General features: G+C 47.8%; 5 protein-coding genes and 1 pseudogene across 17 annotated transcripts in view; 3 read left to right on the top strand and 3 right to left on the bottom strand.

The window, feature by feature from the left end:
- The window catches only part of Pcnt (pericentrin), a 136,544-nt gene extending 123,351 nt beyond the window's left edge, over positions 1 to 13,193 (bottom strand). For 5 of the 12 annotated variants that reach the window (XM_090350877.1, XM_090350923.1, XM_090350914.1 and 2 more), the window contains exons 1-5: positions 13,012 to 13,187; positions 11,058 to 11,270; positions 3,182 to 3,304; positions 2,439 to 2,694; positions 32 to 117 (exon numbers count right to left, since the gene is read on the bottom strand). In XM_090350877.1, coding sequence (XP_090207003.1) covers positions 32 to 117; positions 2,439 to 2,694; positions 3,182 to 3,304; positions 11,058 to 11,270; positions 13,012 to 13,068 — 735 coding nt within the window. In that variant the 5' untranslated portion in view covers positions 13,069 to 13,187. Of the gene's footprint in view, positions 1 to 31; positions 118 to 2,438; positions 2,732 to 3,181; positions 3,305 to 11,057; positions 11,271 to 13,011 lie in introns of those variants that run through there. The other 7 variants (XM_090350904.1, XM_090350978.1, XR_016538354.1 and 4 more) reach the window with 6 other exon arrangements.
- A 19,964-nt stretch (positions 13,194 to 33,157) lies between these two features.
- Positions 33,158 to 43,366, bottom strand: Ybey (ybeY metalloendoribonuclease). The gene is made up of 5 exons (XM_090350850.1): positions 43,082 to 43,366; positions 41,517 to 41,772; positions 40,650 to 40,778; positions 35,715 to 35,783; positions 33,158 to 34,078 (listed from the first exon to the last, which is right to left on the bottom strand). Exons 2-5 carry the CDS (start codon positions 41,724 to 41,726, stop codon positions 33,992 to 33,994), a joined length of 495 nt encoding a protein of 164 aa, XP_090206976.1. The 5' UTR covers positions 41,727 to 41,772; positions 43,082 to 43,366; the 3' UTR covers positions 33,158 to 33,991.
- Positions 43,367 to 43,494: 128 nt separating this feature from the next.
- On the top strand, positions 43,495 to 93,216 carry Mcm3ap (minichromosome maintenance complex component 3 associated protein). The gene is made up of 29 exons (XM_090350863.1): positions 43,495 to 43,638; positions 43,869 to 45,183; positions 45,397 to 45,620; positions 47,666 to 47,744; positions 48,473 to 48,617; positions 49,267 to 49,457; positions 50,796 to 50,935; positions 52,327 to 52,524; positions 52,760 to 53,028; positions 53,707 to 53,869; positions 55,434 to 55,594; positions 57,955 to 58,196; positions 58,402 to 58,604; positions 59,337 to 59,437; positions 64,873 to 65,004; positions 65,325 to 65,438; positions 66,322 to 66,474; positions 69,361 to 69,558; positions 71,524 to 71,592; positions 71,672 to 71,806; positions 76,216 to 76,369; positions 79,945 to 80,203; positions 80,361 to 80,458; positions 82,929 to 83,319; positions 84,127 to 84,384; positions 84,752 to 84,881; positions 87,862 to 88,065; positions 91,643 to 91,793; positions 92,895 to 93,216. The coding sequence occupies exons 2-29, from the start codon at positions 43,983 to 43,985 to the stop codon at positions 93,051 to 93,053; spliced, it is 5,922 nt and encodes a 1,973-aa protein (XP_090206989.1). The 5' UTR covers positions 43,495 to 43,638; positions 43,869 to 43,982; the 3' UTR covers positions 93,054 to 93,216.
- Positions 93,217 to 94,614: 1,398 nt separating this feature from the next.
- LOC150069789 (large ribosomal subunit protein uL6 pseudogene) lies at positions 94,615 to 95,376 on the bottom strand (annotated as a pseudogene).
- Positions 95,377 to 97,534: 2,158 nt separating this feature from the next.
- On the top strand, positions 97,535 to 130,198 carry Lss (lanosterol synthase). 2 transcript variants are annotated; one of them, XM_090350838.1, is made up of 22 exons: positions 97,535 to 97,615; positions 97,714 to 97,882; positions 98,519 to 98,624; positions 100,352 to 100,460; positions 101,025 to 101,146; positions 103,591 to 103,687; positions 104,433 to 104,568; positions 105,010 to 105,118; positions 105,460 to 105,578; positions 106,405 to 106,502; positions 107,041 to 107,068; positions 109,053 to 109,109; positions 109,679 to 109,750; positions 110,598 to 110,648; positions 111,098 to 111,247; positions 111,934 to 112,030; positions 112,971 to 113,076; positions 124,941 to 125,006; positions 125,465 to 125,545; positions 127,040 to 127,210; positions 128,525 to 128,603; positions 129,146 to 130,198. In XM_090350838.1, the coding sequence occupies exons 1-22, from the start codon at positions 97,602 to 97,604 to the stop codon at positions 129,278 to 129,280; spliced, it is 2,172 nt and encodes a 723-aa protein (XP_090206964.1). In that variant the 5' UTR covers positions 97,535 to 97,601; the 3' UTR covers positions 129,281 to 130,198. The 2 variants fall into 2 exon arrangements, with proteins under 2 accessions (XP_090206964.1, XP_090206960.1); XM_090350834.1 differs by having other exon boundaries at positions 98,519 to 98,657.
- A 3,379-nt stretch (positions 130,199 to 133,577) lies between these two features.
- Positions 133,578 to 140,280, top strand: part of Spatc1l (spermatogenesis and centriole associated 1 like) — a 7,924-nt gene continuing 1,221 nt past the window's right edge. The window contains exons 1-2 of the mRNA XM_090350824.1: positions 133,578 to 133,913; positions 136,652 to 136,999. Of these exons, the coding sequence (XP_090206950.1) occupies positions 133,712 to 133,913; positions 136,652 to 136,999 (550 nt within the window). The 5' untranslated portion in view covers positions 133,578 to 133,711. The remainder of the gene's footprint in view (positions 133,914 to 136,651; positions 137,000 to 140,280) is intronic.

The raw sequence follows: 140,280 nt of genomic DNA, 5'->3' as shown, positions 1-140,280 counted from the left end.
GGGGTTTGTAAGAAAGGAAAAGTGTACACACAGAAGTGCATTTCTGATCAGCCACACACACCTCCATCATCTGGACATTTTTCTCCATTTCTGACCGTAACTTCTCCTTCAGCTCAGCTGCAAGACAAACATAACAAGTAGTTCAGACCACCGAGTCTCAACCTACCCTGCAATCTGCCCTCCCAGCATATGAAGTATTCCAGCACCCATGGACATTTGGAATGCTCACAGCAGGCAGGACTTTCAACTTATTCATACCAAAACAAAGGACTGAGACTTCTAGCCAGGCAGGGCCTCTTAAAAGAGCAGGTAAAGAGAAGGGTACCTAGCTATTCAGTAGGCTGAGATCTGAGGATCACAGTTCAAAGATAACCCAGGCAGAAAATTCCACGAGACTCTTTACTACACTTAGGATGAGTTCAAGCGCTATAACTGGCATATATGCATACACGTACACACGTACACACATACACATATACACATACACATACACATACACACACACACACACACACACACACACACACACACAAAGCAGGTAAGAGTCAGCTCCTAGAGTCTTCATCATTCACACCTCCAAACCTGCATGACACTTTTTGCACTAACACTGCAGGGCCCTTCAGCTCAGGTTGCTGCTATGGTGCTATGGTTCCAGGCAGGGAAGGGACTTTACAGCCACTGCCACAGGTAACAACACTGTATCCATTTGTCATGTGGAAACCTGACAGGCAAACAAGAGGTTCAACCAGCCTGAAGTAAGCCCCGTTCAAGAGCAAAGTTTTCCCTTGGCTAAACTTCGACTGCAGAGTTGCCTACATAACTGGCAAACACACCAAAGGTCATGAAACTGTACTATCTAAACACAAAAATGATGTGTCATGTGAATTACTTCTCAAATAAAGCTCAAATATAGAATATAGAATGTACACAAAAAGAGCAATTTTTTAATATACTAAAAACAAAACAAAAAGCATGTATTAGGCTGCCATGGTAGTACATGCCTGTAATACCAACACTTGGGAGGCAGGTGAATAACAAATTTGATGCCAGTCTGAGTTGGCTTCAAAAAACAACAACAACAATGCATATACTAAGCATAAAGAGGTCAGTTTAGGGTCTGGGAGTTTAGGCTAGTGGTAGAGTGCTTGCCTAGAGTACACAAAGACCCAGGTTCAATTCCTCAATATCACTACATAGAAAAAAGCCAGAAGTGGTGCTGTGGCTCAAGTGGTAGAACTCTAACCTTGAGAAAGCCAAAAGGACAGCGCTCAGGCCCTGAGTTCAAGCCCCAGGACTGGCCAAAAAAAAGCTGGGGGGCAGGTCAGCCAACGGGCAACACTGCTGACCAGAAGAACAACAATCCACTGGGTACAAGACAGGGACAGCAACCAGGGTCATCTGGGTTGGACTGACAAAGCCAACAGACAAGCAGATTCTATTGAAGATTTTGGTGGATAAACTTCCAGGCAAATTAAACAAGTCCACTGAGGTTGGATTCCAGGCAAATGGGCAGAACAAAACCTGTCTAAAATAGCACACAGAGCTTACAAAGACAGGATACCGCTACATCGTGTCCAGAAGGAACAGAAAAGCCTAAGCACTGCCTAGCACAGTACAGTCTAGCAGCAGGGTGGTCCTAACCAAGCTTCCAGACAAGGGCCAAGAGTTTGGCTTAGTTGTAGAGTGCTTGCCTAGCATGCACGAAGACCAGGGTTCAATTCCTCTGTACCATATACATAGGAAAAAGCTGGAATTGGTGCTGAGGCTCAATTGGTACAACTCTAACCTTGAGAAAGTCCAAGGGCAGTGCTCAGGCCCTGAGCTTGACCCTAGGACTGGCAAAAAAAAAAAAAAAAAAAAAAAGAACCCAGACACTGTCAATGATGGGACTATCTGGTTCTAGAAGGATAGAAACAAGATAGCTTGATTTGGAAGGGTGGCTCAGTTGGTAAAACAGTAGCATCAATGAGTGAAAGTCAGGTACTGAGTTAGTCCCTGTCTCAGACCAAAAAGAAGGAAAAACAGCTGGGGGCACCAATGATTCAAGCCTGTAATCCTAGCTACTCTTATCTTCAATTAACCTCTAGAAAATGGAAAGTGGGGTTTGGCTGGAGGGTAGAGTGGGTAGCCTTGAGCTGAAGAGCTCAGGGACAATGCTCAGGCTGAGTTCAAGACCGATGACCCACAAAAAAGAAAGAAAGAAAGAAAGAGAGAGAGAGAGAGAGAGAGAGAGAGAGAGAGAGAGAGAGAGAGAGAGAGAGAGAAAGAAAGAAAGAAAGAAAGAAAGAAAGAAAGAAAGAAAGAAAGAAAGAAAGGGAAAAGACAGGAATTATTAGAAAGGGAAGAAAGTTTAGAAGATAAGCAGACAGTTTCTAAAGAAGTCACCATGCTGTCAACCTGCGGCAGGTAAGGACCCTTGTCGGGAGCTGGCTCAGTACCTGTCTCCTGCCCACATCGGAGAAGCACTGCCTCCTTCTCTTGTGCATGCTGCTCCCGCACCAGCTCCAATTCACACTGCTGCCTGTTCTGTAGTAGTGCCAGCTCCTGTGCCCGCCGGCCATTCAGCATCTCCCGCAGTTCTGACAGAGCTGTCTCCTTCTCCTTCTGCAAGTTGGCCTGGGTCAGCTCCAGCTGTGCTGTGTGCATGTTATTCAGGCTCAAGCGAAGTGCTTCCAGCTCAAGGATGGGCACTGTCTGCAGGTTAGAAAAGCCAGGCCTGATGGAGACCAAGCTTGGAACAGGGCAATACCAAGAAGCATAAGCCAGAAACTAACCAAGGGGTGGGGAAGGTGTTGCCCACTCTCTATGGTAGCATGTGTCCTCACACTAATGGCTAATAATAGTTTTTATTATGCAGCCTCCCAGCAGCACCCTTCCCCATAACTTCCTTCATTGGATTGCAATTTACAGCACTACAGTGTGGTCAGTGCATCTTTCACACAGTCTAGTATGTGCCAGACACCCTGCTCTTCTACCTGCCCTAGGAAGGGAAGGGCCCCACAAATGGGGACAAAATAGAAGAGAAGGCAGCCAAGACACAGCCCTTACTATATACTCTGATGTGTCTCCCACATCTAAACATTTCCAATTTTTCATGAACTGATGAATTCTAGTGTGACTAACAGAGCACACTTTTGAAACTTGTGAAGGCTAGGAATCCCGGCCAGGCCATGTGGATCACCTGAGGCGGGGGATGCGGAAGTGGTGGTGGCGGTGGTGGCGATGGTGGCGGCTGGGGCTGCTGCAGCTGCTGGCCACCTCCATCCTTAGGTCCTCTCACCAGCTCATGATTATGTTCTTGTTCCTGGAGAAAGGAAGCAAAGGATGTAGCCAGAGAATTCACATGAGAAAACAGTCCCTGGGAGGAGGGGGCAATTAACCAATGACTATGAGGTTTCCTTCTACAGTGATGAAAATGTTTGGAAGTGCAACACTATCATTGTGCTAAAATTCACTGGCATCCATGCTTTAAAGTGGTGAATTCTGTCATTTGCAAGGAAGTAGATGTTAAGTGAGGTAAGCCAAGCTCAGAGAGACAAATGGTGCATGCACTCTCTCATTTGCAAAAGCTAGATCTAAAATACACAGGACATGATAAATTATACAGACTCTAGGCATTCGCATACAGTGAGACTGAAAGAGGATGTTCTTAGGGGAGGCACAATACCTAGGTGCCTCTAATCTTATAATATTTTATAAAAAAAAATCAGCAAAAGTTGTTACAAATACTATTTCATTCTCAATGTCATTGGGAAAAGCTAAGAGAAAGTACCAAGTTCCTAAGTTCAAGCCTAAAAAAAAGTTCAACTAAATTCTTAAGAGCCATTCAAAGGGGGCCCGGGAGTTTGGCCTAGCGGTTAAAGTGCTTGACTAGCATGCACAAAGACCCGGGTTCGATTCCTCGGTATCCCACATACACAACCAAGCCGGAAGTGGCAGAGACGAGACACAACCAAACCGGAAAAGTGGCAGAGACAAGACTGCGAAGGCGACAGAGAGCGAAAAGAAGCGAGCTGAGCTGAAGTGAACAGAGCCCAACCGAGTGGTGGCCGGAGCGAGCAGGACCGGAGCGTGCGGGAGCGAGCCGAGCCAGGAGCAAGCCGAGCCAGGAGCAAGCGAGAGCTGGCCGGGCCGGAGCGAGCAGGGCCAGAGCAAGCCAGGAGCAGGGCCCGGCCGGAGGGAGCGGGGCCAAGAGCAAGCTGGAGCGAGCCGGGCGGAAGCAAGCGGGGCCGGAGCGAGCGGGGCCGGAGCGAGCGGGGCCTGAGCTAGAAAGAGGGCCCAGCCGGGCCCGAGCGAGCGGGGCCGGAGCGAGCGGGGCCGGAGCGAGCAGGGCCTGAGCTAGAAAGGGGGGCCTAGCCGGGCCGGAGCGAGCGGGGCCAGAAAGAGAAAGGGGCCAAAAAAAAAAAAAAAAAAAGCCATTCAAAGACAGGGGTGGTGGTACACACTTATGATCCTAGTTACTCAGGAAAACAGATCATAAATTTAAAGCCAGAGGCTAGGAAGGAGGCTTAGTGGTAGAGTGTTTGCCTAGCATGCGTGAAGCCCTGGGTACTACATAAATAGAAAAAGCCACATGATCCTAGTTACTCAGGAAACAGGGGAAAACATCATAAATTTAAAGCCAGAAGCTAGGAAGGAGGCTTAGTGGTAGAGTGTTTGCCTAGCATGCGTGAAGCCCTGGGTACTACATAAATAGAAAAAGCCACAAATGGCGCTCTGACTCAAGTGGTAGAATAGCTACCTAGCTTTATGCAAAAGAAGCTCAGGGACAGTCAAGGCTGAGTTCAAAGCCCAGTACTGAAAAAAAAAAAAAATCCGAAGCTAGCCAAGGCAAAGCCCAAGTAAAGTTACGAACAAAAGGAAAGGATTGGGGGTGTCCAAGCCATAGAGCATTTGCCTTAGCATGGATTCAATACCCAGTACCAAAAAGAGCTGCCTTGACATCATAAAACAGGAGCCATAGAACACCTCTGTCTTAATATTCCTACCACAGAGAATGCAAGTGATCCCAAGGAAAAAGAGAAACTGTAGGCCTATGTTCTACAGAACTCCCTTCAGGTTCCTACTCTGTCCCTCTCTGACCTTCAGTCCAGAGTCTCTTAGGGCTTCCTTCAGGCGACCCACTTGCCCAATCAGCACATCAGACTCAAAATAGACCAAAACAAAATTGTGCTGGGCACAGAGCATCAAACAGAGAAGATTTCAAGGAACCAACAGTGCAGGGAGCAGGAGATATCAGGAATTCAAGAAGAGTGTGATGAGATTCCCTCTAACACTGAGTCCCTCACCTTGACAGTTTCAGGCTCAGACCTAAACTACAGTTCTGTTCCACCATGTCAGTATTAGTCCTAGCGTCTATCCATCCCACAAGCAGTGTGGTTCCCATGGCTCTCTACACTGCATCCTCTCCTTGATTCCACTGAGAGCCTTTCTGGTCCTAGTGATCACACCTGGCCAGCAGAGCCTATGCTCCTTTCCTGACAGGAAACAGACTCAAAGTCCAGAACCTACCCACTGGGCACAGGGCAGGTATCAGCATTACTTGCAAAACAAGACATACAATACTTACCTGTCCACAAAGCCAATGATTTAGAAACAAAATTGTTTACAGCAGGTGGAAGAGAATCAGTACCACTGTGAATTCCATTTTTCTTTTTTTAATTTTTCTTTTACAGTCAGGGTGATGCATAGATGAGTTGCAATTATATTCACAAGGTAGTAAGTATATTACTTCTTGAACATTGTTACCCCTTCCCATGTTTTCCTTCCACTTTCCTTCCCCCCACTTCTTCCAAGTAAATTGCATTTCAAGTGGAGCTTTCTCTCTGGAAAAGCCAGACACCATTTTAGAAATGAAGACATGCTCATCATAACTGCTACAGAAAGGAATGCAAATGACCTGCAATGCTCATGAGAGGGACTCCTCATATACTTGATGGGACCTGAAGCTCAAAGGCCCTGGACACCAGGAGAAGTCAACTGTACACAAAAAGCTAGGATTTCACACAAGTTCCAGGGAACTTAGAAATAGAGTCTCCAAGTATGCCACGTTCCCAAGAGGACTATGCCAGCATGCAGTAAATGGACCAGCAGGAATAAGAGACTCAATGAACTTTAGCCAGTTTCAAAGTACAGATCAAGGGCCAGGGTTGTGGCCTAGAGGTAGAATACTTGCCTAGCATGCACTGAGCCCTGAGTTCAATTCCTCCATACCACATAGACAGAAAAAGCCAGAAGTGGTACTGTCTCAAGTGGTAGCGCATTAGCCTTTAGAGGAAAAAAAGTCAAGGACAGTGCCCCCATCCTGAGTTAAAGCCCCAGGACTGGCAAAAAAAAAAAAAAAAGTAGAGATCAAATTTATCTCTTCTCCAATACTTAAACTGAGGCCTCTAATATCTAGAATACACAGAGAATTTTAAAAATTAAACCCTCAAAGCCTGGTGCCAGTGACTCAAGCCTGCAATCCTAGCTACTCAGGTTAGGCCCAGAGTTCAAGTCCCACAACTGAACAAACAAACAAAAAATTAAACCCTCAAAAATCCAACAACCCAGCTAGGCACCTATGGCTCAGACCTGTAATCCTAGTTATTCAGAAGGCGCAGATCTCAGGATCATGGTTCAAAGCAAGCCTGGACATTAAACCCTCAAAAATCCAACAACCCAGCTAGGTACCTATGGCTCAGGCCTGTATTCCTAGTTATTCAGAAGGCTGAGATCTCAGGATCATGGTTCAAAGCAAGCCTAGACACTTATCTCCAATAAACTACTCAGAAAAAGCTGGAAGGGGTGTTGTGACTAAAGTGGTAGAGTTCTAGCCTTGAGCACAAAGAGGCTCAGGATGGCTGCCAGGCCCTGAGTTCAAGCCCCATGACCAACAAAAAGAAAACAGGAAGTAGTCAAGTAACCAAAAATAATCTCAGAAATTGACAGGTACAGCAGGCCTGTCAGGGACACATAGCTCAACATAAAGTGATCAAAATAATCCCAAATAGTATATAAAAGTTGAAGTGAATAGATTAACTGAGTCTGTAAATTCCGAGAGTGAAAATTAGTTCACTCATGAAATAATGTAGGCCAGGAGTTCAGCCCAGTGGCAGAGTGCCTGCCTTGCATGCACGAAGACCCAGGTTTGATTCCTCAGTACCACATACACAGAAAAAGCTGACAGTGGTGCTGTGGCTCAAGTGTTACAGCTCTAGCCTTGAGGAAAAGCCCAAGGACAGTGTTTAGGCCCTGAGTCAAGCCCCAGGACTGGAATTTTTAAAAAAAGGAAAAAAGTGCAGCTCAGCAGATGGATGGTGCACTGTGGGAAGAGTTTCTGGATGTAGACTCCACCTCCTTCAGAGCAAGATACAGTCAAAGAACTCATTCTGAGAGATAATCCTGGGCTACCTCCCCTACAAATGATTAGATACATCTCACCTAAGGCCTCTGTGGCTGCCATTCAGCCTTGTCTTGACCCTAGGGGAGCAGCCTAGCTTGTTACTGAGTAATGTGACTAGTTCTAGCATCTCCCTGATATAAGAAGAACAGGAATTACTTTTGAAATGGATGTGAACCTCAAAGAGTTCGGGGAGTTGGTTATATCCTGAATGATTAGATTTTATCAGACATGGGAAAATACGAAAGCAGAAAAAAACACTTGCTCTATGGTCCAATCAATGACACACAGACAATCTTGATAAATCTTTAGACAATCACTGAATGAAAACATACAACTCTTGTTTGAATAGAAAAAAAATCTCTCTATATAGTCAGGCAGGTGGCTCACGCCTATAATCCTGGCTACTCATGAGGCTGAGATCTGAGGACCAAGCTAGCCTGGGGACCAAAGACCCTGAAACTTATCTCCAATTAACCACTAGAAAACAGGAAGTGGCGCTGTGGCTCCAGGGACAGAGCGGTAGCCATGAGCTGAAGAGCTCAGGGACAGTGCCCAGACCCAGAGTTTAAGCCTCATGACCCACAAAAAAAATAAAAAAGAAAAAGAAAAATTTTGGTGTTAATCCTAGGACTTAAACTTGGGACCTGAGTACTGTCCTTCAGCTTTACTGCTCCAACTTAAGCCATAGCTCCAATTCCAGTTTTTTGGTGGTTAAGTGTAGATAAGAGTCTCAGAAACTTTCCTACCCAGGCTGGCTTCAAGCCGTGGTCCTCAGATCTCAGCCTCCTGAATAGCTAGGAGTACAGATGTAAGCCTTGGCACCTGGCTGAGCAATCATTTTTCATAACACAATCATACACCCACCCCACCCCCACATACACCTAGATTTCCTGGAAGAGACAGGACAAGATGACAGATTATGTGTTTGCCATTTTTTACTCCTTGAACAATAAGATCTGTTGACAGACTAGACTAAATTCTTTTTTTTTTTTTTTTTTTTTTTTTGCCAGTCCTGGGCTTGAGCTCAGGGCCTGAGCACTGTCCTTGGACTTTCTCAAGGCTAGAGCTCTACCACTTGAGCCTCAGCACCACTTCCGGCTTTTTTCTATGTATGTGGTACCGAGGAATCGAACCCGGGTCTTCATGCATGCTAGGCAAGCACTTTAACCACTAGGCCAAACTCCCGGCCCCTAGACTAAATTCTTAAGAAAGAGTAGAAGAGAAAAAAATGACTAGATCAGGTGCCTGAGATCTCAGGATGGTGGCTCAAAACCAGCACAAGCAGAAAAGTCCATTAGACTCAAAACTTCAACTAACCAGCAAAAAGTCAGAACTAGAGGCATGGCTCAAGTACTAGAACATCAGCCATGAGTGAAAAAGCTAAGATAGAACATGAGGACCTGAGTTCAAGCCCCAATATAGGGAAGGAAAAAAGGGAGGGAGGGAGGGATGGAGGGAGGGACAAAGAAAGGGAGGGAAGGAGAAGGAAGGAGTTAATTATTCACTATATTTTCCTCAGAGAGCCTGACAAGAGGCCTTCAGTGCAGAGCCACTTGGAGCAAGCAGGGGCCTTCTCAACATAGGTCCCCTATCCCCCCCTTTCACCCCCAGCCACTAACCTGAGAGAAACAAAGAGAAGATTGTGATGAAGGACAAGAAGCCCACAGGACAAGAACTGCAACAAGAGTGAACTGCAGGGAAGGTGCTATGAGCCTAATCAGGAAAAAGCATGATCACCAGAGAGGTCTAGTGTTCTAAAGCACAGGTAAGCACCAAGACAAGGTCTAAGACCTTTCAAAAGAAGCAAAACTAGGCCGGGAGTTTTGTCTAGTGGTAGAGTGCTTGCCTAGCATGCACAAAGACCCGGGTTCAATTCCTCAGTACCACATACATAGAAAAAAGCCGGACATGGTGCTGAGGCTCAAGTGGTAGAGCTCTAGCCTTGAGAAAGTCCAAGGACAGGGTTCAGGCCCTGAGCTCAAGTCCAGGACTGGCAAAAAAAAAAAGAAAAAAAAAAAAGAAAGAAAAGAAGCAAAACTAGCCAGGCTCAGCTCGGTGGCTCAAGCCTGTAATTCTAGCTACTCAGGAGGCTGAGATCTGAGGATCAAGGTTCAAAGTCAGCCCCGGCACTAAAGACCACTAGACCACTAAAGACCTCAGACTCTTATCTCCAATTAACCACAAGAAAACAGGAAGTAGGCCGGGAGTTTGGCCTAGTGGTAGAGTTCTTACCTAACATGCACAAAGACCCAGGTTCGATTCCTCAGTACCACATACATAGAAAAAAGCCATAAGTGGTGCTGAGGCTCAAGTGGTAGAGCTCTAGCCTTGAGACAGTCCAATGACAGAAGTCTAGGACTGGAAAAAATAGAAAACAAAAACAGAAAGAAAAAGAAAATGGGAAGTGGTGCTGTGACTCCAGGGGTAGGGCGGTAGTCTTGAGCTGGAGAGCTCAGGGACAGTGCCTAGGTCCAGAGGGAGCCTTGAGCTGAAGAACTCAGGGACAGCGCCCCAGAGTTCAAGCCCCACAAGACCAAAAAAAAAAAAAAAAGCAAAACTACAGATTCATAGGTAAACTATCACACATTTTAGATGCTGGCATCTAAAATAATTATCAATAAGGCAAACCATACATATCACAGCTCTGAACACAATTCTGCTCTCCACATTACTTTTCTGGAAAACTTAATTTACCAGCTCATCCTAGCAAACATCTGAATTTGCACCCTAAGAGTTTGCACAAAAGAGTTGATCAGGCTTCAATGACTCATTTACAATCTACAAGAAGGCCCAAGAAAATGCCCAACTAAGAGCAGTCTGAGGCCCAGGAGGTCAGGGCCCTTCCCACTATCAATACCCACAGAATAGCTCCATGCCATTCACAGGCCTGTAGCACCAGAGTCAGCTTTTCCAGTCACATACCACCTCTGCCACATCTTATTCCACCTTCAGGAAGAAGGAAAGGGAAAAGACAAAAAGCAACTGCATTTCAAAGAAGATGCCAATATATCGTGTTTTAAGTGTCTAACATCTGTCAAAGGGGCTGATACAACCACACAGAACCAAACCACACACAATTTATAGCTGTAAAGCTGTCATTACCAAAAGCAGCAAAATAACACTTACCTTTAAGCCATCAATTCAAAACTTCTCAAAATCAGTAAGATAAATTGTTTACTAAGAGTAAAACCATAGACGTTTACCTAACTTTAATAAACTAAAACAAAACCATTCCTCTCCACTTAAAAGAAAATTAGGCCAGGGCCAGGAGTGTGGCCTAGTGATAAAGTGCTTGCCTAGCATGCATGAAGTCTTGGTTCAATTCCTCAATACCACATACATAGAAAAAAGCCAGAAAGTGGTCCTGTAGCTCAAGTGGTAGAGCACTAGTCTTGAGGAAGCTCAAAGACAGTGTCCAGGCCCTGAAGTTCAAGCTCCAGGACTGACACACACAAAAAAATTAGACTAAAGACCACTTTCACTAAATTACTCTAGCAATAACTAGAAGCCATATGTGCTGGCCAGGTACTATAATCCCAGCACTCAGAAGGCAGAAGGAAGAGGATCATGAATTCGAGTTGGGCCTGGGTTAAACATCAAAACCATTTCTCAAAAAAGCCAAATACATAAACAAGAGAAGCAAAATGTTGAACCACAACACTAAGCAATCTACCTGAGCTGAAAAAGACCCTCTGGCCACATCAGGGGTGTCCCAGTATGTCGCACTCTTGCAAACAACCCCTGCTCCAAGAAGCCCAGCATCCTGGGAAGCTACCGGACTCTCCTCCTGGACAGGCGCATCGAAAGCCGTGCCCTTCCTCTTCGCCGTCTTTTTCTTCGAATTCGCACCGTCACCTTTTGTTTTTCTCTGCCGGAAGTGAGCAAGCTGCGCAAAAACGTAGAGAAGTAGTAAAGGCAGAGGTAAGTGAGAAAAAAATAACAGAACCACAAAGTCAACAGTCCTGTAGGCAGCATGAGGCTCAAGCCTCCCCTGGTCAGCAGACCACTCCCCCACTAACACTATGCTCACTGATATCTATGACACAAGCATTTAAGGTCAGAATTATATCCAGTCTACAAATGAGAACTATTAATTATGCCTGGATACAGACAAAGGAAAACAACGTGACTGACTAGCAGAATAGCGTTTCTAACCCTTGGCCATTTACAGAAAAAATTTAAAATACATGTTCTTAAACTACTAAGCACTTAAAAAGTTATATTTATGCCTTAAAACTACACAAAAGCTAATTTTTTTCCTTTTGTCCCATTTCCCCCTAGTTGAAGAAATATATCATCCAGCCAAAACTTCCTAGCCATAGATTCTGAAACAAGATACAGAAATAGCAAAAACTTAATTAAGCCAGGTCAATCTAACATCTTCCTTTATGGAATCAGATGTTCTATTTTTCATGACATAGCTCCCAAATGCACCAGGGACCTCCACAGAACACTGCCTGTTAGAAGGCGCAGCCAAGCTCTGCTTTCTCGCTCCACTCCGAGCTTCCCACCACTTTAACTGCCATGGTATGAGGCCTTACACCAAGAAGGATCGAGTAGCCTTTCATAGCCGGCCATCTAGCTCCCACAACTGACACTGCCAACCCACGAGCAAGGCGCTTAACCAACTTCTGTGTACCCAGTAAGGAAGTCCACAACTTCACGGACAAAGTAAAATTATGCGAGGCCGTTTATGTGGAGGAAAAGTATCTGAAGGACACGTTTTTCTTTCTCTTTATTTGCGCTCCCCAGCGCACTGGAGCCTCGGCGCCACGTCGCGCTTCCTCTGCGGGATTCCGAGGATGGACCCGGGCTTCGTGCACGCCCGGCCGTCGGGACGGCTCCAGGCTGCAGCTCCGGCCGGGACGGGTCTCTCCGCGGCCCCCGGGCTGGTTACTGCTCATGCTCTACCTCAGCCGCCCGAGCGCGGAGCGCCTTCCCTCGGGTCCCCTTCCCCGCAGGCGCCCCTGCCCCCCCCCCCCCCGCCCGCGGCCCGGGGCGGCGCGGCTGGAGGGCGGGCGGAGCCGGCCGCGGCCGGGGCGCGGGGCCGCACGCCCGGCCCAAGCCCGGCCTCCCGTCTCCGCGCAGGCGCTTCCCCCGCGGCGCCCGCGCCCCGACGGCCCGGGAGGGACCGCGGAACTGCTCTTCACTCGTTTGTTTTCTGAGACTGCGGGGGAGGGGGAGCAGAGCAGCCCCGCGGGTCGGTGAGCGAACGCGGGAGGCCGCCCGACTCTGTGCACACCGACTGGAGCCTTCGGCTGGGAACGAAGCTCCAGCTCGAGTTGGAAGTGCTTTGGGGACAACTTGGGGGCGCGGGACCCGAACGCGGCTCACCGCGGACGAAACCCCGACCGCGCAGGCGCAGGGCCGCCCCGCCTGCGCCCGACCGGCCAGCCCGGCGCCACGAGCCGCGACCGCCGATTGGCTGCGGCCTCGGCGGGGGGCGGGTCCCGACCCTAGGGCGGCGGATTCAAGATGGCGGCCAGCAGGAGCAGGCGGGAAGGACGCGGTCCAGGCGGCGGCCCGCGTCCGGTCGCGTCCGCTCCAAGCCAGCGGTGGTGGCCAGTCCCGGGGCCTGCCTAAGGCCTTCTCGCCGCCGCCACATGAGGACAGGGCTACCACTTTACCTTCGCTCTTCCGGCCTCGACCTTCCTGCGCCGTCGCTCTTGCTCGTCTTCCTCCATGGCCCTCCGGAGCGCCTCGCCGGGAGCCCTCAGGTGGCGAGGGGACGCCGCACCTCGCTCGCTCTATTTACACTCCCGCCCCTCGCCCTCTCGCCCTCGCCGTGACAACTGTCAGCCCCGCCGCCCCGCCCCTCCACGCCGCCGGCCCCTCCGCGCCGCCAATCATGGGCCGGGCGCTCGAGCTAATCTGCGCGCCCTGGTGACGCCACGCGGGTGGAGCTCGGGCCTCTGATTGGCTCGCTGGGCCTCCCGCCCCCTGCGGACCGACCAATGAGCTGCACGCGGCACTTCCGGGGGCTGAGGCTGTAAATGACCTGGGGCGACGGGCTCTCGAGCGCCCCAGCGGGCAGCAGGGTCCCCCTCGCGGCGCCCGCGGCCTCCGCGAGGCTGGGGTCTGCGGATCAGGGCCGCCGCGAGTCCTCGCCGTGGCCAGGCCCGGCCAGGACCCGAGCCGGCGGCCAGGATCCGAGCCGGCCCCTCTGACCCGGGCTGCGAGCAGAAGGGCGTTAGCCAGGCCGGCCTCGGCGCTGTGGCCGGTGGGTCGCCCCGGGCCCGGGGCCACTGTTGGAGACTGACCAGCGGACCACCCGGGAGCCCTTCCGCCTCCGCCAGGCTGCTCTCTGCTGGGAGCTCCGCCCAGGAAGCCCGAGGGCCGCCGACAGCGGACAGCGGGAGGTAGACATAAAAAGCGGTCAAAGCATGCGGTAGTCTAATGGCCAAAGGCATCGCTCCTAGAGTGTACAGAGCTTCCTCTGAGAAGAACAAAAGAGGTAAAATCGGAGAGGTGGAGAAAGCTGCGGATCCTGCCTCCAGTGGTAAGATAATGATAATGACTGGCCCTTGGCGTCCACCCATTTCCCAGTCTGATCTCCACTGTGGGACACCCTGCAGGAGGTCTGCCCAGGGCCTCCATCTGTTCTTTGTTTCTTTTGCCAGTCCTGGGGCTTGAACTCGGGGCCTGATCACTGTCCTTGGACACTTTTTGCTCAAGGTTAGTGTTGTGCTGCTCCAGCCAGAGCACCACTTGTAATGCCCAGAAACTTGAAGCCCCCCTCCCTCCCCCAAGGATCACCAGAGACCGAAGATCAATGCAAATTGCAATGAGTCATTTATTGAGGAGCTCGAGAGCAGGGTCTCTGCGCACTGATGGTCGAGTGCAGACCAGAGGCCACGTGCACAAAGTTACAGCACCTTTAATACATTCTTTGGTAGGGGGCAGGTCCCAGCAAGCACTGGCACTACCATTCCTTTAAATGATTGGCGCAATACAAAATGGGAGGAGGGTGGTGACTAGTCATTGGTCGGGTTAGCGAGCTGTCGTGTTGAGCTGATTGGCTAATGGGTGAAGGGACAGACCCAATATGTGATCCGTGGAGAAAACCTGCGGACAGGCTAACAGGCTTGTGCCTAGTTCGCTGGCCCTCGCAAGTCCGACCTTGTACAAGTATAAAGATACAAATGAATAAATACAAATGGCTAATCATAGGTTTATAGAAAATATATAGATATTTTGTATGCTCCTCACACTAATAGCTTTTTCTGTGGATGTGATACCGAGGAATCGAACCCAGGGATTCATGCATGCTAGACAAGCACTTTACCACTAGGCCACCCTTCCGGAACTTTGTTTTATATTTTGAGCACCAGGTTTTGAACTCAGGCTCCCACACGTTAAGCAGGTGCTGTAATACTGGTCACCCCTTCAGACACTCTTCCTTTTTTCTTTTTCTTGTTCAGCTAGCACTCTACCACTTGAGCCACACCTCCAACCTGACCATACTCAAAACTCACCCATCAAACACAGGACCATCAGGGGCCCGGAGTTTGGTCTAGTGGTAGAGATTCCTCGGTACCATATACATAGAAAAAAGCCGGAAGTGGTGCTGAGGCTCAAATGGTAGAGCTCTAGCCTTGAGAAAGTCCAAGGACAGTGCTCAGACCCTGAGCTCAAGCCCAGGACAGGCAAAAAAAAAAAAAAACAGGACCATCAAAGGCACTGCCACTGTTGGAGCCACAAGGAGCCTCAGGAGATGAATGCTGAATCTATGGTGTCTTGCACTGGATCCCACAATAAGAGCATTGGAAAAAAAATACTAAGACCAAATAAAGGTTGGATTTTATTTTATAATCTCCCAATAGTCCTTCATTAATTATAGCGAATATGTCCTAACTGTAAGTAAAGCCATAGTGAGTTGTGTGAAAACCAACATCTTTTTCAACTTTTCTGCAAATGTAAAACTGGTTCTGACCCTTATCAACATGCATTATACTCACAACCTGACATGTTGAAATGAAACCCCTCTGAACAACTTCTTAAGGATAAAGAAACAAACACCTTTCCAATTTGGGCCCAGCAGAATGGCTCCCGCAAAGAAGGATGGTGAGAAGAAAGAAGGGCCATTCTGCCATCCAGGTGGTGACCAGAGAATACACCATCAACATTCAGAAGCGTATCCATGGAGTGGGCTTTAAGAAGCGTGTTCCTGGTACACTTAAAGAAATATGGAAGTTTGCCATGAAGGAGATGGGAACTCCCGATGGGCACATCGATACCAGGCTCAACAAAGCTGTCTGGGCCAAAGGAATAAGGAATGTCCCCTATTGGATCTGCGTGCGGTTATCCAGAAAGCTCAATGAGGATGAAGACTGGCCAAACAACCTCTATACCCTGGTGACTATCTGTTAGTACATACCTACAGACCCAGAACTCAGGATGCCCAGGAGGGAGAGTTGTTTTAGCCCAGGAATTCAAAGCCACCCTGAGCTACATACACAATGAGACCTTTTCTCAAAAATACAATTAAGCTATGACATACAAACTCAGCTTAAGTTTAATTTTGCACTTAAATTTTTGTGCCAGGAGCCGGGAGTTTGACCTAGTGGTAGAGTGCTTGCCTAGCATGCACAAAGACCCAGGTTTGATTCCTCGTTTCCACATACATAGAAAAAAGCCGGAAGTGGTGCCGTGGCTCAAGTGGTAGAGCTCTAGCTTTGAGAAAGTCCAAGGACAGTGCTCAGGCGCTGAGCTCAAGCCCAGGACTGGCAAACAAAACAACAACAAAAAATTGTGCCAGTGATTGCCTAGAGATTCTATTCTTAAATATTTGTGCCATAGATTCCATTCTTAAATACTTGTTTGTTAAACTCCACATTTCAAATACAATGTAAAAAAATCAGTGTTAATAAAATCTTTTAATAAAGAAAAATACAACGAAGGGTTGGGTACAATGACTTACGTCTGTAATCCTAGCTACTTAGAAGGCTGATATCTGAGGATAGCAGTTCAAAGCCAACCTGGGCACTAAAGAACGTGAGATTCTTGTCTCCAATTAATCACTAGAAAATGGGAAGGGAGACTGTATTTCAAGGGATAAAGTGGTAGTCTTGAGCTGAAGAGCTCAGAGACAGCGCCCAGGCCCAGAGTTCCCATACATAAAAAAAAGAAAGCACAACTAAGAAGCTCATGCCCAGGGCTGGGAGTTTGGCCTAGTGGTAGAGTGCCTGCCTAGCATGCACGAAGACCCGGGTTCAATTCCTCAGTACAACATACATAGAAAAAGCCAGAAATGGTGTGGTGGCTCAGGGTAGAACACTAGCCTTGAGGAAAGCCCAAGGATAGTGCTCAGACCCTGAGCTCAAGCCCAAGACTGGCCAAAAAATAAATAAATAAAAGAAGCTCGTGCCCTCTGTTAGGCATGCACCTGTTGATTCCCACCTAGCTTCCTTAAGTTGCTGAACTAGTTTATTGGCCCATCCACACTCAGGCCAACCTGTCTAAGTAGCTCATGAAACTGTCCTATTAGGAAGACATGTACTCATGCTGTCTGAATTTGAGGTGGGTCCAGGGCACTAGTGGTGTGGTTGAGGACCTCAGGCCCCACCCTCTAAGTGTAGGAGACACCACTGAAGCACAGGCCACACCAAGCCTTCCGCAGCAAAGTCATGTGGAACATGGGTCCGCGGATGGATGGGCAGTCTCCTCTGCTCCAACCTTCCCACATCCAGAGAGGTTCCCAGGATCCACATGGGTCGGATTGGACCTACACACTTTTAAAGTGGAAGCGTAAGGGCAACGTAACAACCCTGGAGGATAATGTTGAGGCTCTGATGTGAGTTTCAGGGCCTGCTGGATGATGGAGCTGCTGGCTCTGCCCCAGAATCCCCCCAAGTCCAGAGGCCTGACCAAGCTGCTACCAATGTCTCTTACTCAACTGGAAAAAATGGCTCACTTGCAAACCTGAAGCTTGAGAGACCTCCCTTCCCTCTCTTTGCCTCATGTAAATCAACTTTTTTTTGTCCCCTGCACCCCCACTTGTCTATGCTGGGGCCCCCTTGGTGTAGTCACTCTTAGCTGCACTCTGGCCCATGTCCTCTGTGAGACACTGGCCTCTAGTTTGTGTGGGTCCCACCACATGCATCCAGTCCCAGGTCCCTTCATCCTATCCCTCTGAAGCCCTCAGGTAGATCTTCCAGGGTCCAGCTGCACTCCCTTCTCATTTGAAGGGTTCCCAGAAGGGTTAAGGGCACCTCAGCTCCCTGGAAGCAGTAGTGAGTGAGAGTGTGGTGGGAGTGGCCTCCATCCATTCTTCTAGGTCCTTTCCTGAGATGGAGGAGATACCTGGGGAGAGTCTGAGGTCTGACCTTTTGGCCCCACAGTTGCTCCTTTGCCTCCCTGTTGAGCCCCACCTGGATACACTTGTGGTTCAGTGTTTACAGGTAAGCCTGTGTGGAGACTCTCAGTGGAAACCTGGCAACCTCAGTACCTCCCTCCTAGCCTGGCTGCTGCCACGCCCCAGAGCTGGCTCCAGCACTTCAGTCCAGGGAGGAATGTGTTGTCCTCCTGCTCACTCTTCTTCTTGAGTCCAGTCTCCAAGTCCACATCAGGAAATGTTAGCTGTGGCACTTGGGTGACTGCTACCGATAACTAAGCATCAGGGCTGCCAACAGGCCTTGGCCCCCTCCCCTTCTGCCATCATCTCACACAGTCTCCAGAATGCTGGACTCCTCCATGGCAGACCCGATGACAAGACTAACACTAAGGCTCCTAGAACAGGTGAGACAACCTAACCACTGCCTCTTTTGGTGTTGGGATTATGGAACAAAACTTAAGATGCTTCCCAGACCTACCCCCTTTGCAAATTACTTGACAAATTGTCTAGTACTAGCCTATTGATGGATAAATGTGATTTTTGTTTGTTTTCTCTTCCTTGAACTTGTGTAGAACCAAGAAGGTTCTAGCAGTTTCTGAAATCAAGAGGCAGGCTGTACTACCAGCAGAGCACTTCTACCACACAGCCCCATGAAGCTCTTGTGTCTAAACAGACCTCCCCTGCTTTGGAGACACCTGGTACTTAATCCCAGGACAGAAGCTGGTCATGTCCAGTCTCCTTTTCAGTTCTCTAAGGGTCTGATCTGTGACTAGCACTCGTTGTCTTGAAAGACCACTGAGTATAGAGTTCCCAAGACCTTAGTGCCATGAGTGATCCATTATCCTATCTTATATCTGCATTGCTCCTTTTCTTTTTCTTTTCTTACTATTTTTGTCAGTTGTGGGGCTTGAACTCTGGGCCTAGATGCTGCCCCTGAGGTCTTCAGTTCAAGGCTTACTGCCCTACCCCTGAGCCACAGCGCCACTTCCAGTTTTCTGGTGGTTAATTGGAGATAAGAGTCTCATGGACTTTTTTTTTTTTTTTTTTTTTTTGCCAGTCCTGGGCCTTGAACTCAGGGTCTGAGCACTGTCCTTGGGCTTTTTCCTCAAGACTAGAGCTCTACCACTTGAGCCACAGCACCACTTCTGGCTTTTTTTTTCTATGTATGTGGTACCAAGGAATTGAACCCAGGTCTTTGTGCATGCTAGGCAAGCACTCTACCAGGAGGCCAAACTCCCAGCCCGAGTCTCATGGACTTTTGTGCCCAGGTTGGCTTTGAACCACAATCCTCAGCTCTCAGCCTCCTGAGTAGCTAGGATTACAGGTATGAGCCACCGTGCCTGGCTGCGTTGCTCCTTTTCTTCTGCCCGCCTCTCACAGGCCCTGCACCCAAGGCCAACATGGCAGTATTTGGAGTATCTACTGGCCAGGAGGTCTCATCTCAAAAAATCCAAAGCTGACCCTTCAGAAATTTGCCTGGTAGGACCCTGCAGAGGGACCCCTTGCTGTCCATCAGATAACCCTTTGTGTTCAGGATGGAGTTTGAACCTCATGTTGACTGTGTGCCAGACAGTTTTGGTTGTTGTTTGTTGTGGTTGTTTTTGTTGTTTTGTTAGTCATGGGGCTTGAACTCCCTGAGCGTTTTTGCTCAAGGATAGTGCTCTGTCTCTTGAGCCACAGCACCACTTCTGGCGTGCTGGGAGTTAACTGGAGATAAGAGTCCCAGGATTTCCTGCCAAGACTGGCTTCAAACCATGATCTCAGCCTCCTGAGCATGAGGGCTGCAGGTGTGAGCACTGGCCCCTGGTCCAGCATAGTGTTTAAGGGAGTGCAATGGCCCTTTGCTGCGAATCCACAACTTTCTCATACACTTTCCTGCTCCACACACTTGGATTTGGCCGCTGGTACTCCTAGACCTTATGTATCACTGCTGGACAAACAGGTTAGCAGGGGCAGATGCCAATCACCAGCCTGGAGTTAATGTCATACTTGTATTCTGTTTCTCACAGAAGCTGGAGCAAGAACGAGAGAACATGGAAAGGGGCTCTGAGAGGGCCTACGTTGTGTCAGGTAAGAGTCCTGAACTCCATGGACCTCTGACAGTTGGCAGGGACAGCAACCCTGGGAACTGCCTTTATTCTCAATGCACTACCTTCACATCCTGTGGAAAGCCTTTTGTTTCCACCTGTAAAACCACACACACACACACACACACACACACACACACACACACACACACGTGTACACACATGCACGTGCACAGGCACATACTACTATTACCTACACTTCCCTAAAGGACATACACTCGTGCAGATCAGACAATGGAGACACAGAACTAGATGGGACCCAAATCTCCTGACCCCAGAGTCCTTGCCCTGTCAAGATGAATTCAAGTCTTTCCCTCCTCAGCACCTGGTGATGGAGTAAAGGTCAGGCATGCACTCCTCATCTGAATGAGGATCTGGGAAGCTGCAAGAGTGAGTCTTGGTCTTTGGGACCTGAAGTAACTCTGGCTATTGTCCTCTAGAAGCTTCAAGCGCATCTGGCAGAACTTAGCACCCCAACTCCAACTGGGATGTGACCACAACCCAGGGACTATAAGTGTACTGGAGAGTGGAGGGCCCTGGAGAGCCTCCTTCTAGAACTCTCTCACACTCATACTTGGTATTCAGGCCCACCTCTCTGGAGGCCTCCTGCCTTTCTGAACCATAGAGGGCACAGGAATACTGCTGCTTCAGTGTGGACTGCAAGGGGGCCTTCCCGCCAACTTCCAAACTGAATTCCTCAAATCACCCCTCATCATGGCCCTCTCCCTCAGGCTCACCAGCTTCAGTCTCACCTTTGTCTGTTTGTTTGTTTTTTACTGGTCCTGGGCCTTGAACTCAGGGCCTCAGCACTGTCCTTGGACTTTCTCAAAGCTAGAGCTCTACCACTGGAGCCACAGCACTACTTCTAGCCTTTTCTGTATATGTGGCACCAAAGAATTGAATCCAGGGCTTCGTGCATGCTAGACAAGCACTCTACCACTAGGCCATGCCTCTGTCCCTCCTCTGAGATGAGTCTTTCTTGAAACCTGACCCCAGGACGCCAGGTTTCCTCAGCAAGCTGATGGAAGGCAGTGCCCCTAGGCTACCAGCCACAAAATGTTCCTCAGAGTGAATCTGTTCCTCCACCCTTCTAGGACAAGACAGGCCTCATGCAGCCCTGCAGAGTGCTCTGAGGAGAAGGAAAGACCTTCTGCAGAGACTGTGGGTAAGCCACTCACCTACCAAAGAGGCTAACATGAATTCCCATCAAGATAAAACCCCCTGACTGCCACTCTCACACGAGAGGCCCAGAGACAGCCTTTTGGACTCCTGGGATAGACTGCCTAATGTTTGTGGATTGTGCATGGGAACTAAATTGTGAACAGCTAAGAGATTTCATATCTTGACCACTTCCTGGAAGAAGTGGAAGGTGTAAACCTGGGTCCCCGTGGCTCACATCTGTAATCCTAGCTACTCACAAGGCTGAGATCTGAAGAAAAGGATTCAAAGCCACCCTGGCAGGAAAGTCTGTGAGCCTCTTACCTCCAATAAACTACTTAGAAAAATCTGGAAGGGACACTGTGATAAAGCACTAGCCTTGAGCACAGAGAGGCTTAGGGAAAGAGCCCAGGCCCTGAGTTCAAGTCACCCCCTCCCCCCTCAAAAAAAAAGAAAAGGAAGAAAGTAGAAGGTGGTAGTTTCTGTGCTCTGGGTGATGAGCTGAAAACTTCCTGGGCTATGTATCAGAAGAGATGATAAGATCGAAATTCCCACAGGAAGCAGAGCTCTAGGTGTTTTCTAGATGGGAATCTAGGATGAAACCCAGGGTATTTGTGTAATAAACGAAACTGGCCAGCAGTAGGAAGGCGTCCCACCAGGACTGGCAGTGTTGCCACACACACCCAGAACAGAGCACCATGGTAGGAAGCAGATGCTAGTGTGTTCTAGAAGAGCAATCAGAGGTTTTGTTTTCATGTTTGTTTTTTACCAGTCCTGGGGCTTGAACTTGGCCTAGGCACCGTCTCTGAACTCTTTAGCTCAAGACTACTGCCCTACCCCAGTGCCTGGGTGTCCTTCCTGAGCTCTTTAGCTCAAGGCTACTACCCTTGAGCCAAGCCCCACTTCCCATTTTCTACAATTTAATTGGAGATAAGAGTCTCAGGTCCTTTTGTGACCTGGATGGCCTTGTTCCTCAGATCTCATCCTCCTGAGTAGCTAGGGTTACAGGTGTGAGCCACAGAGGCTGGCTTCCTTGGACAAGTTTTTGCTCAAGGCTAGTGCTCTGTCACTTGAGTCATAGCTCTACCTTCAGCTCTTTCTGTGTATGTGTTACCAAGAAATCGAACCCAGGACTTCATGCGTGCTAGGTGAGCGCTCTTGCCACTAAGCTATGCTCCTGACTCAGCAACTAGTTTTTTTTTAACCAGCGCCTGGGCACTGTCCTTGGGCACTTTTTGCTAAATGTTGGTGCTCTGCCACTTGAGCCATAGCACCACTTCCAGTTTTTTCTATGTATGTGGTACCGAGGAATCAAACCCAAGGCTTTGTGCATGTGAGGCGAGCACTCGACCACTAGACTATGCTCCCAGCCCAGCAATTAGATTTTTGTCTTGGAAGAAAAAAACAAAACAACCAGAACCTCATTCAAAATTATTTGCTTCTCTCTTTCCCTCCTTCTCTTCTTCCCATTTATGCTCAAGGTTAGCCCTCTACCACTTGAGCCACAGCACCACTGCCTGTATAGTTGCTACATACATTTTTTTCCCCCAGTCCTGGGCTTGAGTTCAGGGCCTGAGCACTGTCCTTGGACTTTCTCAAGGCTAGAGCTCTACCACTTGAGCCTCAGCACCATTTCTGGCTTTTTTCTATGCATGTGGTGCCGAGGAATCGAACCTGGGTCTTCATGCATGCTAGGCAAGCACTTTAACCACTAGGCCAAACTCTAGGCCCGGTTGCTACATTTTAAAAGAAGCAGACCAATTTAAAAGCCTCCAGCTTTGCTTTTGGAAGCTGGTTCCTGTTCTGAGAGTCTCTACTGAGCTACAGGCCTGAAGGTCCAAGCACACAGAGCCAAATGCACTGGGTAAGGAAATGTGGCACAAGAAATCTGTGGAGTGTGGGCCAGGAGTGTGGCCTAGTGGTAGAGGGCTTGCCTAGTATGCACAAAGACCCAGAGTTGGATTCCTCGGAACCACATACACAGCAAAAAGCCAGAAGTGGTGCTGTAGCTCAAGTGTCAGGACCCTAACCTTGAGGAGAAAGTCTAAGGACAGTGCTCAGACTCTGACTGAGCCAGCCCCAGGACTGGGAAAAAAAAAAGCCATGAGGGTGGCAGCCCCCCCTCCTTCCAGAGATAGGTATGTGTGCGTGTGCTGTGTGCTGTGGCCCTCAGGCCCTGCTGCTGCCAGCACATGGCCTTTAGGCTCTTTCAACCTCACAGGAGCAGCAGCTGCTGGACGAGCACACCAGAGACCTCCCCTGGAGGGGGACACATGGAGGAGACCTCCTGCCAGCCCTGCGCAGGGAGGCGCCCCCTGCCACCTCCCCAGAGCCAGTGAGGGTCATCCAGCATCCGGTAAGAGGACTCGGGCAAGCACAACTCCAGGTGGGGCAGGAGGTCAGCACCACCGAGGCCTCCCAGGTCGTGGGAGGGTGTCACATGGCTGCCAAGGAGGTATGTACTATCAAGGAGACTGGGGCCCTTCTGCTCTCCCTGAGGCCCCAGCAACACCAGTCAGTGCTCAGTGCACAGTGGCTGCGAATGCCACCAGGGCCCCTGAGGACCTCCACGCATGTCCTGCATTACAGGACAGCCAAGTAGGTAGCAGGGAAGGTAGGGAAATCCCTGAAGCAGAATGTAGAATTTAGAATCATCTGTCAGACGAGTCCGTCATCTAATACACAAGTCTGCCCCTTGACACCCACACCATCCATCATTTGGAAAATGCCAGTATAGCTCCGCTAACTTGAATAACATTCCAAAGACTGACCATACTTAGGTGCTTTAACACTAATGACACCAGGAATTATCTTACTCTGCTGGAGACAGGAAATGTAATAAACATGAAAAATATCATATCCTAGCCAGGTGCTGGTGGCTCACACCTATAATCCTAGCTACGTAGGAGGCTGAGATCTGAGGATCACAGTTCAAAGCCAGCCTAAGCAAGAGAGTCTATGAGACTCTTTCCTCACTAAACTACCAAAAAAAAAGGGGGGGGGGCTAGAATGCTATGGTTCAAGTGGTAGAATAATAGCCTTGAATAAAAGAAGCTCAGAGACAGCATGAAGACCCTGAGATCAAACCCCAGGAAGACCCCTGGTGGGTCTCAAGAGGCTGAGATCTGAAGATTGTGGTTTGAAGCCAGCCTGGGCAGGAAATGTCCATGACACTCTTATCTCCAATAAATGACTAAAAAAGTTGGAAGTGGAACTGTGGCTCAAGTGGTAGAGAGCTAGCCTTGAGCAAAAGAAGCTCAGGAACAGTGCCAAGAGCCTGGGCAGTGGCCAGAACAATACTAGGCACAAACAAACAAATATTATGTCCTGTTACAACCAGATACAAACTCCTTTCCAGTGGGCGTTCTCTTTAAACTGCAGAGCCAGTCTTTTGAAGCTCTTGAATGATACACAGAGGGCTGCATGGATGGGTGGTGGGAAGCAGGTGGGCAGGGGAATGAGTGGCAGATGGATGGATGAGGGATGCCATAGAACACTGGTGCATCCAGCAGCTGATCAACCTGCTCCTCCCAGGTGCCTCAGCCTCCTGCTACCATCATTCAGCAGCTGCCTCAGCAACCACTGGTTACACAGATTCCTCCTCCTCAGACCTTTCCCACTCAAAGGTCAGGACATATTAAGGAAGGTAAGTGATCCATACTGATACAGTAGAGTTCATGAAAATATGGACTGAAAGGGAATATTTTTGTAACTAGGATAGTCATTAGAACCAGCTTTTGGGTTCATGAAAAAAAATATATATGTATATTTTGTGGGTCATGGGGTTTGAACTTGACCTGGGCGCTGTCCCTGAGCTTTTAAGCTCAAGGCTACCGCCCTACCCCTGGGCCAAGTCCCACTTCCCATTTTCTAGAGGTTAATTGGAGATAAAAGTCTCAGGTCCGGGCTGGGAGTTTGGCCTAGTGGTAGAGTGTTTGCCTAGCATGTACAAATACCCAGGTTCGATTCCTCGGTACCACATACACAGAAAAAAGCCAGAAGTAGTGCTGAGGCTCAAGTGGTAGAGCTCTAGCCTTGACAAAGTCCAAGGGCAGTGCTCAGGCTCTGAGCCCAAGCCCAAGGCTGGCAAAAAAAAAAAAAAAAGTCTCAGGTCCTTTTGTGCTGGTCTGGCTTTGAACCTTGATCCTCAGATCTCAGCCTCCTGAGTAGCTAGGATTACAGGCTTGAGCCACCACCCTCAGCTTGAAAGGGAATATTGTTGTAAATAAGATAGTCATTAGAATTGGCTTTTGGCTACAAGAAAATTATTTTAACTTTCAGAAATTCCAAATTCAATCTTAAGCAAAAAAGAAACAATAAAAGAAAGAGAGAGGAAGGAAGGAAGGAAGGAAGGAAGGAAGGAAGGAAGGAAGGAAGGAAGGAGTCCTAATATAAAGGATATCCAGAAAGAAAACAAGAGGTACAACAAAGAGGATTAGAGTCAGACACTGGTACTCGTAACTATCAGATCTGAGAATCTCTATTCAAAGCTAGCCAGGGTAGGAGAGCCCATGAAACTTCTCTTCCCTTTTTTTTGCCAGTCTTGGGGACTGAACTGAGGGCCTGAGCACTGTCCTTGGGCTTTCTTAAGCATAGTGCTCTACCGCTTGAGCCACAGCACCACTTCTGGATTTTCTGTGTATGTGGTACCAAGGAATGAAACCTGGGTCTTTGTGCATGCTAGGCAAGCATGTGGAATAAGCATGTGCCTCATGTTTATAATTCTACTTACTTAGGAGGATCACAGTTTTAAGCCATATTAGACAGAAAAGTCTAAGAAATTTCTTCATGCACTGGTCAGGTGTTGGACATATATGTTGATTTCTTAGATACCATGAACAGTACTGCAATGATCAGGAAGATACAAATGTCTCTTCAGTATACCAACTTCATTTTCCTCAGGCAAATATCCAGGAGTGGCATCCAGAAATTTTCTCTCTCTCTCTCTCTTCTTCCTTCCTTGCTTGCTGAAAGAAAGTATCTCACCGTATGGACCAAATTCTAGCTTTAAACTATTAATATTCCTTACTTTGACTCTGACTCCTACTAGTAGCTATGATTAAAAGCATGTGCCAACACGTGTTGCTGGTAATTCTATTTTTAGTTTTTAAAAATGGTTTCTGTGGGGCCAGGAGTTTGGCCTAGTGGTAGATTGCTTGCCTAGCATGCACGAAGATCTGGGTTCGATTCCTTAGTACCTGATATATAGAAAAGGCTGGCAGTGGTGCTGAGGCTCAAGTGGTAGAGCGCTAGCTTGAGAAAGTTCAAGGACAATGCTCAGGCCCTGAGCTCAAGCCCAGGACTGGCAAAAAAAAAAAAAAAAAAAAAAGTTTCTGTGCTGAGTACTGGTAGCTCCTGCCTATAATACTGGCTAGCCCTGAACAAAAGCAGCTCTGGGACAGCACCCAAGCCCTGAATTTAAGCCCCCGGTTGAGCAAAATTTTTTTTGAATTTTTTTATTAAAGAATTTATTAACATTGATTTTTATATCATATTTCAAATGACATGTTTAACAAATGAGTGTTCAAGAAGGGAATCTCTATATACAATCACTGGCACTTAGTTTTTAGAACATAATCAAATTAGACTAAGGGTTTATATATCATAGATACATATTAATTTATGAAATAAAACATTGTCTATAGAGTCATAGGTTTTTTTTTTTTTTGCCAGTCCTGGGCTTGAGCTTAGGGCTTGAGCACTGTCCTTGGACTTTCTCAAGGCTAGCACTCTACCACTTGAGCCTCACCACCACTTCTGGATTTTTGCTGTGTATGTGGGGTACTGAGGAATCGAACCTGGGTTTTCGTGCATGCTAGGCAAGCACTCTACCACTAGGCCAAACTCCCGGCCCCCATAATTTTTTTTTTTTTTTTTGCCAGTCCTGTGCTTGAGCTCAGGGCCTGAGCACTGTCCTTGGACTTGAGCCTCAGCATTACTTCTGGCTTTTTTCTATGTATGTGGTACTGAGGAATCGAACCCAGGTCTTCGTGCATGCTAGGAAAGCACTCTACCACTAGGCCAAACTCCCAGCCCCATAGGTTTTTATGTCTATGTAGTTATGTTTATATTTCCAATACCATGTCCATAGCATTGGGTATGTAAATATTGAGTCCTCTCTCTTGTACTGTTTGGATCTAATAGCCACATGTTAAGGAGACCATGAGCCTTCTGTTCCTTTGGTCTTGACTTGTCTCACTCAACATGATTCACTCTAGATTCATCCACTTCCCTGCGAATGCCATTATTTTATCTTGTCTGTTGGCTATGTAAAATTCCATTGTGTATATATACCACATTTTATGTATCCATTCATCTGCAGTAGGGCATCTGGATTGTTTTCATTGCCTGCCTATTGTGAAAAGTGCAGAGATAAACATAAACATAGCTGAGCAGGTGTCCTTTTCAGATCCTGGATTCTGATGTTCAGGGTAGATGCCCAGGAGTGGTATGGCGGGATCATAGGGAAGGTCAATTTTCAGTTCTTTAAGAAACCTCCACACTGCTTTCCAGAGTGGCTGAACTAGTTTACAATCCCACCAGCAGTGCAGTAGGGTTCCTTTTTCTCCACAACCCCGCCAGCAACTGTCATTGTCTGAGTTCAAAATCTTGGCCATTCTTGTTGGGGTAAGGTGGTATCTTAGGGTTATTTTTATTTGCATTTCCTTTATGACCATGGATGAACATTTTCTCATATGCTTTTCTGCTATTTTAATCTCTTCTTCTGATAAGTCTCTCTTTAGTTCCCTTGCCCATTTAGTGAATGGTTTGTTGGGTTTGGGGGGGATTAGTTTCTTGAGTTCCCTGTAGATACTGGATATTAAGCATTTGTCAGATGTATTATTGGTGAATATCTTTTCCCAGTTGGTTGGCTGTCTCTCTACTTTTCCGACTATGTTTTTATCTGTACAGAAACTTTTTATTTTTAGGTAGTCCCATTTATCAAGTCTCTCTCCAATCTGTTGTGACCCTGGGATTCTGTTCAGGAATCTTTTGCCTGTGCCTATGAGTTCCAGTGTCTCTCCTACTCTGTCAAGTAGCAGTTTCACGGTTTCTGGTCTGACATTGAGGTTTGAGGTTTTTGATCCACTTTGAGTTAATGCTTGTGCATGTTGAAAGGCTAGGGTCAATTTTTAGTTTTCTGCATATGGCTGCCCAGTTTTGCCAGCACCAATAATTGAAGAGGCTGTGTTTGTTCCACTGTACATCTTTGGCTCCTTTGTCAAAAATAAGTTGACTACACATATGTGGTTTCATTTCTGGGTCTTCTCTTCTGTTCCATTGATCTTCTGGTCTTTTTTTTTTTTTTTTTTTTGCTGGTCCTGGGCCCTTAAACAAGCACTGTCCTTGGGCTTTCTCAAGGCTAGAGCTCTATCACTTGAGCCACAGCACCACTTCTGGCTGGTAACAAGGAATTGAACCCGGGTCTTCATGCACTCTACCACTACGCCAAACTCCCAGCCCCCTTCTGGTTTATTTTTGTGCCAATACCTTGCTGTTTTTGTTATTATGGCTCCATAGTAGAGTTTGACGTCCGATATTGTAATACTACCTGCATTGCTATTTTTGCCTAGAATTTTTTTGGCTATTCTAGGTCTTTCGTTGTTCCATATGATCCTTTGGGTTACACCGTCTATTTCAGTAATGAATGTCCTTGGGATTTTGATGGGGATTGCATTGAAATTGTATATTAATTTTGGCAAACTTTTTGTTTGGTTGGTTGTAGGGTTGAACTTGGGGCCTGGGCACCCCAAGCTCTACAGCTCAAGGCAAGTGGTCTACCACTTTGAGCCACAGTGCCACTTCCTATTTTCTGGTGATTCACTGGGGATACAAGGCTCATGGGCTTTTGTGCCCAGGCTGGTTTTGAACTGAGATCCTCAGATCTCAGCCTGCTGAGTAGCTAGGGTTGCAGGAGTGAGCTACCAGTGCCCAGTCTTTTAATCTCATGGCTGGCACTCTACCACTTGAGCTATGCTTCCCCGATTTGTCTTGGGGCTAGCTTGGAACCATGAAATCAGTGCAGCTAGGATTATAAGTGTGAGCCAGTGGTATCTGGCTCTTCTTTCTTTGTTGTTGTTTTGAGATGGGGTCTTTTGTCTGTGCTGGCTTTCAATTCCTGGACTCAAGCAATCCCCCAACTAAACTCCCTGAGTGTCCGGGACCATAGTCTCTTGTCACTATGCCTATCTTGCCCATTCTTTTTAATTTTAGGCATTTTAATAGGGGTACAGTTGTGGTTCACTTGGTTGTCATTATCCAATAGGCATTTCTGTCCCAGTGGTCTGTCCCTGAAAGTGAAACTGGCGTGGTTGATTACTGTAGCTCAGTCATATACTGAGAAATGCCAGTCCCAGTTCAAGGCTGCCACAAAGCCCATTGTGGGCTACTTCTTTTTTTTTGTCCCCCCTCCCACACTAAACTTTGGTGATCGTATTGTATGCTCTAAAAGCAAACCAAAACTAAGAAAATATGTGTGTGCATGTTCTTATGCTTGGGGATGCACACAGTTGCATGCCTTGTCCAAGAAAAATGGCAAAGCCCATGGCAAAACTCAATTATTTAAGTAAATTAAGTAGATGGCTGTTTAACAAAGTTGAGATGCTCCGCTCCTTATACCGAAACAAATCTCACCTGGTATGCGTGTGTACGTGTATATATAATTTTTGGACTGTGGGCCTGGGCGCTGTCCCCCAGCTCTTTTGCACAAGGCTGGCACTCACCACTGCCGGTTTCCTCCTGGGTCACTGGAGAGGAGTCTCCTGGACTTCAGTGCCCCGGCCCTCAGGTCTTGGCCTCCTGAGTAGCCAGGATGACAGGAGAGCAGAAGGGGAAGCATGGCTAAGGGGTGGTAGAGCGCCAGCTGTGAGTGAGAGAGCTGGGCGAGATGCAGCACAAACACCCGCAGGGGCCAAAGATCCCGAGCGGTAGTGGGGGGGGGGACGCGGGGGCCGGGGCCGGGGACCAGGGGGGCACGGGCGGGGGCGGGGGCCTGAGAGCCGCCCGGGTCTCCTCCAGACATGGTAGAGATGATGCTGATGCAGAACGCGCAGATGCACCAGATCGTCATGCAGAACCTGATGCTCAGAGCCCTGCCGGCCGCGGCGCCGCGCCCCGCTCCGCAGGTAGGCCGGGCCCCAGCTCTCCCCACCCCCTCGGCCGGGCGGGCGCGGGGCGCGGGGCGCCTCGGTGCTGACCCGCCCCGCGCTCCGGCCAGGACCCGCGCTGGGCCTGCCCGGCGGTCCCGCGGGCCGACAGGACGGCTCCGGTGCAGCACCACCACCACCACTACGCGCCCGCCGTCCCGCCGCGGGCGCCCACCGCGTACCCCGCTTGGGCCCCAGTGCTGCCGGCCGCCGCCACCTTCCTGCCCCCGGGGAACCTCGTGGCCAGCCCGCCCGCCGCCGCCGCCGCCGCCGAGCCCGTCCTCACCCAGTAAGTCTAGGCGGGTCCTGAGGACCCGGCGCTGCGGGGGCGGGGCCACGCGGGGGGCGGGGCCACGGAACCGGGCGAGGCGGGGCCACGCAAGGGGGCGGAGCCATGGAACCGGGCGCTGCGGGGCGGGGCCACGCGGGGGCGGAGCCATGGAACCGGGCGGGGCGGGGCCACGCAAGGGGGCGGAGCCATGGGACCGGGCGCTGCGGAGGCGGGGCCACGTGAACCGGGCGCTTTGGGGGCGGGGTCACAAGAAGATGGGGTCCTGGAGGGCGTAAACCATAGGAGGACGGGGCTGGGGGCTGTCACATGGGGGCAGAGCCTGCGGGGTGTCTGGCGTCCAGAGCCCAGGGCCTCTGTCCAGCCCGGCGGCACTGAGGGGGCCCCTCCTGAGGAAGCTTCCCTGGGAGCCCGGCCGAGACTGGCCTCTTTTCTAGGGGCTGCCCTCCCAGGCTCCTGGCGTGTAGGCCCTCGAGTCCAGCTGGACAAGCAAGACTAACAGATAAAACATCTTTCTGATAAGGAGCCAGAGCTACCGATGAATGAACGGGCTCTTGCACGGCAGTCAAAGGAAGACAGGGTGCGGGTATTCTGATGAAGTTGTGCCCTGAACCAGAAGTGATCATCGCATGGGAACCAACTTATTTTCCTCAAGTAACTAAGATAATGGTCAGCCAGGCTCACCTGGAACTGAACTGGTTATGTATCCCTTTCACCCTCTGCCCCTAATTCTTCCTCGATTTAAACTAAAGCTCATCAGTATTCACGTGAAGCTGGCTTCTTGGGTGTGTGCCCAAAACCATATAATGAACCTTCTCTATTTGCTATATGGGAGCAAGCCCCACTTCCCATTTTCTAGAGGTTAACTGGAGATAAGAGTCTCAGATCTCAGCCTCCTGAGTAGCTAGGATGACAGGTGTGAGCCACCCGTGCCCAGTTCCCTGTTTTGTCTTTTTGAGAATAGATCTTATTATGTAGCCCAGGCTGCTCTGGAATTGAGATCTCCTTCCTCAGTTTTCCAACTGCTGGGATTACAGGCATGGGATACCATGCACAGCTTTAAAAGATGTTAAGGAAGTTTTCCATTTACTACATTCTTCAGGATGGTCCTGCTCTTCATACCCCTGGAAGCTTGCAGGTCAGAGGTGCAGTGAGTTAGTTGGCACACACCCCATGTGGCTTCCTCACTGCAGAACCTGGCTTCCAGGTGAGCTGAGAGAGCAGAGAGGGATATAATGGCCACAAGGACAGACTTACCTCAAGGGGGGGGTTGAAAAAGTCTCTCTAGGAGATAATAGTATGGGCAGCCTACAGGCCCTATCAGTCCCCAGACATCAGCTCCCCAATCATCTTTTAGCCCAGCTTGCTGTAAGGTGGCCCATTTTGGTGCACATCTCTAGGGTTCAATCAATCAATTAACATATAAGACTTTAATGGGCAATGGGCCATGACATGAAGCCCAGAGGTCAACTGTTGACTGCTCCAGGTCATGATGAAACTGTCTAGCAGTTTGCCTATGAGGAGGACTTTCACGGCCATGGTGAGGTGCGGTGAGCTCCTCGACCAGCGAGGAAGAACGACCACCACTCGAGGATTCTTCTCAAATCATACTTTATTGGAGAGCCTTTTGATTGAAGGGAGAGCAGGAAGCGAAAGGGGCCCTGGGCAGGGAAATGCAGCTGCTTACATACAATCAAGGAACCCGGGGTTTTTTGCCATTGGTCGCTCTGTTGCCAGGGCCGTTTTAAAACTCGGGATTGGTCAGGCCTCTGACATCATACGCGCAGACTCAGAGGAAAGAGCAAACGCTCTGCATTCACATACCAAATAAGGAGAACTAAGAGGTTGTTTAGTGGCGGCCGCTCCGGCTCCCCACAGTGAGGAATGCAGAATCCCTATGGTAGGGCACCACTGCCCTGACTGCCTGCTCCTATATGGAAAGCAGACCTACCAGTCCAAGGACTGAGGGTTCCTGAAACTCACGCAGGTGAAAAACATAAAACCTCCTGGACAAGGCAGGTGCTGGAGGCTCATACCTACACACCTAACCACTCAGCAGGTTGAGATCTGAGGATTGATGTTTGAAGCAGCCCAGGCGGAAATATCCCTGAGATCCTTATCTCCAATTAATCACCACAAAGCTGGAAGTAGACCAGTGGCTTAAGTGGTAGTTGTAAGGTCAGCGGAAAGGAAACTCCAGGCGCGAAGGTTTATTGAGAGAGAGAATGAGAGAAAACAGACCTACAGCCGCACAAGATGGAGTCTGACAGAAAGGAGGGAGGGAGGGAGAGAGGGAGAGAGGGAGGGAGGGAGAGAGGGAGGGAGAGGGAGGGAAAGGGAGAGAGGGGGAGAGGGGGAGAGGGGGAGAGGGGGAGGGGGAGGGAGGGGGAGGGAGAGGGAGAGGGAGAGAGAGAGAGGAAGAGGACTTATGGCTGGAAGTAGGGGGCACAGCGGAAGCGGATGTGACCTCAGAGGATGAGGAAATACTTCAGTGGGGACCTCCCACTGCCCCCAGGCATGCCAGTTGCCAGGGTTACAGGTGCTGGGTGGGGATTTCCAGGATGCAGTGGGAGAGAGCCAAGGGAAGAAGTCATTTCTTCCAGTCAGACCTAACAGTGGTAATGGCAGAAAACAAAACAAAGTAACTCAAGGGCAGCATTCAAGTCCTGAGTTCACGCTCCAGGACCTGCATACACACACAGGTACACCCAGTCCCCCGGAAAATGCCACTGATGTGGCGAAATCTTTGTCTCTCATTAGTTACCGGTTATCCAACCTTCATTTATTGGCTGTGCCGGGATCTGCTATCAGCTCACTCTATCTGGTATCATCTCCATTTAGGAGCCTTGAAGCTTCTTAACACCTCAAAGGAGAGGGCATATACAAACAGTACCTCTTATGTCTACTTTTGTTAACTTGATATCTAAAAATAGGGAAACGTGTTGCTGTTGCCCCTTCTGTCCTCCCAGACATTATCTTATCACCCTTCACATGGTGGGGACCTGGGAGGAAATGGGGACCCAGCACCTGCCTTACCGGCCCCACCAAGTCTGTGCCTCATAAAGGCAGAAGATGTGAGCTTTGAGTTTCTTCCAACTTTCAGAAGAAAAGCAGGAAAACAGACCCCGTGAGATGTTCTAGCACCTGGCTCCATATCTTGGGGGAACAGGTGCTTTGTGTCACCGTGGTGAGGAGCCCCCCCTCCACTGCCCTAGGTTAGTGTCCACAGGGTAGGAGGGGGGCGCTGAGGGAAGAGTGGCTCTGCAGTTTCAGTAATGACGACACAGCTCAAGCAGGGCAGCACTGGCCTGCTGGGACCCGCTGACCACAGGGAAGCAAGGTTCCGGTCACAGAGTTCCTGGGGGTTGGGTGGGACAGGTGCCAAGCCCTGAAGCAGCCCAGGAGATTATGTGGACCCTCTCATTCTAAGGGCTTGGAGCTCTTCTGTTTGTAAACATGCAGACAGCTCCCTAGATTCCAGCAGTGAGGGATGGCGTCCTGTGGCTCTGTGGACATCACCTCTGGCAGAGCTTCCCTGTGAAGGACTCCACCAGCCCACTGTCTCCTTCACACATGTCTGGGAGCTCCGTGGCATCAGTAGAGGCCCCTGCTCAGGGGCTGGAGCCTGGCCCCCGTGCGTCGGCTTAGCTCCTCCAGCACCTGTTTTTCTTGGAGGTACATCTGGAACACAGGAGAACACTCACTGGTTAGGCCTCAAGGCACTCTTCTGAGGGGTTGCTCACTCTAGAAGGCCCCTCCCCAAAGTCCACCTTGGGAGTAGGGGCGGGTCAGGCGCAGGCCCAAGGGTGGTACCAGAGGCTGGTACCAGGAAGGGTACTGAGAAGGACTGGAGAAAGTGGGTATGCTGTAGGCACTGGAGGTGAACTGAGATAGCTGGAGGTCCTTTTTCTTTATTGAAAAGTCTTTTAGTGAGGTAAGCCAAGTTCAGAGAGACAGACTACATTTTTCTCTCATATGTGGAAGCTACATCTAATATACTCACACTGGGACGTGATAAATTCTATAGGACTCAAGGCATTCACACACCAAGACCAAGGGAAGGAACACGTGGGAGAGGAACACAGGTGCAATAGGTATGTGCATCTGATCACGTAAAATGAAGGCTGGAAGTGGAAACGAGGTTTCGTTCCCCCCTTTGCTTTTTCATTGTTCACTTATCTGCCTTTGGAAGGGTAAGCGGGACAAATGGAGGGACAAGGGTCCTCACTGGACACATGTGGGTGGGATGGGAGTGAGGGAAGGAGTGACCTGTCTTAGACAACTGTAACCTCTCTCACATCACCTTTAGAGTGGGTCATGGGGTTTGAACTCTGGGCCTGGGCACTGTCCCCATACTCTTCAGCTCAAGGCTACCACCCTATCCTTGAGCTAAGCCCCACTTCCCATTTTCTAGAGGTTAACTGGAGATTACAGTCTCAGGTCCTTTGGTGCCCGGGCTGGCTTTGAACCTTGATCCTCAGATCTCAACCTCCTGAGTAGTTAGGATTACAGGCATGAGCCATGAGCCCAGCTTAACAATTTAAAAAAAAAATGTTTCTTGGTGAGCTGGGTTGGCTTACAATACCGCAGCAGTCTATTAAGTACTGGCTGATAGTGACAGCAGAAGTACATGACTGCAGTGCCCATCAGCACCAGTGGAGAGCACCAGCTGCCAGCTCACTATTAAAAGAAGGGTCTCTCTACATGCTACTTCCATCTGGCTACTCCTCGGGCTGAGATCTGGGAAGGGAAGTCCCCGAGACTCTTATCTCCACTAAACTACCACATACCCACATCCATACAGCCAGAAGTGGAACTGTAGTTCAAGTGGTTATATGCCAGCCCTGTACTAAAAACTCAGGAACAGATCCAGGGCTGGCACAAAAGAAAAAAAAAGTTTCTCTTCCCATCAATACTAGGGCAAAGGGAATTTATCACTTGGCCATCTGCCCAGGTCTGCCTTCTTTTCTGGTACCCTGCAGGGTTCTGGACGGAGAGCCTTGTTTGGTTGGCACTGTTATCACTTGCATCATATCTTCAGTTTGGCTTCCTGCTGGTTGTTTGGGAGATGGAGGCTGACAGACTTTTCTGATCCTGCTGGTCCCAACCATGACTCTTCTAGATTTCTGAAGGGCTAGGACCCTGCCTTTCCATGGCAAGTTCTAATATAACTAAATGTTTTTGGGATATCCTATATTTGAAACACAAACTTGTGAGGCTTTTCATAAAGGGAAGGTCAGCTGCCATGGTTCCTGTCTTGGGCCTGGGGTGAGCAGAGGCTGGGCATTAGCCTGGATTGCCTTGGTAGTGCTCCTACCTTCTGCCACTCTGCCTCTGAATGATGTGTGAAGCCCAGCAGATGACAAAGTCCATGGGTGGCCGTCACCTGTCGGAATAATTAAAAAGCCAGCTCAGGAGCTAATCTAATAGTTGTCCTTTCAGTATCATCCCTAAGCTCATGGGTTGCCTTTGTCAAGACTGAGTTGTTCTATGCCAGGGTGCTAGGATAGGACCTTTGATATCTGTCCTGGGCAGAAATGAAGTACCCAGCTTCAGTACCCCCAAAGACAGAAACAATCTACCCACTCTTGGGGGCTGGGGTTGGGAGTGAGGAAACAGGAATGGAAGTTGTGGGGCCAGTTAAAGAGCTGTGCAGTTTGCTAGCTGGTCAACCAGTGTAGCTCCAGCACTTAGAGGCTGAGGGAGGAGAGTACTTCTTGGGTCTGAAGGAAACAGAAAGGGGAAAAAGTAGGAAAATAAGCCACATGTTAAGACTTTCTCCTCTATGTTTATTCCTTCACATGGAAATCTACTTCACAAAGAGAAATATAACTTCATTCCTACACTCATGTCATAAACCCACAGACTGAGGCAGGAGGGTCATGCATTAGGAGTAGACAGTGGAGTAAGACCATCAAAACCCAAAGTAAGCCTCTGTGGTGGCTCACGCCTGTCATCCTAGCTGCTCAGGAGGCTGAGATCTGAGGATCAAGGTTCAAAGCCAGCCCGGGCACTAAAGACTGTGAGACTCTTTTTTTTCTTTTTTTGTGGGTCATGGGGCTTGAACTCTGGGCCTGCACTGTCTCTGAGGTCTTCAGTGAAAAGTTACCACCCTACCCTTGAGCCAAGTTCCACTTCCCGTTTTCTAGAAGTCAATTGGAGATATGAATCTCAGGTCCTTTTGTGCCTGACCAAAAATAAAAATAAAAGGAAAGTGGGGGCCTGGAGTTTGGCCTAGTGGTAGAGTGCTTGCCTACCACGCACAAAGACTTGGGTTTGATTCCTCCATTACACATACACAGAAAAAGCCAGAAGTGGTGCTGAAGCTCAAGTGGTAGAGCTTTAGCCTCGAGAAAGCCCAAGGACAGTGCTCAAGTCCTGAGATCAAGCCCCAGGACTGGCGCAAAAGAAAAAAAAAGTGTCTAGGATTTGTCTGGACAGACAATTCTCAGCTCTTAGCCTAAATCCTCAGATCTCAGCCTCCTGAGTAGCTAGGATTATAGGCTGGAGCTATTGGTACCCAGTACCAATAGTAGTATGCATTACTATTCTTGTTAATAAGTCTGCTTAGATTTCCCATCTGTCTTGTTCTTAAGTTCTTTTCTATGGAAGTGTCAAGGACCCTTATGTGGCTTGATTAGAAGTAACTCTCTCTTCTCTCAGAGACAGACCTAAGTGTTTAGAACCAGCTTGAGGACCACAGTGGGATACTACCACCCCTGCTCAAGACATGTTATGCATGCAGCAAGGGAAAGGGGACAAATGGAAGAGGGGAAGGGGGAAGGGGGAAGGCTGGTGCTAGCCACTCCAAGGTAAGAGGGCAGAAGCTGAGGGCCACAGCCTTCAACCTAGGCCTGACTCTGGAGAGGGAAAACTTCACTACAGGGGAACATGAGACTAGGGATTAGAGGTATGGAATACATCTGATTTTACTGAGCTCTGTAGAGAAGCTCAGCTAAGTGGGGAGAGCAGTGTGAGACTTTTAGTCTGTCTCCATCCAGCCAAGGTTGGGCTGTACCCCTAGAAGAGAAGGATGAAAAAGAGTGCAAAACTGTGGGCAGGGGATAGGTCTGTGTCTAGGAGATTGGGAGCCTTCTTGATGAAGTCTGGTAAGGCACCATGTGTGTGGGAGGGAGCTGGTGCAGTGAGGGTAGGACAGAGGCCATTCCTCATGAAGACCACACCTCCCTTGAAGTCAAGGGAGATCAGCTGAGGTCCTGGGAGGGTTCACCTGGGCCCAAGGGCCAGCACCAGGATGCTGAAGATCCCAGGAAGAAGAAGAGTGGGTTGGCTTTCCACTTGAGAGTGCTGGGGGAAGAAATAAAACAGAATTTTCTGGAACTGGTGGAACCACAGGTCCAGCCTTAGCTCTTGAGGTGTGGAGGGCGTGGGGATGGGAGATCAGAAGGTTCTCCAGAAGCCCCATTTTACATTGAATAGCCTACAGGCTTGACTGCAGTCTACTTTGACTGTAGTCAAAGTTATCTTTGGCTACCTTTAGTGGACCCAACTTCCTTTTATTTTTTGGCTCAGACTTGAACTCAGATCCTTAATCTAACTGAATTTTCTTGTTCACTAAGAGTTGATACTCTACAGCTTGAGCCATGTCTCCAGTCTGTTTTTTTGCTGGCTAATTGGAGATGGAGTCTCACTGACTTTTCTGCCTGGGCTCACTTTAAATCTTGATCCTCCACATTTCAGCCTTCTGAGTAGAGTAGCTAGGATTATAGGTATGAGCTACTGGCACCTAGGCTAGGCTTATTTATTTGAATTTCTGAAGTCAGGTTATGAGTACAATGTTTTTTTTTTTTTTGGGGGGGGTGACATGGGGCTTGAGCTCTGGGCCTGAGCTGTCCCTGAGCTCTTTAGATCAAGGTTACCTCCCTACCCTGGAGCAACAGCCCAACTTCCCATTTTCTAGTGATTGAAGAGTCATATAGCTTTGTAGTGCTGGGCAGGCTTTGAACGTGATTCTCTTAGCCTCCTGAGCTGCTAGGATTACAGGTGTGAGCCAATGCACTCAGCTTTTTTTTTTAAAGGCCGGTCTTGGGGTTTGAACGCATGGCCTAGTGCTGTTGCTGAGCTACAGTTCCACTTTAGGCTTCTTGATGGTTACTTGAAGATATGAGCCTCACAGACTTTCCTATCTGGGCTGGCCTCAAACCATAATCCTCTGGTCTTAGCTTCTGATTATAGGTGTGAGACACTGGAGTGTACTTTCAATGTATTTTGATCAGTATCACTTCTTCCTCCATCAAGCTCCTTCATTTGGCTAGGCCCACTTACTTTTTTTTTTTTGGTGGGTCATGGGGCTAGAACTCTGCCTGGGCCCTGTCCCTGAGCTCTTTAGCTCAAGGCCACCACCCTACCCCTGGGCCTAGGTGTTGTCCCTGAGCTCTTCAGCTCAAGGCTACCACCCAACCCTTGAGCCAAGCCCCACTTCCCGTTTTCTAGAGGTTAATTGGAGATAAGTCTCAGGTCCTTTTTTTGTGCCCGTGCTGGCTTTGATCCTTGATCCTCAGATCTCAGCCTCCTGAGTAGCTAGTATTACAGGTGTGAGCTATCTGCACTGGCCAGCTACGCCCACTTTCTAACAAGCTTTATAGTCCTCATATTCTAACTTCCCTATGATTATTAAATATAACCTGGTATTTCAGCTTGAAATACTTCTAGTTTCTACTATCTCCTAAAGGTTGTAATCTTTTTGCCATGGTACTTCGGTAACCTTCCGTGAAGATTTGGAGGATCAAATGCGTGAGGCTAGAGCCCAATACAAAAGTAATGAGGATCCATCTCTAATCTAAAGTTAGGAATAGTTCACACCTGAAATCTCAGCTACAGGGAGTCATAGAAGCACAGTCTTAAACAGCCTGGGGAAAAAACATGAGACACTGCCTGAAAACTAAAGCAAAATAGAGCTGAGGCATGGGTCCAGTGGTAGAGTACCTGCTTAGCAAACACTAGGCCCTGAGTTGACCCTAGAACCTTCCAAAAACAAACAAACAACAAAAAAACTACCCCTCAAACTCCCAAAGTTGATGTAACCTCTTTCATCTTCTTCCATTGTGAAACATGTTCAGGGTAACTTGAATCTATGTTCCTGAGCCATGGTCACTCATATTTAGTTCAGAATAAGTTATTTTCTTACACCCTTAAAAGCAGAGTTGTTAGATGGCATTGGTGGCTCATACCTGTAATCCTAGCTACTGAGGAAGCTGAGATTTGAGGATTCAAAGCCAGCCTGGGTAGAAAAGTCCTTGAGATTCTTTTTTTTCCTGCTAGTCCTGGGGCTTGAACTCAGGGCCTGGGCACTGTCCTTGGGCTTTCTCAAAGCTAGCACTCTACCACTTGAGCCTCAGCACCACTTTTAGCTTTTTCTGTGTATGTGGTACCAAGAAATCGAACCTGAGTCTTTGTGCATGCTAGGTAAGTACTCTATCATCAGGCCACTTTCCTTACCCCTTGGGATTCTAGAGCCTTGAGTACAAAGAGGCTTAGGGACAGCACTCAGGCTTGGAGTTCAAGCCAAAAGGCAAGGGGGAGAGGTGTGGGAAGGAGAGTTGTTATTTTATATTGACAGAAGAACAGTGTCTAGTCACATAGATCTCAGGGCTCAAACCTCTGCTACACCACTCCGTGTAGGTCTCAGGAAGGAAGTTTGCAATTTCATGGGGTCTCCTAGGAAGCCTTACTTTAGGTCACTCAGAAGTTCTAGTATGTCCTGACATTCTGCCAAAGGAAGGAATCTAGATCGAACCAACTGGCAAACCTGAGGACACGCTTCACTTGTCAGAACACTTTTCTTTCTCTTACATCTAGCTGAGGAAAGACAAATCTAGAATGTCCTGGAGTCCCTCCTACTTATGGCAGCTTAATAAGCACCTGATCCAGGAAATGGAGGCACAGCTTAAGTGGTAGGGCCATAGCTATGAGCAAAAGAGCCAAGCAAGACTGGAAGGCCTTTAGTTCAAGCCCTAGTACCAGCATTCATCTGCATGCATGCAGATACAGCTCCACATCAGAAGAGAACAAGCAAGCAAGAACTAAAGAAATGAAGCTGATCCTGCAAGTCTTTGCAGGCATGGTGAGATAAAGACTGAGAAGGTGCAGGAGCTCCCGTTTCCACTGTTGTGTTGTTTGTATGTTCTCCTACAGCAACACTGTGGACACTAGTCTGCACGCAGTCTCTTCTCAGCCTCTCTGAGTCTGTGTTCTGTTAGCCAGGATGTGTGATTCCAGCACGACCACTTACAGTCAGGATGTCATAGTAGTCCTCTTTTTCTCTGCACTGCTGGAGGATATATTCCACTCCTAGGAAAATGTCTCCCAAATTATAATCATCTCGAATATCTGGTTGCGGAAATTCACCTGCTTTCAGATTCTAAAAATGAGCAAACAGACTTGGAGGATACCATTTCAGCAACAGTAATCCAACCACAAGACTGGGCCAGCAACTGCCAGAGGACACCTGGCTTTCTGACCACAGCAGGCCCAGACTGCACTGCATTCCTGAGGCAGGGTACCAGCCAGGGTTAAGGGGAGTGAGTGCACTCCACAACCATTACACCTTTTTCCTTCTTTGGAAACTACCAGATTACAGCATACATTGAGTTCTGAACTCAATCTCATTTGATTGGCTTAACTGCTAGGCTCGAGCCTCTAGACCAGGTTTGTTCTCTTCCCACCTCCACGGAGTTTTACAGACTTTTTGGCCTGGCTGGCTTTTGAACTGTGTTTGTCCAGATTTCAGACTCCTGAATAGTTAGTTAGGCTGCCAGCATGAGCTACCAGTGTCTAACTTATATGTGTGTTTTAAAGGCTCTCAAAGCACTATATACTGTACTTTCCAAAAGGATTGGTCCAATTTTTCAGGCTACTAGCAATAAGCAAAACTTTATACAATGCAAATATCTATGACATCATTATTTAAAATGTTTACCCCAGTTTCTTTTCAGTGTTATCCCATTTTCCCAATACAAACATATTACTAAAGTCACACATTTCACACTTTCATGTAATTTCAAAAAATTTCAAAAACAAAATAACCATATCTGTCCTAAAAATTGCTTGACCACCCAAGAAAGCTTGATCAGAAGGAATTTTTTTGTTGTTGTTTTACCTCATGAAATGGAAAAGAAAGCACATCAGTTGGGATGTCTTTCTTTCTGTAGATCTTATTAATATGCTGAATATTCTTGTTGTCAACACAGATGAGCCCCAGGTCAAATTTCTGCACTCCTAAAATAGTCCTCACAATCTCCATCTTCCTTCGAAGTGGCATTCTCCTAATGGGGATCACTTGCTGTAGGTTTCTAATCACCAAACTCATTTCAGGAAGAATACCCAGCCAGCCCTTTCAAGTGTTTTCAAGGAACCTGTGGTTAACGTTGAGAGACTCATCAATTCTGTAAAGTGATAAATGCTATAAAAACACACATGCATTCACAACTAAATCACTTTATTTGCTGGAATCTGTTCAAAATTTTGAGAAATTCAAACTTAACATAAGAAGACATAAAGCTGAAGGGTACAAAAGGAAGCAATGGAAGCTCAAGCAAACCAGGACTGATAATGGCCTTGAGGATTTAAAAACTAGTAGGAAGGACAGGGGCTTTAACAGTGAAGGGTGTGGCTCTGTGTTAGGACACAGGAGAGATGTGGACCCAGCATGGGAGAGTGATGGCAGAGTCTGTGTGTCCAAGGCGTGGAGAGGTAGGTGTGCGGAGACGGGGGTGGTGGAGAGAGGGGTGCGTGTGTGGACGGAGGTGCATGCTGATGGAGGTGCGTGTGTGGACGGGGGTGTGTGTGGAGACGGGGGTGTGTGACGGAGGTGCGTGTGTGGACGGGGGTGTGTGACGGAGGTGCGTGTGTGGACGGGGTGTGTGTGGAGACGGAGGTGCCTGTGGAGATGGGGGTGCGTGTGTGGACGGAGGTGCATGCTGAAGGAGGTGTGTGTGTGGAGACAGGGGTGTGTGGTGATGGAGGTGCGTGTGTGGACGGGGGTGCGTGTGGACGGAGGTGCGTGTGGAGACGGGGGTGGTAGAGACGGGGGTGCGTGTGTGGACGGAGGTGCATGCTGATGGAGGTGCGTGTGTGGACAGGGGTGCGTGTGGAGATGGGGGTGCGTGTGTGGACGGAGGTGCGTGTGGAGATGGGGGTGCGTGTGTGGATGGAGGTGCGTGTGTGGATGGGGGTGCGTGTGGAGATGGGGGTGCATGTGTGGACGGAGGTGCGTGCTGATGGAGGTGCGTGTGTGGACGGGGGTGCGTGGTGATGGAGGTGCACGTGTGGACGGGGTGCGTGTGTGGAAGGAGGTGCGTGGTGATGGAGGTGCGTGTGTGGACAGGGGTGCGTGTGGAGATGGGGGTGCGTGTGTGGACGGAGGTGCGTGTGGAGATGGGGGTGCGTGTGTGGACGGAGGTGCGTGGTGATGGAGGTGCGTGTGTGGACGGGGGTGCGTGGTGATGGAGGTGCGTGTGTGGACGGAGGTGCGTGTGGAGACGGGAGGGTGTGGCGATAGAGCCCAGTGCGGACCGCCGGCGGTCGGGGCCCCGGGCGCGGGCGGAGGGCGGGGCGGGGGGAAGGTCGGGACCCAGGAGAGCGGGGGAAGGTCAGGGCGGGGGAGGGTGGGAGGGCGGGACCCCGGGCGCGGGCCACGAGCACCCCGCCGCACCCCGTACGTACCGAGTGAGCCGGACCGGGAAGGCCGCCCTGGGCTGTGTTCCGCCCGCCGCGGTACGGCCGGTGCCTGCGGTCTTCCGTGCCGAGTGCGCAGCGCGGAGAGCGGCGGGAGGAGGAGGGCTGGAGGAAGGCTGGAGGGCGTCGGGACCCGGCTTCCAGCCGGGCTTCCGGGGCGGGCCGAGCCGGGCTTCCGGGGCGGGCCGAGCCGGGCTTCCGGGCAGGACTTCCGGCGTGCGGGCGGTGCGCGCCGGTCCGCCGCCCTCGGAGCCCCCTCACTCCCGGCTCCCCCACTCTCCGGTTCCCCCTCCAACGGCGCCGCTGCGCCGCGGGGCGCGAAGCCTGCTCAGCGGCCGCCGGGCGGAGGCCGCGCCGGGGAGGGCCGCGCCGGGGAGGGCTCGGCTCGGCTCCGCCGGGCGCTCCGCCTGGACGCGGGCTCCTCTGCGGGCCGGGTCCTACGCAGTCGCCTTGGCGGGGAAAGGCCGGCGGTCCGGCGCCCGGTGACTCGAGGAGCGTGCGGTGGGAGGCCGCGGGGGCCGCCGCGATTCCGCCGCGGCTCGGGCGTAAGTAACGGCTTCCCGGGAAGTCCGCGCGTCCGGACCCGCCGACGCGGGGGGACGCGGGCCGTTCCCTCTCCCCTCTTCTCGCGGTGTCGGAAGGTGAACGCGAGGCCGGGCAGCTCGGGGTGTGAGACCTGGGCGTTAAGCCTGCGTGATGGGCCTCAGGGTCTCCGTCCTTCGGGTTGACCTGAGATTCGAGACGTGCTGTGATGAGGTGAATTTTTGTCTTTCAGTGTATCCTGAAGATGAAGGGAGCCCCCCCCTAGTGCGACAGGCTGTTTAAAGAAGAGGACTTGGTCTTTTCTGTTCTGTTCTTTTTGGTAAAGGTAGTATTTATTGGCTCGAAGATGAATCCAGGGAACCCTTTTGGTGGGCAGCAGCCTAGTGCTTTTGCAACATCTTCTAGTGCTGGAGGTACATTTCAGGCTAAGCCACCATTTCGATTTGGTCAACCCTCTGTTTTTGGGCAAAGTAACACATTATCTGGCAAGAACCAGGTCTTTTCACAGGTACCCAGCTTTGTAGCACCTCCTGGAATAAGTCATTCCTCTTCAGAACAAACATTTGGCCTCACCCAAACCTCAAGTGCTGGACTCTTTTCTGGACTCGAACACACTCCTTTTGTAGCTACATCTGGGCCTTCAAGTTCACCTGTGCCTGGAAACCCAGGATTTAATCTCAAAACATCTACCAGTGTTGGGGCTTTCCCAAGCACGTCCACATTTGGACCAGAAGCTGGAGAAATAGGGAGCTCTGGCTTTGGGAAAACAGAATTCAGCTTTAAAACTCTGGAAAATGCAGTGTTCAGACCAATCCTGGGGACTGAGTCTGAGCCAGAAAAAACACAGAGCCAGGTTACTTCTGGATTTTTTACATTTTCCCATCCAGTCAGTAGTGGACCTAGCAGCCTGACCCCTTTTTCTTTTCCTCAGGTGACAAGTAATTCAGCTACCAATTCAAATTTTATCTTTTCGAAACCAGCTAATACTAATAACCCCTCTGCTTTTGCTCCTGCTTTGTTAAACCAAAATATAGAAGAAGAGAAGAGAGGGTCTAGACCAGTGTTTGGAGGTTCCAGTAGTAGCTTCAGCAGCTTTGCCATATCATCTGGGTCTTTAGGAGAACCCTTTTCTGCTGGCAAAACAAGTGCCCGGCAAGGGTGTGAAGAAGCTGTTTCCCAAGTGGAGCCACTTCCCAGCCTCATGAAGGGACTGAAAAGGAAAGAGGACCAGGACCGCTCCCCAAGGAGGCATGGCCACGAGACAACAGAAGACCCTGACCCCCTGTCCAGGGGTGACCATCCTCCAGATAAACGACCCGTCCGCTTGACGAGATCCCGGGGAGGCACTTTGTTTGGCCGGACAATAAAGGATGTCTTCAAAAGCAATAAAGAAGTAGGTCGTCTGGGCAACAAGGAGTCTAAAAAGGAAAGTTTTGTCGAGTCTGGGGAAAATGAACCATCTCGAGGGAGTCAGGCTGTCCTGGCACCTTCCCGGCTTCCAGGTGTGAATAAAGAGGAAGAAGCTGAAAGTAGAGATAAAAAAGAAGGTGAGTTCTAAAGGTGTTGGGCAGAGTGTATGCTGCTGGTGGGTTCTCAATGAGATCCCTAGCATAGCTTGATTTTTCTGATAAGTCCCCTGTATATTAGGAATCCTGACATAGGGCCTTGGAGATTTTCCTTTGCTTTTACACAGTTGATGCCTCCTGTTGTATGAGAATTAACGTCTGATGGGTTTATATGTCCATTTTCTGAACTCCTAGATTCTTTGAGGGGAACTCCAGTGCACCAGAATAAAAGAAGTGAGAGCACTGACAGTCTTGGAGGCTTTTCTCCATCAGAAGCCACAGCTATCCAGTGTAAGAACATCCCTGATAGTCTTAACGACAGAGCCATCCTGGAGAACTACTTCAGTAAGGTCGCTAAGGTGCAACGCATCTTCACCAGGCGCAGCAGAAAGCTTGCAGTAGTGCACTTTTTTGATCATGTAAGTATTCCCAGCTTGCTACTTGTTATTCCAGAAGTAAACTTTATCACTTCTTTTTTTAACATGTTAGTACTAGATTACAAACTCAGAGTCTCATGTTTATTAAACCTCGGCCTCCCAGACGGTGGATTTCAGATCTCGGGGTTACCATGCAGTCACCACACCAGTATCTATTTCTGGACCTTTTTTTTTTTTTTTTGTCACCCCAATGAGTAACCCAAATAAGCGTTCAGCAGTAACTCCATCCCTCTGCCTTCAGTCCCTAGTTATCTCAACTTTCTGTTGCTATGGATTTGCTTATTCTACACATGTCTCACACACACACACACATATACACATATATATGCATGTAAATACATATATATGTCCCTATATATAGAATGACAAAATATTTGTATTTTTGTGTAATTTGTTTTACCTTAAGTAATTTATTTTTGGTTGAGGGACTCGAACCCTGGGCCTGGGTGTTGTCCTTGAGCTCTTCAGCTCAAGGCTGCCACTCTACCCCCTGAACCACAGCACCGCTTCTGGTTTTCTGGAAGTTAATTGGAGATAAGTGCCCCTGCTGGATTTGAACCTCTGATTCTCATATTTCAGCATTCTGAGTAGCTAAGGATTACAGGCATTATTTATTTATTTATTTATTTTTGCCAGTCCCGGGACTTGAACTCAGGACCTGAACAGAGTCCTTGGGCTTTCTTTCTCAAGGCAAGAGCTCTACCACTTAAGTCACAGTACCACTTCTGGCTTTTTCTAAGTATGTGGTACCAAGGAATTAAACCTGGGTCTTTGTGCATGCTAGGCAAGCATTCTACCACTAAGCCAAACTCCTGTAGGTTTTTTTTTGTGTGTGTGTGGGGGGGGCGTTCAAAACTTGCACTCTGGCCTCGGTGCTGTCCCTGAGCTCTTCAGCTCAAGGCTATGGCCCTACTCCTGGGCCTGGGCTGTTATCTCTGAGCTCTTCAGCTCAAGGCTACCGCCCTACCCCTTGAGCCACAGCTCTATTTCCTATTTTCTAGTAATTAATTGTAAATAAGAGTCTCAGAGTCTCAGGTCCTTTTGTGCCTGGGCTGGCTTTGAACCTTGGTCCTCAGATCTCAACCTCCTGAGTAGCTAAGATTACAGACGTGAGCCACCACACCCGGCTTGATCCTCATTTTTAAAAGTTATGTTTGCCTGTCTAATACGTGTATTGTTTCAGTGGAACCTTAGGGTTTTTTTTTTATTACATATTTGACATGAAGATACATTGCTTTTGTGAATAGTTTACTGATACAGATGCAGCTGGCTGCCCCACCCTTTATTTGCAAACACTGCTGTGATATGGCTTTTTGTCTTGTGGTAAACATTATTTCATGTGTATCATTTTGTAGCTGCCGTTGGTATGTAAGTAAGTATGACTTGGCAATCTTTCTTTTTTTTTTTAAATGTACAGTGGTTTTATTGATGTGTACATTCCAATATGTTCACAGTTGCAAGATAATGAGGCCCACTCAGTATTGCACTTCATTAAAATTTCAGGCTCAAACTTAACCTAGAAGTTTAAGTGAAACTGCATTTGTAATTTAGTAATTCATATACAGGACAAACATTGATATCTTTATATACAATGTGATTCTTGTTACCTTTATATACAGTGTGATACTTGTTACATTATATGCTGTCCTAGGCAGTCTTTATTTCTGTGTATGTATGTGATCAGCTGGTGAGATTTATCTTGCCAAATACTAAGGGTCAGGTTTCTGGATTTTATCGTAGTCAAGTTGTCAATTTCAAGAATGTGAAGAACAAATTCATACTTGTTAGACAGGTAAGGGATGATATGGGCAGTAAGGGCTGTGACTTCCGTAACTGAAGGCAGACGGTGTGTGCAACAAGGGCTGTGGCACTGTAACCAAAGGCAGGTGATGTTGGCTTAGCAGTGGAGGGATTGGCATCACTGTTGCTTGCTTGCAGGACAGTGGCTCTCTGTGGTTTTGAGTGGTTTGTTCTGTTTCCTATGTTCTCCGGATGTCCTCACACTTGGTGTTTATGGACTTTTTCAGGAATCTGCAGCTCTGGCTCGAAAGAAAGGGAAAAGTTTGCATAAGGATGTGGCTATTTTTTGGCACAAGAAGAAGATCAGTGAGTTTTCAGTTTTTCTTTCCTTATGCTAATGTTCTGTGTGCAGGGCCTGTTTACTTCCCAATCTGAGCCCTTCCCCAGGGCCATTGGGTGACAGACCCCATGCAAAACCTATGTCTCATAGTTTGTTTCTTTTTCTTCTTTGTGGGACATGTGGCTTGAACTCTGCCTGGGCGCTGTCCCTGAGCTCTTTAGCTCAAGGCTACCACCCTACCCTGATCTAAGCCCCACTTCCCATTTTCTAGAGGTTAATTGGAGATAAGAGTCTCAGGTCCTTTTGTGCCAGGCTTTGAACCTTGATCCTCAGATCTCAGCCTTGTGAGTAGCTAGGATTACAGATGTGAGCCACCAGCAGGTCAGCTCATAGTTTGTTTCGTGGATACTTTTTATAATCACTGTAACAACTGTTAAGAATTTTACTTTTTATAATCACTGTAACAACTGTTAAGAATTTTACTTACTCAAAAACTGAAAATTCCAGGGTCAGGAGTTTAGCCTAGTGGTAGAGTGCTTCCCTAACATGAAGACCCAGGTTTGGTTTCTTGGTACCACATACATAGAAAAAACAGGAGTGGTGCTGTGGCTCAAGTGGCAGAGTCTAGCCTTGAGGAAAAAGACCAAGGACGGTGCTCAAGCCCTGAGTTCAAGTCCCAGAAGTGGCAAAAAAAAAAAAAAAAACCTAAAAATTCCAGTATAAACTCTTGTTTTGACTACTGCTGTACCTTTAGGTCCCAACAAGAAACCTGTCTCCCTGAAGGAGAAGAAACTTGGTGACAGTGAAGCTAGCCAGGGAATGGAGGATGCATCCTTCCAGCACTCTTCGCTTGGCAAGCCTATAGTGAGGGCTGCAACTGGCAGCCTCCTGAATAAGAGGTGGGACTGGCCTTTCCTGCCATGTTAAGGAAGACAGATGGACAGATGGGAAGCAGGGTTGCAGTGTGGCACTTGAGGGGTGGGAACAAGAGTGTATAGTTAGAGGTTCCTGGGAGTGAAAGGCAATGATCCTTTTTTTTTTTTTTTGCCAGTCCTGGGCTTGAGCTCAGGGCCTGAGCACTGTCCTTGGACTTTCTCAAGGCTAGAACTCTACCACTTGAGCCTCAGCACCACTTCCGGCTTTTTCTATATATGTGGTACGAGGAATCGAACCCGGGTCTTTGTGCATGCTAGACAAGCACTTTAACCACTAGGCCAAATTCCGGGCCGGCAATGATCCTTTTAAAAATGGTCCTTGGCTGGGAGTTTGGCCTAGCGGTAAGAGAGCTTGCCTAGCATGCGTGAAGACATGGGTTCGATTCTTCAGTACCACATACATAGAAAAAGCCGGAAATGGTGTTATGGCTTAAGTGGTAGAGCTCTAGCCTTGAGAAAGTCCAAGGACAGTGCTCAGACCCTGAGCTCAAGTCCCAGGACTGGCAAAAAAAAAAAAAAAAAAAAAAAAAAAATGGTCCTTAATGGGATTTGGCAGTGTGGCGTAGTGGGAGTGATAGTGACATGAGATGCTTTCTGTGCTGTTCCTCTGTAGTTCTCCAGTGAAGAAGCCAAGTCTTGTGAAGGCCCACCAGTTTGAGGGAGACCCTTTTGACTCTGGGTCTGAGGGCTCTGAGGGCCTTGGGCCATGTGTGTCATCTCTCAGTACCCTGATAGGTACCATGGCTGAAACATCAGAGGATAAATACCGCCTGCTTGACCAGAGAGACAGAATCATGCGGCAAGGTATGGTTCCTAGCCTTCCTGGCAAGGTCATGGTGGATGAAGTAGGTCCACCAGAGTGTGAGTGTGCCAGTTGATGGGGTTCTGTTGCTGTAGGGTCTTGGGGCCTCTGTGTGCCACATGTAGTCATGTTCTGCCCATTCTCCTGCTGACGAGTACTGTGTTTATCCATACGTGTAAATATGCTTGGTGGTGGAGGGTGGAGGCACTGCTTACACTCACTGCCAGTGGGTTGAGCAGGAATTGGAAAAGCAGAGGCAAGGGGCGATTCTTTATTTTACACATTGTTAAATTGTAAGCTTGGCTGTATTTCATTCCAAAAGTATTCTGTTTCTGGAAGTACATTATAGAGTCATACTTATAGTCTTGGTGACTTGGGGGGTAGAGACAAGGAAGATTTCTGTCCAGGGTAGCCCAAGCACAATGCAAGATCCTACTCAAACAGTCCTAACTCTGTAACTATGTGGTGAGGAGGATGGACTTATCTAAGGCATGCCCACCTAACTCCAATTAGATGACTCAGTGCTGAGAATTCTGGAGTACTGGCATGTGACAGGGTTATGTGCCCTGTGCATGTCCTGCCCCTCACCACCGAGGTTTATAGGACTCAGAGGGCAGTGTGCTGTCCCTCAGCAGGATGTGCCCACTATTTTTTTTTTTTTTTTTTGCCAGTCCTGGGCTTGAGCTCAGGGCCTGAGCACTGTCCTTGGACTTTCTCAAGGCTAGAGCTCTACCACTTGAGCCTCAGCACCACTTCCAGCTTTTTTCTATGTATGTGGTACCGAGGAATCGAACCCGGGTCTTCATGCATGCTAGGCAAGCACTTTAACCACTAGGCCAAACTCCCGGTCCCTGTGCCTGCTATTTGTATGGGTGGCTCTGTGACTTGCAGGAGCAGCCCTGACATGGGGGTTTTGGTGAGACTTGTGCCTACTTGAAATAACCTTGGCCAGGCTTTTGAGACTCAGAGTTTATTTATTTTTGGTAAATTATAACTTCCAAAATTATTATTATTATTTATTTATTTATTTATGTCGGTCATGAGGCTTGAACTCTGGGCTTGGGCTCTTTCCCTGAGCTCTTCAGCTCTGCCACTTGAGCCACAGCACTACTTTGGGTTTTCTGGTAGTTAATTGGAGAAAAAAGCCTCATGGATTTCCTGCCCTGCCTGGCTTTGAGCTTCAATCCTTAGGTCTCAGCCTCCAGATTACTAGGATCACAGGTGTGAGCCACCAGCACCTGGCTATTTTTTCCTCTTATCACAGCGATATACTTCTATGAGTTTTCCATATTTGTGTGGCACATAACATACATGTTTATCTCTTGCTTAACATCATTCAGCTCGGGTGAAGAGGACTGATCTGGACAAAGCCAGGACTTTTGTTGGGACTTGCCCTGACATGTGTCCTGAGAAGGAGCGCTACATGAGGGAGACTCGAAGCCAGCTGAGTGTATTTGAAGTGGTCCCTGGGACCGACCAGGTGAAATGCTGTGTCTCCACTGAGCTGGGCCCCTTGCCCTTATTTTGATTATTTTCTGAACTTGAGAATGTTTCAGGTGGTTTGCTCAGAAATATACATCAGTCTAGATCCATTTGCTCTTCAGTTCTGACTGTGGGCTTTTCAACCTGACTGGGTTTGGGCTGATGTGTGGAGTTCCTATCCAGAAGCTGGCATTACCTCAGAGGCCTGGGCTTCCAGACAGGGACCGGAGATGCCCAGAGCTCAGACCTGTGAATGTCTCTGCTTTCCTTCATATCCACAAGTCTGCAGCCTCCCAAAGGTGGAAGGGGCAGCCTTAGATTTGTGGTGGGGAAGTGGCCTTTGTTCTACTGGGCTTGCTTCTATTCCCCTGTTGGTCCTCACTGTTCACCTCCATTTCATTTCTGGTCTATGTAGACTTAACTTGGTGTTTGAAAATGGCCAAGGCCTCTGATATTGCTTGAAAGTCCTTTACTTGTTTCTTCTTTGTGCTTTGGATCTGGACAGGTGTGTCTTCACTTAAATTAGTTTGTTTTCTTTTTTAATTAAAAAAAAAAATGTCAGTCATGGACCTTGAACTCTGGGGCTGGGTGCTCTTCAGCTCAAGACTAGCGCTCTACCATTTGAGCCATAGTACCATGTCTGGTTTTCTGGAGGTTAATTGGAGATAAAGTCTCCTGGACCTTCCTGCCTGGGCTGGCTTTGAACTGTGATCCTCAGATCTCTGCCTCCTGAGTGGCTAGGGTTACAGGCAGGAGCCACCAGCACGTGGCTTAAATTATGTATTCTTCTTATTCTTTTTTTTTTTTTTTCTTTGCCAGTCCTGGGGCTTGAATTCAGGGCCTGAACACTGTCCTTGGGCTCTACCACTTGAGCAACAGCATCACTTCCAGCTTTTTTTCTATGTATGTGGTACTGAGGATTGGAATCAGGTCTTTGTGCATGTTAGGCGATCACTCTACCACTAGGCCAAACTCCTGGCCCCTTAAATTACTTCTTTTTTTTTTTTTTTGCCAGTCCTGGGCTTGAGCTCAGGGCCTGAGCACTGTCCTTGGACTTTCTCAAGGCTAGAGCTCTACCACTTGAGCTCAGCACCACTTCCGGCTTTTTTTCTATATGTGGTACGGAGGAATTGAACCCAGGTCTTCATGCATGCTAGGCAAGCACTTTAACCACTAGGCCAAACTCCCGGCCCCAAATTACTTCTTATAACACCCTCTTTTCTTACTCAGTTTAAATCAAAATTTGGATCATCACCTTCAACAGAAATTTTCCATTTAAAAAGTGCATTTTGGGGCACTGATGTTGATTGTGTATGTGATAGGCCTGGCCGCTGCCGGTGGGTGCCAAGGGCTGCCCATGAGCAGCTTGTCCTTCTTCCATGTTGCCAGGTAGACCATGCGGCAGCTGTGAAGGAGTACAGCCGCTCCTCGGCTGACCAGGAGGAGCCCCTGCCCCATGAGCTCCGGCCCTCGGCAGTCCTCCGAATGACCATGGACCACCTCGTGACCCAGATCATGGACCAGAAGGACGGCAGCCTGCGGGACTGGTACGACTTCGTGTGGAACCGCACGCGAGGCATACGGAAGGTATTGGCTGCCTCTCGTCACCAAGGTGGTAGCTTGGTTCTAACTCAGATAGTTTCGTCTGAAACAAAAAAATGCTATTCTGAAAAACATTACAGACCTGTTAAAATGTGCTTCATGGGTCTGGAATCGAGTTAAATTGGAGGCATTGTTTTTCTCTGAAGTGTGAGGGTAGGAAGAATGTGTATGCACGAGCTCATGTACATGTGTAACCAATCCTCCCCTTGCTTGTGGCTAGGACATTACACAGCAGCACCTCTGTGACCCCCTGACGGTTTCCCTGATAGAGAAATGTACCCGGTTTCACATTCACTGTGCCCACTTCATGTGTGAAGAGCCCATGTCCTCCTTTGATGCCAAGATCAACAATGAGAACATGACCAAGTGTCTGCAGAGCCTGAAGGAGATGTACCAGGATCTGAGGAGCAAGGGGGTCTCCTGCGTCAGCGAGGCCGAGTTCCAGGGCTACAATGTTCTGCTCAATCTCAACAAGGGAGACATTCTGAGGTGAGTTTGCCTGTGATACTTGGAGAAGCCATATTTAGACGGTTAATTGGAGATAAGAGTCTCATAGACTTTTGTGCCCAGGCTGGCTTTGAACCTTGATTAGATTGTTAGATCTCAGCCTCCTGAGCAGTTAGGATTACAGGTGTGAGCCACTGGTGTTGGGCTATTTTTTTTTTTTTTGTAGTGGGTATGAACACAGGGCCTGTGCTTTGAGTCTTTCTTCTCTACCACTTTGAGCCACAGCTCTACTTCTGTGATAGTTCTTTTTTTTTTTTTTGCCAGTCCTGGGCTTGAGCTCAGGGCCTGAGCACTGTCCTTGGACTTTCTCAAGGCTAGCGCTCTACTACTTGAGCCTCAGCACCACTTCCGGCTTTTTTCTATGTATATGGTACCGAGGAATCGAACCCGGGTCTTCATGCATGCTAGGCAAGCACTTTAACCACTAGGCCAAACTCCTGGCCCCCTGTGGTAGTTCTTAAGTGGCTGCTTGAATTTACTTTTTCATCATTTTAAAGAAAATCTTGGCATATCAATCCAGCCTGACTTAAGAGTAGCAGCTCTGTATTAGAAAAATGAATTCAGTTGGATGTGTCACTCTTCAGATTGTGAAATCTTTATTTATGGGGATCCATCATTGTCTGATGAAAAGCATCATTATTTATCTTTTCTCAATCACAGAGAAGTGCAGCAGCTCCATCCCGATGTCAGAAACTCTCCTGAGGTGGACTTTGCTGTCCAGGCTTTTGCTGCATTGAACAGTAATAACTTTGTGAGATTTTTCAAACTGGTCCAGTCTGCTTCTTATCTGAATGCCTGCTTGTTACACTGTTACTTTAATCAGGTAAGCAGAAGAGCCCCTGGCAGCATGGAAGGAGAGATGTAGTTGTTTGTGTGGGTGGATGTGCTTCTGTTCTGGAGCGGGGCTGACTTGTGGCACCTGCTAAGCTGTCATCTGCCAGGCTGTCATGGCTTTTCCTCTAGAGATGGGTTGGCATGGCAGAGCTCTATCAGGAGAGGCCAGGCAATGGAAATGCTGTTCTGAGGCTCACATAAGAAAAGTCTTCAGAATGAGAGGTCAAGTTCAGCCATCTGCTATCATCTTTCACAAGAACAAAGAAACCAGAAAACAGCAGTCCTGTATCATGTGGACAATATATGTAACTGAAATCCTTAGTGTTGTCAATGTAAGCATTGGGAGGGAGGCTAATGATGCTAAATTTGTTACAGTAAGTTCCCCACTGTGTGCTGTGCTGTGCTCTTGGGTTACAAAGGCAAATCCAGAGGCTGCTGTCTTGCCTAGGATTTTATGTAAACTCTTGGATATCTTGAGTTATTTCATTAGCTGCAATCCTGTGGAGGAACCTGGGGTGCTGGCCCTGAGGCTCTTTGTGTTCATGGCTAGTACTTTACCACTTGGAGCCACTATACCACTTCTGGTTTTTGAATTTTTCTGCCTTGGCTGGCTTCAAGCTGTGATCCTCAGCTTTCAGTCTCCTGAGTAGCTAGGATTACAGGTGTGAACCACTGGTGCCTGGCTCCCTATTGTATTTATTATTTAAAACAGTGTGAGACACTTGGTAAAAACTGGAGAAGTATTGATTGCTTAAGTTAATGAACACTGGGAGAGAACATGCAGGATTGGCACCAAGAATCTCAGTGCCTGTGCAGTTTTTGTTAACATTTCAATTTTTTTTTTCTTTTTTCCTCTTCTTTTTTTTTTTTTTTGGCTTTTGCTAGTCCTGGTGCTTGAACTTAGGGCCTGGCACTGTCCTTGGGGTTTCTCAAGAATAGAGCTCTACCACTTAGCCATAGCACCACTTGCAGCTTTTTCTGTGTATGTAAGGTACTGAGAAATCGAACCCAAGGCTTCATGCATGCTAGGCAAGCCTACTACTAGGCCACACTCCTGGCCTAGTATTCTGTTTTTAAGGTGTTTCTTGGAATGCTGTGAAATATTTTTGTCTAAACACTAATTTTATTATTGTTGTTGTTGTTTGTGTATTTGTGTGTGCTGGTACTAGAGCTTGACCTCAAGGACTTGTACTTTCTTTTTTGGCAGTCCTCAGGCTTGAACTCAGTGCTGAGCACTGTCTTGGGCTTCCTCAAGGCTAGAGCTCTACTACTTGAGCCACAGCCCCACTTGCAGCTTTTTTTTCTATGTATGTGATATCGAGGAATTGAACCCAGGTCTTCCTGCATGCTAGCCAAGCACTCTACCACTAGGCCAAGCTTGCAGCCCTGGGACTTGTGCTTTCTTCCTTCTTGTTGGCTCAAGGCTGGTGCTCTGCATTTGAACCACATCTGCATGTAGGCTTTTTTGCTGGTTAAGTAGAGATACTTTGTCTGCCTGTGCTTCTCAGATTTCAGCTTCCTGAGCACATCTGTCTAGCTGTGGTTTCTTCCAGATCCGCAGGGACGCTCTTCGGGCACTCAATGTTGCATACACTGTGAGCACACAGCGCTCTACTGTCTTCCCTCTGGACAACGTGGTGCGCATGCTCCTGTTCAGAGATTGCCAGGAGGCGACAGACTTCCTCAGCTTCCATGGCCTCACTGTTTCTGATGGGTAAGAGCCAAGACTGCACTTGTGACTTCTCCTCTTACCTTTCCCTTTTAAAATTCTCATGAAGGGTGGTAACGTTGCTGGCTGATTGCCAGGTCCTGCAGGCCTGTTCTGGGTTCGGAGCAGCGGGAATGTTCCCTAGGGCACACGCTGGCTGTTGGCAAGGTCAGGATTCATATCAGATTCGGGTGGTGTGTCTTTGGTACTAGGGTTTGAACTCTGGTGACTTACCCCCTGAGTTATGCTTCCACTCCTTCTTTGTGATGTTGTGGTTGTATGTGTTTTTTGCATGTATGCACAACAGCTTGAATTCAGTCTGGGCAGCGTCCCTATCTTTTTTTGTTGTGGTTGTTCAGGGCTAGCACTCTACTGCTTCTTTCATAGTTTCACTTCTGGCTTTTTAGTGATAATTGGGGATAAGAGTTTCCTACCTGGGCTGACTTTGTATCGCAATCCTCAGATCTGTCTCCTGAGAAGCTAGGATTACAGGTGTGAGTCACTGGCACCTGGCCTTTGTTGGTTATTTTTGAGATAGGTTTTCACCATCAATACAAATGCATAACTGAACTGCAGTCTTCCTCTTATTTTTCATTTCCCACCATAGCTGAAGATAAGAACCTCACAGATTTTTTCTGCTTGGGCTTACTCTGTACTTTGATCCTCGGATCTCATCCTTCTAAGAAGCTGAGATTACAAGCATGAGCCACATGAGCCACTGGTACCTGGTTGAGCGCAGCTTGTTTTTTTTTTTTTTTTTTTTTTTGGTTGGTTCGTGGGGTTTGAAATCTGGGTCTGAGCACTGACCCTGAGCTCTTCAGCTCAAGGCTACTACTGCCCTATTCCTATTCAAGCAACACTTCAGGTTTCCTAGTGGTTAATTGGAGATAAGAGTCTCACAGTCTTCAGTGCCGCTGGCTGCCGGCTTTGAGTAGGTGATTCTCAGACCTCAGCCTCCTGAGTATCTAGGATTACAGGTGTGAGCCACCACGCCCGGCTCACACCCAGCTTTTTCTTTTTTTTTTTTTTTTTTTTGCCAGTCCTGGGCTTGGGCTCAGGGCTTGAGCACTGTCCTCGGACTTTCTCAAGGCTAGAGCTCTACCACTTGAGCCTCAGCACCACTTCCGGCTTTTTGCTATGTATGTGGTACCGAGGAATCGAACCCGGGTCTTCGTGCATGCTAGGCAAGCACTCTACCACTAGGCCAAACTCCCGGCCCCCACACCCAGCTTTTTATTGAGATGTAGTCTCTTTTTTTTTTTTTTGCCAGTCCTGGGCTTCAGCTCAGGGCCTGAGCACTGCCCTTGGACTTTCTCAAGGTTAGAGCTCTACCACTTGAGCCTCAGCACCACTTCTGGCTTTTTTCTATCTATGTGGTACCGAGGAATCAACCCCGGGTCTTCGTGCATGCTAGGCAAGCACTTTAACCACTAGGCCAAACTCCCGGCCCCCTTGAGATGTAGTCTCATTGGCTTCTTCCTAGGCTAGGCTGCAATCATGATCTTCCTGATCTCAGCATCCTATGTAGCAGAGATGACAGGCCCTTGTACTTAGAAGCTATCCGTTGACATAGGGTCTCACACGTTATTGCCTGGGCATGCTCCTCTGGCTCTCAGCTTCCCAGGTAGCTAGGATTTCAGGCAGGAGCCATTGTTGGGCAACTTTTGCAGAACATGTTCTTTTTTTTTTGTGTGTGTGGGTTTTGGCAAACTCTGGGCTTGAGCACTGTCCCTGAGCTCTTCAGTCCAAGGCCTACCCTTGAGCCACAGCCCCACTTCCAGTTTTCTAGTGGTTAATTGGAGATAAGAGTCTCATGTTAGTGCCAGGGTGGGGGGGCTAGCTTTGACCAGATCTCAGCCTCATGAGTAGCTGGGATTACAGGCATGCGCTACCATGCCTGGCTCAGAACATGTTCTTCTGCTTCCAAAATGAACACTTCTCTTATTAAATTATGAGAGCATCTAAAGACAAAGGTTAGGGTCTTCCTATCCTGTCCCTTGAGGATGGTCTTTGCTGGCCATTGTGCAGTCATTGCCTGCCTCTGGTGGTAGAAGAGACACCTGGCCTGGGTGTGCTCTGCTTTGTAGTCAGTGTTTCTAGCAGATGGCAGTATTACACGCAATATTCTGTGTGGCGATTTCCCTCCCTTCTCCTCTGCAGCCCCAGGGGAACACAGGCAGCTTTGGGTGTGTGTCTGTTTAATGTCTTGGGCATGGTGGTTTCGGGGCTCTGGCAGCAATGGGAAGAAGACCTTGCCTTCCTCCTATCTGCATCTGGCCCTGTGTGTGCTTTAGCAAGGGGTTTTGGCATGGTAGCAGGGTCTCCCCTGCTGATACCTCTGTGTGGGCTCTTTGTGGTCTGGGTAGCTGTGTTGAGCTGAATCGGTCCGCATTCCTGGAACCAGAGGGATTATTCAAGGCCAGAAAGTCAGTATTTATTGCCAAGAAGCTGATGGTGTCTGTTGGGGAAGTCGTGAATGGAGGGCCACTGCCCGAAGTCCCTCGTCATACTCCTGTGTGCAGCTTCAACTCCCAGAACAAGTACATTGGAGAGAGCCTGGCCGCTGAGCTGCCCGTCAGCCCTCAGAGACCCTGCGCAGATGTAGGAGGTGAGTGGAACTGCACTCCAGGCTGTGTATGCCTGTGAGGCACAGGGTATCCCAAGTTATTCTCTGAGGATAACCTGGCCGTCTCAAACCAGGGAGCCAGTCCTGATGGTCAGTGTAGATGGTCTGCTGAGCCCGTGTGGAGGTGGCAGTGCACACAGTGCTGGTTGCCTGGCACCTGTAGCCATGTGTGTCCTTGTCTTTCCAGGTGGCAGAGGAGAGGACTGTGAGGCACAGCCGAGTGTGCCACTCCCAGGGCTCCTCACACAGCCTCCTCCAGGCCCCGCACACTCCCCTGCCTCTATGCCTCCCATCCCACCACTGACTCCAGCTGTGGCCTCCAGCCCCTTCCAGCCCTGCACACAGCCAGAGCTGGTGCCTCCAAAGCCGGCACCGACGTATTCTGACACGGTAAGGAGTCTTGGCTATGCGGGTTCAGAGAAGCCTACTTGTATACATGTCTGTGGTGACTGACACTGCCCTTGGTGCGGCTTGGCCTCAGGAAAGGAGCCAGGCAGAATGCAGGCATGGAGATGAGTGCTCCTGCTGAGGGTCGTGGGCTCAGATGCAGAATTGGGGCCATGACTGACATGAGCCCCAGCTCATTCAAGAGAGTGGGCCCAGATCAGGTGGGGAGCACAGTTGTGTCACTCTGTCCTCTGGCTCTGAGCACTAATCCTCTTGGGATCAGGGAGTTGTGATGAAGAGTCTAAAGAAGGGCGGGCCACGAAGGGGCTGAGAGTTTGGCCTCGTGGTAGAATGCTTGCCTAACATGATTGAAGCCCTGGGTTAAACTCCATATACCTAGAAAATGCCACATCCAGTATAGGAAAAGCTGGAAGTGGCGCTGTGGCTCAGATAGTGGAGTGCTACTCTTGAGAAAGTCCAAGGACAGTGCTTAGCCCCTGAGTTCAAGCCCAAGACTGGCCAAAAAAAAAAAAAAAAATCTAGTGACGATAAGGAAAAATGGATAGGGCGTTGTTGAGGACACCCCACAGGGCAGGGTGTTCATCCCACTCCCCAGAGGAGACTACCAGGGCGTTGTGGCAGGGAAGACTTCCCCAAGTGTGGAATAGGTCTGAATCTCTGTCCTGGGCGGAGCGTTTGGTCCAACTGCTGCCTGTGCTGCTGCTCTTTCTGTAGGACCTGGCGGAGGTGGTGGATGAGCTCATCCAGGAGGCTCTTCAGGGAGACTGTGAGGAAGTCAGCACAGCTGGGGCAGCCTATGTGACTGCAGCTCTGGGGTAAGTCACAACCCAGGCACATGCTTAGCAGCATCTGCTCCTAAACAGACCTACAGTGACTTTCTTCCTTTTTTTTTTTTTTTTTTTTTTTGCCAGGCTTGGGCTTGAGCTCAGGGCCTGAGCACTGTCCTTGGACTTTGTCAAGGCTAGAGCTCTACCACTTGAGCCTCAGCACCACTTCCAGCTTTTTTCTATGTAGGTGGCACCGAGGAATCGAACCTGGGTATTCATGCATGCTAGGCAAGCACTCTACCACTAGGCCGAACTCCCGGCCTACAGTGTGAATTTCTATAACCTTGCACCTCCTCATGAGTGAACTCCAGGCCCTATTCCCATGGGAGCATGCTTCTCATATTCCTGACCCTCTGATTCTTAGCTTATAATTTTTGTTTGTAAATATTTTCCTTTGTGCCGGGCGTTGGTGGCTCATTCTAGTTACTTAGGAGGCTGAGATCTGTGGATTGCAGTTCAAAGCCTGCCAGAAAAGGAAAGTGTGTGAAACTCTTTAACTACCAAGAAGCAGGAACTATAGCTCAAGTGGTAGAATGCTAGCAACAGAAAATTTAAGCAACAGGAACAGTACCAAAAACAAAAAACAAGAAAAAAAAGGGGGGGAGAGGGAAAGCAGCATAAGGTTTATAAATTACAAATCTTTTTTTTTTTTTTTCTTTTTTTTCCCCAATACTGGAGCTTGAACTTAGGAGCCTCATGATTGCTTGACCTCTGGGCCTGGGCTCTGTCCCTGACCTCTTTAGCTCAAGGCTACCAGCCTGGCCTAACCTTGAGCTAAGCCCCACTTGCCATTTTCTAGAGGTAACTGGAGATCAAAGTCTCAGGTCCTGTTCTGCCCGGCTGGCTTTGAACCTTGATCCACAGATCTCAACCTCCTGAGTAACTAGGGTTTAGCCCAGCATTTTGATGGTTATTTTGGAGGTGGAGTCTCACAGACTTTTCTGCTTTGACCAGCTTTGAATGGCAATACTCCAGAGCTTTACCTTTGCAGCAAGGGTTACAGGCTTGAACCACTGGTACCCAGCAGAAATTTAATTTTTTTTTTTTTTTTAATGGTACTGGGGCTTGAACTCGGTGCCATGCTTGTTAGTTTAGTCCTCTGCCACCGAGAATTCCTCAGTGATTTTTTTTCCTTCATGTTATTTTGTGACAGGGTCCCGCTTTTCACCTGGCCATGAGACTTTGTACTGTTGCTGGGTTCAGAGGCACAGGCCACGGTGTTGAGCTTCCTTTCCTCCATAGAATCTCCTGGACTTTTCTAGTAGGCCTGGCTTGCCATTTTGATCTTCCTCACTTCAGCTTTCCATGTATTTTAGCAAAATGTGTGCCAGGGCATCCACCTAGAGGTTGAGAAAGGGGGTCTTGCAAACTTCTCTGCCTGGGTTGATCTAGAACTTCAATCCTCCTGATTTCAGCCTCCCATGTATCTAAGATTATAGCCTTGACATTTAACATTTTCATTGTTTCATTTTGTTTAGTTTGAGTCAAGATGTCTCTATGTAGCACAGGCTGGCTTTGAACCTCAGATCATCCTGTCCTAGCACTCTTGTGAGGAATGGTATTATAGGAAGGCCTTCTGGTGTCAGAAAAGGAACAGACACAACAAGAGATACAGGAGATTTTTTTAAGGCATTTTGCTGTGTGTACACATGTGTATAGGTCTGTGTGTATGTGTGTGTGCGTGCATATGTGTCTACATACATATTTGTAGGCGCTGTTCCTGGATCAGGGCCTGAGCTCTTATTTATTTTTCATTTTTAAAAGGTTTTATTGAGAGGGCCAGGAGTTTGGCCTAGTGGTAGAGTGCTTGCTTAGCATACCTAGACCTGGATCGATTTCTTGGCACCGTACCACATACATAGAGAAAGCCAAAAGTGGTGCTCTGGCTCAAGTGGCAGAGTGCTAGCCTTGAGAAAGCCCCAAGGCAGTGCTAAGGCCCTGAGTACAAGCTCCAGGACTGGCAAAAGAAAAAAGTTTTATTGAGATAATAATTTACGTCCTGAGCTTCTTTTGCTCAAGGCTAGTGCTTTAGCACTTGATGGCTTGTGGCTTTTATGGTAGTTTACTGGGGGTAAGAGTCTCACATGCTGGGAGCTGGTAGCTCATACTTACCATCCCTGCTACCCAGGAGGCTGAGATCTGGGGATCTCCAAGTTAACCACTGGAAAAATGGAAGTGGTAGAGCCCTAGCCTTGGGTAAAAGAGCTTAGGGACAGCACCCAGACCCAGAGTTCAAGGCCCACAACTGCCAAAAAAGAAAAGAATCTCAGTTTTTCTTGCCCAGGCTGGCTTTGAACTGAGATCCTCCGATCTCTGCCTTCTGAGTAGCTAGGATTACAGGCATGAGCCACCGTGCCCGGTTTAAGAAACTTTTACTTTTTTTTTTTTTGGCCTTGAGCTCAGGGCCTGAGCACTGTCCTTGGACTTGCTCAAGGCTAGAGTTCTACCACTGGAGCCACAACACCATTTCCGGCCTTAAGTAACTTTTATGAAGTGAATTAAGATCAGTTCAATAAATTTGATTTGCTCATTAATTTTAATCATGTTAAGAAAACTACCAGGGGCTGGGAGTTTGGCCTAGTAGTAGAGTGCTTGCCTAGCATGCACAAAGACCAGGGTTCAATTCCTCAGTACCACATACATAGGGGGAAAAAGCCAGAAGTGGTGCTGAGGCTCAAGTGGTAGAGCTCTGCTGCCTTGAGAAAACCCAAGGACAGTGCTCAGGCCCTGAGCCCAAGCCCAGGACTGGCAAAAAAAAAAAGAAAGAAAACAAAAAAAAAAGAAAACTTCGAGTGTCTACGAAGTAGCATGATGGTAGGATAATGTCTTGTTGGTGTAACATACGGCTATTAGGGAAGCTAAGGCCCGAGGGTCACTTGCCGAGGACCGGGGGTAAGTGCCAGGAGCCATTTAGGTATTTATGGTGTTCACGGGCCATACAAAATGAACAGAAGGGCTACAAGCAGCCAACAAGGAGTACGTACTGTCGAGCACATGTGTCTGTTCTGTTGTGTTCCAAATGATGTCACAGGCCTGCTGATATGCCATGTGATTTTACAGGCTTTGTAGACATTCCCACCTCTTGCTAAGTCTTCTAAATTTACAATTAGTCTGATAACTATAGAAAGACCCCATCTCAAAGGAAGAAAATTATCATAGTACATGAAAGGGGTGTGTCCATAACACTTTTTTTTTTTTTTTTGGTGCTCATATTGGGCTTGAACTCATATTGGCCTATGCCAATATTGCTCATATTGGCCTATGCCCTGTGTCTCACTGAACTTTTTTTGGTTTTGTTTTTGGTTGGTTGTGGGGCTTGAACTCTGGGCCTAGGCATTGTCCCTGAACTCTTTACCTCAAGGCTAGTGCCTTACCCCTTGAGACACTGTGCCATTTCTGGTTTTTTCTAGGAGATAAGAGTCTCGTGGACTTTAGTGCCCAGGCTGACTTTGAACTGTGATCCTCAAATCTCAGCCTCCTGAGTAGCTAGGATGACAGGCGTGAGCCACTGTGCCCAGCCTGACTGAACTTTTTTTTTTTTTAAGATTTTATTAGCACTGATTTTTTTACATCATATTTCAAATGTCATGTTTTACAAATAAGTATTCAAGAAGGGAGTCTCTATATGCAATCACTGGCACATAGATTTTAGAACATAATTAAAATTAAACAGAGTTTGTATGTCAAAGATACATATCAATCTGTATAATATAACATGTCTATAGAGTATATACCCTATCCTAGATTTTTATGTGTATGTAGTTATGTTTATATCTCCAAGACCATGTCCATAACCTTGGGTGCCCAAATATTGAGTCATTGCTCTTGTACTGTTTGGATCCGATATCCACATATCAAGGAGACCATGCGCGTTTTGTTCCTTTGGTCTTGACTTGTCTCACTCCACAAGATTTGCTCTAGTTTCATCTACTTCCCAGAATGCCATTATCTTGTCTGTTGGCTATGTAGAATTGATTCCATTGTATCTATGCACCACACTTTTTGTATCCATCCATCTGTAGTGGGACCTCTGGGTTGTTTCCATCGCTTGTCTGTTGTGAACAGTGCAGCGATGAACACAGCTGTGCAGATCTGACTGAACTTTTCTACTCAAGGCCAGCACTCTACCATTTGAACTACACCTCCATTTCCAGCTTTTTGGCTGTTAGTTGGAGATAAGATTCTCATGGACCTATCTGGTTCTCTGAGACTGGTTTTGAACCCCAAAATTCAGATCTCAGCCTACCAAATAGATAAGTAGATAGGTATGAGCTGCCTCATAACAGTACATGGGACCAGATTGGCTTTGACCCACAAGCCTCTAGATTGAGCAAGTTTTAAAACTGGAAAGTGTTAATCCTTTAACTTTTAACCTTGGTGTTCTTTTTTCTTTCACTTTTTGAATTTAATTGATTAATGTATTTGTCCTACTCCTGGGACCTGAACTCCAGGCCTTGTGCATATCAGGCAAGTACTCTACCACTGAGCTACCTCCTCAGCCTACTATATGTTGATCTTTATCATCCAGCCTCACTGAATTTGCTTTTTATGATTCCTTAGAATTTTCTCTATATATGTCAGGAATGTTGGCCTACCATGCATGAAGCCCCTGGGTTGAATTCCCTCAGTATTACATAAACAGAAAAAGCTGGAAATGGTGCTGTGGCTCAAGTGGTAGAGTGCCTAGCCTTGAGAAAGCTCAAGGACAGTATCCAGAGTCTTGAGTTCAAGCACTAAGACTGGCAAAAAATAAATAAGTAAATAAATAAAATAAAGAAGATTGTCATTTGTGAATAGATAGACTGATACATTTATTTTCTCTTTTTTACTTTGGATGATTCTTCTTCTTTTTTTTTTTTTTTTTGGCCAGTCCTGGGCTTGAGCTCAGGGCCTGAGCACTGTCCTTGGACTTTCTCAAGGCTAGAGCTCTACCACTTGAGCCTCAGCAGCACTTCTGGCTTTTTTTTTTTTCCTATGTATGTGGTACCAAGGAATTGAACCTGGGTTTTCGTGCATGCTAGGCAAGCACTCAACCACTAGGCCAAACTCCTGGCCCTGATTCTTTCTTCTTTTTACCTAATTCCTGTGGCTAGAATTTATAGCAATATGTTCAGCACAAGTGAGAAACATGTTCCTGATTAGAGGAAGAGCGTTCGGTCTTTTACCACTGGATGTGATTGAACTAGAGTCTTTCATACATGGCCTTCCTATTGATTTTTTTGTAATGGAATGTAGGTGAATTTTGCTAGGTGTTCATTCTCAATCAGTGCATGTGTTTTAGTTCTGTTCTGTTAATGTGGTTGTATTACATCTGTTGGTTTTCAAATGTTAAACTGTCCTTGCATTCCAAGAAGAAATGGTAATAGTAATATGATGGCTTTCTTTCTTCTGAATTTGAATATTATTTGCTTTGCTCTGTCTAGTGTTTCTAATGCTGCCATGGAGGATTTGTTAACAGCTGCAACTGTGGGCATTTTGAGGCATGTTGCAGCTGAAGAAGTAGCTAAGGAGAGGGAACGGAGAGAGGAAGAGAACCGGAGGGCTGAAGAGGAAAGGTGAGTATGTCTATCCCTTCAGCAGGACACAGAGGCTTATGTTCACCCAGAGAGAACCAGTCCTGGTCTAGTACCCTACAATGTCTCGTGCAGCACAGTGAGATCCCAACCAAACCCACTCAGTTCCTTCATAGAAATAGTGCAGGTTCCCTGGGCTTTGTGCCTCTTGTAAGCATTGTACTGCCAGCAGGATGGGCAGAGGTAGGTCAGGGTTAGGGTCATGATGACCTATGGGCTCTACCCTTCATCCCCACCTGCACAGCCAAGGCATTTTTATATCTTATATTAAGGTGTTTCCTTTGTGTTTTTTGTACCCATAGGTTGAAACAAGAAAGAGAGCTGGTGTTAACTCAGCTGAGCCAGGGCCTGGCGGCAGAACTGACAGAACTCATGGTGACAGAGTGTGTGGGGGAAATCTGTGCCGAGGAGTTGAAGTGAGTGAAGTGCTGCTATCTCATGTGCTAGAGGTGTGTGTGTGTGGCGGGGGGGCGGGGCTAGAAGGCATCATGGCTGAGCTGGTGCAGTTCAGAATAGTCTACACTGCGGTTTGGCATCCCCGTACGTCAGGAGAAGGAAGCCTCCTGTCATGGATGCTTCACTAGGTGTGGTATGTGGGCCGTCAGTGGTTTTCAGATCTTTGTTTCATGTGTTATTCATGTGTTAGAGGATTTCCTAAAGCTTTTTTTTTTCCTTTCTGGTATTAAGACTTGAACTCAGGGTCTTTTGCCCAGCCTTTTCCCACATTGCTAATACTCTACCACTTGAGTCATACCTCTGTTTTGAGGTTTTTTAGGGGGAGGGGGTGAAGAGGTCATGGGGCTTGAACTCCAGGCCTGGATGTTGTCCCTGAGCTCTTCAGCTCAAGGCTACTACCCTAACCCAGGGCCTGGATGTTGTCCCTGAGCTCTTCAGCTCAAGGCTGCCGTCCTACCCTAGAGCCACAGGCCCACTTCCTGTTTTCTAGATATTAATTGAAGATAAGAGTGTCTCGGCTTACTTGGTAGTTGTAGTACCCTGTATTCATAGTACCCGGTAATTGTAGTACCTGGCTTGCTTTATGGTATCCAGGCTGGCTTTGAACCTGGATCCTCAGATCTCAGCCTCCTGAGTAGCTAGGATTATAGGTGTGAGCCACCATGCCCAGCTTGAGTTTTTTATTGGTTAGAAATAAGAGTAGTGCTAATGAGCTTTTTCAGTTGTTTTAATTACCATGTATTAGGATAAAAGTTTGTTTCTTTCCTCTCTTTAAAAGTCCCTTTTACATCTGTGGTCTCTGGCACAGCGTCTCTCATGCTGCTTGCTCTTGGTCTTTCCTAGGATTGCAATGGAGACAGATAAGAGAGCCCGAACAACGCGCTGCTGTGAGGATGTCTGTGCCCACCTGGTTGGCTTGTTTCTTGCTGAGGAAATTTTCCAGATTGCAAAGGAGACACTCCAGGAACTTCAGTGCTTCTGCAAGTACCTACAGAGGTGAATTTTGTGTTTTCACAGACTGAAACTGATATTATAGGGAAGTCTTTTACCAAGTTTAGTATGCATGAGCCATCAGTTCCTTTAGTCAAAGATAAAAGGATAACCTAACATTTGATAGTGTAAGGTCTGCCAGTAGGAAACTCCACGCATTTCAGGAGAAGAATTTATTGCGCAAGGAGAGAGCAAACCTCCTGCCGCCCAAGATTGAGTTGAAGCAGCAAGAGGACTTAAGGTAGAAAGTGAGAGATTATATAGGGGGAGGGCTGTGGCCACAGCGAAGTGGATGTGATCTCAGAGGATGGAGAAGTAACTCAGACTGGGTGACTTCCCACTGCCCCCAGGTATGCCATTTGCCAGGGTTACAGTTGTTGGGCAGGGGTTTCCAGGGTGCAGGGTGAGAGCCAAGGGAAGAAGTCATTTCTTCCAGGAGAACCTAACAGTTAGCTGTGAATATCTTCAACGGATTCTATGCTAATTATATTCTTTCGGAACCCATACATCATGTATCTAAACATTCACACTCAGGGAAGAGGTAAGGAGTTTGATTGCATTTTAACAAATATTTATAGTGCTGTTATCAGATACATTAGACATGGAGATGTTTGTCAATACAGGAAACAACTTTGGCAACTGGTCTGTGTTATACCTGTGATTAACACTTATAATCCTAATTACTTAGAAGGCTGAGATCTGGAATTTACAGTTTGTAGCCAGCCTGGGCAGATGAATTAGTAAAACTCTTTATTTCCAGTTAGTCAGTATAAAAGATGGCTTATGGTAGAGCACCTGACGCGAGTGAAAAAGCTGAAGGAGAGTGCTTAGTTCAAGCCCAGTACCAGTACAAAATAAAACACATCATGGCTTCGTGCATCAACATGGAAAGCTTTCCAAAACATAGAGATGTTCTTTGACTTCCTATGAGGGCCTTTTTTTTTTTAATTAAAGAATTTATTAACATTGATTTTTACATCATATTTCAAATGACATGTTTAACAAACAAGTGTTCAAGAAGGGAATCTCTATATACAATCACTGGCACTTAGTTTTTAGAACATAATCAAAATTTGACTAAGGGTTTGTATATCATGGATACACATTAATTTATGTAATAAAACATTGTGTCTGTAGAGTCATAGGTTTTCTATGAGGCTGTTTTATAATAAACTTATAAATTGTAAGTATTTTTAAGTTGAAAATATATTAAATCCATCTAGCACACACCACATAGAGCACTGTAGAATATTTGGTTTTTACTATTGTGATTTCATGATGAGCTCTTCAGCTCAAGGCTACTATTCTACCCCTGGGCCTGGGTGTTATCCCTGAGCTCTTCAGCTCAAGGCTATTGCCCTACCCTTGAGCCAAGCCCCACTTTGTTTTCTAGAGGTTAATTGGAGATCAAAGTCTCAGGTCCTTTTGTGCCGGGGCTGGCTTTGAACCTTGATCCTCAGATTGAGCTCAGCCTCCCTGAGTAGCTAGGATTACAGGCGAGAGCTTCTGTGCCAGCTACCTCTGAGCTTTTGCTCAAAACTACTACTCTGCCACTTTGAATCACAACTTCCCTTCCTGTTTAATTGGTGGGTAGTTGGAGATAAGAGTCTCGCAGACTTCTGTCCAGGCTGGCTTCAAACTGCAATCCTCCGATCTTCATCTCCTGAGTGGCAAGGATTACAAGTGTGAGTTACTGGCACCTAGAAATTTCTTGGAATCTTGAAAGGTTTTTGTATGACATATCTCTAAATCCACTGGATTTGTATCACTTTGACCATAGATATCATAAAGTTGAAAAGCTATTAAAGTTGAATCATCAAGTCAGAGTTCCTCCACAGTGGGGAAAAAATGCAATTTATAAGTATATATGGATATACAATATATATATGTATATAAAATGTATATTCAAAGTAAATTGTTTTGTCTTAGATTTATATAGAGTAATGTAATCCTAAAGAAGGAAAATAATGAACATAAATTCAGCATGGGGTCAGCTCAGGAGCAAGAGTTAAGAGTCTGCCTCAGAAGGATGAAAGACTGGTTATTTCATTTATTGTTGAATTAATCTGGTATTTTTTTTTATGTATGTTTTGTTGCGTGTGTGTGTGTGTGTGTGTGTGTGTGTGTGGTGGCCAGCTGTGCATGTGCCCTATATGTTTCAAGCCATTCCTTACGCCACCTGGTAGAAGGGGTAGGCCTGAGCACGGTTGTGCCTCAGGCTCTTTGTTACTGTCTGGTGTGCCGTGAAGAGTGCACTCCATAAATGACACATGGTGCTCCACTTGTCTGTGCTGACCTGGCTCCTCAGCTGACATTGCCCACAGTTATATAGGTGAATGCTGCCGGAGTGTCGGCTTGCATAGTGATGTGTGCCAGGTCAAGCCAGCTGTGTATCTGTGACCAGGTGAGTGTTCTGAGGCTACTCAGTGTGAGCTCTTAAATTCAAGAGTACTTCCATTCTCATTTTCCATCAAGCCTGCGTTTAAGTTTGATTTGTTTCTCAGTTTAAGAGCTATTACTGGAAAAGACCTAAACAGATTGTCAAAAAATATATTTTCTCATGTTAAGGTTCTGAGTTGTATTTGTATTGTACATGTGGGTGCACTGGTAATGCACCTTGAACTCAGGGACTGGGCACTGTCCTCAAACTTTTTTGCACAAGACTAGTGAGTACTCTGCCACTTGAGCCTCTACTTGTTGCCTTCTAGTGGTTAATTGGGAATAAAGAGTCTTCTGGACTTTCTTGCCTAGGATGGCTTCAAATTGCCTCAGTCCTCAGATCTCAACCTCCCGAATAATTAGGCGAGAGACACCTGACTCATTTGTGTGTTTTCTCCTGGCATTTGTTTGCCTTAAGTATACCCAGTGACAATTTGTTGGTGTGTTTTCTAGGTGGCGGGAAGCCGTTGCAGCCCGTAAGAAGCTCAGGCGCCAGATGCGGGCCTTCCCTGCAGCCCCCTGCTGCGTGGATATGAATGACCCCCTGCAGGCGCTGGCGCCCAGTGCAGAGCGCCCCATTGCTGAGCAGAACCTAGCCAAGGGCCTGCTAGATCTAGGCCACGCAGGGAGAGTGGGCATCTCCTGCACCAGGTCAGTGCTAGGCCATGCCTTCTGAGAGCCTCGTAGTTTCAGGGGCTGGACTGATACGTGTATCTGTGGGTGAAAATGGGTGGAACCAGGAAGTGAGGACAGGCACAGGAAAGCATTTTGAATGTTGTCTCTCCTACAGTGGCAGATAGAAGGCTTGCATCACCTCTGGGAAATGGTGATCTGCCTTCACACTACTTTCATTTTGAAGGGCTGGTGGCATATGGAGTCAGAATGACCTCTTCTCTTCCTAGTCTTCTGTCTATGTTTATACTTGGCTCCTCCTTATTGGGGAAGCTGGAAGTCCATTCTGACCCTCTGCCTCCAGATAGTCTGCTCTGCCCTGCCTCACACCGCCCTCTGTCTTCATGGTGGTGGTGGTGTTTCTATCCACGAGCTCCTCCCTACTGCTTCTGCTGTTCTCCGTGAGATGCTCTAGCTCTGTGGCCAAAACTGTCCAGTGTTGACCCTGCTGACTCTGACCTTTCTCATCAGTGCCAGTGTCATTGCCTTAGTGCCACCGTGCCCTTCTGGGGGGCAGGCAGTGTAAAGTGCCACACCAGGCACCCCCTGCTTCTTCATGGTCAGCCTAGCACGTTCTCTCTGACCTTAGCTGCTCCTGCATCTGTCACTGGGGTGTCAGTCTGGCTGTTGCAGGGCCTTGTGTGAGCCTGTGGGTGGCGTGCCTTCTCTTGACTCTTGGCTGGCATGCGTATGGTCTTGCCTCCTAGAGTCACAGCTGTCTGTGACTACTCTTCCCTCCTGCTCAGTCTCCTCTGCTACCCACGTCCCCTGCCCCCAGCTTCCTTCTTTGCATCCCAGGTGACCTCACTTACTGTTATATTGACAGCTCCTCCAGTTCATCAGCAGCCAGATTGCTCTTCCCAGTGTTTAAGACTGTCCATTCTGAGCACAGCCCCTGAACCAAATCTTCAGTGTGCTCTTCCTGGCTGGCAGGATACCATCTTGTCAGATCCTAGGCTGTGCTTCCACCCTTCTCTCAGACCCTCCCATAGCCCCAGTCCCAGGCAGCCCCTGGTGGGAAAGGCATGGCCACAGCCACAGCAGGGGTCTTCTGACACCCGTGGTTGCCTCAGCTGTCCTATGCCATGTACCCAACCCAACCCCTGGCTCTTCCCAAATATGCCAGGCCTGGTAGAGGTTACTCTGTCCCAATGCAATGAGAGCCTACGACTCCTGCCTTCTGTGCTGCAGATTCCACTGCACTGGACTGCCAGAACGGAGACTTTTCGATGAGACTGTGTCTGTGTTGCTGGATTTCCCATGGTCAGCACTCAGTAGTAATAATAGGTATTTTGCATTCATGGACATTTGTGGAACAAAGGTGCTCTCCAATCTCCTTATTTTTGTACTGGTACTAGGGCTTGAATTCAGGGCCTCACACTCTTGCTTATCTTCAGTCATGAGATACCATGAAAACCACCTCTCCTCTGCTGCTAGCTTTTGCCGGCTAACTGGAGATGTCTCTCAGGTTTGTCTGTTTGGGCTGGCCTTCTAAGTAGCTAGGATTATAAGTATGAGCCGCCAGCGCTTGGCTTTCTCATCCATCTGTTTCTTTTTGCTTTTCTTTTTTTGTTCGATCCTGGGGCTTGAACTCTGGTCCTGGGTGTTGTCCTTGACCTCTTCAGCTCAAGGCTACCACTCTACCCTTTGAACCACAGCCCCTCTTCTGGTTTTCTGGTGGTAGCTAATTGGAGATGAGTCTCTCAAACTTTAGTGCTCAGGCTGGCTTTGAACTGCGATCCTCAGATCTCAGCCTCCTGGTTACCTAGGATGACAGGCGTGAGCCACCACGCCCGGCTCCCATCCATCTATTTCTTTATCAGAAAATGTTACCTCGTCTTCCCCATCGGGAGCCAATGGCCAATTACTTTTCCTCAGAAACATCAGTAGATACTTTCCAGCCTCTCACTGTGGACTTGATGTCCCTTCTCCCTTTCTTTGTAGGTTGAGGCGGCTCAGAAACGAGACAGCTCACCAGATGAAGGTCCAGCACTTCCACCAGCAGCTGCTCAGGTCTGTCAGCCCGGCCTGGGTGCCTCTTCAGCCTGGGAGTACACACACTGGCTCACCCTTGGCGTTTTCTCCTTTCCAGTAATGCGGCCTGGGCGCCTCTGGACCTGCCGTCCTTCGTAGCTGAACACCTCCCTGTGACGCAGGAGCGTGTGTTTTGGAAACTAGTGCTAGTCTTACCTGACGGGGAAGAGCAATCTCCAGGGAGTCCTGGCAGGTAAGGGAGGGCCATGGATGGGCCTGGGTTAGGGTATTCCTCTTGTCCTTAGACTCTCGGTCTATTTGTGAAAAGTGATATGAAATTGGCACTTTAGAAGGGGCTAGGGATTAAACTAATGACCTTGGACGTGCCAGGCACACACTCTTACCACAGACTCAAATCCCTTGCCCTGAAGTTGACACTTGGATTTACCTTACTTTTTTGTCCCATATACTAAGCAGCAGTCTTAGTTCAGAGCATGTAAGTTGTTATTTTAGCTAAGGCTTCTGATTAGAGTCTACTTATTTTTTTTTTGTCAGAGACTAGAACTTGAACTCGGTACCTATACTTTTGCTCATTTTCTAGTGCTCTACCGAGTCAACTCCTGTACTTCATTTTTGACTCAGGTAGCTTGTATTTCTTATTCTCTATATTTCCATTTTACTTTAGAAAAAAAACTTTTGGGGTTAAATAAAATTTTTTTTTATTGTAATTAGTAAAAGGGTTACATGATATTTGCCAGATAGAAGGTGCATTAATTCACATACATTGATACCCTTTCACCTGTCTTGGTACCCATTACCCTCCCCCATAAATAAAAATTTTATTTTATTTTTTGCTAGTCATTGGGCTTGAACTGACATCTTAGGCGCTGTCCCTGAGCTTTTTTTGCTCAAGGCTAGGGCTCAACCACTTTAAACCACAGCTCTACTTCCAGTTTTCTGGTAGTCAGTTAGAGATAAGAGTTTCACAAATTTTCCTGCCTGGACTGGCTTAGAAACAGGATCTTCACCTTCTTGAGTAGTTAGGATTACAGATGTGAGCCACTGCTGCCTGGCCTGGACCCATTACTTTTTAACTTTTTTGTTTTATTTTATTCTTTTTAACTTTTGGGGTTTTTTTTTGTCTTTTATTTTATTTTATTTTTTTGACTGGGGGACTTGAACTCTGGGCCTGGGCACAGTCCCTGAGCTCTTTAGAGCAAGGCTACCATCCTACTGCTTGAGCCACAGTCCCACTTCCGGTTTTCTGGTGGTTAATTGGAGATAAAGAGTCTCAGGGACTTTAGTGTCCAGACCAGGAGGCTAATCCTCAGATCTCAGCCTCCTGAGAAGCTAGGATTACTGATGTGAACCACCGTGCCTGGTTTGGTATTTTATTATTTGGTACTAGGGATCAAACCTAGGATATTGCACTTGATAGGCAAGTGCTTTGTGCCCAGTCCCAGTCCTGAACACGTTACTTCTCTCTTTTTTTTTTTTTGCCAGTCCCGGGCTTGGGCTCAGGGCCTGAGCACTGTCCTTGGACTTTCTCAAGGCTAGAGCTCTACCACTTGAGCCTCAGCACCACTTCTGGCTTTTTTCTATGTATGTGGTACCGAGGAATCGAACCCGGGTCTTCATGCATGCTAGGCAAGCACTTTAACCACTAGGCCAAACTCCCGGCCATACACATTACTTATTATTTTTTTTTAATTTTTATTTTTTTGTGAGTCCTGAGCCCTGTCCTTGGACTTTCTCAAGGCTAGTGTTCTACCACTTGAGCCACAGCATTATTTCTGGCTTTTTCTATGTATGTGGTACTGAGGAATTGAACCCAGGTCTTCATTCATGCTAGGCAAGCACTCTACCACTAGGCCAAACCCCAGGCCCCATTGTTGTTTTAGTTCCAGTTGCCATCTACCTAGGGTGGGATAGAATCTCAGAATTGTTTTGATTTACTTTTCCTTTATGGCCAGGAATGTTGAACGTGCCTTCATGTGATTATTTGCCATTTTTCCTCTCCATTGCCCATTTGTTGATTGGTTTGTTAGTTTTGGAGGGAGTTAAGTTTTTGAATACTTTATGTGTTTGAATACTAGGCCTTTGTTGGATGTATTGCTGGTATATATCTTCTTCCAGTCTGTTGGCTGTTTCTAATGTAATGACTATGTCTTTTGCTGGGCTGGAACTTTTTATTTTGATATCATCCCATTTGTCAAGTTTCTTTCCTATTTGCTGTGCACCTGGGACTCTATGATTTCTAATGTTTCTCCTACTCCATCTTGTAATAGTTTAATATTTCAGGTCTGATGTGAGGTCGTTGGTCCACTTTGGGTTGATAGTGGTGCATGGTGGCAAATGGATCCAAATTTAGTTTTCTATACAGGAGGGATGCCCAGTTTTCCCAACACCAATTATTGATGAGGCTGTCTTTTTTTCTACCATATGTTTTGGGCTCCCTTGACAAATAATCAGATAACTGTAAGTATATGGCTTTATTTCTGGGTCTTCTAGTGTGTTCCATTGTTCCATTGCCAGTACAAAATTATCAAATTGTTTTTTTTTTTGTTGTTGTTGTTATTTTAGCTCTATAATACAACTTAAGGTCTGTGATTGTGATACCATCAACATTACTTTTTTTTGTGTGCCAGTCCTGGAGCTTAAATTTAGGGCCTAAGCACTGTCCTTGGACTTTCTCAAGGCTAGAGCTCTACCACTTGAACCACAGCACCACTTCTGGCTTTTTCTATATGTGGGGACCAAGGAATCAAATCTGGGTCTTCGTACATGATAGGCAAGCCCTATACCACTAGGCCAAACTCCCGGCCCTACTTTTTTTTTTTTGTCAGTTGTTGGGCTTGAACTCTGGGCCTAGGCGCTGGCTCTGAGCTCTTCAGCTTAAGGCGAGTGCTCTATTACTTTGAGCCACAGTGTCACTTCTAGTTTTCTGGTGGTTAATTGGAGACAAATCTCATGGATTTTGGTGTCCGGGCTAGCTTCAAATTACAGTTCTCGGATCTCATCCTCCTGAGTAGCTAGGATTACAGGCATGAGCCTAGCTCAGTGAAAAACATCATTGGGAATTTGGTGGGGATTGTATTAGATTTGCAGATCATCTTTGGCAGGATGGCCATTGTCACCAGATTGATTCCGCCTATCCTGAACATGGGAGTCTTTCTTTTTCCTGATGTTGTTTTCCATTTCTTTCTTCACATTTTTATAGTTTTCATTCTAGAGGTCTTTTACTTCTTTGGTTAGGTTTATTCCTAATTTTTTTTTGATGCTATAGTAAATGGAATTATTTTCCTAATTTTCTTCTCTTTTATGTGTTGATTTTTATGGGTTGATTTTGCATCCTGGTATTTTACAGAAGCAATTGATCCACTCTGTGAGCTTGGATACGTTCTCGGATTATGTTGTCTGCAAATAAGGGTAGTTTGACTTCAGCTTCCCCTGTGTAAATGCCCTTCATGTTGTTCTCTTGCTTTGTTCTTCAGCTGTTTTTCCCGGTTACTTTGTTGACAGGGTCTGACTGCCACCTGGGGGTGTGTGTAGCTGAGCCTCAGTCCACCTACTCCAATTAGGTGTTTAAACTAACTTTAAGTTAGTTAGTTTGAGGCTCTGAGACCCATTTTCATCTATGGAAAATGGAGTCTTTGTACTTTTCTTCCTTGGGCTGGCCTTGAACCATGATCCTCCCAAGTCCTGGGATACAGGAATCAGCCTCTGGTACCTGGCTGATTGGTTTTTTTTTCTTCAACATTACTTTTTGATTTGCTAATGTATATCACTTGGGATTCTTGAGATTTTCAGCATGGGAAATTTTCTTCTGTAAAGCTGTATTTTAGGCCGGGAGCATGGTCTAGTGGTAGAGTGCTTGCTTAGTATGCATGAAGGCCTGGGTTTGATTCCTCAGTAACACATACTCAAAAAGTTGGAAGTGTTGGGGGGGGAGGGAAATGGGTACCAAGACATGTGAAAGGGTATCAATGTATGTGAATTAATGCATCTTCTATCTGGCAAATATCATGTAACCCTTTTACTAATTACAAAAAAAAAAAAAGTTGGAAGTGGTGCTGTGGCTCAAGTGGTAGAATGCTAGTCTTGAGCAAAAACCAAACCAAACCAAAACTGTATTTTAAACTGTAATGATGTTTTTGTTATCTGAGAATATTTTCTCTTTCACAGTCTTTTTTTTTTTTTTTTTTTGGTTGGTCATGAGGCTTGAAATTTGGGCCTGGATGTTGTCCCTTAGCTCTTCAGCTAAGGCTAGTGCTCTAACATGTGAGTCATAGCATCACTTCCAGTTTTCTGGTGGTTAATTGGAGATAAGAGTCTCATGGACTTTGGTGTCTGGGCTGGTTTTTTTTTGTGGGGGAGGGGTCATGGGGGCCCTACTACCACTAGGCCAGACCCTCAACCAAGCTAATTGGAGATAAGAGTCTCTGGCTTTGTATTGCCCAGGCTGGCTTTGAACCTTGATCCTCAGAGCTCAGCCTCCTGAGGAGCTAGGATGACAGGTGTGGACCTCCTACCCAGCCCAGGCTGGTTGTGAGCCTTGACCCTCAGCTCAGCCTCCTGAGGAGCTAGAATGACAGGCGTGAGCCACCTGCACCTGGCTTAGAATTTGATTCTTCTTAAAATGCTATTTCCTTTTATCTACAGAATTCTAACAAACTGGCTAAAGGTCAAGTTCATGGGAGACGATGTCTTGGCGAGTGATGCGTGCCGTAATGCTGGTGAGATGCAGACCCTCACCATTGTTAATGCACTCAGCAGCAAAGGGGAGCAGACAGTCTCTGTGAACGTGTGTGTAAAGGTGAATAACAATCACTGCCTTTCCTTACTTCCTGACTTGAATTTTGTCATTTACCCTTCAGAAATCATTAGGATTCTTCAAGTACTATTTTTTTCTAACATTGTTGTAGAACACTCTAGGACAGGCTCAGAAGCTAGTATAGTGTCTGTCCTTCTCACATCTCAGTAGAATTCCAGCTGCCTGTTTGGTCTGAGTTGAGCTGCCCAGGTGCTGGTGGCTCATGCTTCTACTTGTAGCTAGCCCCTCAGGAGGCAAGAGCCCGAGCCCAGGCTGTTTGTCAGATGAGAAAAGTGTCAGATGAATGTAACAAAGACCTGAGATGACCAACTAAGAAGAAAAAAAAGTTAATTTTCACTCCCAGTTGTGGCATTTTAGTCTGTAGCTAGCCCTCTCACTTTTGCCCTATCTGTAAAGCAGCCTATTATGGCTGGGACCACATGGCAGAGAAAAATTGCTCATGTGTTGGCTAAGAAATAAAACCCAGGATGGGAAAGCATTTGGAGTCCTACATTCCCTTTGAAGAACGTATTTCTAATGGCCTAATACCTCTGCTAGGCTCTACACCTTCTGTTTGACCACCTCCGGTAGTGCCAAACCGCAGAACAAGTCTAACAATTGTGTAACACTCAGGATCCAAATCGTGGCAAGCCATGAGCTCTGGCTGCCACAGACCTCTAAGAGTCCACTCCGAGCCATCCTGACAAGTGTACAAGTCCAGCTAGGCTCCAGTGCTAGGGAGTGAACCCAAGGCTGTTACACTGGGCAAACACTGTTCCACTCACCATGGCCTCAGCCTCACCTATGATGTTGTACACATAATTCAGAAGCCCTGAATCACTCCATGGATCACTAGTAACTCAGATCCTAGGAGATGAGAAGCAGTGTGATTTCATATGGTTTGTTGTTATCTTCTTAAAATACTAGCTTCCTGACACATTAGGTATTAACAAAATATTTTAATGTTTAATCCTATGCATATATCACTATATTGGGCAGGTTTTCTTTCTTTCTTTCTTTCTTTCTTTCTTTCTTTCTTTCTTTCTTTCTTTCTTTCTTTCTTTTCCCTCCCTCTCTCCCTCTCTCCCTCCCTCCCTCCCTCCCTCCCTTCCTTCCTTCCTTCCTTCCTTCCTTCCTTCCTTCCTTCCTTCCTTCCTTCCTTTCTCTCTTTCTTTCTTTCTTTCTTTCTTTCTTTCTTTCTTTCTTTCTTTCTTTCTTTTTTAAATTACAACTTTTCTTCCGTGTAGGGGGGTCATGGGGCTTGAACTCTGGGCCTGGGTATTCCTGAGTGGGCCTGGGTATTGTTCCTGAGCTTTTCACATCAAGGCTACCACCCTACTCCCAGAGCCACAGCTCAACTTCTCATTTTCTAGTGATTAATTAGAGATAAGAGTCTTAAGGTCTTTTGTGCCCAGGCTGGCTGTGAACCTTGATCCTCAGATCTCAGCCTTCTGAGTAGCTAGGATTACAGGTGTGAACCACTGTGCCTGGCGATTTTTTTTTTGCTAGTCCTGGGGCTTGAACTCAGGACCTGAGCACTGCCCTTGGGCTTTCTCAAGGCTAGAGCTCTACCACTTGAACCTCAGCACCACTTCTGGCTTTTTGATATGTATGTAGGGTACCGAGGAATCGCCTGATCTTCGTGCATGCTAGGCAAGCACTCTACCACTAGGCCAAACTCCCGGCCCCACTTCTGACTTTTTCTGTGTATGTGGTATCCAGGAATGGAACCTGGGTCTTTGTGCATGCTAGGCAAACACTCTACTACTAGGCCAAACTCCCAGCCTTGTCTAGGTGTTTATATAGCCTAATTGGTTCCCTGAGAAGTTTTGTTTAATATGAACCTATTTTTATTTAGATCTTAGTTTTCATCATATGTATTTGGAAATGAAACCATTGTCCCCCTTTTTATTTATTGGAAATAGCACTGCATTAGTTCAGAGCTGTCATCCAGCTCATAGAGAGTATTGCTTCAGGACTAACCAAAGTTTGATCATTGTTTTGGTGGGTTAAACTGAACTTACACTGTTTGTACTTTTTTAGTACATCTTAAAATTTTTTCAGGAGCATGTTACTTATTGAGGCATATTATTGCTTAATTAATCCAATTTCCCTGAATTAATCCAATTTCCCTGTGAAACAAGGGACTAGGGAATGTAACTCAGACAACACTTACTTAATATGGTTAAAGCCCTAATCCCAGGAAAAGAATACGTGTAGTAAAGTGTTGTGAAAATTGATCTACTTGTGATTTTTGCTGCTATTATTGTTGGTCCTGGGGCTTGAACTTAAGGCTTGGGTGCTGTCCCTGAGCTCTTTTGGCTCAAGGCTAGGTACTCTACCCGTTGGGCCCCACGCTCTACTTTCTGGTGGTGAATTGGATGTGTGTCTTCTAGACCTTCCTGCCTGGGCTGGCTTTGGAGTAGCTGCAGTGGCTGAGACCTGTAATCCTAGCTACTCAGGAGGCTGAGATCTGACGATCAGTGGTTCAAAGCCAGCCTAAGTACTAAAGACTAAAGACCAAGAGACTTTTACCACCAGTTAATCACTAGAGAAAGAGAAGTGGGGCTGAGACTCAAGGGGTAGGGTGATAGCCTTAAACTAAAGAGCTCAGGGAGAATGCCCAGGCCCAGGGATAGGGCAGTAGCCTTGAGCTGAAGAGCTCACGGACAGGGCCCAGGCCCATAGTTCAAGCCCCATGACCCACAAAAATATATGAATATATATAAAAAAAGAACATAAAAAGTTGAATAGTTACACCGGATACATAATGAGAAATAGTTGTTCCCTGGGTTTGATCTCTTTCTCCTCTTTTTCCCTCCCTATTCCTTTCTCCTTCTTTCTCCCTTACCTCCTGCCCTGCCCTGCCCTGCCCACCCTTGTCTCTCCTCCCCTCTCCTCCCCTCCCCTCCCTCCCTCCTTCCCCCCTCTTCCTGTATTTATATGCCCTCACTTGGTTTCTGTTTTCACTCACAGCTGGTGCTCTACCACTTGAGCCACACCTCTACTTCTATTTTTTTAATGTTTAACTGGAGAAAAGAGTCCCAAGGAGTCACTGGCAAGGTGACTCATGCCTGTAATCCTAGCTGTTTCGGAGACTGAGATCTGAGGATGGTGGTTCAAAACCATCCCAGGTATAAAAGTCTATGAGACTCTTCACTTAACCACTAGAAAACCGGAAGTGGCCCTGTATCCTAAGGGGTAGGGTGGTAGCCTTGATCTAAGGAGCTCGGAGATAACGCCCAGGCCCAGAGTTCAAGCCCCTACAACCAACAAAACAAAACAAGCGTCTCAAGGATTCATCTGTCTTGGCCGGCAAACTGAGATCCTCAGATCGTAACCTCCGGAGGTGCTTGGATCATAGGTATGAGCCTCGGATGCCTACCATCCCAGGAGGATTGGAAGCCAGCCTGGGCAAGAAAGTCCATGAGGGTCTGCAGCAAGAAGCTACCTAGGAGGTGTGGCTTAAATGGTGGAGGGCTAGCCTTGAGCTAGCCTAGGATGAAGTGCTTTGGCTGCTTTTGTGCTGGGACAGACCAGCGCATCCTTGCTCATGCCTATGGCTGGGGGTGTTGCAGGTGGCCCATGGTGCTCTGAGTGATGGTGCCCTGGATGCTGTGGAGACCCAGAAAGACCTGCTGGGAGCCAGTGGACTCATGCTGCTGCTTCCCCCCAAAGTGAAGAATGAAGACGTAGTAGAAGAGGATGTGTACCGGCTGTCCGCCTTGCTGCAGCTGAAGCAGCTCCTGCAGGCCAAGCCCTTCCACCCTGCACTCCCACTGGTGGTTCTTGTGCCTAGTTCTAGATGGCATGCTGTTGGGAAGGAAGTGGAAGATGGTGAGTGAAGAGGTGGCGATGTTTACTCAGTGGGTGGACTGGGGTCTGGGAAAGAGCCTGGGGCTGGCGGTGGGGGAGCTGTGAGACTGTCACAGCAGGGCGGGTCAGGCAGGGAGTACTGCTGGGGATGCTGCGACCACACTGTTTCTTTTTAAAGGTTTGATGCTACAGGATTTGGTTTCAGCTAAACTGATTTCAGATTATATTGTTGTTGAGATCCCCGATTCTGTTAATGATTTACAAGGTACTGTGAAGGTAAGGAATCCTGATTGTTAAAAAGGTATCATATAAAATAATTTCGCTTTTTCCCTTCTGGTCTACACTGAATTTTGAACAGTTAGTGCTCTCAATTCCCCCCTCCCCCAGTCCTGGGCTTGCACTCAGGGCCAGAGCACTGTCCCCGGGCTTTCTCAAGGCTAGCATTCCAACACTTGGGCCACAGCACCACTTCCGGCTTTTCCTGTGTATGTGGTACCAGGGAATTGAACCCTAGGCTTCCTGCATGTTAGGCAAGCACTCTACCTCTTGGCCACGCTCCTGGCCCATAGCGCTCTCAATTTTACTTTTGCAATTTATACAGATAATTTCCTTTTTTTCTTTTTTGTGCCAGTCTTGGGGTTTGAACTCAGGGCCCGGGCACTGTTCTTGAGTGTTTTCAAGGCTAGTGCTCTATCACTTGAGCCACAGCAATACTAGCCAGAAGTGGTGTGTGGTATGTATGTGTATGTGATACTGAAGAATCAAACCCAGGACTTCATGCATGCTAGACAAACACTCTACCACTAGTTCACATTCCCGGCCCAATGTACAGATTATTTTCAGATTTTAGAAGCACACCAAAATAAAAGATAAAAATTGCTATAAATTTGTCAACAACAAATAGTTGTGTAAATTTTTTAGTTTTTTTAATTTTGTATTATTACATGTGCTGGTTCTGGGGCTTGAACTTGGGCACTGTCCTTGAACTTGGGCCTTGTCCCTGAATCTTTTTTGTTCAAGGCTGTAAGGCCACTTGAGCAATACCTCTACTTCCAGCATTTTGCTGGTTAATTAGAGGTAGGAGCTTCATGGACTTTCCTGCCAGGCTGGCTTTGATCCACGATCCTCAGATCTCAGTTTCTTTAGAAATATGAGCCATTACTACCTAGTTTCATCTTTTTTTGGTGGGTGTGGGGGGGTGGTCATGGGGCTTGAACTCAGCCTGGGCGCTGTCCCTGAGCTCTTCAGCTCAAGGCCACCACTCTATCCTGGAGCCAAGCCCCACTTCCCATTTTCTAGAGGTTAATTGGAGATAAGAGTCCTTTTTGTGTCTGGGCTGGCTTTGAACCTTGATCCTCAGATCTCGGCCTCCTGAGTAGCTAGGATGACAGTGAGCCATTGCGCCCGGCTCATCTTATTTTTATAAATTTAAAATATGACTATTTTTATCTCTAAATGTCAGATTTGGTTAGATTACCTCTCTTGGATAGTTGTCGTCCTTCAAGTATGTAAAGAAGTGACTGCCAAGACTGGGGGCGTGGTTCAGTGGTAGTGGGCTTGGCCTGACTGAGCATTCTCAGGTGAAGTCCCGTGATTACAGGAAGCTAGGAAAACAGGGGGTGTGGAGTTTCCTGGCATGGAGAGAAGCCACACTGTTAAGGCTGGGAAGATGAGTCTGCTCCTGTGGGTGATGAGATGGCCTGGGTCCCTCCCGAGGGATTCTGCAGGCCTGCTCTTCAGTTGGCTGAGGTTCAGGTAATCCCCATCTTGGGACCCTGCCAGATCTGTCTCTAGGGTTCAACAAAGGTCAACCACAGAGGGCTGGGAGTTTGGCCTAGTGGTTAAAGTGCTTGCCTAGCATGCATGAAGACCCGGGTTCGATTCCTCGGTACCACATACATAGAAAAAAGCCAGAAGTGGTGCTGAGGCTCAAGTGGTAGAGCTCTATCTAGCCTTGAGAAAGTCCAAGGACAGTGCTCAGGCCCTGAGCTCAAGCCCAGGACTGGCCAAAAAAAAAAAAAAAAAAAAAAAAGGTCAACCACAGAGAGCTTTGTACCCTTTCCTGTTTTTTTTTTTTTTTTTTACCAGTCCTGGGCCTGAGCTCAGGGCCTGAGCACTGTCCTTGGACTTTCTCAAGGCTAGAGCTCTACCACTTGAGCTTCAGCACCACTTCCGGCTTTTTTCTATGTATGTGGTGCCAAGGAATCGAACCCAGGTCTTCATGCATGCTAGGCAAGCACTTTAACCACTAGGCCAAAATCCGGCCCCCCCCCCCCCCCTTTCCTGTTTTGACTGAGAACCTTGTGCTTTGGTGGCAACTCATGCAGGAAGCCTTGGGAAGCATGGCAGCTTCTTTGAGGAAGCTTTTTGGAGCTGAGTGTGGTGTCACGTGGCTGCCATTCAGCTACTAGGGAAGTGTAAACAGGAGGATCACTATCCAGGCTGCATTGTGCATATGTGCAACACTAATTCAAAACAATACTGAAAGCCAAAAGGATGTGGCTCAAGTGTAGACTTACCTGCTCAACAAGCGTAAGGCCCTGAAACAAAAAAACATGCTTTTTTTTTCCCTTTTAATTTTATTTTCTTGTCAGGGTGATGTACAAAAGGGGTTACAGTTAAATGTGTAAGGTAGTGAGTACATTTCTTGTCAAACAGTGTCACCCCCTTCCATGGAAGGAAACACATGCCTTTGAAATTCAGTGTGATGGTTTATCATTTCTCTATTGATGGTCTTTGTTCTTAGGTTACTCATGCAGTGCAGTGGCTGGTCTCCCGCTGCCCTCATGCCCTTGACCTTTGCTGCCAGACCCTTATCCAGTATGTTGAGGACGGACTTGGTCGCGAGTTTAGTGGCCGTTTTTTCCATGACAGAAAAGAAAGGCGTCTGGGCGGCCTGGCTTCACAGGAGCCTGGCGCCATTGTTGAGCTCTTCAATAGTGTCCTGCAGTTCCTGGCCTCCGTGGTGTCCTCTGAACAGCTCTGTAATCTGTCCTGGCCAGTCACTGAGTTTGCTGAGGCAGGAGGCAGTCGCCTGCTTCCTCACCTGCACTGGAACTCCCTGGAGCACCTGGCTTGGCTAAAACAGGCTGTGCTTGGGTTCCAGCTTCCTCAGATGGATCTTCCTCCCCCAGGAGGTATGTGATGGTACTATGCACAGAGAAGAGGGCTTAGCCAGAGCCAAGCCTCTTGTTTTCTGTAGTGAAAGGATAGTGGGTCATGGGCTCCAGTGTAAGGCCCACAGTCCACCTTAGTGTGCACTTACCTAGACCTGCTTGATAAGTTCTGGCTACCAGAGCAGATGGGCTGGTGCAGGAAGAATGAGTCCACGTAGTCTTACCCTGAGCCTGGCTCTTGGTTCTGGGTTGTCCACTGTGCCTGGACAGTGCTGTCAGATTGCAGATTCCCAGCTGTGAGGCTAAGGCTTAGTGTGTCCGAGGGGTGGAACAAGCCCACTGGCCACTTGCCTGCCGCTTGTGCCTCAGTCTGCATGCTCCCTCTGGTCTTTAGGCACCCCGTGAAGCTGTGGCTGCAGGACCCTCAGGGGAGTGAGCCATTCAGCACAGTCTTTTGGCACCTTCAGCCAAGACCCCTACACTTTCCTAGCTGCTTGTATTACCATTTCTGCCCTGTCGAGCTGGGACGGGTGCCTGTGTGTGCTCCCCTGGGCCTGGGGATGGGCTCTGCGCTTCCCTCGCAGCTGTGGCTCCAGTTGTTATAAAGTTTTAAGTCTTATGCACATCTGAGAGTAGGCTTCCCAGCCACACATTCCCAGAGCGCCGAGATCATTTTCGGCTGGGCATGGTGGTTCATAATCTGTAATCCCAGCCCTAGAGAGGCAGAGGAAGGTCCTGCCTCAGAAGGACCAAGGGAGATGAGATGAATAAACATTGTTTGTTGGTGTTTTGGAGAGCTGTAACCATGGGGCCCCTTTCCCTCCACAGCTCCCTGGCTCCCTGTGTGCTCCATGGTCATCCAGTATGCTGCCCAGATCCCCAGCTCCCAGCGGGCACGGCCGGTCCTCCAGTCCCAGGTGGAGAACCTGCTCCACAAGACCTACCGCAGGTGGAAGAGCAAGAGCCTCTCCCCGCGGACGGAGGCCGGGCCTTCGGTTGCTGAGGTACCCTGGGATGACCTCATTGCCCTGTGCATCAATCACAAACTGAGGGACTGGACACCGCCTCGGCTCCCCGTCATGGCAGGTAGCTATTCATAAAACTCCCTGATCCCATTTGAGCACAGGACCTCTCCCCTTTAACACAAGTGACTTCCAGGTACTTATAAACAGTGGGATTGCCAGTGCACTTCCCGGAGAGCCTGAACTCCCCTCTCTGAAACAGGGCTCCTGCGTTGCCCCTGAAAGAGAACTGTCATTCTGGACCGCTAGCGTCTGGGTGTAAGTCTGTGTGCACCATAAATGACCAGGGCCACTGGAAAGCACATGACTAGCTCAAGAATGGGAGTGATGTTATGTAGCAAACTTGTTCTTAAGGTAGTGGAAAAAATATCAAGTGATCACCTGTTACCCTTATGAGTTTCTAAAATATGTTTTTGTATTTTTTTTTTCAGAGGCACTGAGTGAAGATGGTCAGATATGTGTATATTTTTTTAAAAACGATTTGAAAAAATTTGCTGTTCCTTTGTCATGGGAACAAGCCAGAGTACAGACGCAGAAGGAGCTGCAGCTGAGTCAGCGAAGGTGAGGTCCCTGTGTGTTGATTTCTATGGCTGTCTGCCTTCAGCCATGTTCTCATCCAGAAGTAAAGAGTGAAACTTAAGGGCCAGGAATTTGGCCTAGTGGTAGAGTGCTTGCCTAACATGCACAAAGACCTGGGTTCAATTCCTTGGTACTGCATACATAGAAAAAAGCTGGAAGTAGTGCTGAGGCTCAAGTGGTAGAGCCTTGAGAAAAGTCCAAGGACAGTGCTCAGGCCCTGAGCTCAAGCCCAGGACTGGCCAAAAAAAAAAAAAAAAATGAAATTTAACACCTGGCAACTGAGTCCAGTTCTAGGCCAGTTTAGACAAACTGTCAAGGCACAGATTATTTCCATAGCATAGAAACTGTTATAACTAGGTATCAGTAACTCATGCCTATAATCCTAGCTACTCAGGAGGCTGAGATCTGGGGATCACAGTTCGAAGCCAGCTGGGGCAGAAAAGTCTCCATGAAACTCTTACCTAAAATTAATCACTCAAAAACTGGAAGTGGTGCTGTCTGGCTCAAAGTGATAGACTGCTAGCCTTGAGCAAAAGAGCTCAGGGACAGTGCCTAGGCCAAGTTTGAGCTCAACAACCAACAAAACAAAAACTTTTAGTATGAAGACAGTAAGTATATCTTCATTTGTCAGATGACAGTAACTGAAGAAGGCAGAAAAAAAGCTGGCTTTTTATCTAACTTAGAAACTGGGTTGGTAGAACTGGCATTTCAGTTAAGTTTTGATAGCACATACTGCATTGCAACACCTAAATACTTTCTTTCTTCCAAAATGAACAGTATCAACTGATTGGAGTTATGGTTCACATGGTAGAGCACAAGGCCTTAAATCCAGTTTCGGGTAGGGCCAAAAGAAATGCAAACTATGTCTGGTCCCAGTGACTCATGCCTGTAATCCTAGCTACACAGAAGGCTGAGATGTGAGGATCCTGGTTTGAAGTCAGCCTGGGCAGGAAAATCTATGAGACTCTTACTGCTAATTCACCACCACCAAACTGGAAATGGTGCTCTGGCTCAAAATGGTAGAATGCTAGCCTTGAGTGAACAAGCTCAAGGACAGTGCCTAAGCCCTGAGTTCAAGCCCCATGACCAACAAAGAAAAGAAACCCAAACAAAACAGTACTAACAGTAGGTACTTACTCGTATAATTTATGTCTACTACTGCAGTGTAAATGACTGTTTTAGTTGGGATTAAGGTGCTTTGCTTAACATGCATTCCTGATAAAGTTTATTGTCAAGTTTGGGTAAAAATGAACTTTTTAAATATGGTAAGGCCATCACCTAAAACTACCGAAAAAAGAAAAAAACAAAAAAATAAAGTAATGCTTATTGGTGAAACAAATACTGAAGTCAGAATCAGCATATGTGCCCATGTTGTCACCACTCTGCCTGTCACCCTGAAAGTCTTGATCAGTGTCAGCACATGAGCTGGATCAGCATAAATATGAAAGATTTGTCATTTCTAGATAATTCAGCCACCAGTTCATAGCTAAACCCTCAGGACTACCTAGAATTCAGCAAGGTAACCAGATAAGTTGTTGCCGGGGCCAGCGGGCAGGGAACCTGGATTCCTGAAAATAGAGGGCAGGGACTAGGAAAAAATAGAAGAGAGACAAACAGATGGGGTTTGGGAGGACTACAGCCCAAGTCAGCAGCACAAGAAGGCTGTGAGCTCAAGACTGCAGCCCCGTTTATTTCCAAATCAAGGCTTATATACTTTCTTGAAACCAGGGAACTGCCAGGGGTTATATTCATTTGGTAAATGTCAGATCAGTTAAGCAGGACAAGGCCATAACACAATTAAGCAAAGAGATCAGAGTTCACAATACAGACAATGTAGCTTCAGAAGTTCCTAGGTATGGGGCTACACATGACAGCTCACTTCTTTGTGTGGTTATCTGATGCAGATCAAAGGACAGTGATTCTACCTCCCAACAGGTTGTAAATGAATAAATGAATTTACAACCTACAAAAATTTTTCACAATGTACTCTAGAGGCTGAGATCTGATGATCCCAGTTTGAAGCCAGACCAGGAGGCTCTTACTTCCATTTAACCACCAAAAGCCAGAAGTGGAAGTAGAGGCCTAAGTGATAGAGCATTTGCCTTGAGCAAAGAAGCTAAGGGACAGTGCCAAGCCCTAGGCCCAGCACAAAAAAACAACAACAAAAAAAACCTTTACAAATCCATAATGTGGGTATGAACTAATTAGAGAATTTGAATCCCTCTTAGGACCCTGCACAGGGAAAGGACACTGAGTTAAGTAGGGACAGGCGAGTTTTGTCCATGGAGAGACATAATAAAGTAGATATGTCAGTTCTCAAACCATAAAAAGTCAAGTCTTTGGGGGGTTTTGGGACAGTACTGGGTCTTAAACTCAGGGCCTGGTGCTCTTGCTTCCCTTTTGTTGCTGAAGGTAAACTATTTGTGCCATTGCTTTGCTTTCTTAAGACATTTCTAATAAAATCCAGTAGGGTTTCCTCCCTGGTACTGGCTGGAGAAACTGCAGTAATTTCAAGAAAAAGATCTGCCTGACCTGGTATCAAAACATGCTATAAACTGGTTAAAATTATGTGGTGATGCTGGAGGAAACTAGAACAGAATGTAAAGTCCAAAAATAGAACTGTATGTAACAATCGTGTCATGTAAAATTAGTTAAGAGAGGACATACACTGACATCTGTTTAGAAAAAATATATCACCTTCTCTCTCCCCCACCATCTGCACACATTACTTCCAGATGGATTTAAGCGCTAAGAATATCACCACAGTGAGGGTTGTATTCCTTTACTTGAGGAAAGCCCACATGCAGATCAGGGCCCGCCCATCCCAGGAAAATACCCAGGTATGAGAGGTGGGTATCCCCAGGGTGAAGAGTCATGTGTAGCCGTGTCCCAGGGCTTCATGAGACTGCAGAACTTCTCTTTTCTGACCTGATCATTAGCACTTCATCACGTATTTTTACAGTTTAGGGATAAAGTCTTTTCACCCTTCTGCAAGCAATTTTCCTACTCCGTTGCTTCAACTGCACCAGGAAGGGAAGAGAAGTGCAGAGTGTGGCCCAGAGGGGAGGCCTAGTGCAGAGAATCTGACTCGAGGAGCCCCTGCCGAGGAGCTCCTCATACAGTGCCTGTCGAGCGGTCTGCTGCTGGAGAAAGAGGAGAGCAAGAGGTAAAGTGCATTCTTCCTTGTGTGTGTGTGTTCACCCACTTCTGTAAGGGTGGGAGACTGGCTGCTGGGAGAAGGGCAAGGTGTTTGCAAAGGATAGAGTGGTGAGGCTTCCTTTTTTTCTTTTTTAAGGGGCAACGTTAAATACTATATAGACCATTAGCCGGGTACGGTGGCTCACGCCTGTCATCCTAGCTACTCAGGAGGCTGAGATCTGAGGATTGCAGTTCAAATCCAGCCTGGGCACTAAAGTCTGTGAGACTCTTATCTCTAGTTAACCACTAGAAAACCAGAAGTGGTGCTGTGCCTCAAGGAGTAGGGTGATAGCCTTGAGCTGAAGAGCTCAGGGACAGCGCCCAGGCCCAGAGTTCAAGTCTCACGACAAAAAAAAAGTGTGTGTGGGGGGGGCTTTTGGAGGAAGAGAGGCCTTACTTTAGGTTATTTTTGAAATTGACTGTTAGTTTTTTATTACTGAGCACCTGTGTAAGTTTTGTGATGAAAAACATGTGACTCTAAGTCCACTCACCAGATGTTGAGTGCTGGCGGCCACCCGGTTTTTTGCCTGGGGAGGCCTGAGGCTTTAGTGGACTGTCCCATCCTGGGCAGGCAGGTGCTGCTGCCGGTCTTCCTTTCTGCCTCACTTCCCTTCCTCTCACGCACACCTTTTGCACGCCCTCAACCAGACTCTTCTTTAGAACTCTTCTCTGTTGGTAGCAGTTCTTGCCTGAGACTTGTGACCCCCAAGTACTGACTCCAAAGACATTTTGCTCAAACATCTGCTTCTGTGTTAAGCTCTCCTTGTTTGCCCACACCCTCTGTTTCTCTCTCTGTATTGTCTTTTTTTTTTTTTGGACAGTCCTAGGCTTGAGTTCTAGGCCTCAGTATTGTCCTTGGGCTTTCTCAAGGCTAAAGCCTCTACCACTGAAGCCACAGTGCCACTTCTGGCTTTTTCTGTGTCTTTGTGTATGCTGGGCAAGCACTCTACCGAGAGGGGCAAACTTCAGCCCCTCTTTGTTATCTTTCTTATCCTCAGACTGTTTACATTGTTATACATTCTTTGCCTTACCTCACTGAAGTGTTAAGTGGCTTTGGGTAGGGACTCATCAGTTTAGTTTCAGTGTTGTATTCTAATCCTTAGAATGGTGCCTTATTTGGTGGCTACTTGATAAATACATGTTGCAAGAGTTAATGAACTAATTATTTCCAAAGGTAGGTTTACTTATATCTGTATTATTTAAGCATTGTTTTCTTTGTTATTTATTGGCAGTGCTAGGGCTTTGAACTTAGTCTTGAGCTGGTTAGATGGGTACTTTTGTTACATTCCCAGCCTTCTTTTGCTTTGGTTATTTTTTAATGGGGGGGGCAGTCCTGGGGCTTGAACTCAGGACCTAGCCACTGTCTTTACTCAGGGCTGGCACTTTACCACTTGAGCCACCATTCCTGTTTTTTTTCCATGTATGTGGTCCTGAAAAATTGAACCCAGGGCTTCATGCATGAAAGGCAAGCACTCTACCACTAAGCCACATTCCCAGTTCGTTTTTTAGTTTTAGCCTGTGGTTGACCTCAGACTGCAGTCCTTCTGCCTGTTTTTATGTCCCTTGGATTGCAAGCATATGCTGCCAGTCTGGCTTATGTAGGTAAAATAGGGCTAACTTTTTGTCCAGATTGGCACTACACTGCCTCCCAAGTAGCTGGGATTGTAGGCCTATATGCTCCCAAGCCTGGTTAAGGGATGTGTATGTTTGTTTGATGTTTGTTTTTTCTACAGTTTGTAGGGCTTGAACACAGAGCCTGAGTGCTGTCCCTGAGCTTCTTTGTTCAATGCTATCACTTTACCAATTGAACCACAGCTCCACTTCTGGCTTTTTGGTGGTTAAGTGGTAAAGAAAGTATGAACTTTTCTACCCCGACCTGGCTTTGAACCAAAATACTCAGATCTTGGCTTTCTGAGTAGCTAGGATTATAGGTATGAGCCACTGGGACCTGGCCCCTTAAGTGGCTTTTGATGAGGGAAGAGTTCTCTTCCTGTGAGATATACCCTGCTAGCTTGAGCGTGTGTTTGTGTTTTCTTTTGAGATGGGGTCTCCATGTTACCCAGATTGGCCTCAAGCCATCTTCCTATCAGCCTCCCCAGAAACTGCATATGTGTCATCATGCTTAACTTAAGATGGTATTTCTTTTTTTTTTTTTTTTTTTTTTTTTGCCAACCCTGGGCTTGAGCTCAGGGCCTGAGCTCTACCAGTTGAGCCTCAGTACCATTTTTTACTTTTTTCTATATATGTGGTACCGAGGAATTGAACCCGGGTCTTCATGCATGCTAGGCAAGCACTCTACCACTAGGCCAAACTCCCGGCCCCAGTGGTTGGTTTTTAAAAGTAGTCTTTTAAAATTAATTACACTAGAAGCAGTAACCCACGCATTTTTATAATCCATGAAGAGATTTTATGAGCTACAGCTTCAATACCTATGATCCTAGCTCATGTCTGAAATCCAGCTACTCAGGAGGCTGAGACCTCAAAGATTGAGATTTGAAATCAGTCAGAAAAGATCTCAAGAATGTATCTCCAATTAACCAGCAAAATGCCTGTCTATAGCATGGCTCACATGGCAGAATGCCAGCCAAGCAAGCAAGCTCAGTGACTGTGGGGCCAGCACCACAAGTACAGAACAAAGAAAGTTAAAGCCAGCTGAGAGAATAACTAAGTAATGTTGATAAACACATAGAAGCTATGATTTGGGGATTGGGGATTCATGCTGCATTTCTCATTAAATATGTTAGATTTATAATTAAATAGATGGGATTTTTTTTTTGGTTGATCACAGGACTTGAACTCTGGGCCTAGGCGCTGTCCCTGAGCTCTCCAGCTCAAGGCTAGTGCTCTACCACTTTGAGTCACCACACTACTTCTGGTTTTCTGGTGGTTAATTGGAGATAATAGACTCATGGACCTTCCCACCTGGGCTGGCTTTGAACCACGCTGGCTTTGAACTATGATCCTCAGATTTCAGCCTCCTGAGGAGCTGGATTATAGACATGAGCCACCAGAACCTGGCTTAGATACAAATTTTTTTTTTTTCTCAAGGCAAGCACACCACAGCACCACTTCCGGTTTTTTCTGTGTATGTGGTACCAAGGAATCGAACTCAGAGCTTCATGCATGCTAGGCAAGCACTCTGCCACTAGGCCATGCTCCCTGTCCCTAGATATAATTTTTTTTGGGGGGGTGCAGTTCTGGGGCTTGAACTCAGGGCCTGAGCACTGTCCTTGGGCTTTTTCAAGGCTAGAGTTCTACCACTTGGGCCACACCACCACTTCTGGCTTTTTCTATGTATATGGTACTGAAGAATTGAACCTGGGTCTTCATGCATGCTAGGCAAGCACTACTACTAGTCCACACTCCTGGCCCCTAGATACCAGTTTTTTTTTAAAGTACATTTCTGCTTCATATTGACGCCGTAACCTAGTCGTGTCTTTGTCTTGGTAAAGAGTATTCCTATGCAGGCAGCAAGGGGGAATATGCACTCATGGTGCTTCCTGGTGCTCACATGTTTCTGAATTCTCGATCACATTCTGTTTCAGGTTTGAGGATCAGCTGCAGCAGTGGTTGTCTCAAGACTCAGGAACGTTCACGGACTCTGCTTCCCTTCCCCTCTACCTTCCTCAGACACTAGTATCTCTTCCTCGTACTGTAGAGTCCGTAGTGAGAGCATCTGCAGTAACAGGTCCACAGGTGAGAACAGCAGCGTAAATCTGTCATTAGCAAAGGCAAAGTTAACAATCAGTTTTTTATTAAGCCAGTCTTGTAGAGACCCCACCAATTCCAAATTTCTGCTTGCAAAGTAAGTGAAGAATGAAACAGAAACACAGCACTGAATAAAACCTGTAACCTTATACCAAGGTGTAGGAAGGGCACTGAGAATATAACAGAGATGGTAACAGCAGGTTTTCTTTTTGGAACACATCCTTTCTGAACCTCTTGCATCATCCAGACTTGCTTTCAGGAATATTAATGAATGATAGGAGTGGACTAAGGTAAACTCATAGGAGTCAAAAGCCTAGCTCCAGGTCACCCATCTTGTCAAGGTCAGTTTTCTTTTTTCACGGTGCTGGGGATCAACTTGGGCCTCTCATGCTCAGCAGGTAGAGCACTCTACAACTGAGGGATACACACAGCCCTTTGTTTTTGGAGATTGGGTCTAAGTAGCTAGGCTGCCTCAGCCTCCTAAGACTGGGGTTACACATGTATGCTACCATGCTTGGCCTGATGTTGCTTCCAAAGCCATCACTGTCCTTTGCTCTGTGGCTCCAGGGTGAGAAGTGCTTTAATCACAGATACGTGCTGCCAGAGAAGGAAAAGCATGTTTCTGTAGCAACTTTGAGAAGCCCTTCATTCGAAGAGGAAGGCAAACTAAGAAAACATATTTTTTATAAGGTTGACAAATACTTAAAAAAGATTCATTTCCTAAAGAAATTGTCAAATGTTCACAAACTTTAATTTACAAAAAAAAAAGTGTTCATGGTAGCATTGCATGAAAGTGAAAAAAAAAGAACCCCACAAAAATGAGAATCTGGTAAAGCAGTTACAGTCTGTGTTGATAGGTTTATAGGGCCATGTAAGTATTGAAATAGGTGGATGTCCGAATCTGCCTGCCCAACAAGCCCCGCTGGTTGTATGAGTCAGATCTAGACCTTTCACAGAGTGGAGGTCTTAGTTTAATTGCATCCTCTAACTAGTCTTGGTTTCTTGTTAGGAAGATGAGTACAAATGGGTTATAGTTACATAACTCTGGTAAAGACAACTTACCTGCTGGTTTCTTTTTTATTCAAATAGGCTGCCAGGACAGGGGAAGCTTTGCAGTTGTCAGAGTCCAGGAGCACCTCTCTGACGGAGCGGCTGAAGCACCTGGACAGGCTGCTCCAGAGCTCAAGGGGAGAAGAGGCCGCCTCTGAGCTCCACCTTTCTGCGCTGCTGGACATGGTGGACATCTGAGCAGCCTGACCAAAGAGGTGGTCTTCTTTCCAGAGTAGTTTCTGTTTTCACTGAAAATTATGTTATTCCCAGGCGCTTGGAGCACCTCTGGAAATGTGATTATTAATCATGCAAATAAACAATCTGGATCTCTAATGAGATCCTGGCCAGACTTCCCCATGTAGATGGGCTTCGTCCCTTTCATTGTCTCAGACTGCCACCCACTAGCTTATTCTCTGATTTTGTAGCTTATATTTGTATAAGGCAATTGGTTATCTCAGCAAAGTTGTGTCTACCTTTCCAGACATCAGAAATGCTGGGGTAAATAAGGTGTGTAGGGTCCCCGATTGCCAGGCCTACTCAACTCATAACATCCACAAGGAGTATGTGCATGTGTGTGGGTGCGTGCTCCACGCCCGCGCCCCCCCTCCCCCACTGTTTCCTGAGTGCTGGGATTCGTTATACGTCATGCCTGGCTTTTGCAGGCCACTTGCTTCAGAGCAGTTCTCTCAAAACCTATGGGTGAGGGAGAAACAGGACTGAGCTTCCACACAAGTGCAGACAGTGACTCAGTCCCTCTACTTGTAGTGGCACTCAGCCATGCCTCATGCCCAAGTTCTTACCTGTTCTGACTCAACAACTGGTGGCCTCGGGCCAAGTAGAAGGAAGGATCTGTGGTCATATAAATAGCTCTTGCAATTTCTTTTATTTATTTATTTTTGGGCCATGAGGCTTGAACTCCGGCCTGGGCCTTATCCCTGATAAGGCTACCCTTACTCCTTGAGCCACAGCTCCACTCCCCTTTTCTAGTGGTTAATTGAAGATAAGAGTCTCATGGACTTTAGTGCCTGGACTGGCTTTGAACTGCGATCCTCAGATCTCAGCCTCCTGAGTAGCTAGGATTACAGATGTGAGACACCGTTCGGCTAAGTCTTGCCATTTCTATACCTGGGGTTTATTGGCATGAACATTCGCTTTCTTGTTGGTGTCATGGATTAGAACGTTTCCAGTCCTTCTAGCTTTCTCCACCTATTTCTGGTCTTTATTACTTTTATTTTTCTTGCTCATTAGTACTTTTCTCTTCTTCATACCTCATGAATTTTGATGTCTGTAAGATTTGACTGGAATGGAAGTCAACACCTGTGTTCAGTCTGGCATGTCTACCTAGAAACTTGTATTTTCTGAAACTGGTCTTCTCTGGGGTAGTTCCTCAGTCACTAATAAATTGTTTTGCGACATCTAATAATTAGTGTTCAACCCCCATTTTACAGTCCCTCTGGAGCCTCAATATAGATCAAGGATGACTCCACATCCCTCGGCCCAGCCCTCCAGATCTCATGCTGGAACTGCTGCTTATTTCTCACCTTACAATTCAAATGCCACCTGGAAACACATGACCCCCACATTCCTTTCTGGTGATAAACTCTTTTCTAAATGCCAGTCTGGTCAACATATCTACATAAATATCTGTTATAAATACATGCTCAGTTCAAGCTGAAATTTTCAACAAACCTCGCCTATTTTAGTAAATAATACTGCTAACACACTCAGTTGTCTGGGTCCAGAATCTCTGAGACTTGTATTATTTAGTTTATTGAACTAGCTGGGAGTGGTAGGGTGTAAGTTGAGATAAGTACTTTTTCTGATTGTCCTTGGAAATGTATCTTCTTTTCTTTTTTTTTTTCAAGAGAATTCTTTTATTGTATCATTGAAGTATCACAAACTGGTTATCAGAATCCTGTATGGTATTTCTGAAGCTGAGTTAACTTATATATTATTCATCAGCCTATTGAACTGTTCCTTTTTCAGAAATATAGATACCATCCAAAAATTTTCTGATATTCTTGTTTTTAACTGTTGCTGCTTGCTGAATCAAAGCAGCTGAATTTGAGACAAGTTCAATATCATTTCCTTCAAGGATTAATTCATCTTTCTGGGCTTGAGATACTGAATAAGCAACACCTGTCCTCATCCAAACTCTTTGGATGAATTTCTCTCCCAAGAAGTTTCGGATTTCAACTAGAGACCCGTTCTCCTGAATGACATTGACGGGGAAGTGAGAATACCCAGACCTCATCTTGTAGCAGAAGCCCAGAGTAACACCCTGGATCATGTTCTGTGCATGACTACAGATGGTACGAACAGTGGCCAGTTCCTTTCTGTTTCCCCACCATTTGTCAAGCCGGGACCTCTTCTTTTTCTTTCCAAGGAGACTGAGTTCTTCTACGTCAGTGTGGTTGAAATCCCTCCGGAGGGTTCTGAGGGGGCCCTTCACGAGCACCTTCAGAGTGATGTTGACATTTTTTGGAATATCAACAGTCTGGTTGCTGAGAATGGTCTTCATTCTCGCAGGAAAAGGGGCAAAGAGCTCTTCTCTTCTTTATTTTCTTTTGCCAGTCCCGGGGTTGAATTCAGTGCCTGGATACTGTTCCTGACCTTTTTTTGCTCCAGGTTAGCACTCTACCACTTGAGCCACAGCACCCTTTGTTTGTGGTATAGAGGAATTGAACCCAGGGCTTCATGCATGCTAGGCAATCACTATACTAAGCCACTTTCCCAGCCTCTCTTTTTCTTTTCTTTTCCTTCCCCGTTCTTTTTGTCAGTTGTGGGGCTTGAACTCAGGGCCTGAATGCTGCTGTCCCTGAGCTCTGTGCTCAAGGCTAACACTCGACCACCACTTTGAGTCACAGTTCCACTACTGGTTTTCTGGTGGTTAATTTGGAGGTAAGAGTCTCAGGACTTTCCTGGTTGTGCTGGCTTTCAATTGTGATCCTTAGATCTCAGCTAGAATTATGGGTGTAAGACACCAACACTGGCCAAAACAACTTCTTTATGCATGGAAAAGCTGATACTTAGTGATACTTAGGTATTATCTATTTCATTACTGTGTGTTCACTTATTTCTATCAAAGAAGAACATCCTTTACAGACCACTTACAATCTCCATATTTCATTAGGGAAGAGGTGTGTGCCTGCCCCCCCCCCCATGGATAGGGAGGAGTGTGGGGCCCCCTGTGGATGGGGAGGTAGTATGCAGGTGCTCCCCCCATGGATGGGGAGGAGCGGGGGGGGGGGGCCTCCTCATGGGTGGGCTGGTGGTATGTGGGTTCCCATCCCCATGGACGAGGAAGTAGATTGTGGCTGGGCCCCCAGGGGATAGGGAGGAATATGGGATTCCCCGTGGATAGGGAGATGGCATGGTGGCATGTGGTATTCCCCCTCCCCCCGTGGACAGGGAGGAGCATGGAGTCCCCCATTATGAGCATAAAGATGTGAAGGTAAAGCAGAAGCAGAGGTAATGATGTGAAAATAGTAACATAATGCATATGATACAAAAATACTAATATAATTAGAATGAAAAACAATGCGATGAAATACAGCTAAAATATTCGAAGAAATATATTGCCAATACAAACTTTAGGCATATGTAAATGGGAGATAAAGCCGATGCAAGGACCACAAGAAGGGTCAGGAGCATGGCTTACAAGATGGAGTAATACCTAAGAGCCTAGACCCCTGGGCATGGGAGATGGAGCAGTAGCTAACCTACTAGCACATCCCTGGGCACCACTGGCCCAGCGCATGACCAATCCAAATCGAGCAAGGAGTTTGGGCCAGAGAAGAGCAGCCAGAATGAGGGGCGGCACTTCTGCTGCCTTCCCTGAGACTGGTTGGAGGATCTTGGACCTGCAGAAGCCCTCCTTGTGTGTGGCATGGAGCCTGGTTTGACGTCAGGACTAAGACGTGGAGAGGTGAGTCCAGCAGATGGACTGGATAGGTAGGACAGGATTCGGCAGGTTAGGACAGAGGATAGGAACCAGAATGTCGTGTCAACTCTGCTATGTTAAATCAATAAACTTGCATCCTATTACCTGCCTGGTGGTGAATGACCTGGGTGGAGAGAAGCCTGAGGTTGCCCCACTGCCGTTCCCCTTCCCGCGAGCCCTGCCCTGCCCTGCCTGGACCCTGGGTCTCCCACGAGGTGTCTGGCGACTCGAGCTCAGGACTGGCTCGCTGGCCTCAGGACTCCTGGTCTTCTCGCCGCTCTCCCTCCCGGCGAGCCGCCCCGCCTCAACGCGACCCCTCCCCTCCGCCGGACCGCCCTCTTCCTCAGGCCACGCCCCCCGCCGCACCGCCAGCCACCTGGGCTCGCCCCTGCCTGAGGCCACGCCCCTCCGCCGCCCCGCCCTTTTCCTCAGGCCACGCCCCTCCCCCCGTCAGCCACCTGGGTTAGCCCCTGCCGGAGGCCACGCCTCCGGCCACGCCCCCCGCCGCACCGCCAGCCACCTGGGCTCGCCCCTGCCGGAGGCCACGCCTCCGGCCACGCCCCTCCGCCTCCCCGCCAGCCACGCCCGGGGCCTCGCCGCCGTGTGGGGCGGTTCTCGCTCCACCACTGCGGCCGTCGGGACCCGCGGGTGCTCGTCTCGCCGCGCGGTGATTGGCTGGGAGGGCATCGGCCCATGCCTCGGCGGCGTCGGCCGAGGGGCGCGCGCCGCGCGGTGGGCGGGGCCGGCGGGAGCGCGGCTAGTTTAGCGGGTCCCGGGGGCCGGGTGCGGAGCGCGGCGCCGACATGACGGAGGGCACGTGAGTCCCGGGCCGGGGCCCCGGGGGTCGGGGTCGGGGGCTCGCGGCGGGCCCGGTGGCGGGGGGCCGGGCCGCACTTCCCCTTCCGCTCCCCGCAGGTGTCTGCGGCGTCGCGGGGGCCCTCACAAGACCGAGCCCGCCACCGACCTGCGCCGCTGGCGGCTGCACAACGAGCTGGGCCGGCAGACGTGGACGTACTCGGCCGGGGAGGAGGACGCCGGCCGCGGGCAGACCGCGCTGGAGGCCCACGCCTTGGGCCTGGACACCGTGAGTGGCGCGGCGCTCCCGGCCCGGCTCTGCCTCCTGCGTGAGGAGAGGCGCTGTGAGCCGCCCTGGCCGGCCACACGGGTCCCAGACGAGCTCCGTGCCGCGGGTCCCAGCCCGGGCCCGCCTCGGGCAGCGGCCTGGCTTCCCGGGAGTCCTTCGTGCCCTGCCCACCCGCGTTTGGAAGGCGCGGAACTCATCTAGAACTTTGTTTTGTTTTGTTTTTTGCCAGTCCTGGGCTTGGGCTCAGGGCCTGAGCACTGTCCTTGGACTTTCTCAAGGCTAGAACTCTACCACTTGAGCCTCAGCACCACTTCCGGCCTTTTTCTATGTGTGTGGTGCCGAGGAATCGAACCCGGGTCTTAGGCAAGCACTCTACCACTGGACCAAACTCCAGGCCCGATAGCTAGAACTTTGGAAGAAACTTGCATATGTGTCACTGGAGAGTAAAACCATGAGACCATGAAACTGGCCTCTTTAGCGAGGTGTGATGCTATCATCAGGGACATGAGGGTTTTTAATAATTTAAAATAATCTAGGTTCACCCTTTGATTTAAACTGTGCAGGAAAAGGGCTTATCTGACTGGGCAACAGGCATCTCCGCTTTCTGATTTTGTTTTTGTTTCTCTCTGTTTGCAGAGGAATTACTTTAAGGACTTTCCCAAAGCTCAAACAGCCCGCGAAGGGGCTCTGAATGGAGTAGCATTTTATGTGGGGCTACAAGCTGAAGATGGGCACTGGGCAGGTGATTACGGTGGCCCACTCTTTGTGCTGCCAGGTATAGCATGCCACCTCAACCCAAGGGCCTGGGCTTGGGCTATTGGGGAAGCAGGTGAAAACCCAGGAGCTGGTGGGAAAAGAGTGGGAAGGATTGTCTTGTGTCCTAGTCATTTTGCAGCTGGTGCTGGGGAACTGGCCTAGACCATCAAGAGTGGTCAATACTCTGAAAACTGAAGGGGGAAGAGTGTGAGGTGGGAAGGGCACACTTTAGATATGCCAAGGCACTATAGGTCTGGTGGTGGATGTGGAGCTGACAACTGTTGTGAACGCATCCTGAAAGGGTAGTTGAGTTAATCCTGGCAGGGAAACCTCAGGTTCGGGCTAGTAAGTGGTAGTAGGGTTGCAGTTGGATGCTTTGATTGCTAAACTGACAAGATTGTTTATCTACAGAAACAATCAGCCTTACCATGTGGGCCATTTCTGCCCTTCAGTTAAGGCCCCTTTCCCCCAGACACTTGTGATTCTGTTATCTCAGTAGCCTGAATTTTTTTCCTTTCTTTTTTAATTGCCAGTCCTGGGGCTTGAACTTGGGGCCTGAGCACTGTCCTGGAGCATTTTTTTTCTCAAGTCTAATAGTCTACCACTTGAACCACAGCACCATTTCCTGTTTTTTTCTGTGTATGTGATTCCAAGGAATCGAACCCAGGGCTTTGTGCATGCTAGGCAAGCACTCTACCACTAGACCTCGCTCCTGACCAAAGTGACCTGAATTCTTATGGGCTTGTTTCAATAGTAACTCAGCCATGAGGCTCTTCTTTGGCGGGTCATGAGCACATGGTTCTAATGAATCTGCTATGTGAAGAGTGAGTGAGGAGTGGGTAATATAACCTGGGAGCCCTGGGCACCAAAGGATCAGAAGACTGTTCGGTCTACCTGGAAGAAATGACTTCTTCCATTGGCTCTTTCCCCCTGTATCCTGGAAATCTCTGCCCAGCATCCCAAACCCTGGCAACTGGCATGTCTAGGGGCAGTGGGAGGTCCCCCAGTCTGAGGTACATCCCCATCCTCTAGGATCACCTCCACTTCTGCTGTGGCCACACCTCTCCCCCTATCTAATCTCTCACTTCCCGCCATAAGCTCTCTCGCTCTGCCCGACTCCTATATTGGGCAGGTGGAGGTCTGCTCTTTCCCTCACACAGTAAACCCTCTCTTCTGCAACTGTGGTGTTTAATTTTGGCAGACCTTACAAAGACCATGCTGGGAATGAGGATTTTTTGAGATAGCATTTTCAGTCTTGCAAAGTAGTATGTGCTTTCTAAAAAAATTCTAAGACAACAATACAAATAAGCAGTAAACTTCACCCAGGGATGATCCTTTTGAAGTATTTTCCAAAAACTGTTCAAGTAAGAGTGATCTTGACCTGGTTCTTCTTGGGCCCTCAACGACCTCCTCAAGGCCCTATGCAGAGTCTGGTGCCTCTGTGACACAAGCACGGGCCAGGTGTGGCTGTGTGGGCTCTGCAGGACCTGGACTACAAGTGATACCTGTGCTGCCATGGCCCTCTCGAGCTCTGTTCGCAAGGTCCTTGACTGACCCGGGAGGAATGGCCTTCCTAGGCTTGAATTCACAGGAAGGAGACCCAATTCCCAGTTCCCATAACCTGAGTTAGGGTGGGGTCCGCAGTACAAAGGGTGCGGGGCTTAGCAGGGCCGGGGCTTGTACTTAATGAGGAACTTTCTTCTTGACACACAGGGCTCCTGATTACGTGCCACATAGCGCACATCCCTCTTCCGGCTGGGTACAGAGAGGAGATAATGCGATACCTGCGGTCCGTCCAGCTTCCTGATGGCGGCTGGGGCTTGTGAGTCTGCACATAGGAGTACATGGATGCATGTGTTGTGTAGGCAGGGCTCAGGTTTTCAGGCACCTGTTGAGACACAACTGTGGACTTAGGGTAGAGTGGAGAGAGCCTGGCAGGAAGGAGGTGGTGTCTACCAAATGTGTGCTTTAACTCCGTGAATGTTTTCATGATCTGTTGGAGGGTTTCTTGACATCCCAGGCCAAGTGAAAGCCATCTTTTTTTTTTTTTTTTTTTTTTTTTAAAGAAATCAGTAAGGCAGAAAACTGTCTCTGCCTCTGGGAGGCAGCAGGTGCAGGTGTGCCCACAGTCCCCTGCCTCAACTTGTTTTCTGATGTGGCTCACCCTAGGAGAGCAGATCCTGCCCCCTTGGTTTAAAGCTGCTCACGTCAAGGAATGTGACTGAACTCTTGTTCTTGTGGCTATACAGGGCCTCCTGTATTTTCATGTCAATTGGTGGAAGGTATTTTAGCATTCTTTTCTAGACAAACTTCACTACTAGTGTTGCTTTGTATTTTAGAAGTAGTGACAAAGGTCATTTGCCCGCTGGCTTTCTGCTTGCCACAGGCACATCGAGGACGAGTCCACGGTGTTTGGGACTGCACTCAACTATGTGTCTCTCAGAATCCTGGGTGTTGGGCCCGACGATCCTGACCTGGTACGCGCTCGGAATACCCTTCACAAGAAAGGTACGTCCTTTATGATTTAAAGGACTTGCGTCATGTTATACTGAACAGTGAGCCCTTACAAAGGAAAATCAGGTATACTTCCAGTTGGAACATAGCAGAATAAATGGGCAGGGAATTCATCAAATTAGAAATAGGGAGAAATACCTAAAAAAATGTTCAAATCAGCAGAAATGCAAAAACAGCATTGCTTCTGCATCAGTGTATAGTTGGCCTTCTCTGAGCAGTCCAGACATAGGTAAGCAGGCCCATGGCACTGGGCTGTGCCCATATCCTCCACACTTGCCCTCCTGGGCACCAGCTTGCCTCTGGGCTTTGAAGTTCATCCTCTAGTACCCTTTATGGCTCCTGCTGTTATTTCAACAACAAAGCACAGAACGTGTTAGAGTTTGGCATGTGCTATATACCTTGCTTCTCAAAGACCAGTACCCACCACACCCACCCTACTCTTCTCCATGCACGCACCACAAGGGTTTCTTCAAGGCCCTTTCCGGGGGCCCCATACACTGTTTCCTCCTGTCCTATATTTTTAGCCACTTTAGAAACTCCTACTTTTTCCTCCACATCTTCTGTTTCCTTTTGCCAATCCAGGGGCTTGAACTCCAGGCCTGGGTGCTCTTTTGATCAAGGCTAGTGCTCTACCACTTGAACCAAAGCTCCACTTAGTGCTTTTTGCTGATTAATAGAGATAAAAATTTCATGGATTTTTCCTGTCTGGGTTGGCTTCAAACTGAAATCCTTAGATCTCAGCCTCCTGAGTACCTAGGAGTATAGGTGTGTGCTCCCAGACACTGCATATCTTCCTTTTTTCTTTTTGTTTTTTGATTGCCAGTCCTAGGGCTTGAATTTAGGACCTGGGCACTGTCCCTGACCTTCTTTTGCTCAAGGCTAGCACTCTACCACACCATTTCTGGCTCGTTCTGTTTATGTGGTTCTGAGGAATCAGACCCAGGGCTCCATGCATGCTAGGCAAGCACTCTACACTCAGCTACATTCCCAATAACCCCTTACTTCATTCTTTTTTTTTTTTTTTTTTTTTGTCAGTCGTGGGACTTGAACTCTGGGCCTGGTCACTGAGCTCTTCAGCTCAAGGCTACCGCCCTACCCCTTGAGCCACAGTGCCACTTTCAGTTTTCTGGTGGTTAATTGGAGGATAAGAGTCTCATGGAAGTTAGTACCCAGGCTGGCTTTGAACTGCAATCCTCAGATCTCTGCCTCCTGAGTAGCTAGGATGACAGGCGTGAGCCACCGTGCCCAGCTTCCTTACTTCATTTCTTCCTGACCAGGCTGGATGAAATACCTACCTGGGATCTTATTTTCCCCTTTTTCTTTCTTATTTATTTGTTGTGAGAGTTGAACTCAGGGCCTAGGCACTGTCCCTAAGGTCTTCAACTCAAGGCTAGTGCTCTACCACTCTGAGCTACAGAACCACTTTTGGTTTTCTGGTGGCTCATTGGAGATAAGAATCTCCTGGAGGGGCCGGGAGTTTGGCCTAATGGTTAAAGCGCTTGCCTAGCATGCATGAAGACCCAGGTTCAATTCCTTGGTACCACATACATAGGAAAAAAGCCGGAAGTGGTGCTGAGGCTCAAGCAGTAGAGCTCTAGCCTTGAGAAAGTCCAAGGACAGTGCTCAAGCCCTGAGCTCAAGCCCAGGACTGGCAAAAAAAAAAAGAATCTCCTGGAATTTTTTGCCTGCACTGGCTTTGAACCATGATCCTCAGATCTCAGACTTCTGAGTAGCTAGGGTGACAGGTGTGAGCTACTGGTTCCTGGCTCTCCTTTTATGTTTGTCATTGTGTGATTCATCATCTGCCTTTGGTGTCTGATTGATGCTGAGTTCACAAACCTGCTGAAGCTCTTTTGGTGCTTGCCTGTGCTTGGGCTGTTCTTTGCCTAGTAGTTTTCTAGATCTTTTTGACATTCACACACTTGGGTTTGGGGTTTTTTGAATCTCTTCATAAAAATATGTCAAAGTCAGTGTTGTCCTATCCTGTGCTTGAGACCAACTGTTGCTGGTGTCTGGGTGTTGGCCCATTCCTCTATCTGTGCTGGACTATCTTCCAAGTACCATACAGACAGGCAGCTGAGGTGCATCTGAGTGGGGAAAAGGCAAGCCTCTCCTCTCTTTCTTGCCTTGTGAGCACATGTAAGCACATGTAGGTTGCTATGTGCATCTGGGCCTCTTGGTATCTGAGCATGAGGTAGCTGCCTTTGCATGTTCCTTCCTAGAATTACAGGCTGCAAACAGCTCTCCTAGAGTTTGACACACTTGTACTCCAGAAAGGTGTTGGTCCTATCCAGTGTTGTGATTAGCTTTGGATCCTGCTTCCTGTGTGGGGGCTACAGAGACAAACAGTCTGCCCTCAGCTCATGTAGGAAGGGACTCGGTGACAGCTCTGACTGATCTTGGATAGAGGCAGCTGATGTGGCTGGTTCTTTTTGCAGGTGGTGCAGTCGCCATCCCCTCTTGGGGGAAATTCTGGCTTGCTGTCCTGAATGTTTACAGCTGGGAAGGCCTGAACACTTTGTTCCCCGAGATGTGGTATGCCTGTCCTCGGCTGGTTGCGCTACCTTCCCTAGTAGGAGGCTGTGTGGGTGGCCTCCCTAGTGGAGCAACAGGGCTGCCTGAGAGCTTTCCCTAGTAGATCGGCAGGGCTGCATGGGGCCGCTGAGTACACTGAGTCATTGGGCAGGAAGAGTGCATTGAATCGGGCCAGAGGCCCAGCTGGGTAGCAGGGGTTTGTAGTGTGGCAGAGTAGAGGGCAGACCCCCAGCCTCAGTTCTCAGGCAGTTACTGTGTTTCCTTCCCCTTATCTCGTTTGTGGTACCAAATATTTACCAAGTCTTGGATATCACTTATACCACCAGCACGTCTACGTGTGTCTCCTAAATTTTATTCCAGTGGATAGTATTTTCCTACTAGTGCTTATATTAATTCTGTAGTCTCTGAAACCTGTGGTCTAGTGTCTTTTTCTCTTTTTTTAAACCATGTCATGAAAGTCGTAAATGCCTTCCTCCAAAGGCATCATCAACATACAAGTTCACTAATATCCCCATCCTGGGAGGGGTGGGTTGAGCTCTTGAAGGACAGGTGATACCCAAGCCTCTGGCAAAGTATCCCAGACCCTGGACAGCCTGACTCCAGCCAAACGGAGTGGCCTCCATGCTGGCCAGAGGGAATGGCCAGCCAGCCCCCTGGTATCCCTGATTAAAAGGCCCAAGGTCCCAAGGCCTGCACACAGGCAGGCTCATGTCCTGTTGACCCCTTGACATTTGTTGTTTTCCAGGCTATTTCCCACCTGGATGCCTGCACATCCCTCCACTCTCTGGTGCCACTGCCGGCAAGTCTACCTGCCGATGAGCTACTGCTATGCTACTAGATTGAGCGCCTCAGAGGACCCGCTAGTTCAGAGCCTCCGCCAGGTGAGCCTTCTGACCCCAGGGGACCTGGGATCAGAGCAGCAAGTGTTCCCATCGAGGTACCCCGCAGCCTCTGCCGTTTTTCTTATAAACACAGCAGCTGTTGTCCCGTGTCCCGAGGGGACACTGCCTATACTCTCTACCCCTGAGCAGTCCTGATCTATGTATGCTTCTGTGTCCTTGGTCAGCAGCCCTGAGATGGAGTTGGAGAACAGGGTGTATTTTGTGCAGTGCCCTTGGGAAGGAGAGGAGTGGCTTTGGGCCTCAGAGTTAAAGCAGCTCCTCCAAGTGGCCCTGAGTTAGCTGAGATGGTCAGGCCTGACACCCACCCCGGGGGAAGGGCATGATTGAGCCCTGAGGATTGGAGTCAGGCCCTCCTCTGTGTCCAGGAAGCAGGTCTTTTTCCCTTACCAGCTGCAGCTCAAGTATCCCCCCACCCTCCAGGAGCTCTATGTGGAGGACTATTCCAGCATCGACTGGCCAGCACAGAGGAATAATGTGTCCCCAGATGACCTGTACACGCCACATAGCTGGCTGCTGCGTGTGGCGTATGGTGGGTATCTCCCCAGAGTACTTGGGAAGGCCTGTGCAGCATGCACTGGCGAGGTTGCTCATTTGACCCTCGTGTCATTCCCTTATCCTTCCTCTGTGCCAGGCTCTGGGGTGGGAGATATAGCCCTGTCCTGGATTATATCTAGGACAAGCCAAGTCTTGAAAGGTCTGTAAAAACTACCAGGGTAGAATAGAGCTGCCTGGTTGAGAAGGAGGAGGGGCAGGGAAGGTGGGATAAATGGGAAAAGAGCCCAAATAAAGAGGGCTATATGCTGCACTGTGTGGCTAAGGCCATACTGGTCTGGTACCCAGTGCCCACAGCTGCCCTCTGCTGCCCTGCAGGACTCCTCAACCTGTATGAGCGCTTCCACAGTACCACCTTACGGCAGCAGGCTGTCCAGACACTGTACGAGCATATTGTTGCTGACGACCGCTTCACCAAGAGCATTAGCATTGGCCCGGTCAGTTCTCCCACCCCCTGGTGCCAGGTGCAGCCCCCGAAGACAGCTAGTTACCTTTCAGAGGCCCCAGGGGCCAATATCTGTGGAGTAGGGGAGCTGGGAGTAGGGGATCTCCCTGGAGAGAGCACCTCCAGACATGGTGTTGACAAGATGCTTGTCTATATTCCATGTGCCAAGGCACAAGGCTTAGTGAAGCTGAGCCACCCGTCCTGTCGTCACCTGCTCTTGACTAGGTGTGTCTTCCTACCTGCTTCTAGGAGCTGCCTCCTGAATTTTACCCAGCTGAGAGGACTGTGTTTGCTCCTCTGACTCTCCTGGTCCCCTCCCCAGTAATTTAGCATTTGTCTCTCTCTCAGAGTTTAGCGGTACCTGGCAGGGAGTGGGGAATATTGGGGCCCTTGCATTCCATTCCTGTTCTCCTGTGTGGCTGGAAGGTGCTAGGCCTAGTGGCTTCTGGTCCACTTTGCCCCTTGAGGCTATGAGTTTGATGTAAGCCAGTCTGATTATATTCAAGGAACAAGCCTGATCTCGGATCAGGGGAAAACTGGGTATTAGAGTGTGCTATGGTGGTGGTCACCATACTGTGGTAGATCCACCCGTGCATTTCTCTAGAGAAACCCATCAGGTACCACCGTGGGTACTCACTATCTCTGTGACCTCTTTACATCCTAAGGTAGCCAGTGACCTTGACTGATACAACCTCAGTCATTTCTGAGGAACCCTGCTGTGCTTTTGAGAGTTGGAGAAGCTCCTGTTAGAGTGGAACGTGCCCTGGGCTGTCCCTGGAGCCAGGCTGTTTAAGCCCTGGTGTCTGCTTCTTCCACAGATCTCAAAAACCATCAATATGCTTGTGCGCTGGGCTGTGGATGGGCCGGCCTCTGCTGCCTTCCAGGAGCATGTCTCCAGGATTCCAGATTACCTCTGGTGAGGGTGCCAAGAGATAGCTGTAAACTCTGAATGCAGAGTTGCGGACGTTGTGTGGGGTCCCTACACCTGAGGGTACAGTGGGGAAGGCCAGGGTGCAAGGTGTCTGGAAACAGTTGCTTTTGACTGGGAATACTTGCCACTTAGCAGGAACATTGGATGGTTCCATGAGGCAGCCATGATGCCTGTGGATGGGTCAAGGTTACTGTGAGGAAGAAAGCCCTGTGCTTGTGGAGGCCATCTTCCTTTTGGAAGCATGGTACTGGACAAGGACAGCAGAATTGACTAGGCTGTGGAACTTTCTGCTTGTCCCTGCTAGGCAAGTCCTGGTCTGTGGTCTGCTATCACTTTTGCTGTAGAGTAGAATGCCTGTGCCCATGGGCCCAGCTGGGAAGTACCAGGGCTGGCTAGCACCAGGCCTTAGGGAGACGGGTGCTCAGAGGGTACAACTGTGTACTCCCCATGATGCGGCTCTGGGTGGCTGGGTGGACTTCTAGCTTTCTCTTCATCTGTTAAATGGACTTTCCTGTTCTTACAGGCTGGGCCTTGATGGCATGAAAATGCAGGTAAGGGCTGCCAGACTAAGGCTACTGTTTGTCTTTGCAGCCATCGCTGCTCTTTATTTAATTAATTAATTTATATTTTGTATCTATCTTTTTAGGCAGGTCTCACTGCGTAGCTCAGGCTGTCCTTAAATTTGTGTTTCTCTTCTTCTACCTTCCAAATACTGGGTTTACACGCATACTCTGCCATATCTGACTTACCCTGTTTTTTTTCTTTTTCTGTCCTTTTGGGTGTATTAAGATTCAAAAGTTAAAGCTGGCCATGTTGCATCCCCGTACTTGGGAAGCTGAGGCAGGAAGCCTGTGAGTTTGAGGCCAGCTTGGGCAGCATAGTGAAACTGTCTCGAAATAAAGTATGTGGGGGAGTGACCCCCTTCCCAGTGCAAATCCATCAGAGCATGAGTGGCTAGGTTGCCATCTAGGCCTGGTGTCTGTAGAGTCCATGGAGACCTTCTGAGGTGCCTCAGTCTCTGGTTGCTGCTCATTCTCATATGTACATCTGTAGCTCCTGTCAGAGTGGACTAAACCATGACACAGACCCCCTGCAGAAGTACTCCTTACTGCTGTTACAGGAGATGAGCTCTATCTGGTCAGAGGTTTCTTTGTTTCTTTTTCTTCTTTTTTTTTGGTTGGTCATGGGGCTTGATCTCATGGCCTGTCTCTGAGCTTTTTTGCTCAAGGCTAGCACTCTACCGCTGAGCCACAGCACCGTTTGGATTTTCTGGTGGTTGATTAGAAATAAGAGTCATAAAGACTTTCTTGCCTGGGCTGGCTTTGAACCACAGTCCTCAGACTCACTGGTGCCTGGCTGGTCAGAAGTTTCTGACTGGAGTCTTTGACCCCTGAGAGGCATCAGGGTATTGAATATCACCCTGTGGGATGGCTCCTGGAGCTTGAACTCAGGGCCTGGACACTGTCCTCCAGCCTTTTCAAGGCTACTGCTCTACCACTTGAACCTCAGCACCACTTCCCACTTTTACTATATATGTGGTACTGAGGAATCAAACCTAGGTCTTTGGGCATGATAGACAAGCACTCTACCACTAGGCCACGCTCCCATACATGCTCCTGAGACTTTTTGTTGTTTTTTGTTTGCCAGTCCTGGGGCTTGAACTCAGGGCTTGAGCACTGTCCTTGGGCTTTCTCAAGGCTGCTTCTCTACCACTTGAGCCTCAGCACCACTGTGGCTTTTTCTGTGTATGGGGTACTAAGGAATGGAATCTGGGTCTTCATGCATGCTACCACTATGCCACACTCCCAGCCCCCCGTCAGATGTTTTAATAACTCCTAAACAAGACTCAGTACTATTTGGCCACATAACTTCTTTTTTTTTTTTTTTTGGTTGGTTGTTCGAGTTGAACTCTGTGTCTGGGTGTTGATCTGAGCTCTTCAGCTCAAGGCTACTGCCCTACCCCTCGCCACAGTGCCACTTCCGGTTTTCTGGTGGTTAATTGGAGATAGAAATCTCACGGACTTCTGTGCCTGTGCTGGCTTTGAACCACCGTCCTCAGATCTCAGGCTCCTGAATAGCTAGGATTACGGGTGTGAGCCACCGCGCCTGGCTCAACACCCAACTTCTGAACTGGGACTAGAGTGTTCAGGGGGCCAAGCTTCCGGGGTGAGACTGGAGATTGGGCTTCTTTAGTCCATCAAGGCCCTTGTAGTATCTCAGCTGGGTCCTGCCACCTAAGACACACTTCTTTCGGTGGGGAGTGCTGTTTGTGTCATTCCTGGGGTACTGTATGGAGTGGGAGTGTCCGGTCCTTAAGGGTTCATCCAATTCTAGATATGTCCTAATAGAGCTGCTGTCCTGCAGGTTGCGGAGGGAGGCGGGGGACTTCATTGTTTACTTGGGCCTGCAGGAACCAGAATTTCCAGGCTTAGTTGGCCTGAAAGGATACTTAGGGCTCTCAGAGCTTGCAACTGAATTGTCAATTGAACGAGGAGACATGGTAGGTTGATGTAACTGTATATCCTTTACATGTAGGGCACCAATGGCTCACAGATCTGGGATACCTCATTTGCCATCCAAGCCATGCTGGAGGTATGTGGCTCTGGCTCCCCCTGTAGCCTCCACCTGACCTTCCTGTGTATGGGACACACCTCCACTCTGAGCTGTGACACTGCTGACCACACCTGTGGTCCCATGAAGCTCCCACTAGCCTAACACCAACCCGTCTGCAGAGGTGCTGCCCTCCTTGGCAGCCCTGGATGCTGGACTGGCGTGAGGCTTTAGGAGTAAGCAGGGTAGTACCCACAGTACTAACAAGCCTCTTAGAACTTGAGCTGCTGCGTGTACGTTTTTGTGACTGTGGTAGAATGGAATGAGTGTGTTTGTGTACTGGTGGAAATGAGGATGGTGGAACTAGAAGGGTGTTTCTGAACTAACACCCAAGCCAGATGGGCTGCCTGAGGTGAGGCTGAGCTCTTTGCATTGCTGCTAGTGGACTGTAACTCTTCATTCATGTCTCTTTTTCTGTGCAGCAACAAACTGTAGAACTCTGCAGATATCTCTCCAGAGATGTGTGTCAGTCTGGTTCTTGCTGCAATGGGAACAGGATAATGCCAGGACAGTCGGAGATCGGCTAAGCCATTCTGTCCTCTGTCTTGTAGGCAGGTGCACACCATAGGCCTGAGTTTTTGTCCTGCTTACAGAAGGCACATGAATTCCTGCGGCTTTCCCAGGTGAGGCCCCCAAAACTCCTCACCCTTTCCTTGTCCTGCTTTCTCCAGACTGGCTTTCCCAGGTTATTCCCACTCTGCCCTACCTGGCTAGGCCACCTCAGTCACCCAAGGGCAGCTCTTGCTATGGCCTGCAGTGGCCTGACACCAGCTGTTAGTTTCTGGTCTTTATGCTGGAGCCGCTGTGTTCAGAGGGTCTGCGCTGGCCCTCCCTCCTCGGAAGCTGCTCTGCCAGATCAGCAGCTTCCCTGAGCTCAGTCTGAACATTTCAGCATTTCACTCCTGCCCACCACCCCTCTCTCAGTCTCTGTCATGGTGTGTTTTCCTCTGCCAGTCCCTACCCCTGCCCTAGCGGAAGTGTTCTCTAGCTTTGTTCCAGCTGGCATTCCCCTTTCCTAGAGCACCTATCCACATGTCCCTGGTTTTCTTACCTTTGATCTCCTTAAGGTGCGGCTTCTTCGGGGGCCTCTCTGTGGCTGAGGCTGTCAAGTCAACATTGCACTTCCCGCTGAGCTCCTGCCCAGTACATGCACTGGGCAGTGAGGCCTAGCAAATCAGACTGGACCCTGCGGCACACCCAGGCCTGTTAGTTCTCTACCTTGGCTGAGCTGAGCATAGCCGCTTAGGACCTGCCTTAAATTCTGTGGACCTGGGCTGGGAGAATAGCCTGTTCAGCCCTGTCTACTGGTCCTGTTTCTCAGCAGTGACAGGGCTGTGGTTGGTCACGTGGATCACGACGCCCAGGGTGCTGTGCTGCCCTGTGGCTGTACCTCCAGTGGCACAGTAGCTCCAGCTCCCACATGGCAGCATGAGGCCCCTGATACCATCGTGACTTTCGCTTTCCACCCAGGTCCCAGACAACCCTCCCAGCTACCAGAAATACTACCGCCAGATGAACAAGGTACGTGTAGAGGCTCTCACCTCAGCTGGCCCTTCCCTGTTGACTCCTTGGACTTGCTCCTCCTGTCGTCAAGGCTGTCACGTGTGGGCAGCCCCAATGCCTCACGGTAATTCAGTCATTATGGCACATAGCAATGTAATAAAGGGCTAAACATGGGGAAGAAAAGCTTGAGTGGACACCAGGCTCCAGGCTGGTAGATGCAAGCTGTTGGAGTTATGTGTGGGCCCAGCCACTGCCTTTCCACCGTGGGGCTCGGAGGGTACCTGCATTCCACCCTCATTCTGAGGCTCAGTCTAAGGGTATCCAGGGTGAGGCTGAAAAACTCTCGGGGTCCTTATATGAAAGACAAGGTCCATTCAAGGTGTGTCCCGCCTTGGGTTTCCTGGACCCTTGATGGGCCCTGCTGGGAAAGAGATGCTTGTCTCAGTGGTCATATTTGTATTCTGCAGGGCGGCTTCTGCTTCAGTACACTGGACTGTGGCTGGATAGTTGCTGACTGCACTGCGGAGGCTTTGAAGTCTGTGCTGCTCTTGCAGGAGAAATGTCCCTCTATCACTGAGCACATCCCCCGAGAACGTCTTTGCGATGCTGTGGCTGTGGTGAGCATTACACGCATGTAGCCCATAGACGCCGGCACTCACCTCTGTTCCCAGGGCCAGGCTGTAGGAGTTTGTGTGGGTTAATATCGGCCATGTACTCAGGAGCTGATGCCTGCCCTGGCTGCAGAGGCCGTATGCACAGCCCCTAAGACTTCACAGTTCTGGAGGCTCAAGGATCTGCCACACCCATGTTGGATCTCTACTAAGCCTGCATTTAGAAGGTTGAAGTGGTCTGTTGGGTATCCGAAGGAAAGCTGAGAAATTCTGTGCCCTCCCCCCCCCCCCTCTCTCTCTCGTTCTGAACCTTGACCCTTAGATCTCAGTCTTGGGGTTACAGCATCTGGTGTGGCTGGGATCGTATGCATGAGATACAGCACTTGGGTCAGGTCCACTCATCTTGTGCAGTCTTTTCCATGTGTGACCATGGAGATTTGCCCCGCCCTGGCAGTGACCGTGGCTCATGAGCAGATGACCCTGTCGGGGTGCTCCCTAGGTGGCTGCAGAAGGCCTGCCTACTATGGTTATAGCAGCTGTGCTGGGCACTTGAGTGTTTGTTTTACATGAAGACTGACTTTATCTCCCATGCCTGTTCTGTTGATGGTCAGCCCTGAGCTGCTTTTAGAAAGCTCTATTGTGATTTGTGGCTACAAGCACACCTAGTTTTCAAGTCGTCCTCTTTATTTTAGTTGCTGAACATGAGGAACAGCGATGGAGGGTTTGCCACATATGAAACCAAACGTGGGGGGTACTTGCTGGAGCTACTGAACCCCTCAGAAGTCTTTGGTAAGTGGGTTGCCACCAGAATGCCTGACCCTACATCCTGGCAGGTCTGTGCTGAGCCTATCCTGAGTTTCAAGTTGGTGGGGTTACTGGATTGTGGATTATCAGAGGCTGTGGTTCTGTCTTGGAGGCCATGCTAGCTCTTGCTTGTACGCAGGATCTTATGCTGTGTGGAAGTTGTCATGGACCCTAAGTATTCTTCTAGGGTTCTGTACCCCGTAAGGGGGCAATGGGAGTCCCTGGGGAGCCTGTGCTGTGACGTGTATTTGCATGTTGTCACTGAACTTTTGGTTGGGGAGGAAGGTTCTTTTTTTCTTTATGTAAAATCTTCTTTTTCTTTCCTTTCTGGTCTCTAGTTATCTCTTGACCTTTTAGTAGTATTTCCTCCCCCCCAGGTGTTTTTGTTTTGTTTTGTTTTATAGGGTAGTGTGTGTATGTCTGTGTGTGTTTGCTCAAAGTTAGTACTCTAACCCCTTGAACCACAAGCTCTATTCCCAACTTTTTTTTTTTTGATGGCTAATTGGACATAAAAGTCATGGATTTGCCTGTCCAGACCGGTTTTGAACCATGATCCTTAGATCTCAGCCTCCAAGGAGCTAGGATTACAGGTGTTAGCCACTGACGTCCAGCTCTGTTGTATATATTTTTATTATTATGGATTAGTTGTACAAGGGGAGGAGGGAAGTTGTGACACATCTACATGTGTATTCAGTGTATCTCTAGCAATCTCAGCCCCTCTATAATTGTTCCTTCCTGAAACAGTATCAACAAGTCAGTGTTCCGGGATGTGGCGCAGCTCTCTACTGTGTCCCACTGGCATTCAGGGGTGATAACCACTTGCAGGCTCTGTGCACTGCTGGGCTCTCGCCAGCTCCTGTCTGGCTGAATTGTAGACCTGGCCATGGCAGAATTCACAGGCCTCGGTCCCTCCTTACTGTTGCAGGGGACATCATGATTGACTACACGTACGTGGAGTGCACCTCGGCAGTGATGCAGGCACTGAGATATTTCCATAAGTACCTCCCAGACTACAGGGCAGCTGAGATCAGGTAAGGAAGAGTGCACTCAGGTGCTCTGCCACCAAGCCAGGGCTACAGTATAGTGCCTCATTTTCTAACAAAGGCCTTATCCACTGGAGTAGGGCAACTGGAGAGGATGGTTCCAATCAACATAGAAGTGGTTTCAGATGTCCCCAATCTATCAGTATACCCCTGGGGTGAGGACAGCACAGTTGTGACACAAAGAATGAGTTATTTACCATCTTTTTTAGTGTATGTAGGTTTTGGGGCTTGAATTTAGGACCCGGGTGCATCCCTGAAATTTTTTGCTCAAGGCTAGTGCTTTACCACTTGAGCTGCAACTCCATTTCCTGCTTTTCAGTGGTTAATTGGGGAGAAGAGTCCCATGGAGTTTACTGACAGGCTAGCTCAAACTGCAGTCCTAGCTGGGATTACAGATGTGATCCAGTGGTACCCAGCAATAATAATAATAATTACCTGTTTATGACTGTTACTTTATCCTCCAAGGTTAAATTGTTGAGTTCAATAGAGACTGTTTTGTTAGGGTTTTTAACAGTTATGATTACGAAAAGGGGGTTTGTGACTTGCTTTTCTTTGAATGTTCTTCTGTTATGATGATGGATTTAGGCGCCAGGGGTTTGCACCTGTAGTCCAAACTACTCAGGATGCTGAGATCTAAGAATCACGATTTGAAGCCAGCCCTAGCCCTGAGTTCAAGCCCCAGGACTGGTGTGGGCACACTCACAAAAGATAATGCAGGACTCATCAATGAGGTCACCTTTTCTTTCTATGCCCTAGGTTTAGGTATTTTTCTATGCTATTTTGCCTTAAATGAAAATTTATCTGGGCACTAAATTTCCTTTAAATCTTACAGGACTATACAGATTTTAGTCCACTCCCCCCCCCTTTTTTTTTGTCGGTCATGGGGCCTGGACTCTGGGCCTGGGCTCTGTCCCTGAGCTCTTCTTCAGCTCAAGGTTACTACCCTACCCATTTTGAGCCACAGTGCCACTTCCCATTTTCTAGTGGTTAATTGGAGATAAGAGTCTCAAGGTTTTGGGGCCGGGAGTTTGGCCTAGTGGTAAAGTGCTTGCCTAGCATGCACGAAGACCCAGGTTCAATTCCTCAGTACCACATATATAGAAAAAAGCTGGAAGTGGTGCTGAGGCTCAAGTAGTAGAGTGCTAAGCCTTGAGAAAAGTCCGAGGACAGTGCCCAGGCCCTGAGCCCAAGCCCAGGACTGGCAAAAAAAAAAAAAAAGTCTCAAGGTGTTTAGGGCCGCAGGCTGGCTTTGAACCTTGATCCTCAGATCTCGGTCTCCTGAGTAGCTAGGATTACAGGTGTGAGCCACCATGCCTGGCTTTGGTTTTCCCATTTTCTGAAAAAAAATATTTTTGTGTTTATATGGTACCAAGGAATCAAACCCAAGGCCTCGTGCATGCTAAGCCACATTCCTTGCCCCTAGTTTTCCCATTTAAGCTTTACTGATTGTTACACTGTTGCCGGGGCCAACCGGCAGCAAACCAGGGTTCGCAGATTGGGGTTCCTGAAATAGGGGACAAGGACTAGGAAGAAAAAGAAGAGAGACAGACACACCGGGTCCGGGATGTCCGCAGTCCAGGCAAAGACTGCCGAGACTGCCGCGTTTATTTTCCACTCCCCCTTCTTCCCTCCTCCTCTCTCAGGGAACCTCCAGGTGTTACATTCATATGGTAATTCTCAGGTCATTTACATAGAATAGGGCCAGAAAGCAATAAGACAATATAGCCATCATCTGATGCAAGTCAAGGTACAGTTTGATTCCACTCTGGCTCCCAACATGTCCCCCGTTTTTTATTTTAAAAGAAACACAAGTGCAATTTTTACTCTTTTCTATACCCCTAATTTATCCTGTCACATTTTCCAAAAATGACTTTGGTCCCTTGGTCCAATGGGGATTTGATGGGCGGAGATTCAACTTCCGTGACTTCTTCAAGCTGACTCAGGGGCGCCGTCTCCATGCTTGACCAGGGACCTTAAGAAGCCCAGCCTGTTTTATCAAGGGGTTGCAAGGATTAGACACCAGGAACAACAATCTACTCCAAACTAGAAATCATACTTGACATTCAACAACTGCACAAACCATCCTTGGCCACAACAGCGCAGCCTACCTAGCACCCATTTGCAAAGGCTTTTTCTTGATTGTCTGGGGAACTAAATTTCTGCAACCTTAACAATGCTTCAGTTGTCAGATCTAAACAGATTAATAGAGACACAAGCCTCAGATCCACAAACTTTTCCTGAATTTGTGGCTGGTGTCAAAAATAAAAAATAAAAATTTTACTCAATTAGGACTTTAAACTACCCGCTATCACAGAAGATTGACAAGTTCCTGCCCAGTTATGAAAGGCACGGGCATTAGTAAGGCATGCTTACAAACTATTCTATGACCTCCCGGCTCTGATTAATTTGAATGGCCAAGCACAAGTGACTCTAAGATCTGACAACATCTCTGCCATCCAAGCAGAGGCTTTCCTGTCCCAGTAGTGTCTCTCCACACAGGGATAAACATCCCATTGGCATTTCACTTTGTTGATTGTTGGATTTGAACTCAGGGTCTGGGCGCTGTCTCTCAGCTCTCCAGCTCAAGGCTAGCACCCTGCCACTGTGAGTCCCGAGCTTGGTGCTTGAGTGCTTCCCCCCAGCTTTTCAGCTCAGAGCTAGCACTCTGCCACTTCGAGCTCCAAAGCAACTCTGTCCCAGCATCCTGCTGGCAGATTAGACACCACAGTCTCACAGGGACTTTGCTTTGCCCGGGCAGGCTCAAAACTGTGGCTTTCAGATCAATGAGTCCTACAAAAGGCCACTTTACTCCAATTAGAAGCAACAAGGTGGTCAATACAGAAATAGTCTCTAAGCATGATCTTACCTGGAACTTGGTGAGGGCCAAACTTACATCTGAATGAGGATCTGCTGTCCTTCTCCATGGGCCTTCTGGAGATTGCTATAAAGTAACTTACAAGAGTAAGCTGAAATAGCAATTAAGCAACCATTTTGATAGTCCTAATTTTCCTTGTTTCGTTTTTTTTTTGAAACAAAGCTTTAGGACAACTTTACTTTTAAATTTTGTTCAGAAATGGTTTCTAATTTTCTTTAAAACTTTTACACTTTTTAACTTAAACTCTTAACACTTTGGTCTTTATTTGCATTTGAAAAACCTTTAAGGCTAAAGGAATTCCCTTTGCCTCCAGGCCCTCTGAGGCTCAAGGCACTCCTCTTGCCTTTTAGAAAAAAGGGCTCTTTTGCAGTTTAGATTACTGTCTAGAACTCCAACAACAGTTTAAACTCAAATAACAGTTTTTCCCTAATTCAAGAACTATAGACATCAGTGCACCAAAAGTCTAAGTCTGGACTTAGTTTCCTCTCCTTTTTTAAAATACACCCAATAGCATGGAGATAAACCTTTAAACATTCCTTTAAAATACTAATCACATTATCCACATTTTACCATCAGATTTCTAGTGTCAGTTTGCAAAAAAGGACAGGCAAAATTTCTGACGTTAATGAACAATTTTACATTTAAATTTCTAATACATGTTTCCAAACTTTAACTTAAAGTAATAAATCCCAAATTCCCTAACACCTCTGTGCTGAACAGGATACAATGTTTACAATGTAAACAGCTGTATGTATTGCAATACCAGATTTTTTAAAATGCAGATTTCAGGATCTTTAGAAAAATACTTTTTACCAGTTTTTCTTTAAAACAATGCAATAATACTTTTAAGACAGAGGAAACATTCAAGCATAATAATTTTCTTGAAGTTTAGACTTAGATTTACCCAATTGCCTTTGTTTCAAATGAGTTCAACCATTGTTTTATACAGCATGCTGACAATTTAACCTTGAACATGTTCACTCACTCATTCACACACATTCATACTCAAAGATCATAAAGTGCGCAAAATTAATATTGGCCGTTCGTTTTCCGGAAGTTTGTGTCAAGAGAGTTTTGCCAATTTTACTCTTATAGATGAGAACCAGGTTCAAAACAAAACTTTTTGCAAGGCAACTTAGCTGGAATTTATTTTTCCAGGGCTTGTCACAACTGCAGACATGGGGGAGCGGCCATGCTAGGCCCAGAAATGTTCAAATAAATAACAAGGATGTGTGCTTGAGTATGCACAAAAAAACCATAAGGATCCATACTTAGAAATGGTACCAATTTTTAAAGACAAAACTGGACAAGGAAAAATATGTAACACGAACAAGACAGAGAAACGGAGACTTTTAAATAATCAGACATTGACATATAACAAGAAAATTGGACTCAATCAGATACACTTAACACAAAAAACATGAGCTCAAATGAATGTTTTCACCAAACAGTTATTTTTAGATTTAGACATGTCTTGCTGGTGGGACTCTCAGGTATGCCTTGTTATCGACAAGAAACTCAGAAGGGGAGGGGGGGTCAAGGCGTCCCTTGACCACCCAGGCCTCTGTTTTAGGCCCACAGTGCACCTTTTCAAACAAACAAACAAACAAAAATAAAATAAAATAAAATAAAATAAAACGCAGACATACAAGGGGGTCGGCCGACTTCTGCTTACCTCTGGAGGCCTTTGCTTTTCACCTGGGCATCTTTTACAAAAAAGGTTATTAAGAAGAGGGCTGGTAAAGACAAAATAATGTCACATATTAAATTGTGTAGAGTCAATAAATATGTTAAAAGGTCCCTACATAATAGTAAAAGGAGGAGAAACACAGCTCATATGAATGTGTGGAACAAGTGGATCAGTAGCAGTCCCGATTGACATGCACAAATAACTCAGGTCCTTCCCACGTCGCAGGATGCACCACTGGAGGGTTGGGGGTGTAGGCCCAGTGAGTCGCTGCTTGGATGGCCACTGTCACTCTCCACGATCCGAACGCAGCGTTCAGGCAGCCAGCGGGTGTCATTTTCTCCTTGTGAAAAAACACATAGATGCCCTCGACCCCAGGTTAGAACAGGATCGGGTCCATGCCAAGCACCAGTTAGGGGATCCTTTCATTTTACTAAGGCAAAAGCACGCTGCTCTCTTTTTGCCCAGAATCGCTGAGCAGCAGATAAATTATTTGGATCCAAATTCAAAAAATTTAAAACAAATAAAGCATGATTGAGTATATTCACAGGGGTAGCGGGATACGACTCTCCTTTCTGTATTTTAGCAATTTGATGTTTTAATAATCCATTAGCTCTCTCCACGATGCCTTGACCTTGAGGATTGTAAGGAATGCCTGTAATATGAGTGATATTATAGGAATGGCAGAAGGATTGAAATGCTCGGCTTGCATAGCCAGGGCCATTATCTGTTTTTATTTGCGAGGGAATCCCCATCTCAGCAAAGCATCGAATGCAGTGAGAGATACAATGTTTAGTGGCTTCCCCAGCAAGGGGGGTGGCCAAGATAAAATTAGAATAAGTATCTACAGTAACATGAACATATTTTAATCGGCCAAATGATGGAACATGTGTGACATCCATCTGCCAAATGTGATTAGAAAGCAGTCCTCGTGGATTTATGCCTAAATGGGGGGCTGGTGAAAAAGGGACACAGTTGGAGCAAGTCTTAACTATTTGACGTGCCGCTTCTCTAGATAATTTGAACTGTCGGCGCAAGGCTCGACTGTTTTGATGATGGATGGCATGTGACTGCTTAGCAAGTTCAACCTGAGTTAAGTAAACTCTGGTGGCGGAGTCAGTAACTGCATTGCCCTCACTTAAAGGGCCAGGAAGATTAGTGTGAGCTCGAACAAAGCCAAAAAAACAGGGGTGGTTGCGAGAACAAAGCAAAGTTTGTACTTGGCGAAATTGGGTCTGAATATTGGAGTTAGTAGTTCCAATAAAGGGAACAGTTTCTATGACTTGAAGAGCACGAATTACATATTGACTGTCTGAGTATAAGTTAAAGGGCTCGTCTTGTAACAGGACGAGTGCTTGTAAAACAGCCTCTAATTCCACCTCTTGGGCGGAGGAAAAACCCGTAACCCAAGATTGAGTTTTCCCATTAATGGTCAAAGCAGCCGTTCCATTAGAGGATCCATCTGTAAATACCAAAGCAGCAGAAGATAAAGGCGAGGCCCGTACTATGGAAGGAAATAGAAACGTATGACACGCAGCAAATTGGAGAAGTTTGTTAGACGGGTAGTGATGCAAAATTTTCCCTGTATAATTGGCCCAAGCAATGGCCCAAGAATCGCAATGGGCGAATAGCCAATCTTGTTGTTGTAGATTATATGGGACACAGATAAAATGAGGTTCCTGACCTAAATATTTACGGGAATCCACTCGGCACATATGTATCAGATTAGCTACCAATTCGTAGTAGGGGGTCAGCACTTTGCCGGGTGTTGATGGTAGATAAAGCCATAAAAGTGGGCCATCCTGCCACAATACAGCAGTTGGGGAGTGAGAAGTAGCTAAAATATAAACTCCCCATGGTTTAGAATAGTCACAATAGGTCACTTGTTGCTGGGAAATTGCCTTTTCTACAATTTGGATGGCCCTCCTGGCGTCAGGATTTAATTCGCGCAAGGATGTAGGGTTGGTATCTCCTTTTAAGAGATCAAAGAGGGGTTTTAACTCTCCTGTGGAGAGCTTTAGATAAGGCCGAAGCCAATTTATATCTCCTAAGAATTGCTGAAAATCATGAAGAGTTCTTAAGTGGGAAGTTTTTAATTGTATTTTTTGGCTTTTAAAATAGTGTGGGCCTAATATATGGCCTAGATATGTAAAAGGGGGGTGTTCCTGAACCTTTTCAGCTGCTATTATAAGGCCAAAGAGGCTCAGATCTTGCTTTAGTTGTCCAAAGGCTTGTCGTACGATGATAGGGTCAGAACAAGCCAACAAGATGTCATCCATATAATGAACAATATAAACAGAAGAAAATTTTTCACGAGTGGAAGAAATGGCTCTAGCTACAAAACTTTGACAAAGTTGGGCTATTTGCCATGCCCTGTGGGAGCACAAGCCAGTGATATCGCTTCATGGGTTCTTTAAAATTAACAGAGGGGACGCTGAAGGCAAAGCGCTTACAGTCTTGGGGCGCCAGGGGTATAGTATAGAAACAATCCTTCAAATCTATAATAATCTTATAAGTATCCTTTGGGATTGCCATGGGTGAAGGCAAGCCAGGCTGTAGGGCCCCCATCAGTTCCATTGTCGCGTTAACCTTTCTCAAATCCTGTAACAGCCTCCATTTACCTGACTTTTTCTTTATAACAAAAATTGGAGAATTCCATGGAGAGTTAGAAGGGGCCACATGTCCCAAGTCCAGCTGTTCCTGTACCAGCTGCTGAGCTGCAATGATCTTTTCTAGAGAAAGAGGCCACTGTTCAACCCATACCGGTTGTTCAGAGAGCCAATTTATGGGATCAGCATGAGGGGGAGGGCAAACGACAGCTCCCGTCAAGGGATACCCCAATCCTTGTCTCGTAGGGTGAGACTGGGGTTGGAGTGGCTCTAGCTCCCCCTGTGCTGCTCGGCCTAGTCCCCTAAAGGGGAGGAGGCCTTGATCAAGTAACTGCTTAGTGACCGCAGCACTAGGACTAAACATATACACTCCCATTTTTTCCATGATATCATGACCCCATAAATTAATTGGCAGATGATCCAAGACAAATGGCTGAAAATGACCAGAGTGCCCTTCCTCATCTCTCCAAACAAGGATCGCACTGCTCTGCTGTGGGTCAGTTGCTTGCCCAACCCCCTGTAGGGAAGTCATAGAGGTTGTCAGGGGCCATTGGGCTGGCCAATGTTTTTTAGATATCACAGACACATCTGCTCCAGTGTCTAATATTCCTTTAAAGGGCTTTTCTTGTATAAATATAGTCATCTCAGGCCTCTCTTGTTTTATGCTTTGTACCCAATAGATATCAGAAGATCTAAATCCTCTCTGTCCACATGGGGAATTAGCAGTCTCCCCGGGAGGTAAAGGCACAAGTATTAATTGTGCTAATTTTTGACCGGCTGGGATCGATACCACGTGTTTCGGGGCAGAGGCCATAACTTTGATTTCTCCAGTAAAATCCTGGTCAATTTTGCCAGGTGTAATCTGTATCCCTTTAAGGGCTGAGCTACTTCGCCCTAACAGCAATCCAGCCACTCCCGGGGGAAGGGGGCCGAAGACCCCCGTGGGGAGAGCTTGTGTCCCCATCTCTGGGGTCAATACTGAGCAGGTGGAGGAACAGAGGTCCCATCCTGCACTTCCTGGGGTGGCACGGAGGAGGCCGGAGACTGATTTTGGGGGGTTGTTAGAAGATGCACTTGTGGCCGAGAAGAGGGAGGGACTGCCCCATGGTTTTGCGGGGCCAGGGGCTGGCCCCTTCTCCAGTTTCCCAAATACGGGCGGCCATTGCGATTTGTTGCTGACTTGCAATCTTTAGCCCAGTGCTTCCCTTTACCACAGCGTGGACATGTGCCAGGTGATTTTTCTCTCTTTTGCCTGGCCTGGCGTGGGCATTGCGTCATCCAATGTCCTATTTGTCCACAAGAAAAGCAACGCCCTGGGGGTCTAGCATCCCGAGAATGCCGCTGACCTCTATATTTTAGAGACTCAGTAACAGTCTTTCCTTGAGGAGCGGCGGCTAAAGTAAGGCCTTGTACATGGGAGGGTCCAATATCAGCACACAGTGAAATAAAGTCCGTGATTCCTCCCTTATTCCTATGGGGTCTGATAGCCGCCTGACAGGCGGCGTTGGCATTTTCATAGGCTATGTGTCTAACTATACTCTCCCTTGCATTCTCATCTTGTACTAGGCAGTCTGCAGTCTCCATTAATCGAGACAAAAATTCTAGATAAGGTTCATTCGGTCCCTGTTTAACTTCTACTAGATTTTTTGTACGATTGGAATTGCGTAACTTTTTCCAAGCCTCTCTCGCCGCAGCATTTATTTGTAAATAGGCCTCCTTTGCATAACCCAATTGATCTTCGGTGTTTTTATAGGTTCCCTCTCCTAACAACTGATCAACAGTGTAAGGCAGGTTCTTAGACCTATTTGTTTCAATTTTAGCCCGACACTGTGCAGTGAACTCTGTCTCCCATAATAAGTACTCTCCTGCATTAAGGCATGCTCTGGCAAGCCGCTTCCAGTCATTTGGGCATGCAATACCAGCACACGCGGCCTCCAATATTACTTGAGTAAAAGGGGCAGTTGGCCCATATTGGGAGCAGGCATTTTTTAAATCCTGTAATAGTTTAACAGGAACAGGTTGATGGTATACTTGTTCATCATGATCAACTAAACTAGGGAAGCATCGAGGCCCTGAAATACCTTCTCTCTCTCTAGCAGCCTGAGTCAGGTTTAATTGCGATGCACTGTGCCTGGTTGTAGTGCCTGTTAAAAGGGACTTGTTGCTAGGGCCTTTAGGCTTGCCTAAAGGTTGAGAAAGGGATTGAGGCCGTAAGGCTGCAGCCGGAGGCGGTGGGTGTGAGGGGTAAGGTTTAGAATCAGACACCATAGTGGCCTGAGGGTCATATTTCTTTCCTACTTCTGGGGGGGCTCTCTGCTCGGTCCCCATTTTCGATAGAAGATGTAGCATTTCTTCTAACTTCTTCTCTATCGTAGCCACCCGGCCCTCCAATGACTCATCATAACTTTCCTCCTTGGTATTCAGACCTGAATTCTGATACTCAATATCTACTGGTTGTTGTTCCCTTTGCAAGATCTCACTTAGACTCTCTTGGGCTGCGGCATATGGCTCAGCCTCAGGTTCTTCAGAAGGGTCCTTTAACTCATAAAGTTCCCTTAATTCAAGATTAAGTTCAGCATCTTCATGTAGAGGATCTATGTATTTACTTACTAAATTCCACACAGTAATAGCCTCTACTGGGGTCTTTTCGGGGCCATATACATCATAATAATCTTGAATTCTTTTTCCTATCCGCTGCCAGGCTTTTTGGAATTCCTCCTCTATAGACCTCGGGCATGCCTCCTTGAGAAACTGTAGGAAGCTCTGAAGCACCCCCTCTTCCACCCACGTTCCATGGGCTTCAAATAGGCCTGTTAAGATCGGTAGAAATAACCCATGACTATTAGCTTGACCCATAATTTTTACTCCTGACTATACTCTCTTAATAGTCCTACGATGTGTTACTCACCACAGGGAGGGGTCCTTCACCTTCGTCCCAGATTTTCAGGGTCCCTGTTCGGGCGCCAGATGCCGGGGCCAACCGGCAGCAAACCAGGGTTCGCAGATTGGGGTTCCTGAAATAGGGGACAAGGACTAGGAAGAAAAAGAAGAGAGACAGACACACCGGGTCCGGGATGTCCGCAGTCCGGGCAAAGACTGCCGAGACTGCCGCGTTTATTTTCCACTCCCCCTTCTTCCCTCCTCCTCTCCCAGGGAACCTCCAGGTGTTACATTCATATGGTAATTCTCAGGTCATTTACATAGAATAGGGCCAGAAAGCAATAAGACAATATAGCCATCATCTGATGCAAGTCAAGGTACAGTTTGATTCCACTCTGGCTCCCAACACACTGTCATCTGAATTGTTCATTTTTCCTTCCTATCTTACAGATTATTTGAAACAAATCATATTTGTCTCAATCCTGCCTAGAAAACATTTATTTCTTTTATTTTTGTTGGTTGCTTTTCAGACCAAGGCTATCACTCCACACTTGAGCCACAGCACCACTTCCGGTTTTCTGTTGGGTAATTGGACCTGAGAGTCTCGCGGACTTTAGTCCCTGGACTGACTGGCTTTGAGCCTCAATCCTCAGGTCTCAGCCTCCTGAGTAGCTAAGTTTACAAGTGTGAGCCGCCAGCACCCAGCATGTTTTTCTGGTTTTTAATTGGCGATAAAGATCTCATAGACTTTTCTGCCCAGCCAGGCTTTGCTAAGTAGGTGGGATTATAAGCATTAGCCACCAGTGCCCGGCTTTTCATTTATTTTAAATGCATTTGATTTTGATTTCATTGCTTTCTGCGCTTTATTGTTCTACTTTATTTCTTAAAATTTGGATACTTGGATAAATGATTACTTTCCTGAATAGGTTATTTCCTTTTTAATTTTTTTCCCCTAAATCTAGTTCATTTTGTATTTCTTCCCCAACTTCTGTCTGTGGCATTGATCTTGTGTGGAATTGCCTCCTGTAGGTTTCACCTCTCTTGTGGTGGTTGGTTTTGGAACATTATGATCTTAGTCTGTGTCCTATAGCTACTTCTTCCCTCTGTCTGAATATTTATTTGTCTGACTACCTATCTTATCCATCTAATCCATGTATGTATCTATCCATCTATTCATCCATTGATTATGCATGCCAGTGTGCAGCCTGAACTCAGGGCCTGGGCACTGTCCCTGAGCTTTTATGCTCAGGGCTAGCTAGCACTCTGCCACTTGAGCTTTAACTCCATTTCTAGCTTTTTGGTAGTTAATTGTAGATAAGTGTCTCACAGGCTTTCCTGCCCCACTTGTCTTTGAACCATGATCCTTAGATTTCATACTCCAGAGCAGCTAGGATTATGGGCATGAGCCTACTGGTGCCTGGCTGAATATTTATTTTGACCTTTTTTTTTTTTTTTTTTTTTGGTGGGTCATGGGGCTTGAACTCGGCCTGGGTGCTATCCCTTAGCTCTTCAGCTCAAGGCTACCCTTGAGCCAAGCCCCATTGCCCATTTTCTAGAAGTTAATTGGAGGTAAGAGTCTCAGGTCTTTTTATGCCCAGGCTGGCTTTGAACCTTGATCCTCAGCTCTCAGCCTCCTGAGTAGCTAGGATTACAGGTGCGAGCCACCGCACCTGGCTTAATTTTGACCTATTTTTAAGGGAGAATATGCCTGCCTCCCTGAGATTGTATTGTAGGTGGGGTTGGGGTTGGGCATTGCAGCCATGAGGGCATAGTCATTGGACCAACCATGCCTGAATTTCAGTGAGACTCTCAAGCAAGGCCTGGAGTTCTGCCGACAGCAGCAGCGGGCTGATGGCTCCTGGGAGGGGTGAGTGATTTCCTAACCCCATTCACAGGAGGAGAAGAGGACAGGAGTCACCCACAGGCCTAGTGTTCAGTCCTGCGGTAGCCTTCCTGGGAGGCTGCATACTGCCATACCAGAAATTCCCAGGACTTCTTGAGGTCCTTGCTCCGTAGCCAACGACAGGCTTTTCCTTAGGCTTGGTGGTGGGTTAGAGGGAACATGTGGGCTGTGTGTGGGAAGTATTTTGTCTTCCTTCCCCACCGTAGTCCTCAGTCTTTCTATTGTGCTGGTGGTAGCAGAGGTTGAGCAAGGTTGACCGTGCTGTCGTAAGTGGTCTCCACATTCACAGTGGCAATGACTGGAGGGTTGTGTGACTGCTCAGCCATAACCTTTCCTTGGTGCACAAGGGTGTCCCAGGGTGGGCAGCATGTCTCATCACACTGGGAGGACCAAGGCTCAGACTCTCCTTTGTTTCCCTTCAGCTCCTGGGGGGTTTGCTTCACCTATGGTACCTGGTTTGGTCTGGAAGCTTTTGCCTGCATGGGGTATACCTACGAAGACGGGTGAGTTCAGGTGCTTGCTGTAGGCGGGTAAAGGTGTTGTCACTGTGATGTTCCATGTGGTGATCTCCTGGTTTGATGTTTGATTGTTTAAAAATATTTTTATTATAATTAATACAAGGGTAACATTATATTCGCCAGATAGAAGGTGCATTACTTCACAATCATTACTACCCCTTCTCATGTTTTTGTCCCCATTTTCCTCCCCCACCTTCTGATGTTTCATTTTTTTGTTTTCTTTTGCCAGTCCTGGGTCTTGAACTCAGGGCCTGAGCACTGTCCTGGGGCTTTCCTCGAGGCTAGTACTCTACCACTTGAGCCACAGCACCACTTCCAGCTTTTTCTGTGTATGTGGTACTGGAAAATCAAACCCAGGGTTTCTTGCATGCTAGGCAAGCACTCTACCACTAGGCCAAATTCCATCCCCTGATTTTATTTTTGTCAGTTGTGGGGGCCTTGAACTCAGGGCCTGGGCTTTTTTTTCTCTTTTTCTTTTTTTCTAGTCCTAGGGCTTGAACTCAAGCAATGTCTCTGGGCTCTCTCAAGGCTAGAGCTCTACCACTTGTATATGGTACCAAGGAATCAAACCTGGGTCTTTGTGCATGGTAGGCAAGTACTCTACCACTAGGGAAAACTCCTGGCTTCCCTAAGCTCTTTTGCTCAAGGCTAGCATTCTACCATTTTGAGCCACAGCTCTACTTGTGGTTTTCTAGTGGTTAATTGGAGATAAGAGGCTCAAGGAGTTCCCTGCCTGAGCCAGCTTTGAACTGCAATCCTTAGATCTCAGCCTCCTGAGCAGCTAAGATTATAGGTGTGAGGCACCAGAACCTGGCTTGATTTTTTTTTTTTTTTTTTTGCCAGTCCTGGGCTTGAGCTCAGGGCCTGAGCACTGTCCTTGGACTTTCTCAAGGCTAGAGCTCTACCACTTGAGCCTCAGCACCACTTGCAGCTTTTTTTTTCTATGTATGTGGTACCAAGGAATCGAACCCGGGTCTTCATGCATGCTAGGCAAGCACTTTAACCACTAGGCCAAACTCCCGGCCCCTGGCTTGATTTTTATTAAATGTTTTTTATGTTTTAAATAAGTGCCCAAGGGTCATCCCCAAACCTTGAGTTCAAGCCCCAGGAGTGGCAAAAAGAAAATGAGAATGTCTTGGTTGGGACACAGACTTTCCTGTTTCCTGACCCTCAGGTCTCCTCAGCTCTGGCCTCCTGGCCCTCTTTGCTCATGACTTACCTCATCCTAGATTTGAGAGGTCTAGGGTCCTGGGTATTTGCTGGGAAGGGGTCCTCCTGTCTTCGGAGCTTTGGGACCCATTGTCTATGGAGGGTTAGGATGCGCTTTAACTAGATGCAACCTGGGTACTCTGAATCTGTCTTCAAGTGTCCACCCCCAGATACTTGGCTTGCTGCACCACATGGCTGTCATCATGGCTTCCATCGATGTAAGGCAGCTAACTTTCCCCTGGTGTGGTGTCTCAAATTTGGTTTCTGCAGGGCTGCCTGTGCTGAGGTCTCCCGGGCCTGCAACTTCCTCCTGTCCCGACAGATGGCAGATGGAGGTTGGGGAGAGGACTTTGAATCCTGTAAGCAGAGGCGTTATGTGCAGAGTGCCAAGTCCCAGGTCCACAACACCTGCTGGGCCCTGATGGGACTGATGGCTGTCAGGTAGGGGCAGTGGGCCAGGTGACCAGGGACACATGACTGGGAGCAGGTGGCCTAAGTTGAGAGCAGTTAAAGAAGAGATGATGAGACTACAGGTTTCACTGCTGTTCTGCTGCCTCTGCAGAATGGAGTCCACTCCAGGAGCCACATGCCCTGTCCCCCAGGCTAAGTGGCAACCTGTGCAGCTGAGTGGGGCCTTGTAGAGTCTGGTCTAGGATGTGGACCGCTCCATCTTGCCCCCAGGCTAAGGGGCAATCTGTGCACTTGCCAGTGTAGAGGCCAGCACGGGGAAGCACAGCAAGACAAAGCAGGGTCCTAAGGGAAATCATTGGGGTGAGCTGTAATGGTTAGAGGTACCCGTAGGCTGCTGTAGCTGCTCTTGGCCCTCTGTGTCCATAGCTGGTGCTGAGCTACATGTGTGTACCAGTGCACAGAAACACACCCATGTACACCCAGGTGTAGCATATGCATGGCAGTTGGGTGTACATGTGGGTTTATGCACCAGTAGGTCATATACACATGCAAGCATACGCAGGCATATGCGCTGGCAAGTGTGTTTGTCACATGTACAGATTCCAGTCACCTACCACTGCAGGTGTATGAACACATCCATAAAGTATGCACTTTCAGGTTTGTCTATATACACCAGTGTGCAGGTATGTATACATAATATACACCAAGCCTGTGCACTGACAGTTATATGTACAGTTTTATGTACATTCTGCATGAGTGCACACATACACACATACACCCAGGCATGGGCACTTACAGGTGTGTGTGCACACAAGCACACTTAAATGTATGTACTTGCCAGTCTGCCTACAGATGCTTACCAAGGCAAGTGTATGCACACAGAGGTACACGCACTGCACCGCCTGTACCTCCCATTAGCTGTAGAACCACTTGGGAGATCTTTCTAGTCCCCCAGTCAGTATGCAGACCTTGAGGGCAGAACAGTCTCTATTGAACCCTCAGTACTTTTCTCACCCTTGTCAGCAGGTACAGGTTTCTGTGGTCCTCGGTGAGCAGAACAGATACTAGTCTCCGCCAGTCAGTACCTTATGCCAGGCTAAGTGGTCAACCACGTCTTGTAGGGACAAGAAACCTGTTAGATGTGTGCTCCACATGCTCTGCTCACTCCTGTGTTGTACTTCTCAGAAAGACGATAGGTAGAAACAGCCTGCAATGTGGTGGCCGTGCAGGTCACCCATTGTCTCCAGGGAGACACAGTGTACCGGGTTTTGTACTTGCACTTGGTGGTATGAGGTTGAGGGTTTGAGCACATTAGGTGTATTAAGGCTGTCTTCTCTCCCCCAGGCATCCCGACATTGAGGCTCAGGAGAGAGGAGTCAGGTGTTTGCTTGAGAAGCAGCTCCTCAATGGTGACTGGCCTCAGGTGTGTGAGGGTGGCGCTGACCCTTCGGGGCTCTAGGGATCTGAGGTGTGGATGCTGGCTAATCAGAGGCTTGTGCTGGTGGCTGGTCTGGGATGGGTTGCCAGATCTCAGCATATCTTGCTGTTGCTAATGAAGGAAAGTCTGGACAGAAGAAGCCGCTGCAAGACAGACTCTTGGCTTTGACCCTGCACACTGGCATGTGTGTGTGCTAACACACACACAGATTCTGCCAGCTTCCCAATCCGTACTTGCCATTAGGTTTGGACTTTGATTTGCACATGGCCATCTCTGCATGTGCCTGGGGGTATGAGGACCCCCCCCCCCCCCGCCCCGGCTTACTTGGAGAAGTGTGGGGAAAACTGGCATGGCTGTGAGTGCTGAGACCTAGAGGGAAAGAATGCTGCAGAGGCAAGACTCTTGTGTTGGGACCCAAGCGGAATGGGCTTTTGCTTTCTTTGTGTTTACTGTATAGAACCACAGCTCATAGACAAGCATCTTGGCTGCCTGGTGGCTCTTATGGTTATTTCTCTGTGTCCTTCCAGGAGAATATCTCTGGGGTCTTCAACAAGTCCTGCGCCATCAGCTACACAAGCTATAGGAATGTCTTTCCCATCTGGACCCTGGGACGCTTCTCCAACCTGTACCCCGAGAGAGCCCTGGCTGACCACCACCCCTGAGTGCCTCTGCTGTGCCTCTGCCCCGGCTGGTGGACAGTACCACCGTTTGGGTCTAGAGGAGTCTGGGGGTTCTTGCTGGGTGGCATCCTCTTGGAACTCTCCCCTGGACTCCAGCCCCTCAGGCTAAGCATAGGTCTTCCCCAAGGAAATGAGACTACAAGATTTTTCTTTTTTTTCTGTCAGTTGTGGAGCTTGAACGCTTGGCCTGGGCACTGTTCCTGAGCTCTTCAGCTCACGGCTAGCATTCTACTGCGTTGAGCCACAGCACCATTTCGGGTTTTCTGGTGGTTAATTGGAGATAAGAGTCTCATGGACTTTTGTGCCCAGGCTAGATTTGAACCATAATCCTCAGATCTCATTCTCCTGAGTATAGCTAGGATTGCAGGTGTGAGCCACCTGCACCTGATTGAAAGATTTTCTTTTTCTCTTTGCCAGTCCTGGGCTTGAGCTCAGGGCCTGACCATTGTCCTTAGACTTTCTCAAGACTAGAGCTCTACCACTTGAGCCTCAGCACTTTTTCTATGTATGTGGTACAGAGGAATTGAACCCGGGTCTTCGTGCATGGTAGGCAAGCTCTCTACCACTAGGCCACACTCCCGCCCTGACTGAAAGATCTCCCTTGGAGGGGAGTAGTAGCACTTTCTGCCTGGTGCTGTTTTAGAACAGGCCCTGGCCAAGCTTTCCCAGGCCAACAACTGTTGTGCATCTTCTGCTTGCTACGTGTTGGAACCCCATAATGACATGTCTAGTAAACAGCCCTCCAGGAGTGTGGCCCCTGCTCACAGTGCGCAGCTTGGTACCAGCAGTCCCTGGTGTCTCTAAACCATGACCAGATCACTGTAATGAAATAGGTTTGTTTTTTTTTTTTTTTAAAGGAAATGCAGATCCATTTTACATTAAAAATAAAATTTTAAAAAATTGTTATGTGACCATTTCCCTTAATAAACAACACTCAGGCAGGAATGTATCATGGTTATTCTGTTTTGTCCTGCGGCACAGTCATACTTTGGACTTGTCTGGCCATGGACCTGTGGGCCATGCAGCATGCCTGGTCTCTGTTCATGGAGCACAAGGTCTCCAGGCACTGGAGGCAGAACCAAAACCAGGTGCACCATCTTAAGATAGTAAAACGTTCCTGAACTTGAGTCATTGTAGGTGTGAGTCATGGGACTTGAACTCAGCTTCGGCACTGGCTGGCCCTGACCGCTTCAGCTCAAGAGTACTGCTCTACCCTTGAGCACCAAGCCCCACTTCCCATTTTCTAGAGGTTAATTGGAGATAAGAGTCTCAGGTTCTTTTGTGCCCGGGCTGGCTGTGAACCTTCATCCTCAGATCTCAGCCTTCTGAGTAGCTAGGATTACAAGCATGAGCCACCATGTCTGGCAAGTAATTGTAGTTTTATTGGTCACAAATGGAGTCGGAATGTGCTGCAATCTATGGAGCCATAATGGATTTCCTTTGTGTTCACCTCCTCTCCTTTGGGGAAACTGTTGTTGGGCGTCACAGCCCTAAAGGGCTTCTGGAGGTCATCATTGCCATCCAGTGAGCAAAGCGTGTCCTCTGCAGCCCAGTCAGGCATTCCCTGCTGAATGACAAAGCCGATGAGCTGAAAGATGCACGTGGTGAAGGCAAGGCAGATCGTTCCCCCAGATCAGTGCTGAAATTTGGTTCCCTGCAAGCTACCTGCTAAAGGGAAAAGGGACATTAGAAATGCATCCTCAAGCCGGGCGTGGTGGATCACGCCTGTCAGCTACTCGAGGCTGAGATCTGAGGATCGAGGTTCAAAGCCAGCCCGGGCACTAAAGATGGACTTTTTTTTTTTTTTTTTTTTTTTTTGGCCAGTCCTGGGCTTGAGCTCAGGGCCTGAGCACTGTCCTTGGACTTTCTCAAGGCTAGAGCTCTACCACTTGAGCCTCAGCACCACTCCCAGCTTTTTCTATATATGTGGTACCAAGGAATCGAACCCAGGTCTTCGTGCATGCTAGGCAAGCACTTTAACCACTAGGCCAAGTTCCTGGCCCAGACCGTGGACTCTTATCTCCAATTAACCATTAGAAAATAGGAGGCGGGGCTGTGGCTCCAGGAGGAGGATGGTAGCTTTGAGCTGAAGAGCTCAGTGACAGCACCCAGCCCAGCAACAAAAAAACAGCAAAAAAAAAAAAAAAAAAATGCATCCTCGTAGTCTGGCAAGTGGGGAGGTTCTTCTGTTCATAGTTGACTTGGTTTTGAGACCACTCGACACGTGATTCAGGTTGATCTGGAGCTCATATTCTTCCTGTCTCAGCGAGCCTCCCTGTACACTGATAGCGTGAGATATAAAATGTGAGCAGTAAGAGGAAGGGAGATGATGGAAACATGATACGGCCAGGGGTGTGGCCTAGTGGAGTGCTTGCCTAGCATGCAGGAAGCCCTGGGTTTCATTCCTCTGTACTGCATACCCAGAACAAGCCGGAAGTGGTACTGTGGCTCAATTGATTGATCTCTAGCCCTGAGAAAGCCCAAGGACCAGCAACAACAAAAGATAACTAAACCTAACCCATTTCAATAATTTTACTAACTAAAGATATAAATGCTCTTACTGAACTGCAGAGAGTATTGCCTTGGATGCGAAAGCACAGCTCATTTATATGCTGTCTATAGGAAATTTAAGTGTAAAACCAAGATGGAAGTAAAAAATTTAAACCAGGCATGGTCACATACATATTGTAATCCTGCTATAATAGCAGAAAAGAAAAGGGGGGGAGGCCCTGCAGACTTCCCCAGAAAAATGTTAAATCTAAGCAATGAGTTCAGTAAAGTGGTAGGGTGTAAAACTAAATGTTAGAAAACAAAGTACTGGGGCCCGGAGTTTGGCCTAGTGGTAGAGTGCTTGCCTAGCATGCACGAAGACCCAGGTTCGATTCCTCGGTACCACATACATAGAAAAAAGCCAGAAGTGGTGCTGAGGCTCAAGTGGTAGAGCTCTAGCCTTGAGAAAACCCAAGAACGGTGCTTAGGTCCTGAGCTCAAGCCCAGGACTGGCAAAAAAAGTACTTAATAGAAACAGATGGAATCCAGTGGTAAACTTAATAGATGGTGCATTGGGATCAGAAAATTGTCAGAAGTTGATAGGCCCAGGGATAGGGAACGGAGGAGCTTTTGTTATGTGGGGAAGAGACGGCATTTTGAGTATGGCAGGAGCCAGTTGCCAGAAAGCCTGGAGTGCCTGCTCTCGGGAGCTGGGCACGGACTTGCCTTTGACCTTAATGTTCTCTGCTTCCCCTGCCTCTGCCCTGGGTCCCCTGAGGTGCTTCCACAGTGGGTGCTGTCCTGAGTTCCCCCTGCCTCCGACTGGGAAGGAACATCCTACCGGGCCCACCGCTAGGCAGAGCGCTTGGGGCTTAGGAGTTTTCCCCGAAAAGACGGCACCCTTTCTTGAAGCAGCGTCCTACTGTTGTGGCCATCTCAGCAGAATGGGTTTTGTTTTATGCCATTTATACCATGGCTGGAACAGGTGTTAAAGCATGAGAACATGGCAAGTCCTGGGTTGGGCCATGTGGTTTTCCTGCTCGTGGGGGAGGATCAGGGGAAGGATCAGGTGGCTAGCTGTGCTTTTGGTCACCAATACACAAGACCTTTGTGTCAGGAGCAGCACATGCACACGTCCCCACGGCAGAAGCAGATACTGGTGGGTTTTGGGGTTTTGACCAAGGGCTGTGCCTGATTCCAGCGGGACCCAGCACCCCATGGCCTCCCTGCATGGGCTGCCCTCGCTTCCTGGGGTGGGTAACTTGTGCTGTGAAGGCCTTTCCAGAGGGGCTGTGATTGGCAGACTACATGCAGCCCTAGCAGGCCCAGGTTCCCTGGATGAGGGCTGCTTCTGGCATGGCTCCCACCATGGCCCTCCTCTTCCCAAGAATAAGTCCAGTATGTGACAATGTCATATGATATAGATTCTCTGGAGTCGGGAATGGAAAGAACAGCTCTGAAAGTCACCTGGTCCTCACCTCTCCACACAGTGGACAGGCTGACCCCTGACTCAGCCACATGGTTCTGGCTGTTTCTGGAAGGTGCTGGCAGTCTGGGCTCATTCTTTCCTGTGCTGTCCCTCCTACCTGAGCTGCCTCTGGGGAGCTCAGGCCCCCACCGGAAGTTTGCCCACCCCCACCTCCCGCAGCCCTCTGTGTTCTTGGCACCAGGATCCCTCTCATGGTCTGACATCTGGCTTTGTGGTCTCCTAGTGAGGGCCAACCTGGCCCATACTTGCTTGAGAGGTGTCTGCAGTCCAGGGTGGAGGGAGGCTGTGCCACGGCGCTACCTCTTTAAGGGTGGCGACATCACAAGGCTGTGGAAGGATGGAACTCGGGGGTCGGGCTGTTTCTGTAGGTCTACAGGCTCTGTATTTCCACCTCCATGGGGCTGCAGGCCCACATGTGAGCGCCTGTGGACACCATGGCCGAGGGGAGCGAGCTGATGAACAGGCTCATGAGTGAGAATGCAGACCTGAAGAAGCAGGTGCGCCTCTTGAAGGAGAACCAGATGCTGAAGCGGCTGCTCAGTGAGAGCTGCCAGGAGAGCTGTGGCCGTGGTGGCCGGGACCTCCTGTTCCCCAAGGCCCCCACCTACCCTGAGGCCTGCTCCCCTGGGAGTGGAGGTGAGGCGCAGGCGTGGCCTGCCAAGGTGGGGGGACAGGGCTCAGCCGCTGGCCTGGGGTGCGGCACGGGCTGCCTCTCCCAGCTGGTTAGAGGTGAGCAGTGACAGATGTCTCCAAGTGCTACCGTGGGACTTCACACAGCCACTGTCCTCTGCTCCACTCAGGTGTGCCCCCCCCCCCAGACGCCTCCTTCCTCTGCTGCGCCCATCCACTCCCCTGCCGTGGACCTAAGCTGGCTGGGAGAGGCTGGAGGCCACCTAGGGTGGTCTTTATTCTCGTCATTAGAAGGGTGCCTTTCAGAGGGGTTACAGTTATCTAGTCAGGTAATGAGTACATTTCTTTGGGGCAATGTCTCCCTTTCCCTTGCTCTCTCCCAGTTCACCTGTGGCTTTTTACAGGAAGAAAGTTGTTGTTTTTCTTAATCTTTTTAAATCACTTTCTACAAAAGTAGGTGTTTCTGTTTTAAGGACTTTGTGAAGAATTCCCCCAATTCATAGTGTGATTTGGGGCATTCTTAGTGGATGTGATGGGCCTTTGCTGAGGTAGTAGACAGGGGACAAAGCTCCCATCATCACTGCCTGAAAGCTCATGTCCTGTTGGGTCCAGCGTTTCGTTGGTGGTCATTCCCACCACCTGGCAGGATGTGGGCAAATGCATCAGCCTGACCAGTCCTCAGTGAGGACCCAGCTTCCCTCTGGCACCTCGTGGCGTTGCCAGGCCATGGCTGACTGGTGTGATGCCTAGGTGGTCAGCTGCTTACCTGACCACAGGACTCAGGACTTGGTATAATTGTTTCCTGGGGTCCACTTTGTACCCCAGTCTGCCACTGTCCTCTGAGTATAACCAGCAACTTCAGCTCTGGGTCCCAGGTATGAGGGGTCCCTCGTGGCCTCTATCCTGCTATTCCGTAGGGAAACCTAGGAGAAACCTTGGACAGGCACAGGCTTTGCAAAGGGAGTGAGGTTGTAAGGGACAGGCAGTGCTGTTAACAAGTGGCTGAATGGTGGCAAGACATTTACTGAAAGAATCATAACAGTGCTCCATGACGTGTCCTGTGTCACCAGACACCAGGCCTAGATGGCAACCTGGCTAGCCACTCATGCTCTGATGGATTTGCACGGGAAGGGGGTCACTCCTGGATCTCCGAGGCCGTGTGTTGTGGCTGTAGGGCCTTGTCCCCAGGGATCACGGACGCTGGTCGCTGATGCTGACTCAAGGCCACGTGCCACCTGAAAGGCTGCCAAGTCAGGCTGTGGCTCCCAGCTGTGGCTGGTGAGCCTGCCCTGGGGCCTCAGACACTAGTCTCAGAAGAGCTGCAGGCATAAGCCAAGGCTACTGTATCTTTACTGTTCTTGGTTGAATATTGGATGATTTTTCAGCTGATCATAAGCGTTCTCCTAATCTCTTTCTTCTAACATTAGTATGTGATTGGAATCCACTCCATGTCTGGCTTTTTGCTGATAATTGGAGATAAGAGGCTCTTGGTGTTTTTTGTCTACCCTGGCTGGCTTTGTACCTCAGTCCTCAGATCTTAGCCTCCTGAGTAGCTAGGATTATAGATATGAGTCATTGGAACCTGGCAAAATTACAATTTTAACATTTTCTTCTTGTGTATATGTGCACACATGCATACATGTGTATGGCTCTGTGTGTGTGTGTGTGTGTGTACCAGTCTTAGAGCTTGAACTCAGGGCCTGGGCACTGTCCCTGAGCTTTTTTTGTCCAAGGCTAGCACTCTACCACTTGAGCCATAGGGTCATGTCCAGCTTTTCAGTGGTTAATCAGTTAAACATTTCATGGACTTTCCTGCCTGGGGTAGCTTCCAACCACAATCCTTAGAACTCGTCTTCCTGAGTTACTAGGTTTACAAGTGTGATTCACCAGTATCAATTATACAGGTCCAGAAGGTGGGTCAAAAATCTATGTCCAGCTTACTAGTGATTAATTAGAGATCCGAGTCTCGATTATCCTGTCTGGGCTGGCTTTGAATCTCAATCCTCAGATCTCAGCCTCCTGAGTACTAATATTTCAGGAGTGAGTTGTAGGTACCCAGCTAAAATTTTAACGTGTGTGTGTGTGTGTGTGTGTGTGTGTACACGTGTGTACTTGCACCTGTACTGGAGCTTGAGTGTAGGGCCTATTCATTGTCCCTGAGCTTTGTAGCTCAAAGCTAGTACTCTACCACTTGACCCACATCTCCATTTCTGGATTTTTGGTAGTTAATTGGAGATAAGTCTCAAGGACTTTCCTGCCCAGGCTGGCTTTGAACCTTGATCCTCAGATCTCAGCCTCTTGAGTAGCTAGGATGACAGGCGGGAGCCACTGGGGCCTGACTATAGCAACTTTTAAAGGTACATAGAAGTCATTTTGGTGAAGCTGGGCACTTCAGGAGGCTGAGATCTGAGGATCAAGGTTCAAAGCCAGCCCAGGCACAAAAGGACCTGAAACTCTTATGTCCAATTAACCTCTAGAAAATGGGAAGTGGGGCTTGGCTCCAGGGTAGGGCGGCAGCCTTGAGCTGGAGAGCTCAGGGACAGCACCCAGGCCCAGAGTTCAAGCCATCACTTTGGTGAGTGTGATGAGCCCAGTGCCTGGGCCTGAAACTGGAGACAGACAGAAAGGCCAGCAGGGGACTGAGCTCTGGCCTGCTGCGCCAGTGTTTACAGCATGTTCTGTTGACTTTCTAGGATGTCTGAGCTCCTCCAGCCTGACCGCCGCTCTTTTTCCTCCTGCCCCAGGTCCGGATTTTGGGAGGTTTGCCAGTGTCCCTGACACACCAGCCCAGCTGCAGACATCCTCCCTAGAGGACCTGCTGTGCTCACATGCACCCCTCTCCAGTGAGGATGAGGCCTCTCCAGGCTGTGCAACGTCTTCCCAGGTGTCCTTCAAGGCCTTCCTCAACCCTCCAGAGCTGTGTGCGCGGGGCTCTGACCGGAAGCTGTCCCCCATCCTGAGCCCCTTGCAGGACCCACTGGTGGACAAGGCCCTGCTAGAACCCAGGGAGATGGTGCGGCCCAAGAAGGTGTGCTTCTCAGAGAGCAGCCTGCCCACGGGGGACAGGACCAGGAGGAGCTACTACCTCAACGGTAAGAGTGCAGGCCGCGGGGTGGGGGGGGGCAGCCTGCCTGCTGCCAGGCCACCTGCTTCTTCAGCAGCACAGAGGGAAGAGAGCTGGGTAGATCTGCTCTGCGTCTGCTCTTGTTATTTAGAAGAACAAAGCTGCCTCCCTGAAGGAGATCAGAGTATTTGGGGCTTTGTTATTTGGATGTATTTTGTTGCTGTTTTTGGCCATACTGACGACGGTTGAACTCGGGGTCTTGTGCTTGCTGGCAGGCGCTCTACTAATATTATTACTACATATTACTTGCCGGGGCCTACTGGCAGCAAATTAGGGTTCCTGAAATAGGGGGCAGGGACTGGAAAAAAACAGAAGAGAGACAAACACATCGGGTCTGGGAGGTCTGCAGCCCAGGCAAAAACTGCCGCGCCCCGTTTATTCTCAACTCAAAGCTTCTATCCCTTCTTGAGACCAGGACACTGCTAGGTGTTACATCCAGATGGTTAATCAGGGAACTGTTGGGGGTTACATTCATATGGTAAATCTCAGATCAATTGAACAGGAGAAGGCCAAAAAACAATAAGACAATCAAGCAATTATCTGATGCAAATCAAAGTACAGTTTGATTCCACTCTTGCTCCCAACAATTACTAACTAATATTATGACTATACATTACTATATAAATGATACTATATATTGCTTGACTAACATTATTACTCTATATTACTATACTAATATTATTATATATCACAGTATAAGTATTACTATATGTTGTTATTAATATTATTACGATATGTTAGTACACAAATAGTACTAACATTACTATTACTATAATGAATATTATTACTATTATTATAATTGTATATTGCTATACATTACTATACTAATGTTATTACTTGTATTACTATATAATTCATACTACTAGCCCTTTACAGTATAGTCTTCTATTCTTTTTTTGGCCAGTCCCAGGGCTTGAGCTCAGGGCCTGAGCACTGTCCTTGGTCTTTCTCAAGGCTAGAGCCCTAACACTTGCATCACAGCACCACTTCTGGCTTTTTCTATATATGTGGAGAAATTGAACCCGGGTCTTGATGCATGTGAGGCAAGCACTCTACCACTAGGCCAAACTCCTGGCCCCTGGTCTTCCGTTCTGTGGCTGTTTCATATTGTTTTGCAGAGAGAAAAACTTGAAATACGATTTATTGGCCCTTTTTTTTTTTATAGTTTGTGCTTTCTGGTCTAATTTAAGAAGTCTTTGCCAACTCAGAGTCACAAAGATTTTTGTCTATATTCTTCAGGAAGCTTTATACCTTTAAGTATTATGTTTAAGGCTTTAATCATTTCTAAGTCACTTTTGTCTGGTAGGAATTTTCATGCAACATATACTCCCTAGCACTGGTGCTTACAAAGATGGGCCTTCCCTACAGAGCAACCCTGTACCCTGTCAGAACTCCTGATCTACCTCATGTTTTTCTGAATCCTCCATAAGGCTCCATCACCTATCTGGAGATGAGTAAATTATCCATAGATAATTGAGCTTTTTTTTTTTTTTTTTTTTTTTGCCAGTCCTTTGCCATGAGCTCAAGGCCTGAGCACTGTCCTTGGACTTTCTCAAGGCTAGAGCTCTGCCACTTGAGCCTCAGCACCACTTCCGGCTTTTTCTATGTATGTGGTACCGAGGAATCGAACCCGGGTCTTCATGCATGCTAGGCAAGCACTTTACCACTAGGCTAACCTCCAGACCGCGGACTTTTCTTTTTTTTTTTTTTTTTTTAAGAAATATCATCATCATTAATAGTCAACTTCAGGAAGAGAAAAAGGAGAGGAATAATAATTACTAGTCTGAAGGGGCTTAATATGTTCCATATAGCATAATATCCGTTAATCTTGACAATAGCCTATGAAGTAGGTTGAGATTACTGAACCAACATGATAGATGACAGCATTGGAGCTTATCAAAAGTGTTATAGAACTTGGATAATTTGACTTTTTAGAAAGTAAACCCTTTTTGTTATTCAACTAATAGTATCAAAAACATAGACGAGTTACCCTGTAGAATGGAAAATATTGATAAACTATGCATTTGCTGTAGGATTGGTCTTAGAGTATCTCAGAGGTCACAATTAAGAAGACAATGGCCTGATAAAGTGGGAAAAGCACTGAATGTGGTGGTGCATACCTGAAATCCCAGCACGTGGAGGCTGAGGCAGAAGAATCTTGAGTTTGAGGCCAGCCTGGGCTACTTAGTGAGACTCAGTCTAAAAAAAAGCAATCATATTAAGTGAAGTAAGACAGAACCAAAGATACATAGGCGCCATGGTTTCCCTCATTTGTAAAAACGTGAAAAGCACAGTGGCTCACACCTGTCATCCTAGCTACTCAGGAGGCTGAGATCTGAGGATCATAGTTCAAAGCCAGCCTCGGCACTAAAGTCCATGAGACGCCTATCTCCAATTAACCACTAGAAAACCCAAGTGGGGCTGTGGCTCAAGGGGTAGGGTGGTAGCCTTGAGCTGAAGAGCTCAGGGACAGCACCCAGGCCCAGAGTTCAAGCCCTACAACCGAGGGAAAAAAATATAAAACAAGAACAAAAAAATGTGCAGAGGTTTTGAAGAGACATTTCTCCAAAGAAAGATGTACAAATGTACATAAGTAAGTACATAAAAATACTGTGCCATTAGTCATCTGTAAACTACTAATGGGAGACACCGTGAAATTGATCTCACATTTGCTGACATGGCCAGGATCAAGCTATGGGGTAGAAAAGTCGGAACATTCCTATCCTATTGATGGAATGGTGCAGCTACCTAGAAAACAGCCTGGAACTCCCTCACGAAACGGACATGAAGCACGTTCATGCCCAGAAATCTCATTCCTAGGTACAGACGCCCACATAAAAACTTGTATGTGATGTTCACAGCAGCCTTTTTCCAAACAGCGACAAAGTGGAAAGAGCCCAAGCTCCCGCCAACGGATGTATTCATTAGTAAAGAAGTGTTCAGCCACAAATGGAGATGAAGCTCTGCTTCATTTTAGCATGGACGTTGCAAACATGCCAAGTGGGTGAATTCAGATAAAAGGACACTGTAGAATGTGATGCCACTCATATGAAGTACTCAGAATAAACAAATACATAGAGAAACAGTTTCCAGGGCCTGGGGGAGGGGAAAGCACTGATTGTTAGTAGGTTCATAGATTAAGTGGGCTTTGCTTGCTTTGGGGGTGACGGAGAATTCTGGAGATAGTGGTGATGGTTGTATAGTTCTGTGCTGTAGTAAAACCTCCAGAATTGCCTGCTTTTAACTTCA

This window comes from Megascapheus bottae, chromosome 1, assembly GCF_031878675.1.
Source record: "Megascapheus bottae isolate mThoBot1 chromosome 1, mThoBot2.hap1, whole genome shotgun sequence".
Lineage (NCBI taxonomy): Eukaryota > Metazoa > Chordata > Mammalia > Rodentia > Geomyidae > Megascapheus > Megascapheus bottae.
Note: the sequence above shows the minus strand (reverse complement) of the source record. Positions and strands in the feature narration are given on the sequence as shown.

What these genes read in the sequence shown, in the direction of transcription:
- Ybey (XM_090350850.1), bottom strand. Translation starts at nt 41,726, where the DNA reads ATGAGTTTGGTGATTAGAAACCTACAGCAAGTGATCCCCATTAGGAGA. An exon ending in ACTACTATGACATCCTGACT is followed by an intron (nt 35,784 to 40,649) that starts GTAAGTGGTCGT and finishes TTATTCCGACAG; the next exon opens with GTGACGGCCACCCATGGACT. An exon ending in CAGAGGCAGAGTGGCAGAAG is followed by an intron (nt 34,079 to 35,714) that starts GTAGGAGCACTA and finishes CCTGTGTTCCAG; the next exon opens with ATGTACCTCCAAGAAAAACA.
- Mcm3ap (XM_090350863.1), top strand. Translation starts at nt 43,983, where the DNA reads ATGAATCCAGGGAACCCTTTTGGTGGGCAGCAGCCTAGTGCTTTTGCA. An exon ending in CGGAGGGCTGAAGAGGAAAG is followed by an intron (nt 65,005 to 65,324) that starts GTGAGTATGTCT and finishes TTGTACCCATAG; the next exon opens with GTTGAAACAAGAAAGAGAGC. An exon ending in TCGGCTCCCCGTCATGGCAG is followed by an intron (nt 84,385 to 84,751) that starts GTAGCTATTCAT and finishes TTTTTTTTTCAG; the next exon opens with AGGCACTGAGTGAAGATGGT.
- Lss (XM_090350834.1), top strand. An exon ending in GAACCCCTCAGAAGTCTTTG is followed by an intron (nt 112,031 to 112,970) that starts GTAAGTGGGTTG and finishes TTACTGTTGCAG; the next exon opens with GGGACATCATGATTGACTAC. An exon ending in TACAGGGCAGCTGAGATCAG is followed by an intron (nt 113,077 to 124,940) that starts GTAAGGAAGAGT and finishes CCTGAATTTCAG; the next exon opens with TGAGACTCTCAAGCAAGGCC.